A 144179-nucleotide genomic window follows, 5' to 3' on the forward strand; every position below is an offset into this window, starting at 1 on the left:
GGGCTTTCAGAGGAGGCAGGAAACCCAAGGATATTTTGATACGGTTCACAAGGGAGGCTGAAAGGGACATTGTTTATCGAAAATTGAGGAAAATGAAGAACCTGACCTTGGCTGGCAGTAAAGTATGGCCACTCCTGGATTTATCTTCAGAGACATTGGGAAAGAGAGCAGAAATGAGGGAAATTACAGGAACTTTGGAAAGGAAAGGACAACGTTATACCTGGGCTTTTCCAGCCACCCTAATTGTATATAAAGACAATAAATTATATAAAGCTTCCGACTTGGAAAGTGGGAGGAAAATGCTTAAACAGTTAAAACTGGATACAGACGGAAAAGAAACAGACGGTCTGGAGGAGGAATCAGATAAGACCAAGGACAAGCCGACTGGACAAGAAGCATCGAGGGAGCTGGAGACTGCAGAGAGAGGCGGACCAACAGAGACAGACTTACTTCAGAGTCTATTTGCAATGGGAGATCCAAAGGACAGGGAAGAAAAGAGAACTTTAAGGAATTTGAAGGACCTGGATTTAGAACAAATTAAATCTATAGAAAAACAATTAAGAGATCTTAAAAAACAGAAAATTAGAGAGGAGAATAGAAGAATTGAAACGAGATCTAGTACAGAGACTTAAGAATGAACAGCCTAACATTTGTGGAATAATGAAATTTGGACAAATGGGGTTAAAGGGGTAAAAGATGATGCAGGAGGGGAGAGCAGTGGATGGCAACGCAGTCACCGGTGGGAGGGAGTCTGGGAATGGAAGAGAACAAAGGGAAAACTCTTTCAGGTCTCCCTCTGATGGGAGGAGGGAGAGGTCTGGACTCTGGGGGGCATGGGGGAGGATGGGAAGACAAGCAGACAGGGGAAAGAAACTACAGGAGGGTAAATGCAAATAATACCTGGTTATGGGTGAAGTAGTAATAATGTCTCATAATGTTAATGGTTTATCAACTCCACAAAGAAGGGCAAAAGTTATGAAAATGGTAAAGGATTATAAAGTTGGCATTCTGCTTTTACAAGAATGTCATAAGAGAAAGGACCATACTCCATTATTTAATGATAGGATTTGGGGACAGGTGTATGAATCGAGAGGTTCAAATAGAGCACGGGGTGTGGCAATTTTAATTAAAAATACAATAGACTTCCAAGTGGAAATGGTAAAAAGGGATTCAGATGGGAGATGGGTAATGATTAAAGGGAAAATTGAAAAAATTAGAATCACTTTAGTGTGTATATATGCCCCAAACAAAAATCAAAAAAAGTATTTAAAAAAGCTATTTGGGGAAATTGATAAGTTTGCACAAGGAGAAGTGTATTGTGCAGGAGATTATAACCTGGAATTGGTAACAACAAGGCAAAATAGTAATAGAAAGTTAAATATAAGGGAATACAACATGAATGATTTATTAGAAGGGGAACCAGAGAATAATAGATGGACATATTACTCGGGAAGACATGACACATATAGCAAAATAGATTATATTCTGGGGAAAAATACAAACCAATCAGTGATTCTAGAAGCAAAAACACTTCCAATACATTTATCGGATCATGCACCATTAAGAGTAAAAGTAAAATTAGAAATAGAAAGAAAAGAAAGAACCTGGAGATATAACACAGTTTTAAACAGTAGAGAGGAAGAATATGAAACAATTAGGAAAGAAATAAATAAGTATTTTGAGACCAATGACAATGGACAAGTAACTAAAGATATAATTTGGGATGCAAGTAAGGCAGTGATAAGGGGTCACTGTATAAGTTTAGAGGTAAATCTTAGAAGAAGATGGAGGAATGAACAGGATAAGAGAATAAAAGAAATAGAAACCCTGCAAGACAAACATAAAAGGACTAAGGATAGACAGATTTGGAGAGAGCTAAAGGAGAAAAAAAACCAATTAGAAGCATTTGAGGAAAGGAATATAATAAATAAATATCTATACGTTAAAAGCTATTCCCAAAGTTGGAATATAAAATCAATGAAGAGGATGGCTTACTATTTGAAAAAGAAAAAAGAAAAAACATGGATAAAGAGATTGAAAGACGAAAATGGGAAAGAACAAGAGGAGCAAAGTAAGATTAGGGAGATAATGGCAAAATATTATAAAAATCTATATAAGGAAGAGAGGGTAATGCAAGGGAACTTAAATATCAGAGAAAAAATTGCAGAGGAAGACAGAGAGTTATTAAACCAACCAATAACGCAAGAGGAAACAATAAGGGCAATTAAAGGGTTAAAGGGAGGCAAGTCACCAGGGCCAGATGGATTTCCAGCAGAATATTATAAAGCATTTATGGAAGAGTTGGCACCACACCTAACAGAATTGTTCAATGAAATATACACTAAGCAAAAAGTCCCCCTAACATGGAAAGTATCAGAAATTATAACTATACCCAAAAAGGGGAGAGATTTAACACAACCAGGGTCATACAGACCCATTAGTCTATGCAATCAAGATTATAAAATATTTACAAAAATTTTAGCAAAAAGATTGGAAACAATAATGCCAAAAATAATCAAAGAGGATCAATATGGATTTGTGAAGGGAAGAAAAATTGGGGATCCAATAAAAAATGTAGTAATTGCAATGAATCATGCAAATTCGAATAAGAAAAAAATGGGAATTCTCAAATTGGATGTTTACAAAGCATTTGATAAAGTCAATCACAATTATCTGTTAAGATTATGTCAACAGTTGAATATGGGGGAAAACTTTTGCAAAACGCTGCAACAATTGTACAGCAACTGTAAAGCAAAAATAAGGGTGAATAATGGAAGGACAGGAGAGATACCAATTTTAAATGGTACAAAACAAGGTTGTCCATTATCCCCCACTTTATTTGTAATAGCGATAGAAATGCTAGCTGAAAGTATCAGGAATAGCACCAATTGGACAGGGTACAAAATAGAAAAGGGAGGAGGACAAAAGGAAGAAATAAGGCTTAATTTCTTTGCCGATGATGCAATGATTATTACAAGTCAACCGTTAATTATGGTAAAAGATATTATTAAAAAACTGGAAGAATTTAAAAATATATCAGGACTATTCGTTAATATTAAAAAGTCAGAGATACTATGTCTTAATACCCCACCAAGGGAACAACTGGAGATTAGGAAAATATCAGGGTTAAGATTAGGATTAAAGAAGCTGAAATACTTAGGAGTATGGATATATAAAAACCCAAAGAGTATAGTCAAGGGGAATTATAAACAAAAATGGAAGGTAATAGAGAAACAGTTTAAGAATTGGGAAGGAAAAACATTAACAAGAGTGGACAGAATAAGGGCACTAAAAATGTTCATAATACCAAAATTGACATATTTATTTCAAACATTACCGAACACAGTAGATAGGAAGACACTAAAGACATGGGACAGGAGAATAAGAAAATGGGCAGTCGGAGGAAAAAGGCCCAGAATAAGGGACAAATGGTTAAATGCAAAAGAGGAAGAGGGAGGCTGGGGGATTCCAAGTTTAGAAGTCTATCACGATGCGTTTCAAATCCAAAGATTATTGGAAATACAGTATACTAAAAAAAAATGGGCAAATATGGAGAAGATAATAAATAATACTAAAGAAAAAGAAATAATATTTAGGGAATGGAGTAGGAGAGAAGAAGCAGAATTTAAGGAACCTTTTAAAGGAACAATAAAAGTGTGGAAAAAAAGAAAGAAGAAGCTAAGTCCAGGCAATGAGAATAAGATGGCAACTATATGGCAAATTAATTACAATAACAACGAAATTATAGGCAGAACATTGAGATCAATTGAAAGTAGAGGGAAAAGGTTAGTGGAGGATTTGTACACAATAGATGGAGACCCTGTAGAACAAAAAGAAATTCAGAATTGGATAGGATCAGGGAATTGGATTCAAAGCTGGGCTATAAGACAGGAAATTTTTAGATTGAGAGAAAAAATTAGAGAACAGAACAGTCCATTTGAGAAGGCGATTAGGAAATGTTTGAGAGAGGAAAAGAAGGTGGCAGGAGATCTGTATGAACAAATTATAACGGTAAAAGAAGAAATAGTAGAGGAAATTTTCCAAACATGGAGAATGGACATGGAAATTGAGAGGGAAGATATACAAAGGGAAATAAGTAATATAGCAAAAGAAAAGTACAATGTATTAAGGGAAGCAAGAAGGAAAATGTTACAAAAATGGTACAGAACTCCTGCACAACTTTCACGGTTTTTACCAGGGATGAAAGATAGGTGTTGGCACGGTTGTGAACAAAGAGGGGTGTTCAATCATATGATATGGGAGTGCGATCGGGTGCAAGAATACTGGAGAATGATTGAAGGAGAAATCAATAGAATGCTAAATCTACAAATAGTAATAGTTAATAGAAATGTACTACATGCAAGGATAACAGAAGTGAAGAATATACAAAAAGAAAAAATGATTGACAAATTAATAGCATGTGCACAAATTGTTTTAGTGAGCGGTTGGAAAGATAAAACAAAATGGACTCTGACGAATTGGTATAAGTATATAATTGATATGTTAAATGTAGAAATCACAAATTGCAAATGGAATAATATAGATAAAATTGAAAATATTGCAATAATCAAGGGGATGTGGGAACCAGTTAAGAACTATTTAGAGAATGTACTAAGATGTGGAGTGGAAAAATTAAGATTGAGATTGATATTTCAAATGTAACTTCTGTAGTTTGTTGTATAAAGTGTATGTACAAGGAGGGGAGGGTGGGAGGGTGGGAGTGGGATAAGATGACAAAACAACAATAAAAAAATTAAAAAAAAAAAAAAAGAGAGAGGGAGGCCTGAAGAGAAAGGGCTGGTGGAAATTTGAACAGACTGCAATTAGCCCCTGGGCTGGACTTTGGACATGCCTGGTGTAGGTGCTGTACAGAAAAATTAGTTTGTTTTAATCCCCTTCCAAACTGGCTGTGAAGCGCTCCCAGCTACTGGACTCATAATACCTTATCAAACTACAAACCAAGCACCCCACAGGATGCATCGATGGCAATGAAAGTGGAAACATAGTACTTACTTAGACGATCCCTCATCGTACGATGACATTCCAAGCGTGGTGTCTTGGTGGTGGATATGTAGGTGACTGAAGAGTCCTATTCTTGACCCGCATGTTCTTCCACAGTGAGGACATTGGTTTCCAGGTGGAAGGTGGTCCGGGTGAGGATTGCTTTGACGCGCCTTCCTCTTGGCACGTTTCTTCCTTTTGGCCTCCATTTGTGCCTCTTCGGATTCTACAGCACTGCTGGTCACAGCTAATCTCCAGTTAGAGCACTCAAAGGCCAGGACTTCCCAGTTCTTGGTGTCTATGCCACAGTTTTTAATGTTAGCTTTAAGCCCATCTTTAAATCTCTTTTCTTGCCCACCAACATTCCATCTTCCATTCTTGAGTTGAGAATAGAGTGATCAGGCTTTGGGAGACGGTGATCAGGCATTCAGACAATGTGGCCTATAATATTATATACTATATATAATACTATATAATTGTATGACATGAAAGGATCCTTTCTGACTCCAAGGTGAAGAAAATAGATTAGGAACTTGGCTTTTAGCTCTGGGCCAGAACACTAAGCAGGCATACCCCAGGATGAACTGTATTCTTTTTCCATTTCAATTATAGTCATTATTTCCACAACGCTTTTTATGTTATCAAATTAGCACATGCACATTATGTGTATGTCTGTATTCTCTTTTTAGCCTCTCCTTTGGTAATTTTTATGACGTATCAGTGCCTTGCCTACCCTAAGGCCATTTCTGTATTACATCTGAACCCAGGTCTGTTTTCAAGTGAGAAGATGAGATAATTCTCTTTCCCAAGAGATCTAGATTATTTCTGTCAGCATTTTTTTTTGGAAAACATTTTGAATGTTTAGAGCTACTACCTCTTATCGCACTTTATTCCCATGGTTTCAACTGAAAAACAGGTGAGATGGCAACCATCGAAGTCTCCCATCCTGTTTCATTGCCCAACCATCAGCAGTCTCTTGTATCATTTGGGGTTTGGTGCAGAACAATATCTCATGGAAAGAAATGTTTTTAACCTGGAGCACTGTCTCTTGTATCATATGGTGTTTGGGACAGAACAATATTATCCCATGGAAATGCATGGTTATATCCTGGAGCACTGTCTTTTGTATCATATGAGGTTTGGGGCAGAATAATATCCCACATGGAAACAAGTGTTTTTAAACTGGTATCAGTCTTTTTTAATGTAAGGGCCTTTGGGCAGGGCAAGGGATCTTTTGGCTTTTGGATATTGCTATTTCTCCTGATTAAAAAAAGTAATACTGACCGTGTGATGAATGTAGGATGAATTGCCAGCTCTTAGGTTTCCACATGTGAATGCGATGGGGAGGTAGAACTCAAAACACCGCTTTCCCATCTCAATGTGATGAGGTTGAAGTCTCCTGATCAGAGGGGGTGAAAAGGCTGCAAGGTGATTTCCAAAGTTCGATTAGTAAGCAATGTGGGATATTTTCAAGATTAGTTTACCAAACATACCCACAGGCAGTGCAGATTAAAAAATCAGTTGTTAACCTTTGAAAGATAAAGTAAAATTAGATACCTTTTCCTTTTAGATTGAGTTATATAGCTGTATCTTCTCACACAACTTTTTGAAGCTATATGGCCAGAGTTAAAATTTACATCATTCTGTAGACCAGAGGTTCTCAAAGTGTGCTCTGCGGAGCTCTTGGGGCTCCAGGAAGCATATTGAAGGGCTCCAATCTTTTCCCTCGTCTCCTCCCTCATTTTCCTTCAAGCTTTCCCTCCTCTTTCCTGCTGGTCCCCTTCCCTTGCCTTCCTCACCCCAAAAGCCTTTTTCCCTCACCTCTCTCATTGCACAGATCCTTTCCCCTCCACCTTGCTTCCTTCCAAAACTCTATTTGCCTCCCTGATCAGGGGGTAATTTGATTGTGTTTTTCCTGCATGGCAGAATGGGTTGGACTGGATTGCCCCTGGGATTGCTCCTATTACTATTACAGTAGAGTCTCACCTATCCAACATTCGCTTATCCAACATTCTGGATTATCCAACACATTTTTGTAGTCAATGTTTTCAATACATCGTGATATTTTGGTGCTAAATTCGTAAATACAGTAATTACTATGTAGCACTATTGAACTACTTTTTCTGACAAATTTGTTGTATAACATGAGCAGGAGCAGAATTCAAAACGATCTTGACAGACTAGAGAGATGGGCCGAAACTAACAAAATGAAGTTCAACAGGGACAAATGCAAGATACTTCATTTCGGCAGAAAAAATGGAAATCAAAGATACAGAATGGGGGACGCCTGGCTTGACAGCAGTGTGTGCGAAAAAGACCTTGGAGTCCTCGTGGACAACAAGTTAAACATGAGCCAACAATGTGATGCAGCAGCTAAAAAAGTCAACGGGATTCTGGCTGCATCAATAGGGGTATAGCGTCTAGATCCAGGGAAGTCATGCTCCCCCTCTATTCTGCCTTGGTCAGACCACACCTGGAATACTGCGTCCAATTCTGGGCACCACAGTTGAAGGGAGATGTTGACAAGCTGGAAAGCGTCCAGAGGAGGGCGACTAAAATGATTAAGGGTCTGGAGAACAAGCCCTATGAGGAGCGGCTTAAAGAGCTGGGCATGTTTAGCCTGCAGAAGAGAAGGCTGAGAGGAGACATGATAGCCATGTAGGACACGGAACAATGGCTTCAAACTACAGGAAAGGAGATTCCACCTGAACATCAGGAAGAACTTCCTCACTGTGAGGGCTGTTCGACAGTGGAACTCTCTCCCCCAGGCTGTGGTGGAGGCTCCTTCTTTGGAGGCTTTTAAGCAGAGGCTGAATGGCCATCTGTCGGGGGTGCTTTGAATGCGATTTCCTGCTTCTTGGCAGGGGGTTGGACTGGATGGCCTATGAAGTCTCTTCCAACTCTACTATTCTATGATTCTATGATGTTTTTGGTGCTTAATTTGTAAAATCATAACCTAATTTGATGTTTAATAGGCTTCTCCTCAATCTCTCCTTATTATCCAACATATTCACTTATCCAATGTTCTGCCGGCCCGTTTATGTTGGATAAGTGAGACTCTATTGTATATTATTACAAGGGCTGGGCGCTCCTCTGTTGTGGGTGCTGATTGTGCTTTTCTTGCATGGCAGAAGGGGGTTGGACTGGGTGACCTCTTGGGTTTATGTTGTTGTTGTTGTTGTATACTTGTCTGAGTGTTGAATAATAAGTATGCCAGGAGACCAAGGGACGTATCTCCACTGGGGGACTGATAACCTGTGAGTAACCTTCAACAAGTTACACACTTTCAGCCCAATGGTAAGGAAATGGCATACCTTTTCAATCCACTTCAAAGTACATGACAACAACAAAGTGATTTGCTAGATTAGTTGTTCACAACATAGAATAAGTGAATTGGCCAAAAATTCAGTAGTTCTTTGCATTGATTCTTGGAAGTCTTCATGATGATTGGGGTGAAAACTGGGACTCTTCTTCACAAATGCCACTTTATAGGAACAAGCCCATAGGGTCTGCCCTCCGCTCTCAGCATGTGCTCATCTGCGACAATGTTTGAAATGAAGCAAAATACAAATAAACTTACAGCTGAATGCTTTCCCATGCCACTGCAAGCACCATGGCAAAAGAGAGGGAGAGATCATAAAAAATCATTCTGTTCTAAAGACGCTTATTTTTGATGGAAGAAGATGCTATTTTTAATTACAAGAAATTAACTTCAGGGGGAAATGGATGCATCTTTAGCTTTTGTGAGACATCCTATAGAATTGCCCCACCCACCTGTAACACTTATAAAAGAAAGGAAGAACAAAATAAAAATCCCAATCTGCTTCGATCCAGCTATCCAGTTTTATTTTACTTCTTACTCAATTATTTTAAGGGTCAGACCATATTGTTCCATGCTACTTGTAAATGTTTGTTCATTGTGAAACCAATGACCTTTCCCTCACAGCAAAACAAAGTAGACCACCCTACTGAGCAAACAAGTCAGGAGGAAGTGGAAATGACTTCAAGAGAAAGACTGAAAAGGGGAATCCTCTATCCACAAAATGAGGGGGTGGAAGCAGAAAATAGGACCACGATAGTTCACAAGAATTCACGAGTATCTTGGCAACTTCTTTTTCCCTACTCTGCATTCTACCTTTTGTTACTGAGAGCAAACTAATTGGGACAATAAAGTGTTGCACTGCTTCTGGTATATAACTGAGCAACATAGGAAGGCAAATGAAAAACTGGATTCCTGCCATCCAAATTGGTTTATTGTCCACTAAGGACTTACTTGTTTAGGGATTTCCATTGGGGAATAATAAGGAAATGAGCTAGAGAAAATTTAATATAATTCGAAGACAACAGCTTACAACACATGATCCCCCAGTGACTTGTAAATGGCCCAAGCTGCAATCCTATACCCTCTTGTTAGAGTAAATCTCATTAAGCTCAGTAGATTTACTCCTAAGTAAACATGTTTTGGATTGTGCTTTTAACTGCCAATGTATTTAAAGTATAAAAAAGGAAGAGTGGAAAACTGTAAAATAGGTAACACAGACATTTGCTATTGTTTAGAACTTGAACTAAAACCTGGCCTTCCAATACATATCTACAGACCAATCTTTAACATTAGTTAGTTTACAAGATTTCTCTTTGGGAGTGTTAAAAGAACCCCAAACTTGAATACCAAACACATTTGTGTGTGTGTGTGTGCATTTGAAATCCATCTATCAAGAGATTCATTATTCAGGAAAAAAGGATATGACCTGTTCCCCATTTCTCAACATAAGCAATCAACACAAGATGTTCTCTATCTTCCTTTTAAAGAAATTTATAATGTTTCCTAGCCACTTAACGATTTGAACAGGAAGCATTTGGGTGTAATCCTTTGCAGAAGATTTTCATAGTTAAACAGGGTGTGCAGTTTATATTTATTTTTTAACTATTCAGGTGTAACCGATGAAGCAGACTAAGGACATTATCACATGAGGTTTGTAGTTTTGAGTCTGAAGCTCCCTGGCCATGAAGAGAAGCACCTACCATCCCATAACATCATTATAAAGTCACTTCAAACTCATGTCAAAGTACTACCTTTTTTAAAGGTGAATCCCTAGTTTTAGGGCAGCTGATCCTACTTCTGATGACTCAATTATTTATAGAAGACATCGGTTAGAGAGGGCAGTGATGGAATGTCAAAATAACATGGGTGTACTAATTTCATTTTCTCTCACATCCATATCAACATCCTACAAGCCCCCGGTGGTGTAGTGGGTTAAAGCCTTGTGACTTAAAGGTTGGGTTGCTGACCTGAAGGCTACCAGGTTTGAATCCAACCTGGGGAGAGCACGGATGAGCTCCCTCTATCAGCTCCAGCTCCATGCGAGGACATGAGAGAAGTCTCCCACAAGGATGGTAAAAACATCCGGGCGTCCCCTGGGCAATGTCCTTGCAAACGGCCAATTCTCTCCCTCCAGAAGCGGCTTGCAGTTTCTCAAATCGCTCTTGACACACACAAAAAAAATCCTACAAGGATCCTGAAAGAGGAAATGTTCAAAGGATCTTTCCCATTACAGCTGGTCTGGGTAGCAAAATGTATTTTAAATTTATTTATTATTTCTGTTTATCCCTCAGTGGATACCTAGGGCATTTCACAAAATAGAGCTAAAATTATAGAATAGAAAGATATAAATTACAGGAGAGTTGATTATTCTGTAACTAGTTTTTTAAAAAACAAATACATGGATCCTAGAGCAAATCAAGCCTGAACTCTCCCTAGAAGCCAAGATGATTTAACAGAAGCTCTTGTAATGAAAATACATGACTCTTTAAAACAAAAAAATAATGGTAAAGTAGATAGGAGTAGGAAAGGAGGAAGACCATATTCCAGGTTAGACTAAGGTTGTTGTTGTTAACGGTCTTCAAGTTGACTGACTTATGGCAACCCTATAAATAACCTGGTGGTGCAGTGGGTTAAACCACTGACCTGCTGAACTTGCTGATCGAAAGGTTGGTAGTTCAAATCCGGGGAGCGGGATGAGCTCCCGCTGTTAGCCCCAGCTTCTTCTAACCTAGCAGTTCAAAACCATGCAAAAGTGGGTAGATCAATAAGTAGCGCTCCTGTCGGAAGATAATGGTGCTCCATGCAGTCATGCCAGCCTCATGACCTTGGAGGCGTCTACGGACAACGCTGGCTCTTCGGCTTAGAAATGGAGATGAGCACCAACCCCCAGTCAGACACGACTAGACTTAATGTCGGGGGAAACCTTTACCTTTACCCTAATCTATGAATGAAATGAAAGACCTCCCTTATCTTCAATAGTTCTGCTCAGGTCTTGCAGCGTTAAGGCTGTGGTTTCCTTGACTGATGATGGATCTACACTGCCATAGAATGTGGTTTCAGAATGCAGATTAACTGCATTGAAGGGAATTTTATGAGTATACTACCATATAATCCATTTCAATGCAGTTAATCTGCATTCTGAAACTGAATTATATGTCAGTGTAGATCCACCCTCAGTCAGGGAAGCCACAGCCCTGATTCTGCAAGATCTGAGCAGATATATTGAAGATAAGGGAGGTCTTTCAATCATAGGGTTGCTGTAAGTCAAAGTCAACTTGAAGACAGTTAACAGCAACAGCAAAGAGTTCACTACTGTTAATATTGATCCCTTGGCAGTTTATCATGCCAGTTGATACTTACCATCAATATTTTAAAGGAAAATCTGTCTAAAAGCATTAAAAATGATGAAAAGCATCCCCACAAAATGCCCAAGGAATGAAAAAGTAATGAGCAAACACGACTAAGCACATAAATTAAAAAATTACCTAAATTACAAATTAAGCAGTCAATACATCATCTGCTAAAAGATTGTCATGACACCTTAGTTTCTCTTAAAAATGGGTTTGTTTCTGGGAACTTTAGTCATTGTAATGTATTACTTCCTAGATTAAAAACTGCATGCAAACTTTAATAATTTTTTTGAAAAAAATACCCTACAAAATAAAATTGAAGTAGGAAAATTTTATTGAAAGCCTAGAAATTGATGACAAAACTACCATTGTGTTATAATATTATAATGTATCTATATAAAATAAGACAAATACAGCGTTTTTAAATAAAAATGAAGCATAAAAAACTCAGGGGATTTTTTTTAATCGCATAAATCTACTTTGCTTGAATCTCTTTATGTCTTTCTAATGCAAGGGGATTTAATCTCAATCCATCTTAATCCACTGGTTGTTTTAACCAACCTGTGTCTAAAATCAGAGTAAATGTTACATTTGTTTCTCCCTCCTCCTCCTTTAATGATCAAAATATTTCATCCACTATTTATATTGGGAGAGGCTGAGACTGATTTCTTGTTTTTACTTGAAAAGAATAATTCTTGGTCTGAGGCCCTGATTCCTGTCGGCTAAAGAGATATTATGCTTGGGTATGTACTCATAAAATTTTGAGGCAATTGAGTACTTAAGCACTGGGGAACAGGCAGGAAAAACAAATAGTCAAAGCAGGTTGGAAGGGAAGTGTTAAAATGAATTATTTTGCTATCATTTATTTTAAAGAGGATCTTTGTCATGCTTTGGACACCATGAGAGTTCCACATTTACAAGTGTCTGGGGTATTAAAAAGGATATAGCAGGCATTCCATCGCTTATAAAACTGTAAAATAATTGTTTAAGCTCATTAACGTTATATGTTGCATATATGGCATTCGCTGTCAGGATAGAATCTTACACCATCCCAGACACATCTGTTTGCACATCTGATCTTAGAAGAGTGTTAACAGCTGGAACAGGAAATGGAACAGTCTAGTTGTCTTCCCAAGACTATTAGGGCTAACTGCTAATTAAATACATTTTAGTTGATGGCTGGTTTCTTTAGAAAATGTGAATAAAGCAATGCTCAGGCCTCATCTACACTGGCCAGTTAATCCAGGACCAGTCTGTAGCAGAAATGCTCTGGACTGTGGTGGGTGGGAGTCCAGGCAGTCAGAGACTGCATCAGCCCTGCTGGACCATCATCTTATCATTCATGTTGCTCTCACTGATCCTCCTCCTTCTTTCTGGTTATGCAGGCACCTCTGCTGATGCAAGAAGGAAGGACCTGCAATGACCAGAAACTCATACAGTCATGCTCTAAAGTCAGTTCAATAAACAGCAATATATCTCCATCTCACTCTGCTTCCTTACACCTCTCTGTTCCTGCTACAAGTTTCCCCGTTCGTGCTCCACTCTGCTCTTGTTTTTCATCTTGCAATGGCAATTCACTGCCTTTACCTGCCTGCTTACCAGTCCTCTCTTTAAAGTAGTGCAAGCAGCCTCGGGCAGCTGTTGTTTATTTAATGTGGCCAAGAAGCAATATAATGTGAAGTGGGAACAAATAAGAGAGATTTGGAGTTGTGGTTGCAAAGAAGAGAAGCATGATGGAGATGGCAGAAGGTGCAGCAAGTGATCCCAAGATGCAAGAGATGGCCTGTGCGGAAGCATGACCTGAGTAGAAATAGAGAGGAAGAAGAGAAAGGAAGGGGAGACATACCAATGCATAAATACAGAAGAAGGGAGAAGGACCTGGCACGGACACAAGATAAGGGAAGAAAATGGAAAGGAAGAAAGGGAGGGTTTAAGAAGGTGTGAGAGCATGGCACAGACAAGAGATAATGTCTAAACGTATCTCCCCCATGAACCACCTCGGAGTCTAAGCTTGTCTGGGGAGGCCTGTATCTTAACTATGTTTTTACGTACAATTCATTTTTAATTTAATTCACGTTTTTATGCTTTAGGCACTATGTAGCGCCATTTGTAAGCCGCCTTGAGTCCCCCCAGGGGTAGAGAAAGACGGGATATAAATCTGGTAAATAAATAAATAATGCATAGAGGGAAGAATGGATTGGAGGTATGAATAAGTAAATGAAATAAAGGCAAGGAACCTGGCAAAGAAGCAAAGTGAAGAAAGAAAGAGAGAGAAGTGAGGCCAGGAACTAACACAGGGAAGCATTGTGAAAGCACAAAGTGAATCAAGAGGGAGGAAGGATGCAGTGGGAAGGGGCAAAAAGCAAGAAAAATAAGTACAAGATGAGGGGAAGAGCCAAGGGAAAGAGACAAGTTTTTTAAATTTTTCATTACATCCCTCTGCATTTACCTTTGTCAATCAGATGGCAACCACATTGAGGTGCTTCTTCTGTTATGTTCATGCATCCATACCTTTTTGCCATCAGTAAGAAAACTGACGGGAAAAACACAGAAACAATGACAATACAGTCCATTACAAGTATCTATGCATGGCAAAACCTTGTTTTTATTTTTCACATTATGAATATACTGCACATGATTCTTCTCCTACAAAGAATCTCCATAATAATCTTGTGAGGTAGATTTGCTGAAGGATACATAATTAGCAGAATTATTCATTGTATGCAAATGGACGGCCCCAATTTGAAGTGCTAGAACAATGGTTCTCAACCTGTGGGTCCTCAGATGTTTTGACCTTCAACTCTCAGAAATCCAACAGCTGGTAAATTGGATGGGATTTCTGGAAGTTGTAGGCTAAAACACCTGGGGACCCACATGACGAGAACCACTGTGCTGGAATATGGCAACCTGAATTTAGGTGACATGAGCTTTAAATTGGAATTGGCTTGCAAATATTTCATAGTGTGCCACGTCTAGCATTACCACTAGACCAGTATACAACTACGCCTACACAACTTGGTTAAAAAAAAACTGATAGATACTGTGACACTGCAACAATTGTGGGAAAGATATCCTTGCGAGGCCACTTTGGAAGTTGAACAATTCCTCACTATTATAGATGATGCCCTCTAAGCTGTGTCCAGGCAGCATTGATACAAAAGTAGCAAAATGTAATGGTAATGGATAATCATAGCATTCAAGGATTGTACACATGTTGAGAATCAAACTTGTCTTAATATGTTGATGAAGCCTTCTGTCAGCAGCTGACCAAACAGGCACAAAGAAGAGATATAGTAGCCATGGGCGATTTCAACTGTCCTGATATCTGCTGGAAAACAAACTCGTCCAAGAGTACAAAATCCAACAAATTCCTTGCTTGCCTTGCAGACAATTTTATGGTTCAGAAGGTAGAAGAGGCAACAAGGGGATCGGCTACTCTTGATCTCATCCTAACAAATACAGAGGACCAGATCAATGCAGTTGAAGTGGTTGTATTCTTAGGGGCAAGCGACCATGTGCTCCTGCAGTTTGCGATACAAAGGAAGGCCGTAACAAAAAAAAAGTCAAACCCACATTCTGGACTTTAGGAGAGCTGACTTCCAAAAAATGAAGGAAATACTGAGCGGCATTCCACGGATAACAATACTAAAAGACAAGAGAGTCAAGGATAGATGGGAGTTTTTCAAAAGTGAAATACTCAAGGCGCAAATGGAAACAGTGCCAACAAAGAATAAAAACAAGGCAAGTGCAAAGAAGCCAGAATGGATGTCCAAAGAACTTCTAACTGGTCTAAGACTAAAAAAAAGACATGCACAAGAAGTGGAAAAAGGGAGAAATCACCAAAGAAGAATTCAAATGAATAGCCAACTCCTGTAGGGAAAAGGTTCGCAAGGCTAAAGTGCAAAATGAGCTCAGGCTTGCCAGAGACATTACAAACAACAAAAAGGCTTATTTGCTTACGTCGGTAGGAAAAAGAAGAACAAGGAGGCAATAGGGCCTCTGCGAGGAGAAGATGGGGAAATTCTGACAGGGGAAAGGAAAAAGGCAGAACTATTTAATGCCTTCTTTGCCTCAGTCTTCTCACAAAAAGAAAGCCAGCCTTAACGCCAGCAACATGGAGTGGATGAAGGATTGGGGGAAATCCAACCCCAAATAGGGAAAGAAGTCATCCAGGAATGCCTGGCCACTCTAAATGAATTTAAGTCTCCAGGGGCCGGATCAACTACACCCAAGAGCATTGAAGGAACTAGCAGAAGTTATTTCGGAACCACTGGCAATCATTTTTTAGAGTTCTTGGAGAACGGAAGAAGTCCCAGCAGATTGGCGGAGGGCAAATGTAATCCCTATCTTCAAGAAGGGGAAAAAGGATGACCCAAACAATTACTGTCTGGTTAGCCTCACGTCGATACCAGGCAAGATTCTGGAAAAGAGATTTTCCTTCTTCTTGCAGGGGGTTGGACTGGATGGCCCGTGAGGTCTCTTCCAACTCTACAATTCTATGATTCTTTGATTCTATGTAGATCACAACAGTTTAAAAATGTCACATGATGAATACAAATGCATGTTTATTACACAAAAATGTCCCGCAAAACCCTGATATTTAAATGTTTTATTTGGAGCACATTTGCCATTGCTAAAGGCTTCTCTTTCACTTGTTGTACTTGAAGAATGACCTTAGCCTGCGTCAATGTTGCTGCGTTCAGCTTTTATCAAGGAAATCCCCATGTCTTCCAACACAGCAAATGTTCAAGTTTGCTCAGAGGAAGGATTAGTCAAAGCGTGAGGGAAGATGTACATATCTGTGGTTTTCAGTCAATTACCTCCCTTGTAACTGAGCAAGATTGTACAGAACAATCAATTTCTAGTTTTACTATTAAGATTTTCTTTTATTTATCGTGTCAGAAGCGAGCCGAGGGTGCAGTTGTACTGTATTTGAAAAGACAAACAAAGTTTAAAAACTTGGCATTACACTAAATATCCTTTGACCAGTAGCAGGCCACTTGGGGTGCCTGTGGTGTTGCTATAAGAAGGTCCTCCACTGTGCAAGTGGCAGGGCTCAGGCTGCATTGTAATAGGTGGTCTATGGTTTGCTCTTCTCCACACTCACATGTCGTGGACTCCACTTGGTGGCCCCATTTCTTAAGGTTGGTTCTGCATCTTGTGGTGCCAGAACACAGCCTGTTCAGTGCCTTCCAAGTTGCCCAGTCTTCTGTGTGCCCAGAAGGGAGTCTCTCATTCAGTATCAGCCCTGGCTTGAAGTTCCAGGTTTTAGCCTGCCACTTTTGGACTCTCGCTTGCTGAGGTGTTCTTGTGAGTATCTCTGTAGAAAACTATTTCTTGATTTAAGGCATTGTCATGCTGGCTGATATCCAAACAGGGGATGGGCTGGAGGGTCCTTTCATTCCTGGCTGCTACTTCCTGGAGGATGTAAGGTGGTGTAGAAATCCTGTGATAATGCGGCATGTCTCATTAAGAGCCACATTCATTATTATAACGTGTAACTGCCACAAGGATTGTTTATGCTTACTATTGGAAACAAGAAGAAATTCCCACCCAGGATTTATGGTTTATAAAAAATGTTGGACATGGCTGAGATGGACAAAAGGACTAAGCTTATACAATTTCCAAATCCCTCCAAATCTGAAGAAGAATGGCAGCCCTTTATGGACTATTTAAAAGAAGAAAGGGGGATGGACTGGATGGCCTGTGAGGTCTCTTCCAACTCTATAATTCTATGACAATATTGGGGTTTTTTTATAGTATTAGGGGGAAATTAGTCGTGCAAATATGTAGGAACAAGAATGCAAAATGATAAAAGTGTCCCTGTTCTATATTCACTCTTGTACCCTTCCCCATAGCTCATAAGTTTTGCAATAAAATTATATTGGGGGGGGGGGTGCATTAATTCTACAGTGTAGATGCACACCTGATCAACAACAGGAATTGTGTATCCTTTCATATGTCGGAGGGGCACAATTCTTCCCCCACCCAAAATAATTCCTTCACTTCAAATGGAATTTCCCTTCAGTTCCCAAATTGAGACAAAAATGAGACACTAACCATTTTTCACACTCAGAAGTCTGAAATTTGTTGTGTTCACTGCCCTTAGTAATCTTGCTCGAGCCTTTTCTTTGGAAACCTCAACTATATTTCTAAATGTTCAATCATTTTAATTGTTTTGTTTTATAGTACAGTAGAGTCTCACTTATCCAAGCCTCTGGATAATCCAAGCCATTTTTGTAGTCAATGTTTTCAATATATCGTGATATTTTGGTGCTAAATTTGTAAATACAGTAATTACAACATAACATTGCTGCATATTGAACTACTTTTTCTGTCAAATTTGTTGTATAACATGAAGTTTTGGTGCTTAATTTGTAAATCATAACCTAATTTGATGTTTAATAGGCTTTTCCTTAATTCCTCCTTATTATCCAAGATATTCGCTTATCCAAGCTTCTGCTGGCCCATTTAGCTTGGATAAGTGAGACTCTACTGTATATTTGTTGCTGGCCCTCGTGGCAGAATGTAAGCCACTCTGAGTCCCCTCGGGGAGAAGGGCGGGGTATAAATGCATGTAATAAATAAATAATAAATAAATTGAGCTACTGCAATGGTAAACATGTGGGGATAGGAGGAAAATGTCATAGTTATAAGAATTAAAACAGCTTTCAACCTTAGTCTAGGTAAAGGTTTTACCCTGACATTAAGTCTAGCCGTGTCCGACTCTGAGGGTTGGTGCTCATCTCCATTTCTAAGCCGAAGAGCCGGTGTTGTCCATAGATACCTCCAATGTCATGTGGCCGGCATGACCGCATGGAGCGCCGTTACATTCCCACCGGAGCTATACCCATTGATCTACTTACATTGCATGTTTTCAAACTGTTAGGTTGGAGAAGCTGAAGCTTACGGTGGGAGCTCACCCTGCTCCCTGGATCCGAACCACCAACCTTTTGGTCAACAAGTTCAGCAGCTCAACAGTTTAACCAACTGTGCCACAGGGGGCTCCTAAGTTTATTGAAGCCCAAATCATTCAAGGGCCTACACTGTTATACATTACCACTTATGATGTCTGGGCCACTGGGGACATCGGCACCTTCCAAAAGGGCGGGCAATTACCAACATCCTTTCTATTTTTAGATGTGTAAGTACCAGAGTTCAGTGAACTTACAGGGAAGACAGCAGCATCACAGAGGTTCCTGCCTCCCCCACGCAAAGCACATTCATAATTGCATCTGGGGATTTTTGCTTAGTTGAGAAAAATAGTGAGTAAGAAAGGACTTAACTTGACCTGACAAAGCTCTATAAAATTAAGGAGATATGAAAAAAGGGTGCAAAAACAGTCTCTCTTGTGCCACTCTCTGTCATACTACACAGATTGAGAAAGGTGTTTTTTCTTTTCTTTACCATAATCCTAAAGATCTAAACCATAGCCACTACAGATTCTGAACATTGTTATCCACAAACGTACCATTACCAAGTTCTGAAAATACTACAAGTGAATCTAAAGGAATAGGGGAAGGAGGCAACTTCACAATCTCTGAGGATGCTTGCCATAGATATGGGCAAAACGTCAGGAGGGAATACTTCTGGAACATGGCCATACAGCCCGGAAAACACACAACAACCCCGTGATCCTGGCCATGAAAGCCTTCGACAACAAATGTTTCTTCTTTTTCTTTCTAAGCTAGTTACCCAATGGAGGGGTTAGCATTGTGATTAGTGAAATTCAAAGGAAGCAATAATGATGTACAGACTTTGAAATCCTATGTAAAGATTTTTAGCTGGTCTGTCAGGGGCTCAAACCTGCTGCCAGGTAAGCCAGAAAAGGAAGCTGGACTTTTTCAAGTGACAGTGGATGCAGGTTTCATTCCAAACCATTTAAAAACATATTTTAATAATCAAATTGAGTAATCAAAATGTTAAATTTGTTTGCACAGAAATTACAAAGTATTAATCAGATTGTTTGTTTGTTTTTAAAAAATCTTAAGTACATAGTAACACAATCTGTGAATAGGTAATAGACAGCTATTGCATATATACATATATAATGGACCATTTCTATATTATCTATTCATCTCTATAGAATATTATAATTCTTTTCACTTTTTCCCCTGTCCACCCCACACTCCATACCTCTATCGCATTTTCCTCTATATCTTTATCTTTAACCATGAACACAATTTTCTTAGTCTTTGTACAATATTTGTGTTGGCTTCACCACTTTCTATCCATTCCATGTAGATTCCATTTCTCTTTCATTTCTTCTGTCTTGCCCTCCTGCACATCAATCAGATTCTGTTTGTCCAGCTGAGAAAGTGTGGTAATAGGAAGAGACAGAAGAGTTTAAAGCCTGGTTTTTCTTGTAGTCAGAAAAATTACTGCATCTTTTAGACTGAGCTCCTAAGGAAAACCCCACTGTTTTGGAACTGACTTCTAAGGATTACAAGACCTCCATACCTCCAATCTTTTTCACATGAACAAATACGAAATGAGATGAAATGAGTGGAACTACACAAAACGAACACGAATTCCATACAAAAACACAACACTAATATCACACACACACACACACACATATACAGAGAGGGGGGGACTTATACTTCATCTTTCAGCCCAAAATGCTGCCAGTGTGGCTTAAAAATTGTTTGCTTTTGCCTGAGTGAACTGGAATGGGCAGCATTCTTCTCTGCTGCAGAGTTAACTGAGTGCAAGCTTCTCCTGTAACTGAAGTAAGCCTAGAACAACAGAGAAAAGTAGAAGGAGAAAGAGAAAAAATATGACATTTTAAAAGTACAGTAGAGTCTCACTAATCCAAGCCTTGCTTATCCAAGCCTCTGGATAATCCAAGCCATTTTTGTAATCAATGTTTTCAATATATCGTGATATTTTGGTGCTAAATTCGTACATACAGTAATTACAACATAGCATTACTGTGCCTTGAACTACTTTTTCTGTCAAATTTGTTGTATAACATGAAGTTTTGGTGCTTAATTTGTGAAATCATAACCTAATTTGATGCTTAATAGGCTTTTCCTTAATCCCTCCTTATTATCCAAGATATTCGCTTATCCAAGCTTCTGCTGGCCCGTTTAGCTTGGATAAGTGAGACTCTACTGTAGTTGAAAAATGAGATACAGAAGATTAATGGGGAGTGTCCCTCCACATCAGGATAGTTGATAGCATGCTTACTTTGATACTAGGGAGAGAGGTACATATAAAATATATTTCATCAGTTAAATAAGTTAAGCTTTTGTTTATCTGTTAAGAGTGGAATTAATTAATCACAAAAAACATTTTGATTGAATAATCTATTTGTGGTTTTGTTATTATGACTCCGGAATACTTTCGGATGGAGCTTTCACACTGAAAATATGACCAGAACTGATCCTGTATCCAGGATGTAGGAGATGTTCCTTCTAGATTCTAACTCCCAAAACACAGGGCCAGTAGGAACCCAAGATTCAGATTATAATTTGCTTCCGCAACATTGAGGATCACTGACTGACTACTGCTGACCAGACTTACCATGTTTCCCCGAAAATAAGACAGTGTCTTATATTAATTTTTGCTCCCAAAGATGCTCTAGGTCTTATTTTCAGGGGATGTCTTATTTTTCCATGAAGAAGAATTCACATTTATTATTGAACAAAAAGGAACATTTATTATATACTGTACAGTAGTTGTCATCACAAACCAGCATAACCAGACAAACTGTGAATCCTATCAAGAATTTCTTGTTACTACCAATATTTCCATGTACAACACTCTATGGTACGTACATTTACCGCTCCTGCATGCTCTGGTGTTCTGTTCAATGCACATGCTTCCAAACAAAAACTTTGCTAGGTCTTACTTTCGGGGGAGACCTTATATTTAGCAATTCAGCAAAACCTCTACTAGGTCTTATTTTCTGGGGATGTCTTATTTTAGGGGAAACAGGGTAGTTATGGAAACTATTATAGTATTTGTTAACCTATAAAGTCCTACACGGCTTTGGTCCAGGCTACTTGAGACACCAAGTCCTACCATATAGACTGGGCAGACATTTAAGGTCCAGCAAGGAGACACTCATCTCCACTCAGTGCAGGGACAACCTACAGTTAAAAATCATCAGAGAAAACTCTATTTCAGGGGCAGTGCTGAATGAAGCTTTGGAATGCGCTGCCAGAAGAAATCAGATCAACTCCCACCCTCATGTCATTTAGAAAAGGAGTGAAGACCTTCCTGCTTGAAACAGGATCTAACAGGTTTAATCTTAACCTAAGCCTAGCACTTTATTGTCATATGGTAATTTTAGATGGAAATTTAATTTAATTTTAATTGTCTATACGGTGGATGATGCTATGAAGCGCTTTTTTTCATGTCAGAAGATACTTGAGAAACTGCAAGTCACTTCTGGTGTGAGAGAGTTGGCCGTCTGCGGGGAAGTTGCCCAGGGAATGACCGGATGTTTTGATGTTTTACCTATGGAGCATTTATGTTACTATTTGGGTTGTTTTAATCAATGTTTTTATGTTACATTGTATTTTTTAAAGTTGTTGTGAACCACCTTAGGTCCGTCGGGAGAAAGGCAGCATAGAAATTCCCTAAATCAATCAATCAATAAAATGTATTGCCTTCCAATTATTTCCCCTTTGAATTACAAGCATAATTTGCTTTAGAAACAGGAATGAATGCAATCCATCTATGGTCTGTTATCACTCTTGGCAAGAGTAACTTCATAAATCCATTCCATCTCATTTCCAAATTAATATGTGATTTACAACACAAACATTTTTCATAAAATATATAATTTCCAAAGGCATATTATCAGAAATTATTACATTTTATATCTATGAAACGTATTGCAAAATTTTAAAAAAAAATGTTATTTGAAAAGCTTAATTGTGTTCTGATTGGCACATTAACCTGAGGGAGTGAATCAGGTCAGTTTGTACTGGGATTCATAAAGATAGAATTCATCACACATCTTAATTTAGGAGAAACTCTGGCTGAATAAGGTAGAATCTGCAGGGTGTTCTTCCAATATGAAAGCATAGCATAAATATACTTTTCTTCATGTTCTCTCAAGAGCCTTGTCATTACCCACCTTTTCAGTTTGAACCCATGAATCACAGTGGAGGTATTTCAGATTTTCAGTAAACAGAGAGATCTGTTTCTAGTAAAGAAAAAACTCCTACACACCAAGAACGTGGGTGGTAGGAACAGATTCATGAAGCGTAGGCTGCTGGGCTCAGTCAGGACAACTTTAAAATGGTTCCCCACAAATCAGAATCTAGTAATAATAGTATCTATTTCATCTTTGTTAAGTGACATTTTGCAGATGGACTGCTTCAGACAACACTATGTTTGTACAGTAAATATTCTTGATACACAGCACACTCTAGTGGATCACATAATTTGTTACCGAAATTTCAATTTCTTACTTATGTAGGAAATGTTTAATCTTTGTGCGAATATAGTACTGCTTGTAGAGCCTGCATTATTTTAAATGTTCTTTGAATGCTTCATTCATGGCCAGAGCACTTCCGTGTTATAGCACCAGATCAATGTATATATGGCATCTTCACCATATGGGCATCTAATAATTGTAATGATAGTTTATTATTTAGTGATGTTCTTTTAGTATTAAGATGTTTCTGAATGGAGGACAAATTTATTTTCTGGTTTTTGAATAGTAAAATATTGAATGATATCCACTCCTCCTAATTGCTTTCAGCTTTATTACAGGGATTATCAACCTAATAGCAATTCATTCATCTGTTTTCAGATACACATCTGTTTTTAAAAAATGCATACTCAAACTAGTAGTAGTAGTAGTAGTATCATCATCAACAACAACAACAACAACATTTATATTCTACCCTTCTCCCCAAGTGGACTCAGAGCTGATTACAGCATATAAACAGACACAGGCAAACATTCAATGCCTTGTTACAATGAAATACAATGAGACACAAATACACAGACAAAGGCTTCTCCTTTCATTTCCGGCTTCTGGAGGCGGTGCTTGTCTCTGGCTCTGGGGGAGGTGCTCTTCTTCATTTCCAAGCTGAGGAGCCTACATTGTCCATAGACAGCTTCTGATCGTGTGGCCAGCATGACTGCTTGGAGCGTCTTTTTGCCTTTTCCCACTGAAGTGATACCTCACATTTGCATGTTTTCAAACTGCTAGGTTGGCAGGAGCTAGGTCAAACAGGGAGAGCTCACCCCGTCCCACGGATTCGATCTGCCAACCTTCAGGTCAGCAGCTCAGCAGCATAAGGGTTTAACCCATTGCACCACCTTGGATGATCTCATGCTGATATGACATCCTAGATATCTTAGCTATCCATTTGTTTTGTGGTGTCTTAGCGAATTGATGATGATAAATGGAAGCTCTTATGTGTGCCCGCGATCCAGAGTCACCCGCAGAACAATAGCATGCCACTCAGGTTTGTGGAACAAAAATATAGGAACTTTACTGATTCCAAGAAATCAAAAACAGTAGTACAGTAGAGTCTCACTTATCCAACATAAACGGGCCGGCAGAACGTTAAATAAGTGAATATGTTGGATAATAAGGAGAGATTAAGGAGAAGCCTATTAAACATCAAATTAGGTTATGATTTTACAAATTAAGCACCAAAACATCATGTTATACAACAAATCTGGCAGAAAAAGTAGTTCAATACGCAGTAATGCTACATAGTAATTACTGTATTTACGAATTTTGCACCAAAATATCATGATATATTGGAAACATTGACTACAAAAATGCGTTGGATAATCCAGAACGTTGGATAAGCGAGTGTTGGATAAGTGAGACTCTACTGTATTTACAATGATCCTGTCACGACCCAGGCTGCAGAGCACCAATAACCATACACAGAGGCCAGAATCTATCTAATATCTTTATTGAAGGAATATATAAAGTTAATAAAAACAAGTGTAGAAAATAGTCCCGAATTAGACCTTTCAGGAAAGGTCAGAATTAGTCCAAAAAAGCAATGTCAAATAAGAAATATTAAGGTCCAAAGTTGTAATCCAATAACCGAAACACTCACTTTGCCAAGCAAAGTGAGGGGAGATGACAAGGTCCTTTAGTCCATAAAACTTGAGCGTGGCTAGGAAATAACTTGATACTTGAAACAAGGCTTGAACGTGGAACAAGGTAACTAAGAACAAGAACAAGGTCCGTGGAATAACTTGGTAAAATCCGTGAAACAAGGCAAGGATTGATCCTGGGAAACAAGGCAAGGTCCGCAGATAAACAAAGGCTGGGAAGCAAGGCGAAGGCTGGATAGCAAGGCAAGGCTTGGGCAGGAGCGAGGCTTGAATCGGAGCGCGCTGTCCAGACACAACTCGCTCCGTAGGCTGACGAATTGACTCCGCGAAGTTACTACGCGGGCAAAACACCTATATAGAGTCTAACTTTCTCACCGAAGCAGTTCTCTGGGAAACAGAAGCGAAAGCTAACCTCTGAGGCCAGATGTTAAACTCCTTAAAGATTCTCACGAGAAACAGTCTTAATTGGCCACATTCTTAGCTGCTATCCTCGCACTCCTGCGCGAAGCTGATTCCAAACTTCTCTGTTGTTTACAAAACTCCCGGCGCAAGAACACGGGAGAAGTAGGCTCTGGGCTTGTTTGACATACTTCTGGGAGACAACTTTCTTGCAGGTGCAAGGTTCCCAGATCTGCCTGGGAAAGATCTGGCTGAGAGGAATCCAGTTCAGACTGGAAAGGTAAAAAACCCAAGTTTTCCTCCTCATCAGGAATTACAATGTCCTGAGCAGGACTACAAGGCCCATGGGTCATCACACTATCCCCCTCCTCAAGGCCCCTCCCAAACTGGGGCCCTCTCCCCGAGGCGCGAGGTCGCGGCTTGGCGGGATAGGTCTGATGAAAGCGGCGGGTTAGATCAGGAGCATGGACTGTGGAGGCGTCTTCCCAAGAGCGTTCCTCAGGGCCAAAACCCACCCAGTCAATGAGATATTGTAGGCGGCGGCGATGAAAGCGAGAATCCAAAATGTCCTCAACCTCGAACTCCTCCTCCCCATTCATCAAAACAGGAGGGGGGGCCGGTTGGTCTGAATCAGGACGCACACCATCCGCCGGAAGGAGCAGGGAACGGTGAAACACTGGGTGGATGCGCATTGAACGCGGAAGTTGGAGTTTGAAAGTCACGGGGTTTAATTGCGCCACCACTGGATAGGGGCCAATGAAACGGGCATCTAACTTCCGGCAAGGGCGGTGGGAGGGCAGAAAGCGAGTGGACAGGAAAACCCGATCTCCTACCTTGATTTCGGGGCCCGGCTGGCGATATTTGTCAGCGTGGCGTTTATAGTCCTCCTTGGCTTGGTCCAGTTGCTGGAGCAAAAGTTGTTGCACCGCTGTGAGTTCCTGCAGCCAATCCTCTGCTGCGGGAACTTCTGAAGTTTCAATGACAGGGGGGAAGAAACGTGGATGGAAGCCGTAGTTTGCAAAGAACGGCGTTTCTTTTGTAGAAGCTTGAACTCCATTGTTGTAGGCAAACTCAGACAGTGGTAACAGAGAAGCCCAATTGTCCTGTTGATAGTTTACATAACAGCGAAGATACTGCTCCAAAGTGGCATTGGTGCGCTCCGTTTGCCCATCTGTTTGGGGATGATGAGCTGAAGATAAGCGAGAGTCTATGCCCAATAGTTTTTGTAGTGCCTTCCAAAAACGAGAGGTGAATTGAGATCCACGGTCTGTGACTAAACTCTTGGGCAATCCATGTAGTCTGAAAACATGTTGAAGGAATAGATCTGCAGTCTCTTTGGCCGTGGGAAGACCTTCACAGGGAATGAAATGGGCTAACTTGGTGAAAAGGTCCACCACCACTAGGATCGTGGTGAATCCACAGGAAGGTGGTAGGTCAGTGATGAAATCCGCAGAAATTATTTCCCATGGCCGAGATGGGGTAGGAAGGGGATGCAGAAGCCCTGAGGGCTTCTCCCTTCTTATCTTGGAGCGCTGGCATACTGGGCAGGTGTTGACATATTTTTCCACATCTTTGCGGATCTTGGGCCACCAAAAATCCCTTAGGATCAGATGCATGGTTTTAAATAGTCCGAAATGCCCTGCTGGTTTGCAGTCATGACACAGACGAAGCGCTTTCTCCCTGCCCGGTCCGGGTGGGATATAAACATGATTTCTATAGCATAGCAGTCCATCTTTAAGCGAAAAGGGAAAATGCAGACCTTGGCGAAGTTGGTCCTGCGCCCAGGCATCTGCTTGCTGACTAGCCCGGATTTCTTGAGCACAGATGGGTCCTGGAGTAGGGGAAGTTGAACCAATGGGAATGGATTTGGTGTTCCCCACCGTGAGCGTGGCAAAGTTCTCGGGTTGTAGCAGTTGGGATTCAAAGGTCTCCTTGCGTCCTGCAGCGTATTCCGGTTTACGTGACAGGGCGTCTGCTTGCTTGGTTTGGGCTGGGGTCACATAATGGATCTGGAAGTTGAAACGTTCAAAGAATAAAGCCCAACGTTGCTGCCTCTGATTTAGTTTGCGGGCAGTTCTTAGATGTTCTAGATTACGATGATCAGTGTGGACTTCAATGGGAAATTTGGCCCCCTCTAGCCAATGTCTCCAAGTTTCAAAGGCTGCCTTTATGGCCAGTAGTTCTTTTTCCCAAATGGTGTAATTTCTCTCTGGTGTGGTTAGTTGACGAGAGTAAAAGGCACAGGGATGGAGGTGATCTCCCACCGGTTGTAAGAGTACAGCCCCAATTGCCACATCAGAGGCGTCCGCTTGCACAACAAAAGGGGTTCCAGGATTTGGGTGCTGTAGAATTGGCTGGGAGGTGAATAGTTTCTTTAGTTGCTGGAACCCTTTCTCTGCTTGATCAGTCCAGCGGAAAGGCTGCTTTCCACGGATGCAGCTAGTGATGGGGTCGGACCAGCGGGCAAAATCTGGAATGAACTTGCGGTAATAGTTCGCGAACCCCAAGAAACGCTGCACCTCTTTCTTGTTAGTTGGCGCCCGCCATTCCAATACTGTTGAAACCTTGGCTGGATCCATGGAAAGCCCTTGAGGCGAGATGCGGTAACCAAGGAAATCTACCTCTTGTAGATCAAAGGCGCATTTTTCCAGCTTGGCATAAAGTCCATGATCCCGCAATCGTTGTAACACCATTTTGACGTGGTTCTCATGTTCTGATTGTGATCTAGAAAACACCAAAAAATCGTCCAGGTAAATTATCAAGAACCTGTCTAGATAGTCCTGAAAAATGTCATTGACAAAATGCTGGAACGTTGCGGGAGCTCCGCATAAACCGAAATTCATAACTCGGGACTCGAATAATCCGAATTTGGTCTGGAAGGCGGTCTTCCACTCGTCCCCTTCCCTGATGCGAACTAAGTTGTAAGCCCCCCGAAGATCCAGCTTGGTGTAAACCTTGGCTCCTCGAAGCCGATCCAGTAGATCCGAGATTAAGGGCAGGGGATAGCTGTTCCGCTTGGTGATATTGTTCAATGCTCTGTAGTCCACCACCAAGCGTAGTTCCCCTGACTTCTTCTTCACAAACATCACTGGGGAGGCGGCTGGGGATTGAGAGGGTCTGATGAATCCCTTGCGAAGGTTTGTCTCTAGGAATTCCCTGAGAGCTTCTTGCTCTGGTTCAGTCAGGGAGTAGAGATGCCCTCGCGGAATCGGGGCCCCCTCCACCAAGTCAATGGCACAGTCATAAGGTCTATGTGGGGGTAATTTTTCGGCTTCTTTCTCATTGAATACATCCCAATACTCGGAGTACTTCTTTGGCAAGGTGATGATGGGCTCGGTGTCTGTGGCATGGCATACCTTGGCTACGAGGCAATGGTTTTGGCAGTACGGTGAAGCAAACTGCAGTTCTCTGTTGGACCAGGAGATGTTAGGGTCGTGGAGAGTCAGCCATGGAATTCCCAAAATCACAGGAAAATGGGGAACCTCGGTAACAAAGAAGGAAATCTCTTCCATATGTTCCCTTATCCACATCCTGGTGGGTTCCGACCACTGACTTACGGGGCCCGTCTTGAGGGGGCGGCCGTCTATGGCTTGCACCACACGGGCATTCTTGAAATCATGATATTGTAATCCTAGAGAGTCGGCATACTCTCTATCGATGAAATTGTTGGTAGCTCCAGAGTCTATCATAGCGTGGATCATGACGGGTCCCCTTTTTGCTGACCATAAAGTGACCACGAGAAGGAACAGGACCCCGGTTGGCGGCTCTTGGATGGATTTTTTGACCGGGTTGGCGAGCCTCTCTACACCCGGTCGTTGGCTTCCCCCGCCGGCTGTGTGCCAGTCGGCTCAGACGCCTTCGTCTCCGTGGAGGACGCCGCCGCAAGACGGGCGGCCGGCTTCCCTTTGGCTGGGCACTCTCTGGCGAAGTGGCCCCCGTTCCCGCAGTACCAGCAGAGGTTTAAGCGTTGACGACGGGCCTTCTCGGCGGCATCTAGTCTGGGACGCACATTGCCCAACTGCATCGGCACCTCCTCGCCTCCTCTGGGGTATGGGGTTGGCGGTGGGGGTCTCCACACTGGTCGTGGCTGAACGCTGGCGGGAGCGGGGGGTTTTGCCCCGGCTCTACTGCCCTGGCCTCGAACCCACTGTTTCCTGTTGGCAATCATGACTTCAGCCCGTAAACATTGATCAATGAGTGCCTCGAGGGTCTGGGGAGGGTCCACCTTGGAGATTTCTTCCAGCATTTCAATGTTGAGACCCTCCCGGAATTGTCCTCTGAGGGCTACATCGTTCCAGCCGGTGTTGTGGGCCAGCACTCGGAACTCGGCTATATACTGAGACATAGGTCTGTCTCCTTGGAAAAGGCGACGGAGTTTGTGACCGGCTGCCTCCAAATTGTCCTCGATCCCCCAAGTCTCCTTGAGGTGGTCCAAGAAGTGTTGCGCTGATCTTAGGTGTGGAGAGGCTTGATCGTACAGTGCCGTCGCCCAATTGGCCGCTGGCCCGTCTAGAAGACTGTAAACCCACGCCACTTTGATGTCTTCTTGGGGAAACTCGGCATCTCGGGCCTCTAGATAAGCTTGACATTGGCGACGGAAAACATGAACCTTAGAAGCTTCTCCAGTAAACTTGGTGGGCAACGCCATGGCCGGGAGGCGGACTCCGCGCTCCCGCAAGCCCTTTATTTCTCCATCCTGGGCGTTGAGTCTGTCGCGGATGCGATCCACCTCTTCCTTGTCGATGGTGTAGGTAATCGGCTGGCCGCTCGGTCCAGGTACGGCTCCGGTGGACATTCTGGCCGAGGTTAATTGGTGCTTAGGGTGGCGGAGTCAAACTGTCACGACCCAGGCTGCAGAGCACCAATAACCATACACAGAGGCCAGAATCTATCTAATATCTTTATTGAAGGAATATATAAAGTTAATAAAAACAAGTGTAGAAAATAGTCCCGAATTAGACCTTTCAGGAAAGGTCAGAATTAGTCCAAAAAAGCAATGTCAAATAAGAAATATTAAGGTCCAAAGTTGTAATCCAATAACCGAAACACTCACTTTGCCAAGCAAAGTGAGGGGAGATGACAAGGTCCTTTAGTCCATAAAACTTGAGCGTGGCTAGGAAATAACTTGATACTTGAAACAAGGCTTGAACGTGGAACAAGGTAACTAAGAACAAGAACAAGGTCCGTGGAATAACTTGGTAAAATCCGTGAAACAAGGCAAGGATTGATCCTGGGAAACAAGGCAAGGTCCGCAGATAAACAAAGGCTGGGAAGCAAGGCGAAGGCTGGATAGCAAGGCAAGGCTTGGGCAGGAGCGAGGCTTGAATCGGAGCGCGCTGTCCAGACACAACTCGCTCCGTAGGCTGACGAATTGACTCCGCGAAGTTACTACGCGGGCAAAACACCTATATAGAGTCTAACTTTCTCACCGAAGCAGTTCTCTGGGAAACAGAAGCGAAAGCTAACCTCTGAGGCCAGATGTTAAACTCCTTAAAGATTCTCACGAGAAACAGTCTTAATTGGCCACATTCTTAGCTGCTATCCTCGCACTCCTGCGCGAAGCTGATTCCAAACTTCTCTGTTGTTTACAAAACTCCCGGCGCAAGAACACGGGAGAAGTAGGCTCTGGGCTTGTTTGACATACTTCTGGGAGACAACTTTCTTGCAGGTGCAAGGTTCCCAGATCTGCCTGGGAAAGATCTGGCTGAGAGGAATCCAGTTCAGACTGGAAAGGTAAAAAACCCAAGTTTTCCTCCTCATCAGGAATTACAATGTCCTGAGCAGGACTACAAGGCCCATGGGTCATCACACTATCCCCCTCCTCAAGGCCCCTCCCAAACTGGGGCCCTCTCCCCGAGGCGCGAGGTCGCGGCTTGGCGGGATAGGTCTGATGAAAGCGGCGGGTTAGATCAGGAGCATGGACTGTGGAGGCGTCTTCCCAAGAGCGTTCCTCAGGGCCAAAACCCACCCAGTCAATGAGATATTGTAGGCGGCGGCGATGAAAGCGAGAATCCAAAATGTCCTCAACCTCGAACTCCTCCTCCCCATTCATCAAAACAGGAGGGGGGGCCGGTTGGTCTGAATCAGGACGCACACCATCCGCCGGAAGGAGCAGGGAACGGTGAAACACTGGGTGGATGCGCATTGAACGCGGAAGTTGGAGTTTGAAAGTCACGGGGTTTAATTGCGCCACCACTGGATAGGGGCCAATGAAACGGGCATCTAACTTCCGGCAAGGGCGGTGGGAGGGCAGAAAGCGAGTGGACAGGAAAACCCGATCTCCTACCTTGATTTCGGGGCCCGGCTGGCGATATTTGTCAGCGTGGCGTTTATAGTCCTCCTTGGCTTGGTCCAGTTGCTGGAGCAAAAGTTGTTGCACCGCTGTGAGTTCCTGCAGCCAATCCTCTGCTGCGGGAACTTCTGAAGTTTCAATGACAGGGGGGAAGAAACGTGGATGGAAGCCGTAGTTTGCAAAGAACGGCGTTTCTTTTGTAGAAGCTTGAACTCCATTGTTGTAGGCAAACTCAGACAGTGGTAACAGAGAAGCCCAATTGTCCTGTTGATAGTTTACATAACAGCGAAGATACTGCTCCAAAGTGGCATTGGTGCGCTCCGTTTGCCCATCTGTTTGGGGATGATGAGCTGAAGATAAGCGAGAGTCTATGCCCAATAGTTTTTGTAGTGCCTTCCAAAAACGAGAGGTGAATTGAGATCCACGGTCTGTGACTAAACTCTTGGGCAATCCATGTAGTCTGAAAACATGTTGAAGGAATAGATCTGCAGTCTCTTTGGCCGTGGGAAGACCTTCACAGGGAATGAAATGGGCTAACTTGGTGAAAAGGTCCACCACCACTAGGATCGTGGTGAATCCACAGGAAGGTGGTAGGTCAGTGATGAAATCCGCAGAAATTATTTCCCATGGCCGAGATGGGGTAGGAAGGGGATGCAGAAGCCCTGAGGGCTTCTCCCTTCTTATCTTGGAGCGCTGGCATACTGGGCAGGTGTTGACATATTTTTCCACATCTTTGCGGATCTTGGGCCACCAAAAATCCCTTAGGATCAGATGCATGGTTTTAAATAGTCCGAAATGCCCTGCTGGTTTGCAGTCATGACACAGACGAAGCGCTTTCTCCCTGCCCGGTCCGGGTGGGATATAAACATGATTTCTATAGCATAGCAGTCCATCTTTAAGCGAAAAGGGAAAATGCAGACCTTGGCGAAGTTGGTCCTGCGCCCAGGCATCTGCTTGCTGACTAGCCCGGATTTCTTGAGCACAGATGGGTCCTGGAGTAGGGGAAGTTGAACCAATGGGAATGGATTTGGTGTTCCCCACCGTGAGCGTGGCAAAGTTCTCGGGTTGTAGCAGTTGGGATTCAAAGGTCTCCTTGCGTCCTGCAGCGTATTCCGGTTTACGTGACAGGGCGTCTGCTTGCTTGGTTTGGGCTGGGGTCACATAATGGATCTGGAAGTTGAAACGTTCAAAGAATAAAGCCCAACGTTGCTGCCTCTGATTTAGTTTGCGGGCAGTTCTTAGATGTTCTAGATTACGATGATCAGTGTGGACTTCAATGGGAAATTTGGCCCCCTCTAGCCAATGTCTCCAAGTTTCAAAGGCTGCCTTTATGGCCAGTAGTTCTTTTTCCCAAATGGTGTAATTTCTCTCTGGTGTGGTTAGTTGACGAGAGTAAAAGGCACAGGGATGGAGGTGATCTCCCACCGGTTGTAAGAGTACAGCCCCAATTGCCACATCAGAGGCGTCCGCTTGCACAACAAAAGGGGTTCCAGGATTTGGGTGCTGTAGAATTGGCTGGGAGGTGAATAGTTTCTTTAGTTGCTGGAACCCTTTCTCTGCTTGATCAGTCCAGCGGAAAGGCTGCTTTCCACGGATGCAGCTAGTGATGGGGTCGGACCAGCGGGCAAAATCTGGAATGAACTTGCGGTAATAGTTCGCGAACCCCAAGAAACGCTGCACCTCTTTCTTGTTAGTTGGCGCCCGCCATTCCAATACTGTTGAAACCTTGGCTGGATCCATGGAAAGCCCTTGAGGCGAGATGCGGTAACCAAGGAAATCTACCTCTTGTAGATCAAAGGCGCATTTTTCCAGCTTGGCATAAAGTCCATGATCCCGCAATCGTTGTAACACCATTTTGACGTGGTTCTCATGTTCTGATTGTGATCTAGAAAACACCAAAAAATCGTCCAGGTAAATTATCAAGAACCTGTCTAGATAGTCCTGAAAAATGTCATTGACAAAATGCTGGAACGTTGCGGGAGCTCCGCATAAACCGAAATTCATAACTCGGGACTCGAATAATCCGAATTTGGTCTGGAAGGCGGTCTTCCACTCGTCCCCTTCCCTGATGCGAACTAAGTTGTAAGCCCCCCGAAGATCCAGCTTGGTGTAAACCTTGGCTCCTCGAAGCCGATCCAGTAGATCCGAGATTAAGGGCAGGGGATAGCTGTTCCGCTTGGTGATATTGTTCAATGCTCTGTAGTCCACCACCAAGCGTAGTTCCCCTGACTTCTTCTTCACAAACATCACTGGGGAGGCGGCTGGGGATTGAGAGGGTCTGATGAATCCCTTGCGAAGGTTTGTCTCTAGGAATTCCCTGAGAGCTTCTTGCTCTGGTTCAGTCAGGGAGTAGAGATGCCCTCGCGGAATCGGGGCCCCCTCCACCAAGTCAATGGCACAGTCATAAGGTCTATGTGGGGGTAATTTTTCGGCTTCTTTCTCATTGAATACATCCCAATACTCGGAGTACTTCTTTGGCAAGGTGATGATGGGCTCGGTGTCTGTGGCATGGCATACCTTGGCTACGAGGCAATGGTTTTGGCAGTACGGTGAAGCAAACTGCAGTTCTCTGTTGGACCAGGAGATGTTAGGGTCGTGGAGAGTCAGCCATGGAATTCCCAAAATCACAGGAAAATGGGGAACCTCGGTAACAAAGAAGGAAATCTCTTCCATATGTTCCCTTATCCACATCCTGGTGGGTTCCGACCACTGACTTACGGGGCCCGTCTTGAGGGGGCGGCCGTCTATGGCTTGCACCACACGGGCATTCTTGAAATCATGATATTGTAATCCTAGAGAGTCGGCATACTCTCTATCGATGAAATTGTTGGTAGCTCCAGAGTCTATCATAGCGTGGATCATGACGGGTCCCCTTTTTGCTGACCATAAAGTGACCACGAGAAGGAACAGGACCCCGGTTGGCGGCTCTTGGATGGATTTTTTGACCGGGTTGGCGAGCCTCTCTACACCCGGTCGTTGGCTTCCCCCGCCGGCTGTGTGCCAGTCGGCTCAGACGCCTTCGTCTCCGTGGAGGACGCCGCCGCAAGACGGGCGGCCGGCTTCCCTTTGGCTGGGCACTCTCTGGCGAAGTGGCCCCCGTTCCCGCAGTACCAGCAGAGGTTTAAGCGTTGACGACGGGCCTTCTCGGCGGCATCTAGTCTGGGACGCACATTGCCCAACTGCATCGGCACCTCCTCGCCTCCTCTGGGGTATGGGGTTGGCGGTGGGGGTCTCCACACTGGTCGTGGCTGAACGCTGGCGGGAGCGGGGGGTTTTGCCCCGGCTCTACTGCCCTGGCCTCGAACCCACTGTTTCCTGTTGGCAATCATGACTTCAGCCCGTAAACATTGATCAATGAGTGCCTCGAGGGTCTGGGGAGGGTCCACCTTGGAGATTTCTTCCAGCATTTCAATGTTGAGACCCTCCCGGAATTGTCCTCTGAGGGCTACATCGTTCCAGCCGGTGTTGTGGGCCAGCACTCGGAACTCGGCTATATACTGAGACATAGGTCTGTCTCCTTGGAAAAGGCGACGGAGTTTGTGACCGGCTGCCTCCAAATTGTCCTCGATCCCCCAAGTCTCCTTGAGGTGGTCCAAGAAGTGTTGCGCTGATCTTAGGTGTGGAGAGGCTTGATCGTACAGTGCCGTCGCCCAATTGGCCGCTGGCCCGTCTAGAAGACTGTAAACCCACGCCACTTTGATGTCTTCTTGGGGAAACTCGGCATCTCGGGCCTCTAGATAAGCTTGACATTGGCGACGGAAAACATGAACCTTAGAAGCTTCTCCAGTAAACTTGGTGGGCAACGCCATGGCCGGGAGGCGGACTCCGCGCTCCCGCAAGCCCTTTATTTCTCCATCCTGGGCGTTGAGTCTGTCGCGGATGCGATCCACCTCTTCCTTGTCGATGGTGTAGGTAATCGGCTGGCCGCTCGGTCCAGGTACGGCTCCGGTGGACATTCTGGCCGAGGTTAATTGGTGCTTAGGGTGGCGGAGTCAAACTGTCACGACCCAGGCTGCAGAGCACCAATAACCATACACAGAGGCCAGAATCTATCTAATATCTTTATTGAAGGAATATATAAAGTTAATAAAAACAAGTGTAGAAAATAGTCCCGAATTAGACCTTTCAGGAAAGGTCAGAATTAGTCCAAAAAAGCAATGTCAAATAAGAAATATTAAGGTCCAAAGTTGTAATCCAATAACCGAAACACTCACTTTGCCAAGCAAAGTGAGGGGAGATGACAAGGTCCTTTAGTCCATAAAACTTGAGCGTGGCTAGGAAATAACTTGATACTTGAAACAAGGCTTGAACGTGGAACAAGGTAACTAAGAACAAGAACAAGGTCCGTGGAATAACTTGGTAAAATCCGTGAAACAAGGCAAGGATTGATCCTGGGAAACAAGGCAAGGTCCGCAGATAAACAAAGGCTGGGAAGCAAGGCGAAGGCTGGATAGCAAGGCAAGGCTTGGGCAGGAGCGAGGCTTGAATCGGAGCGCGCTGTCCAGACACAACTCGCTCCGTAGGCTGACGAATTGACTCCGCGAAGTTACTACGCGGGCAAAACACCTATATAGAGTCTAACTTTCTCACCGAAGCAGTTCTCTGGGAAACAGAAGCGAAAGCTAACCTCTGAGGCCAGATGTTAAACTCCTTAAAGATTCTCACGAGAAACAGTCTTAATTGGCCACATTCTTAGCTGCTATCCTCGCACTCCTGCGCGAAGCTGATTCCAAACTTCTCTGTTGTTTACAAAACTCCCGGCGCAAGAACACGGGAGAAGTAGGCTCTGGGCTTGTTTGACATACTTCTGGGAGACAACTTTCTTGCAGGTGCAAGGTTCCCAGATCTGCCTGGGAAAGATCTGGCTGAGAGGAATCCAGTTCAGACTGGAAAGGTAAAAAACCCAAGTTTTCCTCCTCATCAGGAATTACAATGTCCTGAGCAGGACTACAAGGCCCATGGGTCATCACAGATCCCTCTGATCACTTACAGAGGTCTACAGTCATAGATAGTCCTTTCTCAGTCCACAAATCTGCTTCAGAGAAGAATACAGTCCTGGTTCTTCTCCCTCTTTTCTCAGCAGCAAACAAGCCTCAAAATAGCAAGGCCTCTCTGAGTACACTGCTCTCTTCATTAGCAGTACTCAGTCAGCACTGACAACTTGTCCAAACAGATTCTGCAGCAGCAGAACAGAAACAATATCAAATCAATCCCCAGATCTTTGCAGGCTCAGCCAATCGACTTCATGCACTTCATTTTTCAGTTAACATACACATCACAGTGCTTTTGCAAACCATGACACTGTTAGCAGTGGTACAGAAGGTTCCATGTCCTTCATTCTGCCAAGAAATTTAAGCAAATGTATAAACCATGGCCCAAGGATTAAATACCCACAAAAATCAGGTTTAACTTAACTGAGCATGAGAACCTAAATGGGAAAATCCAGAAATTAAAGCATATTTCAGCATGTCCTCTTCTGTAAGCTCATGACTCTTAATATATCTGTCCTTTCCTAGGGTTGCACTTAAATTGTTGAGTGTCCTCTTGAGAGCGACCACTGAAATCATAGAGTGTGTCCTGCCAGGCCTCTTCCCTTCTGGCATTTTAGATAGGCTTCTATGACCAGCCTGGTTCAGCAGGCTGTTTGTTATTGAATGATGTTGCAATCTGATGAGGGCTGTACATAAAGCCCCTGATCTGGTAGGATTCAAGTTTGAGCCATAGTCATACCAGTTCCCACTAGATAGGGTTGCCATATCACTCATACAGCTAGCTTTTACCCAGAATCTAATCCCATCCAGTGTCTGTTTAAACCATCATTTGGCCTAGATTCCAAGCTTTCATTTTGAGGAAAAAGTAAGTTTTTAGCTCTTGCTGAAACCGCAATATGGGAAAAACATTCTGTTAATTTTTCTTCAAGAAATTAGTCCACCTCAAAAATTGCAGGCACAAAAGAAGTGAGAATGAATAGTAAGAATAGCAGAAATGATGTGTGCACTGCAAAGGGTGCAAAGTGAGACAAAAAAATAGCGGTGATGGGAGAGTGAACATGGTCAGGGCAATACACAAGAAACAAACAAGTGATGCATCATGAGAGGGTGGGGTGAGGGACAGGGAAGGAGAGGAGACGGGCAATGTAAGCAGTGCTGAACATGAAGCAAGAGAGAAGCTCATGGCGAGGGTGTGGTGAGAGGAGGAGGGATAGGAGAATGAGCAGTGCAAGAGGCAGTTGTGCACAGGAAACAAGAGAGAGAGAGAGAGAGAGAGAGAGAGAGAGAGAGAGAGAGAGAGAGAGAGAGAGAGAGAGAGAGAGAGAGAGAGAGAGAGAGAGTGCAAGGTAGGAGGCTAGGGAGGAAGTAGGAGTCAGAAGACTGAGCGGTACAATCAACTCAGGAAGCAGGCCAGAGAGTCATTGCTAGGCTGTGAGGTTAAGTTAGGGGTGGGATGTGGGAATGACAGAGTGCACAAAGCAAGCAAGGGGGCATTCTAAGGGTATGAAGTAAGGTGTGGCCTGGCACTTCTGAAGGTTACTATTTCCCAAAAGCAAAAACCAAATTTAAAAGACTATTTTATCATTCAGACTTGACAATTCACACTGCACTGTTCCCTCTCCCTCAGCATCAGTCAGCTAACCCATTAAAGTTCAATTAAGATGAGACATGATTATGATTATAAAAACAAGGTTTACTTCAGGTTAGGGTGGTTTTGTTTTATTGTACCAATAATCCAATTGATGATATTCAAAAAAAATTTTTGTGTCAGGAGCAACCTGAGTCGCTTCTGGTGTAAGAGAATTGTCCGTCTGCAAGGACGTTGCCCAGGGGACCCCTGGATGTTTTTACCATCCTTGTGGGAGACTTCTCTCATGTCCCCGCATAGAGCTGATAGAGGGAGCTCATCTGTGCTCTCCCCGGGTTGGATTCGAACCTGGCAGCCTTCAGGCCAGCAACCCAACCTTCAAGTCATAAGGCTTTAACCCACTATGCCACTGGAGGCTTGTAAGATGTTGATATGGATGTGAGAGAAAACGAAATGTTTTGATGTTTTTACCATCCTTGTGGGAGGCTTCTCTCATGTCCCCGCATGGAGCTGGAGCTCACCCGCGCTCTCCTCGGGTGGGATTCAAGCCTGGCAACCTTCAGGTCAGCAACCCAGCCTTCAAGTCACAAGGCTTTATCCCACTACACCACCGGATAACACATAAGGAAGTGTGAGATGTGTGAAATGATGATGCTTTACCAGCAATCCCACTGGATTGACTTGTCAGTCTCTTCTCTTACATCTCTCTAGGCATTTGGTGATCTGAGCCAGAACTAGTGGAAACTTCCCTGTCATTGTCTTAGGACCTCATCAGACACAGTCTTCTGTGTGGCTTATCCCTCTTCTCTATGCTGCCAAAACAGAGTCCCATGGAGGCCAACACATGACACAAGGCAACTTCCACTAGGACTCCATGGGACTATGTTTTTGCTGCACAGAAAATGGTCTATCTCTCAAAGACTCTACCTCTCCTCATAAAGACTTTGTAGTGAGACTCAGGAGGAGAGAAAGTCTAAAATTCTTGTCAGTTAATACATTCTTCATTGATTCAATCTTTTATCTGTGTAGCCAGTTCACCTTCCAAGTAGTTAAAATAGTGTGGGGGCAGAACCATTCGTATTTAAAAGATATCAAAATTTCCAAATAAAATTTTCAAAAAAGGTAAGGTTTTTATTTAAAAGAAAGAAACATGGAAGAAAATGTAACTGATAGATGTGTCTAACTATAATCAGAAACACATTGTGATCTACTGCAAGCTACCCAAAAATTATAATTGGATTCACATTCTGCTAACATCTTGCCTAGAAGTGCCTTCTAAATGGTTACTAGTGGTAAAACAATGCATTCATTTGTTTTTCTAATGATAAATATGTTTAAAGACTTGGCTTGGCTGTCTTCCTCCTGAAATGTTCAAAGCATTTATACTATATACCAGCCTATTTTATACTATATATATTAAAGAAACAAAACAAAACAAGAATGATAAAATAGCCAGTGTTGCAAAAAATATTTTCCAAGTTGTGCCACATGATGTCGCCAGACAGAAACAAAATATTCAAACTGCAGCTTTTGTCAGTAATACTTTAAACATTTTCTTTTTCAAAAATTATGTAGAAAAGGCAGTATAATATAGAAACAAAATTGAAGGAAAATTTAAAAAGAATTACTATGAACAAAGACGAAAAAGAAAACAGCACTGCATATTCTGCAGTTATGTATTTTAACATCTGATAAAATGCCTGAAAAGTCGCAGGTTCAAATCCTGGGAGCAGAGTGAGCGCCCGCTGTTAGCCCCAGCTTCTGCCAACCTATTAGTTCGAAAACATGCCAATGTGAGTAGATCAATAGGTTTCACTCTGGCGGGAAGGTAACGGCGCTCCATGCAGTCATGTTGGCCACATGACCTTGGAGGCTCTTCGGCTTAGAAATGGAGATGAGCACCAACCCCCAGAGTCAGACATGACTGGACTTAACGTCAGGGGAAAACCTTTACCTTAAAATGCCTGTTGAAATAAAGTGCAATTAACTTAAGTTCATTGTAGATTTTCACATTGGGCTATAAGAGGTAAGAGTGTGCTGGTTGATTCACAAATGTCTCTGTGAATGAATCTGTGTCCAACTGGTCAAATCGATATCTAATGTGACATATCAGCTTGACATTTCAGCTAGCACTAAGTTCCACACTTTATAAAACCAACTAACCAGTATGAGAGTTCTTCTTGTTTTCCAACAAAATATCATATCTTATTTAGCTGCAAATCATAATAGAGCTTTTGATGATTAATCATGGAGTAACGATAATAAAAACAGAAAGTTGGGTTAAATAAGGATCATTTTATTTTATTAATGTATAAGTTAATTAGACTTGAAGGAGATGGGGGGGGGCGCAACCTGATTTGGGTCCAGCTGAGGCCAGGTGTATATCCTAGTTTACCCTAGATTACCTCCCCAGCACACCAGGCTGAGACCACCCCAGCTAGCTCAAGTAGGGAGACAGTTGAGCAGCTGGATGGACGGTACACCAATAGAATACTAGACAAATGCCAATGATGTGTATAGTCCAACACTCTAGCCATGATGCAATCCAGTTGTGAAGAATTACTAGATTGCCACCAGCTTCCTACAGTATGCAGTATTCAGTTACAGTTCACTTAAAGTTTGCAGTTATGCTACCAAAACTGAGTTCATGTGGTGGATATGTTCTTGTGCACTGGTGGAGAGCAGGTGAGGAAGAAAAGGGGTGCCAGATGTCAAAGATCTTTGTAAAAAGGAGCTTCACTATCAGAACTAGGTTAACTGAGTTATGCCTATAACTTACAGTCTCCTAACACAAAGTCACTTTAGTTTAGAGAGAATTTGCAAATTTTAGGAAGGGAGCACATGACGATAAACCTGCCTAAGTCCTCAGTCTGCGTTGAGCAAGACTTTTTCTGGTCTTCCTACAGTGGTCCTGCATAAACTTATAGCATGGAAGAAGCCTGTCTTAGAAGTGAACAAACTAACCAGTCATAGAAGTTGGAAGAGACCACAAGGTCCATCCAACCCACCAAGGGGATGCTAGTACAAGCCGGGTAGCGCAATGACAACAAGCCTAGTTATAATATGCTTTTCATTATTTTTCAAATCACTACAAGTTGTCTACTAATACAAATATGAAATTAGATCAGCAGAAGGAAAAGGACAAAGAGGGGGAGGAAAAAGAGGAATTATTTTCCCCATCAGCAGTTTGAAAAATATATATTTTTTTTACAATTAACCCCCCATTATTATTCTTCCTACTATAGCCACTCTCCAGACCATAGTTGGAAAGGATAACATTTCCAGGCTCTGGTTTTAAAGCATGCTCAGTTCCTCAGTTTCAAGTTTCAAATCATTTTTATGGACAGAAAACTAGCTAAGCAAGGAATTGTGGAAAATTTATGATGCACCATTAAAGCTATGATACCATTTCCAAAAATGCAACACAGTGAATCTGTTCCCACTGAAACATTTTTACACATGTATTATGCCATAAACTCAACTGAATAGAGGAAAGATTCTGTAGGCAATCTTTTCCAGGGAGTCATTCATCTATCTTTGGTCAAGCCCTGCATAGAAAAAAAAAATCTAGGTAAGAGAAGCCTAAGAGCAGAGATCCTATTTAATGAGGTCTATTGGGATTCACTTAACAAAAGAGCAAAGAATGCAATACAGAGGTCTTTTGCTTTTAGGTCTACCTTAACTTTTAGCTGTGCAACTGGAAAATCAATGAGCCATTTATTATGTGGCAAAGTTTGCTCCCACCTGAGCTGCAGATTGTGGGGATCCTTCACCCTATTTCACTTCTTTGTTCACATACACCTTTTTTTTTAACTTTGCAATGTCCATGAGAGATATCATGTCTGGTTTGGCTTTTGAAAGATCCCAAATGTCACTTCATGCCTATCCACAACAATGTGATGGGACAGTACATCTTCCTGAATTGCCATGTAACAAACTCTGCATTTGCTTTTGATAGCTGATAACTCACACATTCATGACTTTGAACATTTCATAGATGAAACCTAAAGACGTTCATGGACAATCAAAATGGGACTGTGATTAAGATGGCAAAATGTATTAACCGGAAAGAATACAGGGGAGGTTCCAGCAATTTTCTTTTGCATGAGCCTACTGAGCAGGGAAATAATTTGCTCCCTTTTTTATTCTCACTCTTGCTGAATTTGGTGAGTGCAAACTACTTTTGCATTTTTAGGTTGGTTTTCAACAACTCAAATAGGATACAGGCAGTGGGAGAAAGTTGGAGAAAGAATTGAGACATTTTAAATATAGCTAAAAAGTGGTATCACAGGGAAGTAATAGTCATTGCCTTTGTCAAACTGTAACTGTTGGAGGAGCATATGTGCATTACACTTTCTGCCTTAACTGCTAGAATAATAGAATAATAAAATAATAGAGTTGGAAGAGACCACATGGACCATCTAGTCCAATCCCCTGACATGCAGGAAAGCACAATCAAAGTATCCCTGATGGATGGCCATCCAGCATGTGTTTAAAAGTTTCCAAGGAAGGCGCTTCCATCACACTCAGAGCCAGAGAGTTCCACTGTTGAACAGCTTGTATGGTCAGGAAGTTCTTAATGTTCAGGTGGAATGTACTTTCCTGTAATTTGAATCCATTGCTTCCTAGTTTTAAAGGAAGCAAAAAACTAGTTTGCTCCTCTTCCTTATGACACCCTTTCACATACTGTGTTTATATATGGCTATCATGTCTCCTCTCAATCTTCTCTTCTGCAGGCTAAACATACCCAGCTCTTTAAGATGCTCCTCATAGGGCATGGTCTCCAGACCCTTGATTATTTTGGTTGCCCTCCTCTGGACACCTTCCAGCTTGTCAATATCTCTTTTGAACTGTGGTAACCAGAATTGGGACACAGTATTTCAGGTGAGGTCTAACCAAAGCAGAATAGAGAGGCACCATGACTTCTCTTGATCTAGACACTATACTCCTTTTGATGCAGCCCAAAGTCCCCTCCACTTCAAGAGGAATGTGGCCGGGGCCTGCCGTGAGTCACCTGATGGTGCTTGGTTGGCTCCATCCAAGCTGCAGATAAAAGTGGCAAAACAGGGCTATTTTGCCCCATGTGAACAGGTCCTAAGACTTTATGTAGAGAAACACAATGGTTAAAATGCTGTAAAACCAGTTTTGTAGTAGATTCAGGGTATAGCATCAAAATACTGAGATTGATGGATTGTTGAAGATGACAGCATCATCTGCCATCCCCTAATTTTCCCTGTTCCTTTTGAATTTATTTGCAATTTACAGAAAGGTTCAGATGGAACTTTTCCCCCAGTAATAATACATTATTCTGAATTATGCCTGTAAGTTCAAATACTTTGACATGTCATGGACTTGAATGGGCAAGTATGACTCACTGGTGGTACAAACTCCCTCTTGCTAATAGAGACACATATAAGTGGAAGTATTTTGTTGTTATAGATTGAGGCAGCTGGCTGAATTTTTCGAAAGTGTTGTGGCAGGGACTGTTACATTGAACACCTACAGTTCAAAATGCACCACTCTCTTAGTCTAAAAATTAATATAATTTGGAGCTTGAGTTGGTAGATGTTTGAGAACCGAAGCTAAATATATGATAACTCTAATTTTGGTGTGGGAGAAGAATGAGGAGGAGGACTACATATATAATTTGTAAACTTACCACACTCATTCCACTCAAACGGTCTTTCTTAAGTTAACAAATTCAGATCCAAGAAGGTTTTTGCCATAACTCCATTTCAAGAAGGCAGATGAGTGTATAAAACCAATAGAAGTTTTAAGTTAATGTTAGTTTTCTCTTGAAAGTGCAAACTTTGGAGTATGTCAGCAAGTGGTGTCAGTTTAACCAGGCCCTCTTGAACCTATGAAGAATAATTTTGTTGTTGTGGGCCTTCAAGTTATTTCTAACCTATAACAACTCTCAGGCAAACATATCACAGGGTTTTCCAAGGTTGAGTATATGTGACTTGCCCATGGTTACTCAGTTAGTTTCATGACCTAGCGGGCATTCGAACCTTTGTTTCCAAAGTCACAATCAAACACTTAAAAGACTATACCATCGTGGCTCCTGACAAATAATGAATTTGAATTATTTTATGCCTTTGCTTTAACCAATGCATGCTGCTCAGTTTACTTGAAGCTTATTCATCCAAGCAAATGTATAATCATATCAATTTTCCATGACTAGAAAAAAATTCTCCCTTTTAGTCTGTTAGTCCATTTCACTTCTATGAAATTGCTTCAAGGTATAACTAACTACCTAAGTAAAGATGTAATAACTATAGCAATGGTTTCTGCTCTGTATAAGTTTAATTTCTTGTTTCTAAACTCTGCAATTCAGTTCGGCATGAATTGCCTTCTGAAGGAAGGAGAAAAACTCACTTAACAATAGCCAATACTGCCATAATGGCACTTTCAATTGCTTTCTGAAGACATAGTAATAGAAAATGTCACTCTGACTTAGTTCTATGCTAAACACATTGATTTATGAAGGACTCACTCATCCAACATCAAGTGATATGGTGAAGTCTTGCAATTTCATTCCTTGACAAACTGTGAACATGGTATATTGTTTCTAGAAATGGAGCTCAAAAGAAAATACAGTATACTGTGAGCACTACAAATTAGCACAGCTTAGCAGTATGCCTGGGGAATGTGGCCACAATTCCCCAGGAAAACGGGAAAAATTCACCTTAGGACTCCATCCTAATGCCCAGCAAGCATATTTTCCTAGGGCTCTTCACAGACAGGACCTATATCCCAAGATCTGATCCCAGGTTTTTGTTTCTGTTTTTGTTTTGTTTTTTGCTTTAAACTGGATTATATGAGTCTGCACTGCCAGATAATCTGGGATAAACAGAAAACTTGAGATCAGATCCTGGGATATGTCATGGGAAGTACTCCCAATTGCCACTCTGGGACAAACTAGCCATGCCAACAGTCATGAAGTCTTTGTTCTACTCCCCTGTGGCTTCAGATAAATTAATAGCTTTACTAATGAACAGTGTTCTCAACCGAAATAAGAATACTATGTTTTTCCTGTGAATGAAATAGTGCTACAACCACCCCACCTTCATATATAGATTTTATCAAACAGTCTATGAAAACCACTCCAAGTGTGTGCATTTACAAGTATGTAGGTTAATGTGAGACATCCACCTCTGAGGATGCCTGCCATAGATGTGGGTGAAATGTCAGGAGATAATGCTTCTGGAACATGGCCATACAGCACGGAAAACTCACAACAACCCAATGATTCCAGTCATGAGAGCCTTCAACAACACAATATGAGATATAATTTATATGTATTTACTTAAGAATGTTAACAACAGAGCATTCTCAATTGCCACCTTGGGTGCTACTTATTTATTTTGAGCACCCAAAACATTTTGCTAATTCATTTATAACTATTTGTTGAACACCCTGGGTGGAGGCAGAAAGAGCACAGAAAACAATACCCAACAATCTATTTCTGCCAAATAAAATATTTGATTTACAATCCCTTCTCATGATGTTTCTGCAAATACTTGTCAATCTTCGATCCATTTGAATTTGACAGCCACACACTGAGGCTCCTTCTATACTGACTATAGCCCAGGATCTGATCCCAGGTTATCTGCTTTGAACTGGATTATATGAGTCTTTACTGTCAGATAATCTGGGATAAGAAGATAATCTGGGATCAGATCCTAGGATACAGGGCAGTGTAGAAGGGACCTGACAAGATTGAGAAGCTGAGAAGGCTGGTTCTAATAATAATAATAACAACAACAACAACAATAATAAAACTTTATTTATACCCTGCCAGCATCTCCCCGCGGGGATTCGGGGCGGCTTACCATGGGGCAATGGCCCAAACAACATAGGACAAAATATAAACAACACAGTACAAATCACAATATTAAAAAGATAAAACAGTAATATATCAATTAAAACAACAATACAGGATTTAAAAAATTACATTTAAAACACATAAATGGTAAGATTAGAAAAGTAGCAACCACACATACTCTCCAGATCATTCCAAGATTAGCAAATGATAGAAGATGATCCTATTAATTACTTGAAGAACACACAAGTCCAGACAGTACTCACAAAAGACAGAAGGAAAAGTGAACGGTATCCTTCCTCTCTAGTCAGGGCCGGCCGGAGATATTTTTTAATGTGAAGCGGGGGTGCTGAAAAGCGCCCCCGCCACCGGCCCCGCCTCCCGCGCCCTGGCCCCGCCCAGTGTGCCCTGGCCCCGCCTCCCACGCTGCGTGGGAGGCGGGGCCAGGGCAAATAGTGAGGGGGGCGGGGCCAGAGCTGAAGGGACCTCCGCTGCAGTCTGGCCAGCTAGAAAAGGCCAGACGGGCGAGCGGGAGTAGCGTGGGAGGCGGAGCCAGCTCTGACGCCGCCCCCCCGCCCAGCGTGCTCTGGCCCCGCCCCCCTGCCCAGCGTGCCCTGGCCCTGCCTCCCACGTTGCGTGGCCCTGCCTCCCACGCGATTGCGGCCTGGAGGGACCTCCGCTGCAGTCTGGCCTGCTAGAAAAGGCCAGACGGGCGAGCGGGAGTAGCGTGGGAGGCGGGGCCAGCTCTGGCCCCCCCGCCCAGCGTGCCCTGGCCCCACCTCCCACGCTGCGTGGGAGGCAGGGCCAAGGCACGCTGGGCGGGGGGGGGGCGGCGTCAGAGCTGGCCCTCCCGCCCAGCGTGCCTTGGCCCCGCCTCCCACGCAACGTGGGAGGCAGGGCCAGGGCACGCTGGGTGGGGGGGCGGAGCCAGCTCTGACGCCGCTCCCCCCCCGCCGCCCAGCGTGCCTTGGCCCTGCCTCCCACGCAGCGTGGGAGGCGGGGCCAGGGCACGCTGGGCGGGGGGCGGCGCCAGAGCTGGCTCCGGCTCCCACGCTACTCCCGCTCGCCCGTCTGGCCTTTTCTAGCTGGCCAGACTGCAGCGGAGGTCCCTGCAGGCCGCGATTGCGGCCTGGAGGGACCTCCGCTGCAGTCTGGCCTGCTAGAAAAGGCCAGACGGGCGAGCGGGAGTAGCGTGGGAGGCGGGGCCAGCTCTGCCCCCCCGCCCAGCGTGCCCTGGCCCCGCCTCCCACGCTGCGTGGGAGGCAGGGCCAAGGCACGCTGGGCGGGGGGGGGGCGGCGTCAGAGCTGGCTCCGCCTCCCACGCTACTCCTGCTCGCCCGTCTGGCCTTTTCTAGCTGGCCAGACTGCAGCGGAGGTCCCTGCAGGCCGCGATTGCGGCCTGCAGGGACCTCCGCTGCAGTCTGGCCAGCTAGAAAAGGCCAGACGGGCCAGGGCGCACTGGGCGGGAGGCGGGGCACCGTCAGGGCGGTGCCCCGCCTCCCGCCCAGCCTGACGGCGCCCCCCCGGGCCTGCGCCCGAGGCGGCGGCATCAGGTGCCTCAATAGTGGGGCCGGCCCTGTCTCTAGTACTTCAGTTAAGTTCACCAACATCCTCCAACAAGGTGAGTTGGTTCATCTCAGCACAGTCAAATCCCACAACAATATAAGCCAGTGATTCTAAACCTATGGGTCCCCAGGTCTTTTGGTCTACAACTCCCAGAACTCCCAGCCAGTTTACCAGCTGTTGTGATTTCTAGGAGTTGAAAGCGAAAACATCTGGGGGCCCACAGGTTGAGAACCACTGATCTAAGCCTACAAATGCCAGGGCTCTGGGTATGCCCCATTTCTACTCAGCATATACATAGCATGCATACACTGTACATTGGTATACTGGTCGTATCATTAATATAGAACAATTCCTGTATTGGTATAAGTTCCTAAGGCTTAGAATAGCCTTAAAGATTCATGGATCTCCTATTAGAATATTTTTGGATCATCAAGTTTTCTTCAACAGCTGCTAGTAGCAAGACCACGATATGTCCAGAATGTCTATATAATATATGACTAGATTGCATAACTGCATTATGTAGCCAGTGTTTACATTAAGAATTTTGTATTATGCAGACATTTATTGAGATAATGGAAACCTGTAAGGCAAAGGGCACACAGAGTCCTTGCTTATTGCTGGCATATTCATTTCCTCACTATGCAGAGCTTTGACTCTGGAGAGCTGGCTATCCCTATTCCTTTCCTAAAACTTTTTAAAAAGAAGTATGCATAAGAACTTCCTAAAACTAGATTTTAATTTATTTACAAGAAAAATAAATTTTAAAATAGAATTTACATGACTGCCTTTTGAACAAAAGAGCAATGCTTATAAACACTATCAAGGATTAAATGGAAAGATGGGCATAATTTCAGAAAAGAGAGAGGATAATGACAACACTTTAAAAAAAATGGAAACCAATCATAACATTTTGTTAGAAATTCAGTATGAATGTTTAAACCATAGCTTTAAGGGGGGAAAAGAGATTAATAAAAAAGATTGCACTGGCAAAATTTCCTCCATACATCTGACACCCAGTCTGCTGTTTTCTGAGCTAATTTTCTCTGTTTGCATCTTGCTAGTTAGCTTGTGGCCAACTGGAAAGATCAAAGCAATCAGATCTCGGGAAAGTTGCTTTTTAATTTATTAGAAGTCCAAGAAGCCTTAGAGGTATAGCCATCACCCAAAAGAAATGATAATATTCAACTGTTTAGTAGGGCATAAAACAATAGAAACCAAGCTGAATCAGGCCAAAGTACTATCACTACTACAGTATTTCCATCAAGGGCTGGGTATTTCCATCTCACTTGCACTACGCTGGATTCTCATAAAAGTAAACAGCCGTGAAAACAGAATTGAAAGGACTGAATGCTGAAAATTTTCAGACTGTGAATGCATGACTGTCTTCATCATTCCTAAGTGAGGAACAAAGAAATAAAGGAAAAGAGCTGAACTTGGGGATCTGGTGGAGATCTGGGAGAAAGGTTACCACAAGTGGCTATCAAGCAACATACATTAATTACAGCAAGCTCCACACTCTCTTTAGGAGAAGGAGGTCTATTTGATCTTCTATGTTGTGCATTCATGTTTTTGAACCAGGTTTTGTTGTCTCTCCTGTTTAGTTCCAAGTTGCTGAAATAAGCGTTCAGTTTAATATTATATGTTGTTATGTACCCTCAAGTCTTAAAAAGCAATATGAGTGCTTTGTGTCCTCTTCTCATTTTCAAGATAAGAGAAAGAACAATTTTCGTAAAAATAATCAAACCATTTCATTCTGTGTTTGTACTGCCTTCATCATCAAGTATTCATTGTAATGTCAGTAAATGTCAGCACTGCACACTGTTTGACATAAATATAATGCACAAGCAAGTCTGTTTTATTATTTGTATTCTTTTAGGTCAATTAATGAAAATAGTACATATAAAAAGTAAAAGGATTTTTTTAACAATGTTGCATGCAGAGTTTTAGTCAGTCTTCAACAATACATGAACAGACTTTGGAGAAATAACCCCAGAAAGAGCAGCAGCATGAAGTCAAAGAATCACAAAACACAGCACTAGTGAAAATTCTGGAATTGTAGAATTAGATTTTAGTTAAAATATGAACTAGTTTAACATAAATTACAGTAGTCTGTGCTTAACAAGCGCATGAGTATCACTGGGAAATGACTACCCATTAAGAAACCAACTCTTCAAGCGTGTTCAAAGTTAACTAGGGCAAAAACATTTTGCCTAGCAGAGTCTTGATATTATCTTGAGAAATAGCTGCCATTCTGTGTGGGTCCTCAGGAAGCTTTTCAGATAAAAAGGAATAACATGGAAAAGGGAAGGACTATTTCGTATTCATTACTCCAGCAGTAGAAATCAATATGCGTATTGTGCTGAGCCAAAGAGATGAAAGAACAGACCATCTTGATCCTTGACTAACTTAGGGCAATTCCAGACAGCGCCGAAACCCGTGTTTCAAATGGGGGGGAGGGGGTAAAAAATCCAGGGACCTGACTGCACACCTGTTAGTCCTGGGATTGGGTCCCCTGCCATCCTCACAGGCTTCTTCCATATTAGAACAAGATGGAGGGCAGATGGGGAACATCCAGTATAATTTTTTTAAATTCACTCTGTTATGTGTTGGACCATATATGCACACATGTGAACATCTTAATATAAATATAACCAGATTCACATGTGTGCATATGAAGTCCAGCGCATAACAGAGGGATTTTTTAAAAAAACAACTTCCGCCAGATCTCTCCCTTCCCCCAATTATTAATTCAACTTCTTTTAAGATTATAAAGTTTAAAATAAAGAGTTACAGGGCATTCTAACTGCTTTACACTTGTACATCCCTTGAGTCACCTGTGTGGCTGTTTTGAGCTTTTAAAAGCAGAGGTGTGCTGGATCAATCTCCAAAGGGAGAAGAGAAGAACAACGTGCATTTTGCATGACTGCAGGGATATACAGTGATGTGAATATGCACATTTTTCAGCCAGAATCTGGTTATAAGGGGACCTTTATAACGCGTGTTTTTTGTCTGTTACTGTAAATCAACACTGATTTAGCGCTAGCGTCATTTAAGCCACCCTCTGCCTTTTAACTCAGGAACTTCCACATTTCAGGGCCTGTGTAGAAGAGCCCATAGGCTCTGTCTACTGCTATAGAGGACTAAGTCCCAATCCAATTCTTGCAACTACCCTCCAAACACATGGATTTTGAAATTAGCACCCCCAGCTGGAAACTGGCATTAAACTGAAATTCAGTGAATAGAACGTCCCATTGTGTGATAAGACAGAAAGCCTATTATTAGGCTTCTGGACAGGCCAAACCTTGTATAAGGTATAACTATTTGATTACCTTAGAATACAAAAACCCAGCAAAGTCTCCCAGCAAAACCCATTAGGATTCTAATGAAGCATGATGTTCAGATGTAAAAAATCCAAGGTGCCTCTTGGAGGTCTTTTTTGCAAAAGGCTGTTCACAGAACTTTACTTCAATGTTCCCTTCACTAAATGCTTCTCTTCTGCTCCTCTCCAAGACTGGATCTTTCCTACAGGCATCTTCTTTGTGTTGTGTCATTATAATATCCACATTTCCCCGCCGCTGTCTCGATGAGGACAGAGTTTGCTTTATAATGCAAAAACAAATTGCAGAGAGGAAGTTTTTCTTGAAGTTCTCATTCATGAAGGCATACACGATGGGGTTGCAAATGGAATTGGAAAATCCTATCACCTGGACAATACCGAAGATCATCTTAATGGTGACATCATCGTACATGCTTTCAAGACTACCTGGAGACAGGAAAATATATGTTAAATACTAACATGACAAAGGTAAGCATTATTCCTCAACATTCCTAGCATGCAAGCATTATGTTCAGCATATGCAAGTATTCAATCAGTGCTCTGTTTCAAGTACCCATTCAAAATAGAGAAGCTGAACAACAATAACTGCTGATTTCATTCTATATACTAAATAACACAAAATATTTATTTGTAAACTTATTAACACCAAAATACATTCATGCTATGTATTTATTCATTTAACCAATTCATATCCTGTCTTTCTCTTGGTATGGGGTCCACACATATTAGTAGAATTATAGAAAAAAAATCACAGAATCATAAGAGTTGGAACAGATCGCAGGAAACATCCAGTCCAATTCCTTACCATGAAGGGATACACAACTCCTGCACTCCTGACACATGGCCATCCAGACTCTGTTTAAAAACCTCTAGAGAAGGAGTTGTGGCAATGATGCATGAACTTGACTAACTGAGTTACAGGATTAACATTATTACATAACTTACACAGTAGTAGGGACCACTGAATTTAGCAGGGCTTCCTGCCTAGTTACGGGACAGAGACAGCTTTGGTTGCCTTGGTGCATGACCTACGCAAAGAACTGGACAGGGTGATTGTGTTGGTTTTCCTTGACCTTTAAGTGCTTTTCGATACCATTGACCATAGTATCCTTCTGAATCACTTTTCTGTGATGGGGCTTGGAGGCCTTCTTCCTAGAGGGATATACCCAGAAGGTTGTGCTGGGGGACTCCTGTGTGAACCCCTGGACGTTGTCCTGTCGGGTCCCTTAGTGTTCTGTTTTGTGCCCCATGCTGTTTAACATATACATGAAATTGCTGGGAGATGACATCCAGAGATTTGGGGCGAGGTGCCATCTACATGCAGCTGACACCCAATTCTATTACGCTTTTCCACCTAATTCCAAGGAAGTGGTTCCTTTGCTAAACTGGTGCTGGCAGCTGTAATGGACTCAATGAGGGCAAATAATAATAATAATAATAATAATAATAATAATAATAATAATTATTATTATTATTATTATTATTATTTATTTATTTATTTCCCGCCCTATTACCCCAAGGGGAGTCAGAGGGGACTCAGGGCAAACAAACTGAAGCTTAATCCAAGCAAGACAGAGGTCCTCCTGGTCAGTCAGTCAAAAGACAAATATGGTAATAGGGATTCAGCTTGTGTTAAAAGGTTTGCAGTTTGAGGGCACTCCTGGATTTGGCTCTGAACCTGGACGGTGTTACATGCCTTGCTTACATCCCGGGTGAATGACTGTAATGGGAGCTGCAGTGGTACAATGGGTTAAACCCTTGTGCCGGCTGGATTGTTGACCAGAAGGTTGGGTTGCTGACTTGAAGGTTGCAGGTTCAAATCCACAAAATGGGGTGAGCCCCCATCTGTCAGCTCTAGCTTGTGAGGACATGGGAGAAGCCTCCCAACAGGATGGTAACACATCCAGGCATCCCCTGGGTAATGTCTCTGCAGACGTCCAATTCTCTCACACCAGAAGCGACTTGCAGTATGTTCTCAAGTCACTTCTGACACAATAAAAAAAACTACTGTAATGTGCTCTAGGATAAAAACTTGATGTGGAAGTTTCTTTCTTGGATATTTGTTTATTTTAATTGAAGAGATGGAGTCCTGCCAACTACCACCTCTACTTTTCCAGTACTGCAATTTGGCTGAGAAAAGGAAACGTTGGGGAAAAGTCTGTCAATTATATCTTGTTGCAGCTAGACTTTCCAATCTAATAGAATATCAGAATAAGCAATGTAGTCTATAAATGTTGATGTCCTTTGTCTCAGTTTTCACATCAGTAAGATCAGTGCAATAACAGGAACTCAGCACAAATGGAGCAGCATCAAGAGGCAAAGGCTCCCACCCCATTAACCCTTTCTTGCACAAACCAGAGAAAGAAAGGCAGCCCTCCCTCCTCCTTCACAGTCTTTTTTTTTTTCAGTCTGAGCAGCATTCATCAGTAATGTAGGGGAACCTGAACAGTATGGTCCGCCTGCCATTTTGATCACTTGAGGTGGAGCTGAGCAGCTACAGCCATTTTAATAAGATCTTGCTCCATAGGTTTCTCCGCAGAAAGACTGTGGTGGCCATTTTAATAGAAGTTTACTATAAGACCAGCAGCCCCACATATAATAGGTTGTAGAATCCAAATAGATATGCCATGCAGCCAGATTAGATATGTCCAACATTGGTGTGTTAAATCTAACTGTGCAAATGCATTTTGAGGGTTCTTTTGAACAACCTGTTTATATTGAACTACACATTTATAGTACTATGAATCTACTTCAATTGCCATGAAATCATGGGATTTGCAAAAAAAAAAAAAGCAGGGGTATCAGAGAGCTCTCTTCCCTCATCAAACTACAAAATTCAAAATAGGGAGCAAGTGTGTCAGTTAAACTGGAATTGTATTACTATAACTGTGTACTGAAATACTGACCTGGAATCCAGGTTGAGGGATAAATCCAGATCTACACCCAAACTGCAAACCTGACTTCAGAGAAGCATGACCCCACCCATCACAGGTGAATCCAATTTTTCCTCTGACTTTCCACTGCCCATCAGTAGCTTGCCTTGACTAGATTAAGCTTCAGCACTCTTTTATTCAGGGCTCAGCAAGCTGCTTCCATCCAATAACCATGCCGGAAGCCATAATGAAATGGAATAAGATCAGCGCTGCTCAACATGCACCTGCCAAGTTCCCATGGATCACTGTCAGTCCCAAGTAATTGACAGCTGGCACTTGGCAAGTTTCCATGAAAGAAAGAAAAATCATAGTCAACAGCCACAAATATGTTATTGGTTCCTGGTACACTGGAAAAAAGGCGTTGATCCTCCACTTTAGATATCTTGAGATGCATGAATCTAGATAAAACAACTCCCTCCAAGAATCCATGGAACTGAGAAGGCATCACACACCCCAGTACTAGAGACCAGCCAATACCTAGCCAAAAAAGGTAGGGTTCCTTTTAGCACCAGACTTATAATCGTCATAGTTATTTAGGTAAGACTCTTCCTTGCTGCAAATGTGCATTCACCAATCCCATTACCCAGCTGTTTAATCTTCACCATCTGATTCCATAAACCAAGAAATACAAGGATCCAGAGGTGAGATTGCACACATGGCAACCTCACCTCTCCCAAATAGCCTGTATATCCCACATCCTTGTTATAAACAAATAGAAAAGCATTAATTGTTGTTGGATTTGCATGGGCCAGACGGCACCAACAGCATCCAAATGAGAATGTATCAAAGGGATTTTATCTGAAAAATGCCATGCACACTTTAACTGCAATCTGTCAAATGGTCTACATTCTGCTCTCATGAGCCAGAACTTAATAGGGTTCTGTCTATTTGAAACTGCTCTACTGGATAAGTATGAGCAGATGTAACAGTGATGAAGGAAAAAGTATATTTTGCTGCTAGCATTGCCAGACAGTAGACGTCCCTGTGAGCTCTAGACTTTGTGCAATTATACTCACTCCACACTGTTGTACTTGCCATCCTGCTCATTTCATCACTAACAAACCTAGCAAACTGGGAGTTAATTTGGATCCACTCTCTAAGGAGAAATTGTATTCATCATCCTGATCATTTTTTCATTCCAAAGGTCAGTCAGAGATTCAGCAAAATCACCTGCAGCAACAACAGGAATTTTCCCCAAAGTTATCAAAAAAACCATCTGGATCCATCAACCTTTTGGAATGAAGCATATATTAGTGTGTCTCTTGCCATACATATAAAATCTCAATATAGAAATAAGTAGAAAGATATACACTAGTTATCCATGAGACACTAAGCAATGCTTAGGATGTTACTGACTTGTCCGATTTCCAATTACCAGGTGCGGCTGGAGCTCTGTTTTCTATATCATGGCCTAATTAGGACTACTGGCTATAGAGAGGGCTATATCCCCTGAGATTGTGAGAACTCCCAGTGTCCATATTTCCATTTAAATTCACCGTATTTATCCAGGCGTTTTCTTGATTATTTTCCTGTTTATTAACATTATGTTTGTTATTGACTTTTATTAGATTCATTACAATAAGTTTTATTAAATTAGCGTTAAACTATGTTGAGTTCTTTTTTTACTGAGCAGTGTCAAAACACTATGATAATTGTATTCACTCAGTGGTGACTGCTCCCATGTCAAGAGCCAGTGAGTCTACTTTGCCTTTTAGTGTGAAGGGACCATAAGCCAGAAAGTAGTAAACTATTGCCTATGTAGTTTTGTCTCTGCCTATGCCCCTCCCTTCCTGTGAGCTGGTGCCTTTCTCCAGAAAGTTCTAAAGAGAGAAGAAAGCTCAGAGTAAACAAGTTAGGTCATTGGTATCACTTATGTCAAGTAGGTGTGGAAGGTGAGGAAGATCCTCAGCCATTGGTCAAATTTAGGTAAGCCGAGATATAAAATCCTTTATTTGCTACGCACATGTTGCGATGGCCATTTTCATGATACAGCCCTCTAGGGTATGTATGGCTGTTCGCCTTCTCATAGCTATTTGAAAATAAACTTTGCTTTTTGCATCTCTCACAAGACTGAGTTTCTCTGCCTGATGTCATGTTGCTTTTGCTTTGATTTTGTTCTGTACTGTGCATTGTTATTCTTGTATTGTTTAATTGTATTTTGATATGTTGTTTTTATATTTTGTTATATTGTACTGTCTTGGGCATGGCCCCATGTAAGCCGCCCCAAGTCCCCGTTGGGGAGATGGTGGCGGGGTATAAATAAAGTTTTTATTATTATTATTATTATTATTATTATTATTATTATTATTATTATTATTATTATTATTATTTCCCTCCTGAGCCAGGACCCTTTGAAGGTAATTGTCTTACAAGTGTGAACTTTAAAGGAACTATCTAAGGTGCTGAAACCTACTTTAGAGATAGTTTCCTTACTAATTTATGTATTTGTTTGCTTAAATACCCAAGGATCTCAGGACAGCATATGATAGAATCATATTAAATGATTTCACACTTCAAGGAAGACAGTTTTAAAACAATTAAAAACAGCTACTATTTAGTTAATTCAACCACACCACCTGTTTATTATTTTATTGTGCTAGTGTCTCTGGTACATATGATCTGTGTACTCAACTGCTACGGAGGATCATAAGGTAGGGCTCAGTTGGGACAATCCAGTTATGTCCCACTAGTTTTGTCAAAACCTAGCTCAGTTCAGAAATTGGCATAGAGATAAATGAAACGGAAAATATCATACATTTTTACTATTTTTCATCCTTCATTACATCAGACATCAGTGATCCCTAGTGTTAGCTTTAAGACAAAAAGTGCCATGTGCTAGTTAAATTATGACACACACCCCCTTCCTTGGGCCCTGAAGCAGGTAGACCTGGTAGGACTACACTGCTTGCTTTGTGGCACACTCCCATAAACTATCAGCTCTATCATTATGTCTGGAATTGCTCCAAAACAGAATGCCTTCAAATTTAGAATTACACAACATTAGCAAAATCCATGGTACATTTGGGAGGGCAGGAAGATGGAGGCCCCTGGCCAACGGGACCCTGTACTTAAGCACACTTAAGCACAATGCTAATCTGGCCCTGCTGGTCCCCACAGTACTGGAAGCACACATAAGAACTAGTTTTATTTCCACTCTTCCTCTCCCTGGTTAATGTCTAATTTTGCCATATGGTTTATGCCAGGGATGGGATCCAAATATCTTACATCCAGAGAGATGCTAAGCACATTCTATTAAAACCCAAGTGCTGAAATAGGCTTGAGAACATCTAAGAAGTGAAGAAGTATGTAGAGGAATCTCCTCTACAACCAGTCTCACCAATCACATGGCCTATACATCAACAAGGCACCCAAGCACTTTTCTCCTAAAACTGAGTAAAAATATATCCAAGTCCATAATTTACATTTCCAGGGTGTCATAATTCCATTACTAAACTGTCCTGAACTATTTATTTACTTTTTAGTCTTGAATCACAGTGCACTCTCCAATGAAATTTAGTAATTAACTGGGAAATTATAGTAATTCAAGACTGAAAGGTACAGGAATCAAGGAGGCAATTCAAATAATAAAACTAGAAAGGAATTACTGATCTAATATGGAGAAGAGAAAGGAAGCAAAATCACAAGATATACACAAGTCTACTTTAAATTTGGATTTTGTCAAGCATAAGTCCATTCTCTCTAGTTTCTGCAAATAGTTTTGTTTTGAAAGCCCATTCGTATGGATGAAAAATTCATGGGTATGCATTTGCCTAAGAGAGAAGGTTTTGCAAGTCATCTCTCTTAATGCAATTTAACCTTAACCCGTATCTGTGGGATTGGTATCCACAATTTATTTTACCCATATCTGTCAAAATATGTCTTCTCTAGGCATTTTATAGGTCCTCTATAATGTACTTCCACCAAAGTTGGCCATAAAGTCGCACTGAAGGATCAAGCAGTGTCTAGCAGTGTACTCTCGAGGCATTTCCTAGATCACCTAGTATGACTTTATAGTATGCTTCCACCAGAAGGAATTCATTCAACAATGTTTGCTGTTATTCATGATTTCTGCTATCTGCAATTAGTCCTCCTGAAGCTTCATAAATATTTTTGGGAGATGCATCCCATAACTCATAAAATGATAATTGTTTGTTTAATACTACAGAAAGTTGAAATTGGAAGAACTAGTTACTCACTGTACTCTAGCATCATGTGCATTATGTGAAAAGGAGCCCAGCAGATGGCAAACAATATTACAACCGTTACCATCATGATGATTGCTCGTTTCTTCTTCCTGAAAGAGAAAGGAAGCCAGTACTGAGAATTTCTACACACGTGTGAATAAGCACAATAACTGAGGATGGAGGAATACAGATGATATGGTGGGGAAGGCCTGCGATAAAACACACAGCCCTCTGATAGAAGGTCCAAGTTTGGCATGGGAAAGACCTTACCTGTAAAGATCAACAGTTGTCGCTGAGTAAGGAATTGTAGACAAAACAGGCCAATGGCCTGATTCAATATAAGGCAGACTTAAAGCATTGTGTCAATTTTTGCAACATGTATGATTTTTGATTATGCATATTTCAGTGTAAAAACTTCACACTTCTTCAGTTTGAATCTAATTTTCCATCTTCTCATTCTCTCAGTTTGCTGAGATCCTTTTTGGAGGTCATCACCGTATGTTATTACTCCCTCTAATAATGTTGGTACCTTTCTGATTCCAGCTAGTTTGTAAACATGTTTAAAAAACACCAGTTCCTTTACTAATCTCTAAGGGATTCCACTGTTTACACAAAGTAATATACTGTACTGTCATACTTCTGGATGAAAACTAGGGTGTGTCTAGCCAACCCATATCAAGCTGGAGCCTAAATAGCAAAAATTATTAATGCAAAAGAATACACAAACTAGTTGATGCTGCAGCTGTTTGCCTTAGCCTACCATGAGAGGCCAAATTTCACTCTTCCTCTCCATTCCCAAGTTAACTTAAGTGCAAACCATTTCTGCACTTGAGTTTGCAGCAGTGGAAGTAAGCTAAGGACAAATAGGGAAAGTGTTGAAGGAAGAGAGAAAAACTGGGACATTTCAAAAATAGCTGAAAAAGTGAGCCAATGGAGGATTAATCAAGATTGTCCATGCTGAATAGAATTGGGAAGTTGTGTGTAGATGTAAACAATATTTTAAAGCAATTAAACAATTTGTTATAGGTATTTAACTCATTGTATTTATATTGCCAGAGAAGTGCTTATGAAATTAGGCTTGACTGTGCCTGCCAGATCAGAACAGTTGGAGACAATGTGCTGTGTGTCTGTATCTGCACACTGACCCAAAGAATTCCAGGCAAATGTGACTTTTACAGAATCCAGTAAAACAATCAGTAAAGATAAAAACTGTCAGTACAAACCGTGATATTTTAGACATCTCATTCCCATGAATGGCTTGCAGAACAGAAGCATCTCCAACTCTCTTCTTAACCCAGAGCTCATAGCCAATCCTAGTGTAGAGTAAGAGCATTAGCATCAATGGGAGGAGGAAGAGAATGACCAAAATAAAAGTGGCATATATCTTCTGGTGAACTGGGCTGGCCCATTCTTCCAAGCAGCAAATGTATTCTTTTTCATAAAGGAAGTCATATTTATTCTGAAACAAATTAAGCAGAAGTCCTGTTTAGCACAGAAAAAAGCTTTCTTTGTCAATGAGTTGTGAAAAGGAATGTGCAAAGCCTGATAGACTATGATACATATACAAAGAAGTGCCTCTTATTAGCTCAAGTTCACTGATCTTTTTCTTTGTTCATCATTACTAATTTGTCAATTTCTGCTATTTAAATTTTTTTAACAATCCATTCCTTTATTATTATGAGGTCTGCCTTCTTCCAATGTTGTGCATATAATGTCTGTGGTGCTATTATTATGTAGTACAATATTTTTTAGTTTGGTTTTTTGTTTGTTTGTCTATTTGAAATTCCCAATAAATATTATTCAGGTTCTAATTGTAACTTTGATTTTAAAATTTCTTTCAGGTTTTGTTTTTTTTGTATCTTGACTCAAAATTCCCTTACTTTTTACAGGACCACCACATAAGGAAGAAAGTTACTTCATGTTCTTTACATTTCCAGAACTTATTGTTTCTTCTCTTATACATTTTGGCAAGTTTTGCTGGAGTCAGGTACCACCTGTTCATCATATTATAAAAAATTCCTCTAAGGTCACAGCCCAGAATTTTCTTTAAGCCAATTGTCCACATTTTTCCCATTTATTTAATTCTATGTGTGCCTGTCATTTTGTGCCCATTTGATCATACATTCCTTTACCAATTCTGGTTCCATTTCCATCTTCAGTAACATTTTTACAATAAGGAGTTCTTCATTAATATATAATTCCTTTTCAAATTCTGATTGCTCTCTTTCAAATCTAATCTTTTTTGCTGTCTAGTGTAAGAACCTCATCAGATAGTCCAGTGATGGATCAGCATGCTACACATCCCAGGATGTTGCTGGACTACTAGCAAAGGAATCACTCACAACTGGAGTGAAAGCGTTGTATGATGCTTCCATCCCAACCCGGGAATGTGCCCGTGTTGTATTGGCTCCATGGATCCTTGCTGCTTGGGCAACTCTTGCCACATGTGATAGAAGAAGCATCACCACGAATGAACGTTGTGCAAGGTAATGGATTCGCCCGCTGCTCCTCTGTTTGGTGGTGAAGTGGGGTTCTTTGCCTGGCTTATGTGATAAGGTCAACAATCTTTCTTTCAGTTGCCTAGGTGAAGTACTTTTCTAATGATATATAATCAGAGTAGCTAAGCAAATTGAAGTGCATTTTCTTTGAAGTTGGGTGTGAAATTAACAGCTCAAGAGATAATGTAAAAAAATACACTAACTAGAATACATTAAAATACACCTTTACAGGAAAAGTGGCATCATGTCATACTTCCATGAGAAAGATTGAAGGCAGTGTAGAAAATTAATGGCCTTTTTCCTGTGTCAGGAGCAACTTGAAAAACTGCAAGTTGCTTCTGGTATGAGAGAATTGCCCATCTCCAAGGATGTTGCTCAGGGGGCGCCCTGATGTTTGATGTTTTACCATCCTTGTGGGAGGCTTCTCTCATGTCTCTGCATCAGGAACTGGAGCTAACAGAGGGAGCTCATCTGCTCTCCCTGGATTCGAACTACTGACCTGTCAATCAGCAGTCCTGCCAGCACAAGGGTTTAACCCATTGCACCACTGGGGGTTCCACTCTCTTGGATAATCACAGAGAAATCACAGAAAATGGGAATTTGAAGAGATTATTAGGAAATAATATACTAAGAAATCCTTATGTAGGAGATTCATTGAAATGCACTGGACTTGCTCAAGAGCAATAGTATTTAACATATTAAAGTTATAAACACTACTAAACTAAATGGAAAGTTATTTTACTCCTTTTTATTTCAAAGCAGACGCTTTCATGGGACAATACATAACACCGCACAACAAAGCTAATAACAAAACAAAGGAACATCACTTTCAAACACACATTATATTAAGAGCTACAGTAAAGCAATGTATTAACAGCAGAGGAGCAATATAAAGAAGGCCCTTTCCCTCAAATTGGGCCTCGCGATGTTATCATACAAGGTCTTTGTCAAAAAGTCAACAAGGCTGGTGTCAAATGGATCTTTCTTAGGAGGTCATCCCACAATTTGGAGATCATAAAAATAGCCACTCACCCAATTTCACTGTTCAGCAATCAAAGACTCAGATTATCATCTCAGGTTCCACAGAACTGGCCTTTTCCTGCTGTACCCTTTATCCTACTGCCTAATTTTTCCTTTTAAACAGTTTCCAAGGATACATCTACAACTGTAGAATTATTGCAGTTTGATACCATTTTACTTGTTATGATTCAATGCTACAAAATTATGGGAATTTTAGAAGGTCTTTAGCCTTCTCTGCCAAAAAGAACTTGTACCTCACCAAACTACAATTTCTATGATTCCACTGCATTGAGCCATGGAAATTAAAGTGATTTCAAACTACATTAATTCTACAACATAGATGCACCCCAAGTTAGCATACCACAAAATTGTTAAGTGCATCCAATGCTTTACCATTTTCAATTATCTTTAATAGATCAAAGAGTGGCTTTTCTGCTGTTGTTTTGCTTTTGTTTTTTACCTTTCACTGCTTTGTTCTCTGCAGGACACAGTGTTTAGCAGTTTTTTGTTCTTTTTGTTCTTAATGAATCAACTAACAATGGAACAAAAAATGAAAATTATGAGAAATTACAATATACATCTAAAAGGAACAGTGTGAATTCATCACCAGACTGGCCCAAGTTATTTTGCATGATGATGACTGCTCCCAGTTCCATACACAGAATCTGACTGGCAGATTATTCTTATTTCAATATTGGTGACCTGCAAGATATGGGAACATTAAAGTTAGCTTCAATAGCATACTGCTTTCTCCTCCACTATTTTGATGGCTCCCAAACTGTTGGTGATCTACCATCTGAGATGGATGTTTCATTTCACCTAATATATAAAACCAGCCTTAAATCACAGCAAAGCAGGCCTGTAGCGAGGGGGCGGTTTTAGGGGTTCAACCCCCCCCCCCCGAAATTTTTCAGGTTATAAAAAAAACCTGGTTTACTCATGAATTTTAACTGGTTAACCAAATCCCATGCTAAGTCTATGAGACACAAAACATTAAGAGCCCCTCCAGGCACTATCTCAAGCAGATATTGACAGGTTTGTAGCGGGGAGGGGTGTGTGCTAGGGGTTAACCCCCCCCCCCCCCGAATTTTTTTTCTGGCTACGGCCCTGCAGCAAAGTTTATGTTTTATTGCCAGAAACAGCAAAGGTAAACTTCCGAATCCAAGAGTTTAATCCAAATAATGTGGCAAGTTATCAGAAAATTGTTTTTGAACAATATGTTATAAATCTAGCAAGCTGTCTTTTAAATATCTCATTTCTATTTCTGATTATAGCAACAGAATGTCTATTGCTCCTTAATAGATGCAGATATCATTTGCGTTTGCACATTATCTTTCATTTCAAAGATCACTATGTCAGTAACTTTGGTTTTTTCTATATTTTGTAATATACATATCCTTAGCAGCAGCCATAACAGATGTCATCTGCTGTGAACACAATGTGGGTATAATCACACAAAATAACCAAATGTACCTCCAGTCGCTGTACATGCCACATTGGTGACCCAACAATTGCTGCCAGGAACCAAACTATGCCTGAAAATAAAAAAAGAGTGATAGCTGGTTTTTAAGAGAGACGACATATGAAATCTATATGTGAAAACAGCCTGTTGATATATTTACTTTATGTTGTGATGTACATCAATTAGCAATGTACAAATATGGACCAGACGGGATAATTAATAAACACTGCAAGCAGATGGAAGCTGATTAGTGAGGTACACATCCTTCTCAGGAAGAAAATTTCATTAAAACTAACATTTTAAATAGGTTAAATACAGAATCCAATATCTCCAGTAAACACAGACTAATTTGACTTTGGGACCGATTGTTATGGTTGAGCCTTCTGGCTCTGATACTAGGAGACGAGGTCGTAAGACTCCTCGAGAGTCAGACTCTTTTGAGGAGCGCGAAAGGAAACGGCTCCGGGACTTATTTGCAGAACCAACAGACGAAGACTCCTTTGAGGGTTTTACCGAGGGAATGGAGGAAGAGATGGTTAGCTCAGAGGAGGATGATATGGAATGGACTCGTGTGAGGGAGGGTTTGGGTGTCACCGGCAATGATAGCATGGGAGGCGACTGGCGGGTTGCAGGATCGGATCCGTGGACGGGCTGGAGGGATGGAACGGGATCCACAGCTGGGGATGCTGTGGGGCGTAGTCAAAGGTGTTTTAGTTCTGATGAGGATGATGATGAGGAGGCACCTGGAATTAGGATAGCAGCTGACAGCGATGAGGAGTTATGAACTGGCATAAAATGGGGTCTAGAATCAATGGCTAATTGCGTTGGGCAAGGTAATCTGGACGAACGCTTGGGCTCTTGTTGGGGAACTTCCTGAAGACGGGTGTGATTCGTTTGCTGGATACGTAAGTTACCAAGGACACTGGGTATAGACGGCGGGAGGAACTGTGTGGGCTTTTTCTGTGCAACTTGTGTTTAATCTTGATAGCTTGGACCTCCGTCGTCTTTTTGACGGACATTAATTGCCTACTCTGGATTGACGCTGGACTGACTGACTGACTACGACCTCGGACTATCCCTTCTGTGGCTATCGGTGGAACTTGTGAACTTAAGACGTCTGTACCTGACTTTCGCCCTTTGGACCAGATTGGAACCCTGCTGACCGTTGCTACCCTGATTGATGTGCCTGGACCCGGATTTCGCTCGTTGCACGGAGGAGTAACAACCTGAGTTACTCAATTGTAGCTTTTGAGTAGCAGAGAGGAATCTGCTGCCAGTTATTTGTGTTATTTTGAATCTCTCTTTATCAACTTTTGTTTGTTTAAATTGCCAGGCTGAAGTAAGCATTTTTGATTTAACCCGGATTAAACTCCTGTTTAATCCGGTTTATCTTTTGAACTGTTTTTTATACTAGCGGAGTCTTTTCTGTATCTTTTCACATTGAAGGCAAGTGTTTGCCTAGTCCTTTGTTTCTTACGGGCATTTTTTAGTTCTGTAACTTTAATAAACTGTGTTGAACTTTATTTGGTGGCGTTCTGTCTGTGACAGATTGCCCAACGCCCTAAAAAAGTTTTTCTAGTGAGGTATTAACGTCAAGAAGACGATGGAGGAGCTTAAGGCCCGTTTTGATCAGCTGCAGGCTGCATTTTACGCTGCACAAGCAGCACAGCCAGCTAAAGGACATGTAATGACTCCTGAACGTTTTGATGGGTCTCGAAACAAATTGCCCACTTTTTTGGCGCAAATTGAACTTTATTTTTCTCAGATTAGCGCACAAGCTTTTCCTACGGACACCAGCAAGGTGGCATTTATTTTGAGTCTATTGACCGGTCCTGCGGGACAATGGGCCACTAATTTGATTTTGGGAAATGACCCAGTCAAGGACAAATTAAATGATTTCAAGAAATTATTATCTGACACTTTTGGGTATCCCCTCCGTATGGAGAATGCTAGCTGGGCTCTTTATTGGTTAAAACAGGGAAAGGGGTCTGTTTTGGACTATTTAAGTAAGTTTAACTCTTTTCGTCATCAACTAGACTGGGGGGAGAATGCGTTTATGCTTTTGTTTATTGCTGGCTTGAATGATTATCTCCAGGATGAATTGGCGCGTTTAGAGCCGGCAGAAAACTGGGACGCTTTGGTGGCTAAGGTTTTGCGTTTGGACGCCCGGTTCGAATCTCGCAAACAGTCTAGGGCAATGTATGCGCCATCTGTATCTGCACCTAGGGCACCTGTGGCAAAAGGGGAGGAGCCTATGGAACTCGGGGTGTTTAGAAAGTTGTCATCGGCAGAAAAAGACCGTAGAAGGCAATTGGGATTATGCTTATATTGCGGGACTGCTGGGCATTTTGCTAGGAATTGTAATGTTAAGCCTTCTCAGCTTTCGGGAAAAGGTCAGCCCTAGTGTGACGTGAGTCCAACGCATTAGGGCTTATAAAGCAGTCACTTGAGGGGAAGAAACATGTTTTTGTACCCATTTCATTATCTGTTGGGGGAAAAGAACTTGCTTCTACTCTGGCACTGCTGGACTCAGGGGCTACGGTCTCGTATGTGGATGTTGGGTTTGCGAGGAAGCATGGGCTTCCTACAGTACGTAAAGCATGCGATATATGGGTGGAAGGAGCGGACGGGAAACTACTGGAGTCTGGGGTGGTTAATCGTGAAACCTCAGAAATAACGTGGGAGGTACAAGGAGTAACTGGAAAGTTTGTATGGGACATTACACGGTTACCAAGATACAATGTAATCCTGGGAATGGATTGGTTAACTTTAGTAAATCCTCAAGTGGATTGGGTGAAGCGTACTATAGCTTTTAAAAGGCAGAAATGTTTTGCTTTAAATTCTTCTCAGATTGACATGGAGGGAGTGCCTACTGAATATAGGGAATTTCAAGATGTGTTTTGTAAGAAGGAAGCGGATAAGTTGCCGCCTCATAGACCATACGATTGTGCGATTAGATTGATAGAGGGCGCTAAGTTACCAGCAGGAAGGCTGTACGCTTTAACGGTACCAGAAAGACAAGCCTTGAGGGAATTTCTTGACGAGAACCTAGCTAAAGGGTTTATTTGCCCATCTAGCTCTCCAACTGCTGCACCTGTGTTCTTTGTGGCTAAAAAGACAGGGGAGCTTAGACTAGTATGCGACTATCGGGTTCTCAACAAGCACACCATTCGTGATAGATATCCGCTACCTTTGATTTCGGAATTACTATCGAGAGTACAAGGGGCTAAGATCTTTACCAAGCTTGATCTACGGGGGGCGTATAACTTGATTAGAATACGGGAAGGTGACGAATGGAAGACGGCATTTAACATGTGTTTCGGATGTCACGAGTTCCGTGTGATGCCTTTCGGATTATGCAATGCACCTGCTGTCTTCCAAAGATTCATAAATGATGTATTTAGAGATTTAATTGATCAATTTGTAGTGGTTTATTTGGACGATATATTAATTTTCTCTAAGGATGAAAAGGAACATCAGCAGCATGTGAGGCAGGTGTTACAACGTTTACGGGATAATGGGCTTTTTGCTAAGGCCTCCAAATGTGTATTTCATGTGTCTGAGGTTGAGTTCCTGGGGCATGTAGTTTCGGGAAAGGAACTAAAAATGGATCCGCACAAAGTTGATGCAGTCAACTCTTGGCAGGAACTCAAGTCTAAAAAAGATGTACAGCGATTTTTGGGGTTTGCTAATTACTATCGAGAGTTCATCCCAAACTTTGCTAAACTTACTGTACCTTTAACACAACTCTTACGTAAGAAGCAATCGTTTGTGTGGGGACGGGAGGCTCACGATGCGTTTCTACAGTTGAAATCTAGTTTCCAAGCTGATAATATACTAATCCATCCAGACATTGATAGACCGTTCATAGTAGAAGCAGACGCTTCTAGTTATGCGTTGGGGGCTGTATTATCTCAAAGGGATTCATCAGGGACCTTGCGTCCCTGTGGATTTTACTCCAGACAACTAACACCTTTTGAACAAAATTACACCATCTGGGAAAAGGAATTGTTGGCTATCAAGGTGGCTTTTGAGGTGTGGCGGCACTGGTTAGAGGGCGCACGTCATCAAATTGTGGTCAGATCTGACCACAAGAATTTAGAACATTTACAAACTGCCAAGAAATTGAATCAACGTCAGATTCGATGGGCCTTGTTTTTCTCTAGGTTCAATTTTAAGGTTCCGTTTGTGGAAGGGAAGGTAAACCTACGGGCGGATGCATTATCTCGTAAGCCTGAGTTTAAAACTTGCGAGCAGACAGTACGTCAGACAATTTTGCCTACTGCCTCTTTATGCGTGGTAGAAAACGAGGCTGGTTTACACGCTCAAATTCTAGAGGCTCAGAAGGACGATAACTGGACTCAAGAGCAACTCATGTTACTTTCGGTAGGGACTCGTACTGTGCTGCCTCATTTACAAGACCAGGAGGGGGTATTGGTACGTAATGGACAAGTTTATGTACCGGCGGGTGCACTCAGGTTGGAAGTCATTAGGGCACATCATGATGAACCGATGGCTGGGCATTTTGGCAGGTTTAAGACTGTACAACTCATTACCAGAAACTATTGGTGGCCTAAAATGCGACAGGACATTCTCCGTTTTTGTGATAGCTGTGCAGTATGTCAGCAGAGTAAGACGCCTGTCGGGCGCCCTAGGGGATTATTATCTTCCTTGCCTGTTCCTGAGAGACCATGGCAGATTATTTCCATGGATTTCATTTCTGACTTGCCTAGGTCTGGGGGTTATACATGTATTTGGGTGGTGGTGGATCTATTTTCTAAAATGGCTCATTTTATACCATGTTCAACAATTCCAGCGGCTCCTACATTGGCTTTACTATTTACCAAGCATATTTTCCGTTTGCATGGGGCTCCTGAGGTTATTATCTCTGACAGAGCTCCTCAATTTGTGTCTCGTTTTTGGAGGCATTTCCATGAGTGTTTGGGAACCAAATTGAATGTCTCCTCTGCCTTTCATCCACAAACGGATGGTCAATCTGAGAGAGTTAATGGGTTGTTGGAGCAGTATTTACGTTGTTTCTGTCTAGAACAACCAAGTGCTTGGGTAAAATGGTTGTCAGTGGCTGAATTCGCCTATAATAACGCTGTACATACGTCTAGTCAACACACACCATTTGAATTAACTTATGGTTTTCATCCGCGGGGAGGGGTGGCGCCGTCAACCAATGTGGTTTCCTCTGATCCGGTGTACCGTTCCTCTGAAATGGCCGCCTTACATGATGTTGCTCGTCGGTTGTTATTAGAAGCTAAGGCAGCGCAGAAGACTCAAGCCGACCACCATAGACAAGCCGGGGAGGAGTTGGAGGAAGGGGATCTGGTTTGGTTATCCTCTAAATATATTAAACATACTAGGGGAAAGTTTGCGCCACGGTATTTGGGACCTTTTCCTATTGTTAAAAAGATTTCTTCTGTGGCATTTAGATTGCGCTTGCCATCTTCTTTTAAGATTCACCCTGTCTTTCACCGTTCTTTATTGAAGTTGGATACTTCTGGGCGCCGTAACACTGTAGCCAAGGAGATCACTGCTGTGTCTCCACCTTTGGAGGAGGAGGCCTTTGTGAGAGGGGATAGTGTTATGGTTGAGCCTTCTGGCTCTGATACTAGGAGACGAGGTCGTAAGACTCCTCGAGAGTCAGACTCTTTTGAGGAGCGCGAAAGGAAACGGCTCCGGGACTTATTTGCAGAACCAACAGACGAAGACTCCTTTGAGGGTTTTACCGAGGGAATGGAGGAAGAGATGGTTAGCTCAGAGGAGGATGATATGGAATGGACTCGTGTGAGGGAGGGTTTGGGTGTCACCGGCAATGATAGCATGGGAGGCGACTGGCGGGTTGCAGGATCGGATCCGTGGACAGGCTGGAGGGATGGAACGGGATCCACAGCTGGGGATGCTGTGGGGCGTAGTCAAAGGTGTTTTAGTTCTGATGAGGATGATGATGAGGAGGCACCTGGAATTAGGATAGCAGCTGACAGCGATGAGGAGTTATGAACTGGCATAAAATGGGGTCTAGAATCAATGGCTAATTGCGTTGGGCAAGGTAATCTGGACGAACGCTTGGGCTCTTGTTGGGGAACTTCCTGAAGACGGGTGTGATTCGTTTGCTGGATACGTAAGTTACCAAGGACACTGGGTATAGACGGCGGGAGGAACTGTGTGGGCTTTTTCTGTGCAACTTGTGTTTAATCTTGATAGCTTGGACCTCCGTCGTCTTTTTGACGGACATTAATTGCCTACTCTGGATTGACGCTGGACTGACTGACTGACTACGACCTCGGACTATCCCTTCTGTGGCTATCGGTGGAACTTGTGAACTTAAGACGTCTGTACCTGACTTTCGCCCTTTGGACCAGATTGGAACCCTGCTGACCGTTGCTACCCTGATTGATGTGCCTGGACCCGGATTTCGCTCGTTGCACGGAGGAGTAACAACCTGAGTTACTCAATTGTAGCTTTTGAGTAGCAGAGAGGAATCTGCTGCCAGTTATTTGTGTTATTTTGAATCTCTCCTTATCAACTTTTGTTTGTTTAAATTGCCAGGCTGAAGTAAGCATTTTTGATTTAACCCGGATTAAACTCCTGTTTAATCCGGTTTATCTTTTGAACTGTTTTTTATACTAGCGGAGTCTTTTCTGTATCTTTTCACATTGAAGGCAAGTGTTTGCCTAGTCCTTTGTTTCTTACGGGCATTTTTTAGTTCTGTAACTTTAATAAACTGTGTTGAACTTTATTTGGTGGCGTTCTGTCTGTGACATAAATGGCTTGAGAGTCTGTCAGCTTATTGCATTCATTACCAGAGGGCACAATTCATATTTCTCTCTCTTTAAATGCCTAGCTCTCTGGAAAACATAGCAGAACTTTTTTAGTACTGACATGAACATTATTGGACGGCCAGCTGGTTCCCTCCATTTTGGCCTTCAGATGAGCAATTCCTGTTTTATGTTTTGTTTAGCTGTTCCTTTGCTATTTTGGTTGAACTTATTGTTGCTAGTTTTTCACCTAATTATATTGTAGCTCCTGGTTTGTCCATCTATGCCACGGCCTATTGCTTTCACTTTGTTGTGTACTAGGAAATTTACCTGTCATTGCCCAGGTTGAAGTTTGTGATTTGGCTTATTATTTGAATGCTAAAAAGAAATGAGTGTGAAATTTGTTTCACAGTAACTCCCATGCAAAATCAATCAAAAACAGCAGTTGCCTAAAAAAGAAAAGAAAAGAAACAAGATAGCTGATCAGTTTATAGAAAAATATTTGAGAAATCAACCCAGGTCTAAATAGGGCCCAAAACACTGGATTAAAATATAGGAAAGGCAATTCTGATTTAATATAAGCAAAGGCTTCTTTGAAAGTAGAATGAGTTATGTTAGAAGGTGGTAGACTCTCTTTTGTTGGATTTATCTAAACAGAGATTGCATGGCTGCGGCTCCAGGATGATTTACTATGGATTCCTATGCAGGCAGGAATTTGGACTAGGTCATCCTTGAAACCCTTCCAACTCTATGATTCTGTGAGTCATCACATATATCAAAACAGGACAATATATGTGCCCTCTAGAGCCTAAAATATAAAAAATCTGAAGCATCGTACCAGGAGCTACCTATTGAGATTGACAAATCAGGTCCAAGGCCTTACTACAATCTTCCTTTTGGTTCAATCAGACAACACACAAGGTGAATAGTGAACTATGTGATCTGCAGTTCAATATATCTGGTGGGTGAAAGGTTGAAGATGACTGTTCTAAAGTTTTCATTTCAAAATTGAGAAAATAGCTAGATATATGGAGACACAGCAGAGTAATCGAAGACTTTACCAAGCATTGTATATGCTCTTCTGTTGGTGTACAGCCATTTCATTTTGAGCGGGTGGACAATCCCATTGTGCCTTTCTAGAGCAATGCAGGTCATTGTGAGGATCTCAGTAACTATTGCAGTAGATTGGACAAATGGCACCATCTTGCACGCAAAGGCACCTGAAAAAGGTTAAAACAAAATAGAAAAATATACATGATCAAAAGAGTCTTAGTACCTATGCTGATACCACATTACAAAACCAAGAACCACCAAAGCAATGTATGTTTTTCATTCTGTGCCTTATTTAAAAGGTATTTTGATAACAGATAACAGGGATGCTGACCTTTTAGGTTATTGAAGTGCAACCAATCCAGCCTTAGCCAATTTGGACAATAGATGATGGATGATGGACACTGCAGTCCAACAAGATCTGGAGGGCCACATTTCCTTGTCTATTTTATAATCATTGGTGTATTTTCTTCATATTCAGTCATTGTTCTGAAAACAATAGCTACTCAGCAATGAAACACCAATTCTAAATGGGAAAAAAATGTTTCAACCCAGTCTGAAATACCTGTTGTTTAAACCCTGGATTAATACTGAATACAACAGAAATGGAAGTAATCTGCCTTGTCCTTCTGATCAGTATATTGAATAGATCAACAACTAGCATGGTTCAGCCAAGGTTAGGTACTTTTAGATCCCATCAATTTTAGTGAAACAAGATTTGTAATTATCCTGCAGAAATCAATGATTAGAGATGCCTCAACATTGGCCGTCTCATGCCAAGATATACTAAATACTAAAAGCAAACTTCAGTAATTCCTTACCAACCAGCATTTGAGTCAGTTCTAAATAATCAATATGACTATTCTTTTTTATTGATCAATTGATTTTAACACTAATAATCTAATTCACAAACAAAACATATGGCATAGATTCATTGACTCATCCATTACAGATATAACAGAATAATTGTACTAATAACCATAACCACAGATTATTACATAGTTCTATTTCTTATTGCTGAAAAAGTCCATAAACAATCTACAATCTTTCATGGCTTCTTTGACTGGCTTTTCTTTTGGAACTCACATTATTTTAGCAATTTAGGCTAACTCTTAGTAATCCAATCGTTATTCTGTTGACAGATAAAATCAACATAAATATTTCTCACTTTATCAAGATAATTGCATTTCTCTATATGTGTCAAAGTTATAAGGGCTATTATAACTTGTATCTAGCAATTATCCAGTAATGGGAACAAACTGAGACTCATAATCTTACCAGAAAAGAATTCATTCATTATAATGTTGTGTATTAGAGACAAGTCTAACAAGAATGAAGAGGAAAATGCAACCCCCAAAATATTTCTCAAACTTCACTCCCCAGTTCTCAGGTTGTTTAGTTAAGCAAAGTTTGGTTCTGTGAGGATCACTCTGGTCTAATATCCCACACTTTAAAAACCACATTTCTCAAAGGTGGGCTCACAGAGTAGGAGGGCAATTAGCTTTTTGGATGTTGTTGGACAGTAAATCCCAACAATCCTAGACATCACAGCTAATGGAAACAAATACTGTGAGTTGCAGTACAACAACCTGGAGAGCTTGCATTAGGACACAACAGACCATAAGCAATTACAAATTTAGACAAGTTGTATAGCACAGGAATAGAGACCAGACAATACACGTACCATGACTGCACTTCTCATGGCTATCTGTCAGCATCTCATTTTACACTGCCTGAATATGCCTGTTGACTTATTTCTGATTTGCAGTTCAGGATGAAAACTAAGTTTAAATCTCTCTCTAACACAGTACTGAGATCTGTCTACACAGAGATCAACAGAAAATGCAAATTCTCAACATAAGATTGCCAAAGTGTCCACCTGCAGATTTAAAGACAGCACCAAATGCATTTGGTGCTGAGCATCACATTTTGATATGTAAAGGTTGAGCTTTTGTAGAGTTGCCATATTTTCAAGTTTCAGCAGAAAATTGCAGACATTGCCTTTGAGGTTCAGACTTCAGGCAAGTGTTCAGATCTCTACATGGATGAGATTTCTGTCCATGAGACTGTGTGAAGCCATAAGGCCATGGTCTACTTGACATGTCATAACCAAGCCATGTTCTTGTCAAAGCCTCTAATTTATAAAATGCAACCAGGTCAATTAGTTCTCTGGGCATCTGCAGTTAGCTTGGCTTCTTAGGTCCAGTCTTTATTTATTCCTCCAGCACTAGATGTCTACTCAGCAGAGATGGAGAAGCTCTTGAGGAGGAATAAATAACCCTCTACAACTAATCACTTCAATTGAGGAACCACACAACAGAGAGGAGAGGAGTGTGAACTGACTTTACAGAGCATATGTGGGATCGATAAGATATTGACAGTATTTGTAGATAATGGCTAAAATGGAAATGAGTATGTGGAAGATAAATTATGAGAAATTGAAGAGTATTTCAACCAGTTGCAGAACATTTCAGCCTTTCTGGACATGCTAAAATATTAATCTGTTCAATGTGCTGCAAGATTTTTCATCTTCCATTTCTGCCCTTTTTATGTTGTAGCAAAGTAATACAGCCATTATTCTCAAGTGAAAAAAATGACCAGCACCTACAAGAAAGGTGATTATAAGTATTTGTGTGCATACTAACTCTAGCTTGTATGCTGGCTGGTTCAATCTGAGCCAAGCAGAGTCTTAGGGCTCCATCAGATGGTCTCCCTCCTCCGTTTCTACACACTTCAAAGATGGACTCCCACGGAGCCAAACAAATACTTGGTTCTATCATAAAAACAAGGCAGAAGTTTATTAAACTGCAAAAACTTTGTTTTGCAGGACATCCTGCAGTACATTTTTCTATAGTTCTCCAATTTATATCTCGTAGAGTCTCAGCCAGTTCAAAGTTTGTGACAGCTACAAAAACAAAGTTTCTGGAGTATAACAACTACAACTTAGTAAGTACTGCACAATTAAACAGCAAATAACACTTTCAAACCAGGAACAGACTTTTTTTTCCAAATTTTGTTACATATGGGACAGAGAAGAATGTGTTTTTCCTGAGCTTGAAAGAAGTAGAATAACAGTAGTAAAAGGTAACATGGAAAATACTAGGAATGATAGGACGTGCCAGAAATGAAAGAATCAGAAAGCCCAATTACAGCAACGAACAGAAACATATAAGACATCTTGAACATACCTATTTTGTATTTTTGTGTTAAGTAAGATTTCAGGACAAGAGAAGTTGGCCTCATTTTGTTCTGAAGGAGTTGAGAAAATATATTTCATTTTCTTCTTTAAAGGAAAATTTAAGGTAAGCTATTTGTATATCAGATAGAAAACATTATGTTTGTTATTCCTTTACAAAGATTCTTCACCACACTTTAGAGGCACTTCTAAAGTTCTTATTCCTCTTCTCTGTAGAGGAATAAAATTCCAAATATCACCTCTTCAACCATTATTTTCTTTCCAGGCTGTAAGGTATTAGGCTGTTAGGAGAGCCCTTCTTTTTCTCATGAAGCTTTGCTATAATCTGTCCAAGGGTTATCTTAAAACATAATGTAAAAATTGGCATCAGATTTTTTACATTCTACAGTATTTTTTCAGCTCACTGTTCATCATTCTGATTGCAGAAAAATAACTATTGTACAGAGAGCAGCTACAGCAAAACATACATGCATACCTCAGTTTAAAGGTCTCTTGACAAAAAAGCTCCATTTTACAGAAGCCCAGCGCAACTTTTTTTTTCTTGTCTTCTTTCAAGTTGCTTGCTTTTTGTAACATTGGTATTAGCAAGATTGTGGAGAAGGGCTGGGAAAAGATGCACTTTCACTTTCTTGTGGAGTAAATGAATTCACAAAAATCAACACAATTTGTCATGGTAAGTTTGATTTTTACTCAACTGAGACACAAACAGATGATTAAGGTAAAGGCAAAGGTTTTCCCCTGACATTAAGCCTAGTAATTAAGATGATTACTATCAGATAAAAAGGTAAAGGTTTCCCCTTGAAATTAAGTCTAGTCATGTCCAACTCTGGGGAGGGGGTGCTCATCTCCATTTTTAAGCCAATGAGCCAGCGTTGTCTGTAGACACCTCCAATGTCATGTGGCTGTCATGACTGCATGGAGCACCATTACCTTCCCACTAAAGCGGTACCTATTGATCTACTCACATTTGTAGCTAGGTTGGCAGAGGCTGGGGCTAACAATGGGAGCTCACTCCATCCCATGGATTCGAACCACTGACCTTCCGGTCAGCAAGTTCTGCAGCTTAGCAGTTTAACCTGCTGCGCCACTGTGACCCCATAACATACTGTTACTATAATATACCAGCAAATGGGCCATAAGTAATTTGAATATTGCAGTAAAAATCCAACCATCTCATCACACCAAGGATTTTTGGTCCCTGGCTCCTCTTTGGGAATGGGGCCTGTTGAGTGCCATCAGACAACACTGGCTTAACCCCGCCCCCATTGATCCCAAAGTGGTGAGGAAGTGTTGCCCACGATGGAGAGGTAGGTGGGTTTTGTATAGCTCCAACAGAGCTACCTGAATTTTTGGTGCCCTTTCCCCATCTGCTAAGGGAAAGGCCAGTGTGGCAATAAATGTTGCCACCCTTTCCCCTGTCTGATAGGAACAGGGTGCCACCCCCGTCTGATGGGTGAAAAAGGGATGATGTGCGGGGTGCCATGGGGTGCCCCACGCACCTACCATTTCACCAGCGATTGCCAGCAAAACTAAGGTTAGTGTGAAGAGGTTCCAAGAAAATTGAGTTTGAATTCCCATTCAGCCATAGAAATCCAATGGATGACTTTGAGCAAGCCATGCTCTCTCCAGCAATGGCAAACTATTCTGAATAATTCTTGCCAAGAAAAGTCTATGAAGGGGTCGCTGTAAGTTGCAATCAACTTGAAGAACCATAACACCAAAAACAAAATCAAGCAATTACTGTAGCATTTTAACATGGTGCTCATAGAACTATCTTGCAACTATTTCTTGCCATATTGGACTCAAATACAATTTCTTTAATAAAGAAAACATATCTCTAAAATTCCTTCCACTGAAAGGAACATCCAGCTGTCACAATGCAGACAGGAGCCTGGGCTAAATCATGTCAATCTTCAATTTTCAGTATCATGACAATGATTAAAGTTGCTCTCTATGGACCATTTCCAGTTTTGTTTATGTAGTTATTTACGTAGTCAAGAAGGAAGCTACAGAAAACAAGTGCTGGAGTAGAAACAGGCTATTTTTAAAGAACAATAATTTAGAGATTCCACTTGAACATTAGGAAGAACTTCCTGACTGTAAGAGCTATTCAACAGTGGAACTCATTGCCTCAGAATGTGGTGGAGGCTCCTTCTAAACACAGGCTGGATGGCCATCTGTTGGGGGTGATTTTGCCTGCATGTCAGGGGTTTGGACTGGATAGCTAATGTACTCTCTTCCAACTCTATGATTTTTTATTCAATGAAGCATTTCACCATTTCTCAAGTAAATACTCTAGACATCTTGACTTCAGATTCCTTACACAAAACTATATCTCAATTATCGAATGTGCATGTATCAGTCCTACAAAGGTAGTTCCTTGCAATGCACTCTGATTATTAGGAAAGTATTTTCCTGTCAAGATATACTACCATGGGACACGGGGGATATCCACATAAAGATATAAATGAAAATAGCAAATGACTGTATGCCAATGGGGGGTGGGGAATGGGACTCTGGGATCTGGTGTAAAGAATGGAAGGAGCTTGGGAATAGCAACTTATCCAATAACAAACTATAGAAAACCATTAATTTAACAAAGGGAACTGCTTAAAATCACTCTGATAGACAAGAAAATATTGTTCTGATAAAAAATGTTCTAACACCAAGTGGGGTGAATACAAAAATCAGTATAACACGCAAATGGCAGTATACTGAAGAAAAAAGAACATGGGGTGCTGAGCTTGGCTCATAGAATGGAAAGGAGCCTGGGAACAGCAACTTATGTATTATTTACACAACCACAAATGCTCAGAGAAACAAAAGAACTGTTTGTTGCAGCTCTTGCCCATTGTTCAGACCCTTCCCCATGTGGTATTTGTCATCACAGGTTATTATCAATGTTTTAACATGCATAAGCAATAGCTTTCTTTCGGCTCTGTTCTTTGTGATTGAGAGTGAAAAAAAATATCTTTGGAACAGAAAGAACATCCTGATACCCATCTTGCCTAACAACAGTAGTATAGTCCTGACTAGAATACAGTTTATCACATTTCAAAGACTGCTCAGGAGATTACAATATCACCTAAGGAAAAAATCTTGTAAGATGTATACTCAAACACACAGTGTTCTTGGGGGGGAAATCTCTTTCTTATTTTTGAAGGTAATTTTCACAAGTCTTGGGAAATTCCAAATTAAGGGCTAAGCAACTTCATGCTTCTCAATGTTTGGGTTGCATTTTGCATCACTAAACAATTATAATACTTATTGGGCCCAATGAGTATTGTACACAACTCCTTTTGGATAGTATAAAGCCCCGGCTCATTTTTCCTCGAATTTGCTTTCGAGGAAAAATTAGACATATGGATTAGCTCCAGCAACATTACAGTGGTGAAATGAGTCTCAAAATGGTCAACATTCTGAATAACTTCCTTTTAACCTTCAATAAATAGCTTATTTTTAAAATGTCAGCAATATTCTTTCCAATGCCACCTCATTCAGAAGGCCAAACTTTTCTTTCATCAACAAGGTTTAATGCTAAACCATCTGATTGAGCCTTGCTTCAATTTCTCTATGACCTTTCTTTATCAGGGGGGAAAATGGACCCTTCAGAAAAGCTTGACATCCTCAAATTAAATCAAAATCCATATGCTCTGGCAGTTAATTCAGGAGAATCAGTCATTCACCATTACTGGTTTGTAATGGATGGTATTTGAAGCCCATTAAATTTAAGTGGAACCATGTTTGTTTTATGATCAGGCTTGAGCACAGGAGACAAACCAATTGCCCAGCTTTAGATGGCACACTTAAAAATCCTCCAATTGATGTTAAGATCACGCTGACCTTATTTAGTGTGGATGGGTAGAATCATAAACATTATGCTCTGAATATAATTCCAAATGTATTAACTGCTTAATGGGAAGCCATAACATTACAAAGTACATGCAGTGAAGAAGAGGAACTGAAAATACATGCAGAAATGTAAGAGAAAACAAGAGATAGGAAATCCCATCATTAGATAGTAAATCTAATAAGTATTTAATCAAAGGTACATTTGAGAATACAAAGTACACTGATCAAAACCTGACTCCATTTAATAATTAAGGTTAGAAATTGCCCATAAATATTACTGGCAAAGTAATTCCAGGGCTTCTAACCAAATGCCACAAGACATGCTATCACTGAAGAAAGTTGGAAGAAGTGCTTTTCAGTATCAAGAGAATCCAGTTATCCATTAACAGCCAATTCTAACTATGGCTATGTATTGACAAAGACATTTATGGCCAGAATGACTGGGTTGCTGTGAGTCTTTCGGGCTGTTATGGCCATGTTCCAGAAGCTTTCTCTCCTGACGTTTCGCCTACATCTGTGACAGGCGTCCTCAGAGATTGTGAGGTATGTTGGAAACTAGGGAGGTTTATATATCTGTGTAAGGTCCAGGGTGGGCAAAAGAATTCTAGTCTGTAGGAGGCAGGTATGTTTGGAGGTGTTAGCTGTCCCTGATTGATTAATGTTTGGAATTTCTCTGTTTTCGGAGTGTTGTTCTTTATTTACTGTTCTGATTTTAGAGTTTTTTAATGCTGGTAGCCAGATTTTGTTCATTTTCATGGTTTCCTCCTTTCTGTTGAAATTGTCCACATGCTAGTGGATTTCAATGGTTTCTTTGTGTAGTCTGATGTGGTCCAGCATTTCTGTGTTCTCAAATAATATGCTATGTCCAGGTTGGTTCTGTCGCACCTCAGGTTATCTTCACCTTGCTAAATACACCAGGCTGTACACATGTTGAAGTCTTTTGTAATTTATAAGGAATTAGGAAATAAATAGTTCTTAAAAAGCAAAAGTAAAGTTCCAAAAGATTGTTGCAAAACCAAGGCTATAAAGAATAATCCAAGAAAACATTAAGCATAAAACAAGGTTCCATTAATGCATGACAAAGTCCCATGAACTTGAATACACAAAGCTGCAAGATAATCCGGGAAAGCAAGAGCTTGCTGACTCAAACGAGACGTTGCTTTTGACAGAGTTTTCTCTTTCAGCACACCCTTTTAATATTCTCTGCATAGCATGAACACATTTCTTTGGCCTCTGACCTCTCTCTTGTTTGCTATTCTAACACTCTGGCGAACCCGGAATTCCAAACGGCCAGCTCAATCTAGAGATTCGTCAAGGCAAGACATCTCGTTAGCAGCAGCCTCTGTCTGCATGCTATCTAACTGGGAGCTTTCCTCCCTTTGCATCTGGCTAGCTTCAGTATCATCCCTAGTATCATCAACACCATTCCCTGCCATGGGAATGCCTCCCTGTTTCTCATCTCTCACAGCAGGGACACTCTGAACCTGAATCCCATAATTCCCATCAGAGTCATCTTGAACCTGAATACCATCATCTTGAACATCTGGAACCTGAATCCCACAATCCCCATCAGTCACTCTGAGACTCCAGCTGAGTCACAACAGATTCATCAAGTGCTCTGCTATGGCTGGCTTCTCTAGTTGAAGTATTCTATAGTGTGTTTCATGTTCCTTGACTCGTGTCTGAGCAATGCTTTGCTTGTTGGTCTCTATGTAGACTTGTCCATAGCTTCATGGTATACAGTAGACTCCTGCAGAGGTGAGAGGATTCCTCTTGTCCTTCACTGAACGTAGCATTTGTTGGATTTTCTTAGTGGGTCTGTAGATAGTTTGTGTTTCTTCATCAGCTTCCCAATGTGGTCAGTGGTTCCCTTAATGTATGGTAAGAACACTTTTCCTCTGGGTGGCTCTTTGTCTTTACTCTCGTGGCTTGTTCTTGGGTTTGCAGCTCTTCTGATGTCTGTGGTGCAGTATCCATTGGCCTTCAGAGCCCAGTTTAGGTGGTTAAGTTCACCTTGGAGGAAGTGGGATTCACAGATTCTTTTTGCACAGTCTGCCAGGGCTTTAATTGTCCTTCTTTTTTGACTTGGGTGATGGTTGGAGTTTTTATGTAGGTATCTATCTGTGTGTGTAGGTTTTCTGAAAACTGCGTAGCCCACAGTTTTCTGTAAACTGTGTGGCACTAACTATGTCTCTTTCTACAGAGCCATATAATCCAGATTATCAATGCAGAGCATCCACATTATCTGCTTTGAACTGTATTATACAAATCTATCGCTGGATCGATATTCTGCACTACTTCATATTACTTTAATACTACTTTAATTGCCGTGTTTTATCCTACTAGATCATGGGATTTAGTTTCTAGTTCTGCAGTAGAGGATTTTAATCCAGGTATGGAAATCGTGCAGTCTTCCAAATGCTATTTCACTCCATCTCCCAGCAGCACCTTTGTTGCTGTGTGCCTTCAAGTCATTTTCTACTTATGGTCCCTATGAAAAATACATCATAGACGTTTCTTGACAAGATTTGTTATGCCTTTGCCTCTCTTTGAGACTGAGAGAATGTGATTTTGCCTTAGGTTATTCAATGGGTTTCCTTAGCTGAGTGAGATTCAAACCCTGGTTTCCAGAGACTGAGGCCCATAATTCTCTATATCCCGGGATCTGATCCCAGATTATCTACTTTAAAGTGTATTATATGAGTCTCCACTGTCAAATAATCTGGGATAAACAGATAATTTGGGATCAGATTCTGGGATATAGGGCAGTGTGGAAGGGGCCATAATCTAATGCTCCAGCCACTACACCATGCTGGCACTCTTCCTATCCAGCATATCCAATGGTTGAGAGTACTGGTAGTTGCAGTGTGCTAAAATCTGGAAGGACACCTGATATTATACTGCTGTATATTGCAGAGACACCCCAAATTTCTGTAACGCCAAGACTATCTATACCTGTGATGACTCATGGGCCTTGTAGTCCTGTTCCTAGTACTATTGTGGCAGATGAAGATGAAAACATGGGGTTTTCGCCGGTTCAACAAGAACTGGAGTCTTTTCACCTGCCGGATGTTGATGTTTGCCCTCAAGAATTCAGTAAACCAGGCCTTGGGCAGTACTCCCCTCCGTTTCCCAGGAAGGAATTTTATTCTAAAGACAGGGGAGTCAGAGAAGCTAATTGGAGAAGCCTAAGAATCGCTGCCAAACAAATGGCTGATTAGGTCTGCTTCCCTTGGGAAATTCTAAGGAGTCTTGCATCTGGACAGAGTTGGGTTTCGCTTCTCGTTCTCTAGGGAAAGAGTTCTGTTGGCGGGAAAACGAGACCCAATATAGGTGTTTGGCGCGAGGGATTCTTTGCGGAGTCAATTGATCAGCTTCAGGAGAGAGATCGTGTGTGGACTTCGTAATCCCAGTTCCTTGCTTCCCGGATCAAGCTTCAAGCCTTGCCCTGCCTCGCGGTTTTACCACGGATCCTGCTTCATGCTTCATGTTTTGCCTTGTCTCCAGTCACGGACCTAGTCGAGAATCAAGTTTATTTCCAGCCTTGTTGTCAAGCTTCATTGGACTCTAAGACTCAGTTATTTCCCCACACTATTGCTTGGCAAAGTGTGTGTTTCGGTCAAGTGGATTAAAACTTTGAACTCTAATATCATTTATTGGACAATACATTTTTGGACTATATTTGACCTCATTTGAAAGGTCTGCTTCTGAACTATATCCTTCACTTGTTTTTATTGATTTTATATATTTCCTTAATAAAGATATTAGATAGAGACTGGCCTCTGTGTAAGGTTATTGGTGCCCCGCTGCCAGGGTTCTGACAATACCAGGCTTCTAACTGGAGCGAATTACAGGGCACGTTCAACGCCTCTGTTTAAGGAGCTCCACTGGCTGCCGTTTACTTTCCGGGCCCAATTCAAGGTGCAGGTTATCACCTACAAAGCCCTAAACGGTTTGGGACCCACCTACCTTAGAGACCGCATCTCCCCCTACGAACCCGCACGTTCTCTTCGCTCGTCGGGGGAGGCCCTCCTCTCGCTCCCACCACCCTCGCAGTCGCGGTTGGTGGGGACAAGAGAAAGGGCCTTCTCCGTCGTGGCCCCCCGGCTTTGGAACTCGCTTCCTAGAGAGATCAGGCAGGCCCCCACCCTCCTCTCCTTCCATAGGAGCTTAAAAACCTGGCTCTTTCAAAAGGCCTTTGATACTTAATCTGGTGTTGGACTGATCGATCTGCCCATTTTATAATAGCCCCATTCTTGAGGTGTTGCCAATGCTATATTGCATTTTGTCCATTTTAACTGTGAAATTACCTTCCCCATTTCGGCCCATTTCGGCACATGTTGCACGTTGCCTGGGTTCTATGAATTAGTCTCCAGTGTTAATATTGTATGTTTTATGTTGATTTTAACGATTGTTTTTACTGTAATTGATGTTTTTATTGGATAACTGTTTTATTGCTGTGTTTTGATATTTGATTGTTTTATCGGGCAAGGCCCCATGTAAGCCGCCCCGAGTCCCTTCGGGGAGATGGGGCGGGGTATAAAAATAAAGTTATTATTATTATTATTATTATTATTATTACCAAACCATAGTACAGTCATGAGGAGCATACCCTGTACTCATAGGAGCTCTCACCCTTTCTGGCTCCAGATCTATTCTGTACTGCTATGATTTAAGGAAGTTACAATGTTTCCCTCTATCATAAAAAATTATTATTAGAGGTAGTTTGCTGCTGACAACTGAACTGGAACATCATGTCTAAGGTAACATATCTCATTAAGAAGCAGAAGGCACAGGACCACAATATAACACTTGAATCATTTCTGTTGGTAATGCTAATATTAAAGTTAACAAATGTTATTTGAATTATTTGCTCAGTCAAGGATATGAAAGGGAATGCAAACTGTGTGTGCATTTAAGCTTCTGCGTAAACTTAGTTGACTTTCAGAAGTCATTTCCGGCAGACAACTATTTTCAAATGAGTTTAGAAATGTATAAACACTCCAAAGTTATTTGTTTTTGCAGATGGCCACATATTAAAGTCCTACACTAAAGGAGCAAGGCACACTTTTTTTAAGAGCACTTATTTCAATGGCACCCACACCGTCTTTAAACTACTAATGGAAACAGAAGGACCATTAGCAGACCGCCCACACTGAACTGTCACAAAGTAATTAGAAAATCCACCACTTTCCATCACAAGGAAAAATACCAATTTTTAAGCTTTTCTGTGTGTAGAGAAAGGAGTGAAGCCGATTTCTGCCCATCTTTGAAATCCTCCAGTTACTACATGCTGCAAAGGAGAAGTCCCATGAGCAACCACTGTAAAAGGTTCTGTGTTGTTTGATGCGCTCTGTGGGAGTCCATCTTTGAAGTGTGTAGAAATTGGTAGAAATGAAGGAAAAATTCCATATGATGAGGTCCTAAGTTGTAGCTTCTTTGCCCTCATCCAGTTTGCTTCTGACAACAGATATGAGTTCATTATGGAGAAGCTTCCTAAGAATCGTATAGAAAAGGTAAAATATTAGTGACACCAAATCCCAAACCCCTGGATGATGTCTCTTAGAGTTTTCATGTTGATGTTAAACTGGGTCTTGAGAAATCCAACAGGCCAATGCCAGGACACTGAACAGGAGTCCCACTACACTATCTTCTGAGTTTTCCCTCCTGGAAGCAGAACAGTGTACCAAGTCCCATTTCTGGAGAAACAGTCCTGAAGGATACCACATAGAATCATAGAGTTGGAAGAGACTAAGTGGGCCATCCAGCCCAACCCCCTATCAAGCAGAAGGAAAATCACTTTCAAAGCACCCCCGAGAGATGGCCATCCAGCCTTTGTTTAAAAATCTCCAAAGAAGGAGCCTCCACCACAGTCCAGGGCAGAGAGTTCCACTGCTGAACAGCTCTCACAGTGAGGAAGTTCCTCCTTATGTTCAGGTGGAATCTCCTTTTGATGGCAACAAAATATACTGAGACATCTAACAGGACCAGCAAGGATAAACTCCCTTATTGCAAAGCTCATTATAATCCCCATCAATCCGTAGAAGCATACAGCTTCTGTCCAACTACTTCAGAAATCTGTAACCAAGGCAAGATACAGATTTTATGGATTATAACAGCATGTTCTTTATAGAGGAAAAAACTGTATGCGATCACACGCTTTTTCATTATTAAACATGCAGACAGTTATTTTATAAGTCTGCCTCTACAAGCAAATCTTGGCATTCACAGAGCCCAATTCTCCAGGTCAGATTTTTGGACTACTCTTTTTTTTCCTATCCCATAATTTTTACACTCTATGTTGAAGAGATATTCTACAAAAATACAAAGACTCAACACATTTGTGACATTTATAAAAAAAAATCTTTCTACTCTAACTATAGGTAAAGATAAAAGTTTTCCCCTGACATTAAGTCTAGTTGTGTCTGACTCTGGGTGTTGGTGCTCATCTCCATTTCTAAGCCGAAAAGCCGGCGTTGTCCATAGACACCTCCAAGGTCATGTGGCTGTTATGACTGCATGGAGCACAGTTACGTTCCCGCCGGAGCAGTATCTATTAATCTCCTCACATTTGCATGTTTTCAAACTGCTAGGTTCGCAGAAGCTGGGGCTAACTGCCCACCCCGCTCCCCAAATTCGTACTGCCAATCAGTCGGCAAGTTCAGCAGATCAGCGGTTTAGCCCACTGTGCCAGCAGGGGCTCCTGAGGACTCTAACTATACTTCAGGAGTATTTACCAAAACCTTTGTACAATGCTTACATTTTGGAAACAAGAGCAGGTAAGCAAATTTGTATAAAAATATAACAGAAAGTAGCATTGAAGATAATTTCAGTGTGGTTCTATGTAAAATACATGCTTATATTAAAAGCAAGAGCACCACTAAACAGCTGAACCATAACTTGATATTGTAACAGACAAGCACCAAAAATAAATGTAATACATTTGTCCATAATTCTTCTGGTAGTTTGAGCATTCTCTATTTACCAGTCCTAGCCTCCAAACTGTAATCTAAAGGTTTAGAGACAAAATAATTAGTTTTCTTATCTTCCTTCTGCTAAAATGGTCTGCTTACCAAAGTCTTCTTTATTAGTATTATTATGTCATGCCTCCCAAAATAACACAGAACATATTTCAAGAATTCCAAAAAGCTAAAATATTCCAGACTCATAACTGATGCTGATCTGCATCAAAGGCAAAACTGAACTACAACGGTAATAGACTACACTGGAATTTATAGCTGTCATATTTTTCCTCCTAGGCCAACCATCTAACTCAGTGTATTTATGTTGCACTCTAGCACTGAAACACCTTTTCACCCAGCACCACACCAGAGTCCAATAATTCTATCTAAAAATGTTTATTAAAGAAAACAGATAAATGGAAAAAGGGGCAAGTCCAAAAGGGTCAGTAGTATAGAAAGTACAAAATAGCAGTAATCCAAAAATGCAAAGGTACATAAAGTCAAGACAACCAAAATCCACAGCAGTTCTTCATACATAAATCCATAAACATGAAAACAGGAACTTTTGCAAGGTAAACCCTTTCAAAAAACAAAGGCATGAACCAGAACAGGAAACTTGAGAACACTTGAATCAAAAATTTGAGAGCAGAGACAGGAAAGCCATCCCTTATGGTAATGTTGTCTCCTCTGAGAAGAAGCCCATACCACTTAATTAAGCCTGTCCAGGTACCCATAAAATCATGCCAAAGACACCTGGCCTTGGAAGTCTTCTCTCGGATTCTTGGAGAATATGACATTTGTCTATATTTCACTCCTTGCGTTCTCAGGCCTAATCTAGTTTCCCGAAAACACTCCCCATTGGCCCAAGGCATTTTCTCAAGGGAACTGGAACTTTCCCGTTGCATTGAAATGAGCACAGGAATCCACGACATCAGTCTCATCTGCCTGCAGCTCTCTCCGATCAGTCACAGACTCCTCACTTTGAAATCCATCATCCCCCTTATTCTCAGACCCATCATCAGAAAAATCTTCTGCTGCTGGCTGAGCTACAACAATTTATAACAAAACTATATTATAGAAATGCATTTCCACATAAGGAAAATATAGTTTTCTATTAAGCACCTGAATTATCTATCTATTACAGAATTAACTGGAACCATCCTGCTAAGGACATCCAGCCTTCCAATTCCCTCTCATTCATCAAACTGTGCTGGCAGATTGAATTAGGATCCCTGCCAGGGAGTTGTTTATCACCTCATAAAGAGGATAGGTAATTATCAGCATCGATTTGAAGTTTAACTTCAATAGAATTTCACCATTTAGATAATGAAATGTTTGACAGAAATAATAACAGCTGGGTAAAATTGGGCACAGTCTATACATCTAAATACATTTGAAATGCTTGATGTAATCTAGCATATAAGGATGAAGTATAGTCTTATGGGTTTCCACATCATTGTCTATAAAAGCACCAGATGGATATATGTAACCATCTTCTCCCAACCTTTTACTACAGTAATCATTCTCACCTACCTAAAAATAGTGTTATCAATGTAAAGAATAACAAATTACTCTGGAAAGGGAGTCTGAGATTCTAGATCAGTTACTTAGAAGTGGGGAAGACAGTGTCCTGATCAACAGGGGAACAGACTTCCATCACTCAAAGTAGCTTCTACCCAATAAAACAGGACTGGGAAACATTCACAATCCCGAGGTGTTCGTTACACTATTGAATACATAGTGGTTGTGAATCAGTTGTGAATGTAGAACTCCAGCTTAAGGTAAAGGTAAAGGTTTTCTCTTGACATGGAATACCTTTACCTTCCCACCAGAGTGGTACCTATTGATCTACTCACATTTGCATGCTTTCGAACTGCTAGGTTGGCAGAAGCTGAGGCTAACAGTGGGAGTTCACCCTGTTCCCCGGATTCAAACTGCCGACCTTTCTTTCAGCAGCTCAGCAGTTTAACTCACTGTGCCACTGGGGGCTTATACATTAATAAATGCAACCATGAATTCCATCTCATAATACTAATTCTTTTATGAACACTCATAATAGTGGGGTATTCACTGACTATACAAATGGCTAAGATCTCATCTCACCTTCGAAGCCAAGCAGGGTTGGTTCTTATGAGCACTTGGATTGGAGAACGTCAATGAATACCAGGTGCTGTAGGATATATTACAGAGGAAATACCTGGCAGAACTAACCTATGGATATTCCTGTAGAAGAAAATTCTATGATATTAATGGCATTCCCTTGTATTGACAGGCAACTTGAAAGCACATACAGAGAGACAGATTAATTCTTCTACATTTTTCATAGCTGATTCAATAGAGCTTATAAAACAGAACCCAGTCTGCCAGCACCACAAAAATCCCAATTCCTTTTATGCATGGACATAAAAGCAAAAAGTAAAAAAGAAATTATTGATCACACTATCAATTGATTCTGCCTGCTGTTGATGTGAGAACAAAGAGCATCCCTCTGCATGTACCATACATACTTGCTGTTGCCATACTTGCTTTGTTTAAATACCTTTACCTCCACAGGCACCAAGAATGACACTGAAGATGCCTGAAATACCTATATGACCCTGTTTGTGCCCAGGGATGGATGTTGACTCCAGAGTCAGTAAGCTGATGAAACCACTTTGTGTTTTAATCCATGTTATAAGACAGCCATTATTATTATTATCATCATTATCATCATCGTCATCATCACCATCAGATCCTCTGAAGATGCAAGCCACAAATGCAAATGAATTATCAGGAGAAAATGCTGCTAGAACACGGCCATACAGCCTGGAAATCACACAACACCTCAGTGATTCCAGCTGCAAAAGCCTTCGACAGTACATTACTACTAATAATGACAATAATAATAATACCCTGTTTTTTCTCTCCACAAAGAAGTCTCAAAGTGGCTCCTAAAGCTCCTATTTAGGGATTTTTGTGTGTGTGTGTGTGTGTGTGTGTGTGTGTGTGTGTGTGTGTGTGTGTCAGGAGCGACTTGAGAAACTGCAAGTCGCTTCTGGTGCGAGGGAATTGGTTGTCTGCAAGGACATTGCTGGAAGTGTGATGTTTTACCATTCTGTGAAAGGCTTCTCTCATGTCCCTGCATGGGAAGCTGGAGCTGACAGACAGGCGCTCACCCCGCTCTCCGGATTCGAACTGCTGACCTTTCTGTCAGCAGTTCTGCCAGCATAAGGGTTTAACCTATTGTGCCACCTGGGTCTCCACTATTTAGGGATGAGGGGGGAGAAAGGGATTCCCCACCTTGAACAGTTCTTTTAAAGTTCAGACTAAATCTCAGAACGGATTCACTACCCCATTGATATGAAAGCTGCCAGATCACAATGTTGTGTTCCCCAGTAGAGGACTGTTAAACATGCATTGTCAAATATTTTTTGCATTTCTGCAAGGGAAAGATAGAACATCCTCCAGTGCCATTGAGTCCTGTGAACAAGGCATCTTACCGAATTGTGTCATAGGAAAACAAGGAGTGATTTTGAATTAATTGTGATGTTTGGTGCTTCTTAAACCTTTACTCTCACCACAGGCAAGTTGTTTGCAAAGTAAATTGCTTTCAGTTATTTATTCAAAGACATGCTAATCACAAATCCTTTTAATGACAATATAATTATTGCCACCACATTCCATGAGACATTTTACAGAATTTACTGTGTTTTGAACAAATTTATACAAACATTCTCAGGCTTATGCCATCATAAATAGAGTTGAGTCCAGAATAATCTGCAATACAACAGGGAGAGCTGATAACAATACATGTTTGAGGTAGATGGGACTCTATTTCCTACCCACTATAAGACAGCAATGAAGAAAGAAATTGAGAAACTTGAAAGGTGTGGCAAAGAAATGCTGTCATTGTCTCTGCTAAAAGTCTCAGCACTCTATCCTTGGCTTCACCATTTCAATTTGACTAAACTACAGGTTCTTCCAAAAACCTAGCAGTTCAAAAACATGCAAATGGGAGTAGATCAATAGGTACCACTACAGCGGGAAGGTAATGGCGCTCCATGCAGTCATGCTGGCCACATGACCTTGGAGGTGTCTAAGGACAATGCCGGCTCTTAGGCTTAGAAATGGAGATGAGCACCAAACTCCAGAGTTGGACACGACTAGACTTAATTTCAGGGGAAAACCTTTACTTTTACCTGAACTGCGGGTTAAGCATCCCTTGTCCAGAATTCCCAAATCCAAAATACTGAAAAATCCCAAAGTGTTCACATAGGACATTTTTGCTTTCTGATGGTTTACTGTGCATAAAATTTGGTTTTGTGCACAAAATTATTGAAATATTGCATAAAACTGCCTTCAGTTTGTTTGTTTTTAGGTTAATCTTTGTTCTGCTTTTAAATGGTGGCCTTTTATTTTATCTCATTATTATGCTATTGTGTACAAATATATTTTACTCTGTCTTAATATTATTTGTTTGATGATGTTGTGTTTATGTGTGTATTTTATTTTGTTTTATTGTGATTATCTAGGCTTGGCCCCATGTTAGCCGCCTCAAGTCCCTGCGGTGAGATGGAAGTGGGATACAAAAATAAAGTTGTTGTTGTTGTTGTTGTTGTTATTCAGGTAATGTAGATAAGATGTATATGAAACTGAAATGAATGTTACACTTGTGCTCCTTCTCTAAGACATCCTCTAAATACAGGTATTCCAAAATATTTTTAAAATTTCAATATACTTCTGATCCTAAGCATTTTAGATATGAGAAATGCTTGGGACTTGTGTAAGCTTTATTTTATTAGTTCAAGTTTCCACTGTAGTCTAGTTCTGAAAGGGAGCAAAAGCAGCAAGACAAAGGGCATGCAGTTACAGAATTTGCAACCTCTTTGACAACTGAATTTATGAAACTGCATTATATTGTGTCTGTGCCTGACCATTAGCCCGGTTTACTATTTTCAGCTTCCTTCTCTGCATCATAGAAAACAACATCTCCCAAATTCTCTCTAGCCTCTTAAAATCAGGTCTAATTTCTGGAAATGACAAATTGTAGTTTGAAGTTTAAGTGCAATTTGCCCCCACTTTTGTTTTACAATGTTTCCAGCGGCACTAATGTTATTCTGGGATGTCAATTACAACAACCTTATGAACTGGAACAGATGCAATCTAACAAAAATACATGTATGAGATTGAAAGAGGCTTTGAGGACACTGGTACTAAATATGGAGACAAATCCCACCAGCCACAGCTAGAATGGCCACTGGTCAGGGTGATGGAAGTAACAGATTAATAGATGTCATCATTAACATATTAAACACAAGAGTAGAAAAAGAACAAATAAAACTTGACACTAACCACAGTAACAAAGACACACTGAGGAGCACCAACAGCACCATGCAGTTGTAAATGTGTTTTTCCTGTACAACACAGCAGGGTAATTGTGAATGCTTCCTTCACCTGTGCTCAGAATACTCATATAATGGAAACACAATACATTCATTGTTGTGAGCAAACTGTGTGTGTGTGCAATGGACAGGAGGAATATTTTCGGACTTTAGTTCCCAGAATCTCCCAGCCACCATGGACAAGAGCTTAGCAAAATAACACTTTCGGGGTTACATCACCCAGAATCCCTAGGCCATAAAGGCAAGAGCTTGGTAAAAGTTTCTTTTTAGACCACAGCTGTCAGAATACGTCACCAATGTGAACGTGCACTTGGGAATTTTTTCATATTGGGCCAAGACTCCCAGAATTCACCACGGAGCACAGCCAGAGCAGTTGGTAGGGGAACCAACTCTCAGACAGTTCTATCACCCAGTGAATTAACTCATGGTATGGTAGCCCCTGGTAGTGTAGTGGATTAAAGCCTTGTGACTTGAAGGTTGGGTTGCTGATCTGAAAGCTGCCAGGTTCGAATCGGGCAGAGCGTGGATGAGCTCCCTCTATCAGCTCCAGCACCATGCGGGGACTTGAGAGAAGCCTCCCACAAGGATGATAAAAACATCAAAACATCCGGGCATCCCCTGGGCAACGTCCTTGCAGACGGCCAATTCTCTCACACCAGAAGTGACTTGCAGTTTCTCAAGTCGCTCCTGACATGAAAAAAAAAACTCATGGTATCACCCAATGGACCTCCTTCCAGACCAGACCACAATATTGTTTCTAAAATACCAGAAAAAAGTTAAAAAAAAATTTAAGCAGCAGCATGCTTGTAGTGCATAAAGATAAAACCACACCATTGGAACTGAATAAGGATGCCAGCTCTGATCGTGCATTCTAAGGTTCAAAAAGTAAATTGGAATGGATTTTAGGCTTGTACAATATGTTAATACAGTACATGTAAGCTGGGTTTACAAAGAATGTTTTGAGGTTGTATCTAACCATAGGGACATTCTTATAGGAAGCAATACATTTTTGCTGAAACACTGCACAAAATTTTTGTAGACAGTCATTTTGGTCTCACTCCTTGTAATGGCACTCTGATGGTGTCATCCAATGTGATTTGCACACACACATACACACACTCACCCATACCCTCCTAGTTGCACACCACTACTCTGGAGAAGTATTTGGGAAAGTTACTTGAGGATGGCATTTTTCAGAAGACCTTCCTCCCAAAGCATAACAAATTGCTTTTCTAGATTAGGATTTTCAGAATCCTGGTTGGTTGTGGGGAAGTGGGAACTATAGTTCTCCAGAGTAATCTTCTGTTGGGTTTCATCCCTGGACTACACAAGTTTTTTGTGTCATCAAGTTTCCAGTCCTCAATGAGTAGCTAGGCTAGAGACAGGGCTAAGATGAGGGATTCCTTCCCCACATTCCTATGCATGTTCTCCCAAAAAGGGCTTTGTCTTTCCTCCTCCTGCTAGCCACCATCTCTTCCTCCCCTTTGATGACTTAGCAATTGGATCATTGTGCATTTTCTGGGCTGTATGAGCCAGAAGCATTCTCTCCTGACATTTTGCTCACATCTATGGTAGGCATCCTCAAAAGTTGTGAGGTATTTTGGAAAACTAAGCAAGGGAGGTTTATATATCTGTGGAAGGTCCAGGGTGGGAGAAAGAAGTTTGTCTGTTGGAGGCCAGTGTGAATGTTGCAATTAATCACATTGATTAGCTTTAATGACTTTGCAAGCTTCATTCCTGCCGGGGGGGATAATTTGTTCTGAGGTGTTTAGCTGCCCCTGATTGATTTGTGTCTGTAATTCCTCAGAACAAAGGATTTCCCCAGGCAGGAATGAAACTTGCAAGGCCATTAATGCTAATCAAAATGATCAGTTACAACATTCACACTGGCCTCCAACACACAAGACTTCAGTCTCCAATCCTGGATCTCACACAGATATATAAACCTCCCTTGCTTAGGGTTGTATGTTTTTCAGGCTGTATGGCCATGTTCCAGATGTATTCTCTCCTGAATCTTCTGGAACATGGCCATACAGCCCGGAAAACATACAACAACCCTGTGATCCCGGCCATGAAAGCCTTCAACAACTCCCTTGCTTAGTTTTCCAATATACCTCACAACCTCTGAGGATGCCTGCCATAGATGTGGGTGAAACGTCAGGAGAGAATGCTTCTGGAACATGGCCATACAGTTCAGAAAATGCACAACAACCCAGTGATTCTGGCCGTGAATGCCTTTCTACCTATGAGGATGCACATTTTGCCTTTTTAAACTTCTTTAGAAGATCAGATTTAGTAAGCTAGTTAGCTGAAAGACCTTTTCTATCAAGAATGTATTTCTTTTACTTCAATAAATATTTCTGAACCTAAAGTTCTGACTCGGCAATCCTAAACCATCCTAAGGAATATAAGCTTATCCCATCTAATCACACGTATGTTTCTACTGGTTATAAAGTTTACTTCTGGTACTCCACTATATTTATGGTGGAATCATCCCAACTGAGGGTTATTTTGAGCCTAACAGCTCAGATTCTGCCTGCTCTTGTGGAGTGGGGCTGGGCTTCTAAGAGTGCATCTACACCAGGCATAGGCAAACCTTGGCCCTCCAGGTGTTTTGGACTTCAGCTCCCACAATCCTTAACAGCTGGTAGGTTGTTAGGAATTGTGGGAGTTGAAGTCCAGAACACTTAGAGGGCCAAAGTTTGCCCATACCTGGCATAAAAGGTAAAGGTTTCCCCTGACGTTAAGTCCAGTCATGTCTGACTCTGGGGGTTGGTGCTCATTTCCATGAAGAGCCGGCGTTGTCCGTAGACACCTCCAAAATCATGTAGCCGGCATGACTGCATGGAGTGCCGTTACCTTCCCACCGGAGTGGCCGCTCACGCCACTTCCGGGGTTTGAACCTGGGACCTTTCGGTCTGCAAGTTCAGCAGCTCAGTGCTTTAACACACTTCGTCACCGGGGCTCCTTATATCTGGCATAGAAACATACAAATCTTTTCTCTTTTTCTTTTCTTCTTCTTGCCCTTCCCAAATGTATCACATAATAATATTATTAACAATAATAATAATAATAAACTTTTATTTATACTCCGCCACCATCTCCCATAGGTACTCGGGGCAGCTTATAAATAGCACATATGGTGCCACACCACATATAAAATTCAGCATATCAACATTAAAATACAATAATATATTTAAAATCAGACATATAAAATTGGCAAAAATATAATATAGCAATAATCATTAATTAAAAATCCATGCAATCAATTTATTTTATTTATTTATTTTTCAAACTTATATGCCGCCACTCCCCTAGGGCTCGGAGCGGCTTACAAGAACCAGCTAAAATCAACAATTTAAAAAACATCTTAAAAATATCTTTAAAAACATCTTTAAAACATCCTAAAGCACCTTTTAAAACATCAACAACAGAACTCAAAAGGCTGTCGAAACAGGTGTGTCTTACATGCCCTGCGGAAGGCCAACAAGTCCCGCAAGGCACGAACTTCAGGTGGCAAGGTGTTCCAGAGCGATGGCGCCACTACTGAAAAGGCTCTGCGTCTAGTTGCTGTTAGACGCAAGGTCTTAAAACTGGGGACCTCCAACAGGTCTTGGTCCTCAGAACGGAGGGATCTCTGGGGTTTGTAGGGGGTGAGGCGGTCCCTCAGGTACATCGGCCCTGGACCATGTAAGGCCTTGAAGGTAAGCACCATCACTTTGAAAGTGATCCGGTGCTCAATTGGTAACCAGTGCAGCTGCCGTAAGATTGGTGTTATGTGGCATCTTATCGGGACTCCCGCAAGGAGCTGGGCAGCTGCATTTTGCACCAATTTGAACTTCCGGATCACCGACACAGGAAGGCCAATGTAAAGGGCGTTACAGTAATCCAGTCTTGAGATGACTGTAGCCTGGATCACCGTAGCCTTCCTTCTGGCTGCTACCTTTAGGCATTATCCAGAACTGGTTAACAGAAGCACACATCTGGCCACTCTTTGTGTCGGGAATTAAATCACAACTGCTACATTGGGTTCTTCTGCCAACCTAGCAGTTCGAAAACATGCCAATGTGAGTAGATCAATAGGTACGGCTCCGGCGGGAAGGTAACGGCGCTCAACCCCCCCAGAGTCAGACATGACTGGACTTAACGTCAGGGGAAACCTTTACCTTTACCTACATTAGGTTACTGTGAGTTTCCGGGCTGTATGGCCATGTTCCAGAAGCATTCTCTCCTGATGTTTTGCTCACATCTATGGCAGGCATCTTCAGATACCTCACAACCTCTGAGGATGCCTGCCCTAGATGTGGGCAAAATGTCAGGAGAGAGAATGCTTCTGGAACATGGCCATACAGCCTGGCCAAAACTTGTGGGAACTGTAGTGGACTCAAACAATGATGGATCCAGACCAAACTTGGCACAAATACTCAATATGCCCAAATGTGAACACTGGTGGAGTTTGGGGAAAACAGACCTTGACATTTGGGGGTTGTAGCTGCTGGGTTTTATAGTTCTACAATTGGGCCAAATTTCCCACACAGAACTCCCTCGTGACCCTCCCAGGGGTCCCAACCCCCAGGTATAGATGCTGTAACCCAGGCATGGGCAAACTTGAGCCCTCCAGGGGATTTGGACTTCAACTCTCACCATTCCTAACAGCCTCAGGCCCCTTCCTTTCCCCCCTCAGCCGCTTAGGGCTCAAGTTTGCCCATGCCTGCTGTAGCCTCTTAGTAGATAAGGGGACCTTCCTAGGACCTTGTGTCCTCACCGCCCATCCAGTTGCTGGAGATGTTCTGGAGCATGGTGAAGGGGACGCAGAAGAAGGCGATGAGGAGGTCGCTGAGCGCCAGCGAGCAGATGAAGATGTTGGTGACGGTGCGCATGGCTTTGCGCCGGGCCACCACGGAGAGCACCAGCCCGTTGCCGAACAAGCCCAGGGCGAAGATGAGGGCGCAGGTCAGGACGAAGGCCAGCTTGGCGTTCCCGGGCAGCTCCGGGATGTAGACCAGCGGCTGGAGCCCGTAGCGCGCAATGAACTCCTCCCGGGTCACATTGTAGGCTTTCAAGAGCCGCGCAAACTGCGCCGGGGTGATGTTCAGCGCCCGCATCCTCCGGCGGAGAAGGATCCTTGGGGGGAAGAACCCTGGGAAGAAGTCCCGGCTTGCTTCAGAAGGAAGGGGGAAAGAAAGTTCAGGCACATTCCCCCGCCAGCATTGTTTCCAATGAGACAAAGCAGCCCAAGACGCTCCGGGTAGAATTTATGGATTGCGCTCCCGCCTCTCCAAAGCCCAGGCAGAAGAAGGAGAAGAAGAAGCCTGCGCCTCGCCTCCCCTGATTGTCCCGACGCTCAACCAATCCGCGAAGAGAAAGGACCGCTTCTCTCCCTTTCTTTCTTTTTTCCAAACGATCGATTATTCAATTTAGCACAGTCTAAGTGATACATTTGGGAAGGGCAAGAAGAAAAGAAAGAGATAAAAGATTTCACACACTAGAATAAAACTGAACTATGGGGAAAAAAATGTAAACTCAAACAGAATAGTAACAGAACAAACCAAAACACCGACCTTTATTATTGTTCTTGTTGTTACAAGTCCCAGAGGCTTATGTGCACTGTTAAAAAACCACTTCAGCTGAGTTGCTATGGCCATGTTCCAGAAGCACTCTCCCCCGACGTTTCGCCCACATCTATGGCAGGCATCCTCAGAGGTTGTGAGGTATATTTGAAAAACTAAGTAAGGAAGGTTTATATATCTGTGGAAGATCCAGGGTGAGAGAAAGAACCCTTGTCTGTTGGAGGCCAGTGTGAATGTTGTAATTAATCACCTTGATTAGCCTTAATGGCATTGCCAGCTTCATGTCCTGGCTTCTTCCTGCCTGGGGGAATCCTTTGTTCGGAGGTGTTAGCTGCCCCTGATTGATTAATGTCTGGATTTCCTCTGTTTTCAGAGTATACTTCCTTATTTACTGTTCTGATTTTAGAGTTTTTTAATACTGGTAATAAAATACTGATTTTATTCATGTTCATGGGTCCCTCCTTTCTATTGAAATTGTCCACATGCTTGTGGATTTCAATGGCTTCTCTGTGTAGTCTGACATGTTAGTTGTTAGAATGGTCCAGCATATTATTTCTCAAATGCTGTGTCCAGGTTGGTTCAACAAGTGCTCTTCTCTGGCTAACTTTTCTGGTTGAGTTAGTCTGCAGTGCCTTTCATGTTCCTTGATTCGTGTCAGGGCAATGCTGTGTTTGGTGGTCCCTATGTAGACTTGTCCACAGTTGCATGGGATACGGTAGACTCCTGCAGAGATGTGAGGATCCCTCCTGCCCTTCACTAAATGTAGCATTTGTTGGATTTTCTTTGTGGGTCTGTAGATAGTTTGTAGGTTGTGCTTCTTCATCAGCTTCCCTATGCAGTCAAAGGTTCCCTTGATGTATGGTAAGAACACTTTTCCTCTGGGCGTATCTTTGTCTTTACTCTCATGGCTTGTTCTTGGCCTTGCAGCTCTTCTGATGTCTGTGGTGGAGTCTCCATTGGCCTTCAGAGCCCAGTTTAGGCGATTTAGTTCACTTTGGAGGAGGTGGGATTCACAGATTCTTTGTGCACAGTCTGCCAAGTCTTTGTCCTTCTTTTTTTACTTGAGTGATGGTTGGAGTTTTTATGAAGGTATCTATCCCTGTGTGTAGGTTTTCTCTAAACTGTGTGGCCCAATTGTTGATTGGGTTTGCGGATGACTAGAACATCTAAAAATGGCAGTTTTCCTTTGTTTTCTTTTTCCATGGTGAATTGGAAGTTTGGGTGGATGCTGTTGGGGTGGTCCAGGAACTTGTTGAGTTCTTCTCCCCCATGGCTCCAAATAGTGCAGGTGCAGACCATGCAAAAAGAATCTGCAAAGCTCACCTCCTCCAAGGGGAACTGAATCACCTAAACTGGGTTCTACAGGCCAATGGAGACTCCACCAAACCATCAGAAGAGCTGCAAAGACAAAGATTCACCCAGATGAAATGTGTTCTTACCATACATCAAGGGAACTACTGACCACATAGGGAAGCTGATGAATAAATATAACCTACAAACTACCTGGATACAACATATTATTGAGAACACAGAAATGCTTGACCACTCTAACAACCACCATGTCAGACTACACAGAGAAGCCATTGAAATCCAAAAGCATGTGGACAATTTCAACAGAAAGGAGGAAAATATAAAAATGAACAAAATCTGGCTACAAGTATTAAAAAGTCTAAAATCAGGACCTTTTAATAAAGAACACCACTCTTAAAACTGGGGAATTCCAGACAAGAAACAATCAGGGCCAGTTAACACCTCCCAACAAAGGATTCCCCCAGACAGTAAGCAGCCAGACCTTGAACCTGAAAAACTATTCAATGCTAATCAAGGTGGCCAATTGCAACATTCAAACCTGCCTCAAACAGACAAGAGTTCTCTCTCCCACCCTGGACATTCCACAGCTATATAAATCCTACTTGAGTAGTTTCCAACAGACCTCAAAACCTTTAAGGATGCCTGCCATAGATGCAGGCAAAATGTCAGGAAAGAACGCTTCCGGAACATGGCCATAAAGCCCAGAAAACTCACAGCAATCCAGTAATAGAACAAACCAAAACACAGAGCTTTATATTGTTCTTGTTGTTGTTAGAAGTCCCAGAGGCTCATCTCCATTGTAAATCCCAGACATGAATCAATCAGGGTCAGCTAACACCTCCCAACAAAGGATTCCCCCAGGCAGTAAGCAGCCAGACCTGTAAAATCTATGCAGTTTTAAAACCACTTCAGCTGACTTTGCTCAATTCTATGGAATGATGGGATGTGTAATTTCGTAGATAGTTTGTTTAATGCTTAGACCATAGGTTTTCACATATAGGACAGACAAATAAATACATAAAACCCAGATTATAAAATACAATACAAAATAACAATTAAAATCTATATATAAAAATGAGTGATGGCATCACGGCGACTCACAAAACAACAAAACTACAGGCCTCCCAACCTCGAAATTTGACAACACAACTCATCATCCATGCCTCTAGGTTGATACAACAAAAAGAAAAGAAAAATAAAGTCCTAATTAGAGGGAGAGCAATAATTTTTTTATCCATTTGCTGCCAGTTTAGAGGGCTAATCTCTGCCCACTTGGTCTCCTAGCAACCAAGGGACAGGCAGGGTTCAGTTAGGGGACAGGCAGATTTAGGCCTCATTTAGGTTTCTTCCACAGATTATCTAATTTGCACTGGATTATATGGCAGTGTAGACTCAAGGCCCTTCCATACAGCTATATAACCCATTTACAATCTTATACTATCTGATTTCAACTGGATTATCTTGACTCCACACTGCCATATAATCCACTTCAGTGTGCATTTTATACACCTGCGTAGAAGGGGCCTCATATAATCCAGTTCTATCAGATAATATAAGATTATAAATATACAGTACAGTCTCACTTATCCAACATAAACAGGCCGGCAGAACATTGGATAAGTGAATATCTTGGAAAATAAAAAGGGATTCAGGAAAAGCCGATTAAACATCAAATTAGGTAATTCGCCACAGCAACGCGTGGTCGGGCACAGCTAATATTGTATAAATCATTAGAATCATTAAAATGCTACACAAATCAATGGCAAGATGCACCCTTAAAATACTGCATAAAATATTGTATGAACTGGCACTTCCATAGCTAAAAGCCAAGAAGAATTCAGTATTATTAAAACTTAAACAAGAAATGCTTTGAATAGAAACAGTCGCACCATGATTAGGTGAAAGCATCCCCAGAACAGTTGACTGCAATGTCAAAAATTAATATTGTCTGGATTTTCTGCATTGCCAGAGCAAAAAAGGGATACTTTGTGGGTAATCACAGGGTTCATGTCAGCCAGGAGGTAGAAAATCTTTTTGAAAACCATGCTGGATTATAAAAGAAACAGAACAGGCCCTAGAATTTTCGTTCATGGCTTGGAATACAAAGAACAGGACAACAAATGCACACACTAGAATAAAAACTAAACTACGTAAAAATGAGACTGGATTGCCATCTGTCAGGGGGGCTTTGATTGTGCTTTTCCTTCATGGTAGAAGGGAATTGGACTGGATGGCCCCTGGGGTTTACTACGACAATGACTACTACTACTACTACTACTACTACTACTACTACTGAGACTGGATGGCCATCTCCAGGGTGCTTTGATTGTGCTTTTCCTGAAAGATAGAAGGGGGCTGGACTGGATGGCACCTGAGGTTTATACTACTACTACTAAAAAGACTGGATGGCCATCTGTCAGTGGTGCTTTGTTTGTGCTTTTCCTGCATGGTAGAAGGGAGTTAGACTGGATGACCCCTAAGGTTTACTACTACTACTACTACTACTACTACTACTACTGAGACTGGATGGTCATCTTTCTAGGGTGCTTTGTGCTTTTCCTGCATGGTAGAAGGGGGTTGGACTGGATGGTGCCTGGGGTTTTTATTACTACTACTACTACTACTACTACTACTACTGAGACTGGATGGCCATCTGTCAAGGGTGCTTTGATTGTGCTTTTCCTGAATGGTAGAAGAAGGTTGGACTGGATGGCCTATAGGGTCTTCCACTGAAATACTGTTAAGCTAATGTCAGTTAAAATTGTTCTTCATTGTAAATCTTATATTATTCTTTTATGATTTTATGCACTACAGATAAGATATGTGTAGTGTGCGTAGGAGTTTGTGGTTGTTGTTTTTTTCAAACTATATTCAACACAGTCTGAGGGAACCAGCTCTTGGTTTTAAGAGTCTGGGGACCCCCGATCTAGAGAAAAGCATGAATCTTAGAACTGAAGAAATACAGTGTGTGTGTGTGTTCTGTTAGTGGTACTGACATTAGTGTGTGCATCATAGAATCAATTAAATATACTTATCCTCCTTAATCCTACTTTTTCAGATGGTTTTAAAATCCCTCTTTCCTCCCCCCCCCCCCAATTCCCTCTTTGTCCTCAGTTTAGTTTAGTTTAATTGCTGCAAACAGAGTTTAAAGGGCAGAAAATGAAAGATTCTTGCTCAAAGGGAGAAGAAGACAGAACTTATCATTCCCAATTAGTTCAGGCGAAAAACAAATTGCTGCACCTTCTCTAGATTGTGTGTTCCTCCTCATTAACTACTATCCTGACCATTCTCTGATGTTGTTTGGCTACATGTGTCTCAATTTCCATCTGTGACATGTTGCAGAGAATGAAAGGGATGCTAGTGAAGATAAAATCTTGAAAGCTTCTTCCAAAATGTATCAAGGGATGAAATTTGCATTCATAAACCTCTACTTCTCTTACAATTTCCATTTTGATGGTTAAACTGATAGATCTGTGCTTATAAAATAATGGGGAAGCTGGTAAGCCAGGTTTGTCTGCATTTTCCTTTTCTCTCCTGTTTATCTTTGCTATTGTAGACATGCACATACACCTACAGGATTGGTGCAGTCTGGATTAAATTATCTAGGAAGACTTATTTGCAAATGGGAACTATTGTGCTTGAATAGGGACAGGGAAGGTAAATGCTATAATGGAGAAAGTAGCCTGGCAACTCTAAATACCTCAGTTCATTCTTATTTGGATAGTATATCATGCAATTAGAAAGCATTACTCTAACAACATGCTGCATCTCTGTATATGGAAACAAATGAGGGGAAAGCAGAAAGAAGCACTTGTAAAGCAGGTCCACTCATGGTAAGGAGAGCACATGTATCATCATTTTTATTATTTATATTCTGTCATTTCATTGAAACTGGCTCTCTTTGTGAGATCCATGTTTTTCATTTTGATTGAAAAGTTTGAACCACAGGGAATGCCTACAAGTGTCCATTTACACTGCCACTCCATTACAGCTCTTTTATGCTGGCCCTGCATCCACAGCATGGGCCGAAGTCCAAGGTAAAGTCAATTAAATATAATGTTTTGATCAGCCCACTGGGACTGCCACACCACTGCTGTCACCGCTATCAACACTCAAATGTTGGCGTCAATTGCAACAGCTTTCCAGGAAAGTGCCAGAGGATCTTACTATACATGACAACCTAGGCTATGGGGGTGGGGTTAAAGTGTCGCCTTCTCTTCTGAAGAGGTCTTTCAAAATAAGCTCCTTTTTGGCAGTAGTACCAAGGTTCCATACTCTCCAACTGTTCAGTTTTGACAGAAACAGTCCCAATTATTGCATTTCATCTATTCTGAGCTACATTTTTTCCTCCATATAAAACCTCAAAAAGCCAGTCACAGATCAGAACTGAAATGCCTATATATTTCTTCACTCAAAAGATTCCATCAATTGAAAGATGCACCCTAATTTCAGTACAACCACCACCATCAAAAATACTAAGATGCAGCCCATTTTTTGAAATGTTTATCTAGAGAAGGAGTCCACAAACTAAGGTCAGTGGGCCAGATGAAGTCCTCCAAAGTCATTTACCTGGCCCTTACTCTAAACTTTACACTTAGGGTCACTCTAAGGGACTTGGGGCGGTTCACACTGGGACAAGTTCTAAAAACATCAGTTAGATGTACAATTAAAGCACAATACAAATTACAAGATTAAAACATAGCAAAAATTATTTAAAATATCTTAAAATGAACACACAACCATATCAGTTACAGAGCAAAAGTGAAACTATTCAAGTTGCATGGAAGGGGCAGGCTGTGCAACCGTGGATAATAGAACCAGAATGGAATAAAGTGCTAAGGCTTTATTGACCTTCAAATGACTTGAAGGCACACAACAACTACAATCCTAATTAACCGGACTATCTCATCATCCAAAAGAAGGCCCATACTTCGCACTGAATTACTGGTAAGTTTATGTGCAGCGGGTTAAACTGCTGAGCTGCTGAACTTGCTGACTGAAAGGTCGGCAGTTCAAATCCGAGGAGCAGGGTGAGCTCCTGCTGTTAGGTCCAGCTTCTGCCAATCTAGCAGTTCAAAAACGCAAATATGAGTTGATCAATAGGTACTGCTCCAGCGGGAAGGTACGGCACTCCATACAGTCATGCCGGCCACATGACCTTGGAGATGTCTATGGACAATGCAGGCTCTTCGGCTTAGAAATGGAGATAAGCACCACCTCCAGAGTCGGACACAACTAGACTTAATGTCACAGAAAACCTTTACGTTTACCCTTCTGTTGGTTAAAATTGTTATTCATTTAAAATATTGTATTGTTTTTTCATTTATTTATTTTTGCACTACAAATAAAATACATGCAGTGTGTATAGGAAGTCTGGCCCCTCAACAGTCTGAGGGACCTCGAACCAGTCCTCAGTTTAAAAGGTTTGCGTACCCCTGATCTAGAGAAAAAGTCAGTCTTAGAACTGAAGAAATACAGTGTGTGTGTGTGTGTTCTGTTAGCAGTGCTGAAATTAGTGTGCATCTTAGAATGTATGGCATTTTAGAAATAATTAAATATAGTAATCCTCCATAATCCCACTTTTTCAGATGGTTATACAATCCCACTTTCCTCCCCCCAGTCCCCATTTTTCCTCAATTTAACTGCTGCAAACTGTTTAAAGTTCAGAGAAGGAAAGATTGTGTTGCTGTATGGCCATGTTCCAGAAGCATTATGTTCTGACATTTCGTCCACAACTACGGCAGGCATCCTCAAAGGTTGTGAGGTGTTGGAAACTAGGCAAGTGGGGTTTATATATCTGTGGAATGTCCCAGGTAGGAGAAATAACTCTTTGTTTGCCTGAGGCAATGAGGCAAGGAAAATTCTCACTTAGGAGAGAGAAGAGGACAGAACTTGTCCTTCCTAGTTGGTTCAGGCAATAAGCAAACTGTTTTACCTTCTCCTATTTGTGTGTTCCTCCAGATTAATAACTACTGTCTTGACCACACTCTGATGTTGTTTGGCTACATGTATCCCAGTTATCATCTGTGAAATGTTGCAGATAATGAAAGGGAGGCTAGTGAAGATGAAATCTACCTTATCTAAAAGCAGTTTTTAAAATAAGGTTGTAGTCAAGCCACCTGGCCCTCCTAAGTTTACATTTCTTTGCTCATGATGGCATCCTTCTATTATCAATTTTAGAGCCCATACGTATATATAGACTCCAGACTCATCTTTTTTCAAAGGTCATGACAAAAGGACATGTCAGCAGTCAAGGTGCCCTATGTTCTTTGTTGACAGGTCTTGTTATACGTCTGGCAGGCAAGATCAGAGATATTTTTAAAACTACCACTTAGAACAGCTCTGCTAGTCCATTGAGTATTAAAAATACACTGTACTTTGTAACAAAGGGACGCCATCTTCTATATGAAACCCCAAAGGCTTTTTTCCCCCCCAGAGGAAGATAAACAGAGCTTTTCTTGTTCAAAATCTAGCAAAACAATATGTTTCAGCTGAAGAGAGACTACTCTCCTACTTAAACACAATTACTTGAATACCTTTTTAATTGGATAAAACATGCACCCTGGGCATAATAGAGGCTATTTGAACAGAAAAGAAAGCAGAAGGAGGCACCATTCTCAGAATGAAAGATAATATCCAAGAGCATAAGAGAAAACATTCATTCATTTAGCCAAGTACATTTTCAATTAATTTCTTTTTTTTGTACAATTTACAAGTAAACAAAACATTGCATTTTATGTATTTTTGTAATTGACCTTAAAAGATAAATTCCTCAGCAGTACTTTGAAACAACTGTTCTCAGTCCTGACCATTTTTACACAGTTGCAAAATAAGGCAAAATTAGGGCTAAAGTTTAATCCCAGAAAAAGGTTCAGGCTAATTTCCTGACACTTTTAGTTTTCAAGCAACTGTGTGCAAGGTGCCTGAAAATGTGAGATGAGTGAATGTTTTCCTCGTCTTCAGTAGATGTTGACAGGAGTACATGTGTATAGTTCTTTCCAAGTCTTCTGCTGACTAGCTTCTATCTGTGTGTATTGTATTTTCCCTAGTTATTGTTGTTTTGTGTTTGTTCTCTCTTGCTGTGGATTCCAGCATCTGAGATCTTTCCTCTGGACAGCTGGAACATGAGATAACAGCTGGGTCAAAGGAATAAGCTATTACAAAAAAAAAAGATGGATTATTTTTATCTAAAACTCTGCTCAATTGCAAAGTCTGAATTGATGATATTTTCCAGAAGTAATCTAAGAATTTAAATCAAATAGTGGTGACAAGATAATAACTTATGGCGTTTCTAGAAGGTTACTAACAAATCACCAGGGCTACATGATATTAGTTTAGAATTCTGAACAGATTTGCATTTTTGCCATGTTGATTTTTTTTAAAATGCCAATTTTGCCAAATTGTCTTTTGATCTGCCCACTCTGCTTCTGAGTCTGTTCAAGGACTTCCAAGTTGACCATTCTTGGTTTGCCCCTGAATGAAGATTCTCATGGGGAGCCAGCCTGGTTTAGCTGCCCATAGGGATACTCTTGCTGTTGCTGGAGGAACATTAAGAGGAGTGGCAGTTCTTATGAAGCTTTTCCTTGATTTGAGTCCCTAAGATCAGATTTATGAATTTGGGGATAATACAGGAAGGAGGAGAGAGAAAGATCGTTTCTCCTCCCAATATATGGAAATCATCCAATGCAACTGAATTGGATAAACAAAATAAAGCATTTCCTCACACAGTGTGTAGTTAAACTCTAAAATTAAAGTTAGGTAAAGGTTTTCCTCTAACTCCATTGTTACACCGCTGGTTACACCGAGACCATTGTCCCAAGCAGTTACAGACACAATTAAACCTTTGTATTGTATAAATGCCATCAGCACTAGGTCCTAGGCCAGATGTGTATAGAGTACAGTTATACTGCTATGTACAAAGAGAACAGTTAACTTGAGTACAGGTCATATCAGCAACCTATTGATCTACTCACATTTGCATGTTTTCAAACTGCTAGGTTGGCAGAATCTGGGGCTAACACCGGGAGCTCTCTCTGCTCCCCGGATTTCAACTGCTGACCTTTTGATCAGCAAGTTCAGCAGCTCAGCGGTTTAACCCGCTGTGTCACCAGGGACTCCTGTGAAATAGGCTACTTTAAAATATAGTGAAAGCTATAGTTGGGATGGGCTCAAAGCAAGATTGGAAAAATTTATATAGAATAGCCATCCCCAGGTTTCAATCACAATTGAGATACATCCCTTCCAGTACCAGAGGCAATATGATTCTGTTTTCAGCTACTAAGCAAGACAAGTTGATTGTATTGTTTTTATTCACATCCTACATTTTTCTTAGTGCAAGAACTCGAGACAGTTTTCAACGTGTTTCTGTATATGTATCTTCCAGTCACCTGTCAACTTATGGTGACCTCAGGTTTCGATGGGAATATTTTAATAAATCAAACACATAAATAATCCTTAGAATGTGGTCTTTAACTACCACTATTTACTTTTCCACATAATCACCAGACAATTGGATACATTTCTGCTAACGATGAACAAGTTTTCTGAAGCTGTCATGGAAGAAGTTGACACTCTGTTTCCGCAACCAGCATCTCACAAGCCAAGCAAAGCAATAATGTGATCCACATGTTCTTGTGAAATGCTGATTATGCTTGAAATTTCTCTCTGAGTAATACGACAATTGTCCTGAATCAATCTGTCAACCTTTTGTTTGTGAAACTCGGTGGTTGCTGTCACAGGACGTCCAACTCTTTGTTTGTCACACAAGTCAGATGTTCCCACTTCAACATCTTTAAACTTACTTGCCTAACAACTCACATCAACACAATCACCATAAACAGCTTGCATTCTCTGATGAATCTCCTTTGTAGTGACATCTTCTGCTGTCCAGAATTTAATGACTGCACGTTGCTTAAGTCTCATTGACTGACAGTCTACGCAGGGTTCCATACTTCGCACTTTAACAACACAACTTTTCAATGCTAAGGTTTCCTGCCAAATGGAACTGTAGAGGAAAGTCTACTGAACAAGCCAGTACCTGCTGCATACCAGTACTGCCATCTGTTGAGGCGTTACGAAGGTGGAGGAATTACTTTTCATTCAATCCTCATACTTACTGGTGGTCTCCCATTTAAATCAAAAACGGTGCAGAGAAAGGCATACAAAATATATAATCATCAGAATATATTCTGACTTTAAACATTAATAATGAATTGAAAAATTCCATTAAAATAAGAAGGCAATACTATACAGGCATACCCCAATTAGCAAAGCTTCTGACAAGGAAGCTTCTTTTTACAAAGTCTTTTTTTTTTAACCTAACCAGCTTCCTTTTTTTTCTTTTTGTCATCTGACTAACTGAAAGACTTTTGGCAGTATTGGCACTGGGAAGATAGTGAAAAGGGCCTAGCAAAACACAAACTTTCAACATCAGGGTTCAGTAAAGTAAAAAGAAAAAAAAGCTTGGAGAGCCCCCAATGGTGCCGCAGGTTAAACCACTGAGCTGCTGAATTTGCTGACCAAAAGGTTGAAGGGTTGAATCAGGGGAGTGGGGTGAGCTCCTGCCTAGCAATTTGAAAACATACAAATTTGAGTAGACCACTCCAGTGGGAAGATAACGGTGATAATTTTGCAGTCATGCTGGCCACATGACCTTGGAGGTGTCTATGGACAACGCCTGCTCTTTGGCTTAGAAATGGAGATGAGCACCAACCCCCAGAGATGGACACAACTAGACTTAATGTGAGGAGAAAAATTTACCTTTACCTTTTAAGCTGGCAAAGAATAGTTTTCAAGCTAAACATAAACAATCCTGTTGTGTGTGGCTGCTTAGAACAGGCAAGATACCTACAGACCAGAGCTTTCCAAACATTTCATATTGGTGACACACTTTTTAGACATGCATAATTTCCCAACACAGTAATTCATTTTTCCAGAAAACTGGAGTTTAAACCAACCCTTATAAGAGGTACTGTATGTAAAAAAGATAAAGTTTTCCCCTGACGTTAAGTCCAGTCATGTCTGACTCTGAGGGTTAGTGCTCATCTCCATTTCTAAGCCGAAGAGTCAGCGTTGTCCTTAGACACCTCCAAGGTCATGTACCCATACATAAATTGTAATAACAAAATCTAGGGGGACACCACAAACCTAAAGGTATTCAGGCTAATCAAGGTAAATCAAATGAACTAAATTAACTAAAATAACTGAGTAAAAGAAAATATTTAAAATTTAAATAGTAGGATTATTTAAAATTAAAAGTAAGTCTTTGCAAAAAGACAGTATCCAACTCAAAACCAGCCAAACCCTCGCTGTGAGTTATTACACTGCACCTGGCCACCAGAGGGAACGAAAGGAACAAAGAAAGCTGCAAAAAGACCAGAAACAAAGGGAAAAGGAAAGAATCCCTTTAAAAAACACACCTGGTCAGCTTATCCACAGGTCAGTGTGTTTACTGTACCTCGGCTCTTACTTGAAAAGGAACCATCTCCTTCACTGAGTAGAAAAGTGAAAGACAAGAGCTTAGCCCACCTTAAAAGGGTAAAAGTATAGGTTTCCCCTTGACGTTAAGTCTAGTCATGACCAACGTTGGGGGTGGTGGTGCTCATCTCCATTTCTAAACTGGGATGACTGCGTGGAGCACCATTACCTTCCCGCCAGAGCAGTACCTACCCTGTTTCCCCTAAAATAAGACATCCCAAGAAAATAAGACCTAGTAGAGGTTTTGCTGAATTGCTAAATATAAGGCCTCCCCCGAAAGTAAGACCTAGTAAAGTTTTTGTTTGGAAGCATGGCCGCCAAACAGAACATGGAAATATTGGTAGTAACAAGAAATTCTTGATAGGATTCACAGTTTGTCTGGTTATGCTGGTTTATGATGACAACTACTTTACAGTATATAATAAATGTTCATTTTTTTGTTCAACAATAAATGTGAATTCTTTTTCATGGAAAAATAAGACATCCCCTGAAAATAAGACCTAGAGCATCTTTGGGAGCAAAAATTAATATAAGACACTGTCTTATTTTCGGGGAAACATGGTATTAATCGACTCACATTTGCTAGTTTGGCAGAAGCTGGGGCTAACAATGGGAGCTCACCCCACTCCCCAGACTTGAACCCCCAACCTTTCAGTCAGCAAGTTCAGCAGCTCAATGGTTTAATCCACTGTGCCACCGGGGGCTCCATTAGCCCACCTTAGGAGACATAATAATAATAATAATAATAATAATAATAATAATAATAATAATAATAATAACTTTATTTATATACCGCCCTATCTCCCGGATGGGACTCAGGGTGGTTTACAGTCATAAAAGCAAACACAAACATTACATAACAACATAATACACATTATGAAACAAAGTAAAATAATACAATTATAACAATAAATCACACTTACATAACCAGATCAAGGGGACGGGAACCATAAAACCATTATATTAAAATGTATCATTTTAGACTAGGGAAATCTTGTGCAATATATTCAGGCCCAGACTTTAAAGAAGCACCAACTTCCTCTGCCTTGGTGCTGCTTCTGGCCTATTTGAATGCCTGGGTGGGGAAATGGTGGTGGCAGTCAAGTGTGCTTGACCCTTGAGACAGCACTGGCATTTCCTCTCTGCACAAAATAACCCACAAGTTATCCATGTGTCATGTAAAAATCCATATTTTGGCCTCAAAACATGCCATAATCTTGTACGTGAGTTTGACTTATACACAAGTATTATATAGCAATCAGCAGCTGCCTCCAGAATCCCTTAATATGCATGCAGATGCAGGAAAACACAGAGAAAGGGGGGAAACAGATAAGCCTACTTTCTGCAGCTGTTCTTCAGGGTGTTTAAGAACCATAGATCTGTCAATTGGCCAAGGGGAAAAAAATCAAAATTATAAGAAAAGTGGACACTGATGAAAGAATAATTATCCATGGGTGGATTTCAGAAGCCTTGATGTACCATCTCAAACAAAATCATTTGGTAATCTGTACAACGATGACTGAAAAATCACCTATAGTCACCTATAGAAATGGTTCATATTCATTATAGCAGGTCTTTCACATGACTGATCTTACCAGGCTTGTTGGATTAAAACCCTGCCAGCATAAACAACAGCAGGCAGAGCTAGGATTGGGCTTCTTAATGGATCAATGCGCACTGCTAAAGTTGGCAAAATCTAATTTAAAAGACTGTCAGAGTCCCTTTGGCATGGCAGTTTTACTGAATAGAAGTTTGAAACTGGTATACATAATTACAGAAAGAGAAAATCTTGATTTGCAAATGAAAGTTGGTGCACAGTTAAACTCTTAAAAAGCAGTAATGGTTTTCTTAGAGCTTTCTTAAGGTATACTTTCAATCATGTAATTTTTTTCAATTTTTTTTTTTTTTTTTTTTTTTGCAGCTTGAGAGTTTCCAGGAGTCATCACTGAGACTGGAACCCCAGGTTTTGGAGTATTCACACATTTAAAACCTGTGCGCCAGTTGTGCCATACCTTGGGAAGCCAGACTTGGCCATGGTAGTCCACAATGTGGTTACATTCCGAATAGACTACTCCAATGCGCTCTACGTGGGGTTGCCTTTGAAGACTGTTCAGAAGCTTCAAATGGTCCAACAGGCAGCAGCCAGGTTGCTCTCTGGAGCAGTGTACAGGGAGCATATAACCCTCCTGTTACGTCAGCTCCACTGGCTGCCAGTCTGCTACCAGTCTGCTACCAAGCACAATTCAAAGTGCTGGCTTTAGCCTGGGTTCTGGCCCAGCTTACCTGTCTGAACATTTCCCCCTATGAACCATCTTGAATTTAAGATCGTCTGGGGAGGCCCTGCTCTTGGTCCTGCAAGTTCGACTGGCGGTGACGAGAGATAGGGCCTTCTCAGTGGTGGCCCCTCTGCTTTGGAATTCCCTCCACAGGGATATTAGATCAGCCCCCTCCCTCTTGACCTTCCAAAAGAGAGTGAAAACGTGGCTTTGGGATCAAGCCTTCGGAGAGCAATTGTAGTATAAAAGATGGATATGGCATTATGTGCAATGACTACTGGAGTGGCCTGGATTATGATTGCGGATAATGTAGTTTTAATAGTGATTGTAATATTTTTATGTGATTTAAATTCAATTTTAAAACTTTTATTTAAATTGTACATTGTTTTAAGGCATTGAATAGTTCCCTATGTGTAAAGCCGCCTTGAGTCCCCCTCAGGATTGAGAAGGGTGGGGTATAAATAGAGCAAATAAATAAAAATAAATAAATGTGAGGATTAAAACATCTTTAAAAATACTTTTCAAAATCTGCAAAGTGCTATATCTTCCAAGAAAAAGTCGACATTGTAAAAGAATAATGACTCTTTTTAAAGGGTTAATTTTAATTCAATCCAAGCTAAAGGAATGTCAAAAGCGCTGCAAAGTTTTTTCTTCTCTTAACAAACTAAGAGGAAAAGTCTGTTTTGTGAAATGTTAAAAAAAATATATGTTTCACCAAGAAAGACTGTCATTGAGTGAAGGTGTTCTTGCAATGGGGACTGCAATTTGATGAAACATCCTTTGTGACATCATGGCTTCTTGCCATTTCAAGAGTCATTCTACAGCAGGATCATGAACCCTCTTCTGCCTCCTCATTCAATCAATCCATCAACACCCTCCTTTTCCTGCCAAGACTAGAGTCACAATCCTACATCAGAAGATATAGATATAGCAATGGATCCCTATTACCATAACTAGTACATCTCCTGATGTAACCTACAAAAATATAATTGAGAACCCTTGCAGCCCCAATAACATGGAGATTTCTGATGTGCAGAAAGTGTATGAAGAAGCATTTAACCATCTCTCAGCAGCAAGGCACATTGCAAAAGGCAGCTGTGACAGGATCCCTGAGGGGTCCCTGCAGTTATCCACCATAAAGCTCTGTGGGAATAGAAGAGAAATGGACACATCTGCACTCAGCCACATTTCCAAATGCCTCAGAAACCCTTACGGCCGGAATGTGTAATTGGTTTCCAGAGTAGATCTTGTAATGGTGCAACAGTAAAATTTACAATGTTGCAAGTCCAACTGACTATTTTTAATACTGAACAGAATACCAACCTAGGATCCAAAGAGATTGATTTTTTAAAAAAAATGAAAATTTAAAATTACATTTAAAAGTTGCAATATTTTAATGTAAAGGTAAAAGGTAAAGGTTTTCCCCTGACGTTAAGTCCAGTCGTGACCAACTCTCGGGGTTGGTGCTCATCTCCATTTCTAAGTCAAAGAGCCGACGTTGTTCGTAGACACCTCCAAGATCATGTGGCCAGCATGACTGCATGGAGCGCTGTTACCTTCCCACCAGAATGGTACCTATTGATGTACTCACATTTGCATGTTTTCGAATTGCTAGGTTGGCAGGAGCTGGGGCTAACAGCGGGCGCTCATTCTGCTCCCGGGATTTGAACCTGGGACCTTTTGGTCCACAGGTTCAGCAGTTCAGCGCTTTAACACACTGTGCCACCACTTTTAAGGTCACCTTAAAACAGTCCAATATGTGGCAGTTTGCTTTTTAATATCCCCTGCCATGTTCAAAAAAGCTGGAAATTGGCAAGAAACAGAAGAAACATGATTCGAAAGCAAACTTCTGATTGCTTCCAGGTCATACTTTTGGCCAATTTTGACTACAAATAGTGGAGTGTGGTCCATCACTTGGGAGGCAGGGTAAAATTATCCCTCACTGCAGTTGCCCACCCCATTGGTATTTTTCTTTGGCATAGCTTTTGGCACTATGCGTTGGATGATCTAGCCTGTTCTAAATTCTGAAGTGGGGACATATCACTTTTGTTTGCTTGGGTCAAAACAGACGTGTTGGAACTCTTTTTTGTGTGATTCTCTATGCAGCAAGAATAATTGATAAGACTCTTCTCCTTTTGATACTACCATGAAAAATGAATCCTTAAGTTATGATAATCAATCATCAAGCAGTCATGCCTTTTCTGTTGTTGTTGTTGTTGTTGTTGTTGTTGTTGTTGTTGTTGTTGTTATTGTTGTTGTATGACATAGCAAACAAGATAGATAGGCTGGATTTCATTTCACAAAATCACAAGTCAAACACTTCCCAAGTGTCTAGGACTATGTGATGTATTTTTGGATGATGCGTGCAGATCCCAGTAGGGTGGCCTTTTGCAGTTGGCAGATCATAATTTTGTCAATGTCTATTGTTTCCAAATGCCAGCTGAGATCTTTTGGCACGGCACCCAATGTGTCAATCACCACCGGGACCACCTGCACTGGTTTCTGCCAGAGTCTTTGAAGTTCAATCTTGAGGTCCTGATAGCGGCTGAGTTTTTCCTGTTGTTTTTCGTCAATGTGACTGTCAACTGGGATGACGACATCAATGATCCAAACCTTTTTCTTTTCCACAACTGTGATGTCTGGTGTGTTGTGTTCCAGAACTTTGTCAGTCTGGATTCGGAAGTCCCACAGTATCTTTGCATGCTTATTTTCCAATACTTTTGCAGGTTTGTGATCCCACCAGTTCTTTGCTGCTGGGAGGTGGTACTTGAGGTATAAATTCCAATGAATCAATTGGGCCAAATAGTTGTGCCTCTGTTTGAAGTCTGTCTGTGCGATTTTCTTACAGCAGCTGAGGATATGATCAATGGTTTTGTCGGTTTCCTTGCACAGTCTGAATATTATTATTATTATTATTATTATTATTATTATTATTATTATTATTATTAACTTTATTTATGCCCTGTCTTTCTTTCTGTGGGGACTTTTGTGAGTGGATTTGTTTGCGACCAATATGGAAGAAACAATATCCCATATTCACAAGTAGTTTTGTGAGCACAAACTCAAAAGTATTCCATAATATCCAAACATCCAGAGCCAAAAACAAATCACGCCAAATAGTCATACGAGAGGGAACATTTATTTTGATGTCAAACTGAAAACTGGAGAAGGCTTTTTGAACCTTGAAGGGTTATATCATGCAACCAGGTAACAAGCATTACCTGCAGAAATTCCTTCACCTGAACAATCATTCATGGTACAAGATCACTCCTTAATTTTCACTCTGCTGACACTAATTTTCAATAGCTACTGCTACCCTTCCTTTTTTTTAATGGTAAAATTCAGGAACATTGCTTACATTTCTTCAGGCAAAAATGTTAGAAAATTCCTGTGTTTTAAGCCTAGTTCTGTGTGAATTCTGCTGGAAAACATGACTTGGGGAAATTAAAATAGCCCACGTACTGTACATGGAAGAAAACATGGTAATTTCTCCCATTTAGGTACATTCACGCTCCATCTTATAAAATATTAGAGTTCTGCTTCCAAAAGGATGCCTGTGGTGTTCTGTTGTGAAGAAACTACAGGAAATTCTGTTATGCCCTGAAGAGTGATTAACTTTTAAAAAACCCTGGTAACAAACCACACTACTGAGATAATCGGTATTTTATATAAGGCTTCTCTCTGTATATGATCTTTGTATAAAACACTGGCTCTCTCCTCAGCAGAAAGCATGAGTTCGTCTAACACTATGCAGGGCTTCATTTGTGTGAATGCTGAATGTGGGGCGTTGGATTTGGAATGAGTGCTGAAATCTTTGTACAGGGCAGTTGTAGGAATATTCAGGTGAATGTCATGAAGAAAAAAGGGATTTAGTGCTGGTAGCGCCAGGCAACTGTTGGCAAGGAAACTGACATGCTGGGCAGAAAGCTTAGTGTCAGTTACTGTGTGGAAACAGAAGATAAAGGGCCAAGGTTGTAAAAGGAAAGAGAAATTTTCCGCATAGTGATACATTATAAACAGATAACAGTATGCAAATATCTTTTCCCTGTTTAAGAGACACTTGGACCCCTTCTCCACTGCCATATAAAATCTAGATTATCTCCTTTGAACTGGATTAAATGGCAGTGTAGACTCATATAATCCAGTTCACAGCAGATGATGGGGATTTTCTGCTTTGATAATTTAAATTATATGGCAATGTAGATCCTGCCTTGGTATTTGGTTGGAAAGCACAATATAATGAATTACATTTCTAGCTTCTGCCCAGCAAAAGTTTGTAAAACACCATGAAGAAGGTTCTGCTACAGTGCCACACTAATCCCTGCTGTGAACTGAATGTTTACTTCACCTGAAAGCATTAATCCATTGAAGTGCTTGTGTGCCTTGGCCATGTGATATGTAGATTCTTTGTGTTCTCCCACAGGGAGAAAAGACTTTTTAAAAATATATTGACTTTTCAGTATCAAATATTAACAAGTAATAAATAGTACATTTGTATTCCCTCCTGCACTGGATTCCAGCATAGACTCTTTTCATTTCTTCTGCCTCTGTAGCTGGAACATAATCTTGGGTTATGTTTGTATTTATGAGTTTTCTTTGAAGTCTTACTGATATTATTTAGTCAAACGTTACGTTATATCCTCTGACTACCTATGCTTATTAATCCCACCCCAATTCTTTAGGCCCTTGCCATATAATCCAGATTATTTGCTTTGAACTGGATTATATGAGTCTACAATTCATATAATCCAGTACAAAACAGAAAATCTGGATTGTATATGGCAGTGTGGCAGGAACCTAATTTTTTTTTATTTCCTGAATAAAACACTGCATCATTATCTACCTCAAAATGTCCCATTCCCACTGTGGCACAATGGGTTAAACACTTGTGCTAGCTGAACTGCTGACCTGAAGGTCAGCGGTTCCGTGAAATGGGGTGAGCTCCCATCTGTCAGCCTCAGCTTCCCATGTGGGACATGAGAGAAGCCTCCCACAGGATCGTAATACATCCAGGCATCCCCTAGATGGTGTTTGTAGATGGCCGATTTTCTCACACCAGAAGTGACTTGCAGTATGTTCTCAATCTGCTTCTGATAAAAATAAAAAAAAAACCAAGTCTTGCAATGATTATAAGTTCAATTTCTCAATTTGAGACTTTATCACATGAACCCGCTATTCTGTTATGGTTGTTGTTGGTGATAACAAATAATGTCACATTGAGTACCTTCAACATCACACCTCTGTTCAGTAGAGCAGTTGCCATTCCATGGTCCCATTAAAATAATTTCCACCTGGAAATCGATGTCCTCACTGCAGAAGAACATGCAGGTCAAGAATAGATCTCCACAGCCACATACAGAGCTACCACCAAGACCATAAACTTGGAAGGCAATCATACTCAGACATGAGTGATCACCAATGATGATAATCATTTCACATAGCACTGTAACCCACGTTTCTGCAAGTTTACTTTTTAACTTTAGCACAATTGCACTATTTTAGGATTGAAAGCAAAAAAAACCTAAGATATGTATAAAAGGAAAGAAAAACAGCCATCTTGAGAATAATGAGTTAGAGATTATGAGAACTCTGCCTTCCGTCAACACATCACTACTGGTAAATGGCAAAAAAGCAGAAAGGGACCAATTGCACCAAGGTAGATGATAAGAATGTTGCATGAATGGGAGCTATGGATAGGTTTTTCGCCTTAAAAGCTATGGGTGGAAAAGGCAAACTGGTAGCATGAGCCACATGGCAGCTGCGGTTTTGAGCTTTTCTTTTGCCTCTGAGCATATCAACAATTAAACATCCTTTTAGCCTGTGACTAGTTGCACCATTAGCCACAGCACCACTCACAATTGTCTTCTGTTGTATTGCAGTAGGCTGTTAAGTGCCATTCAATCTGGGAATGTTATATTCTGGAGTTCTATCAGTCCCTGCATTTTTTAGGAAGCACTGGCATAAGATGTGATGCTACTTATCCTAAACACAATTTTGTAAAGCAATACAAAAAATTAAAGATTATGGACATTCCATTGAAGGTTCTAATTATAATTATAATCAGGCCCCTTCTACACTGCCATATAATCCAGATTATCAAAACAGATAATCCACATGATGTCCTTTGAACTGGATTATATGAGTCTACACTGCCATATAATCCAGTTCAAAGCATATAATCTGGATTTTATATGGCAGTGTTGAAGGGGCCTCTTATAATTCAATTCAAAGACGATGATTTTATAACCTGGATTATACAGCGGTGCAGAAGGGGCCAGAGAAGGCAAAGCTTTTTCATTACAGTTCCTCAGTTACATTGTACACACACACACCTGGAAAGTTAAATGGAAACAAACTATCTTTTATTTTAAAATGCATCCATTTTCTAAGAAGGATGACAAGAAAAAGAAGGACCTTACACCCGTGCCTTTTTGTACTTGGGCAAAACTCAAAACAGATCATAAGAATTGCTTGCTTTCATCCATCAGCAGGTAATTGGAACTGATTCAGAATTGTAAAGCTGGAAGACACAGTAAATCTGGGTGCCCAGGTTGGCGATCCCTCCGGTCTAAAGGTGGTGCTGCTGAACGCCAGGTCTGTTAATAGAAAAGTAGCGATCATCCAGGATCTTATCCTGGATGAGCGGGCAGACCTGGCATTCATAACGGAGACCTGGCTGGATGAGGCTGGGGGGGCCAATCTCACCCAGCTTTGTCCGCCAGGGTATACCGTACAGCACCAACCAAGATCTGGAGGGAGGGGAGGAGGGGTTGCGGTGGTCTATAAGGAGTCCATCCCCCTGACCAGGTGCCCCATCCCGCAGTCAACCTTGTTTGAGTGTGCTCATCTGAGGATAGGTGACCGGGACAGAATAGGGATTCTGTTAGTGTACCGACCACCCCCGCTGCACTACAGTCTCCTTGCCTGAGCTAGCAGGGGTGGTCTCCAGCCTGGCATTGGAGTCCCAACGGATCATTGTGCTGGGGGACTTCAATGTCCATGCCGAGACCACTCTGTCTGGGGCAGCTCAGGACTTCATGGCCACCATGGCAACCATGGGGCTGTCCCAACTAGTATCTGGTCCTACCCACAGAGCGGGGCACACACTTGACTTGGTTTTCTGCCAGGGATGGGAGGAAGGTGGCGGTGTGGAGGAGCTCACCATCACTCCTTTGCCATGGACCGACCATCACCTGATCAGGTTTAGACTCACCGCACCCCCCAACCTCCGCAGGGGTGGAGGACCTAAAATGGTCCGCCCCAGGAGGCTTATGGATCCAAATGGATTCCTGACGGCTCTTGGGGAGTTTCCCGCCACCTCGGCTGGTGATCCTGTCGATGCTCTGGTCACCCTCTGGAATAAGGAGGTGACTAGGGCAATAGACACGATTGCTCCGGAACGTCCCCTCTCGAGTACCCGAGTTAAACCATCTCCTTGGTTCACTGAGGAGTTGGCAGCGATGAAGCGAAAGAAGAGGGAACTAGAGGGCGTGTGGCGTTCGAAGCCGAGCGAGCCAAACCGAACATGGCTATGTCTCTACCTTAGGGCATATGCTGCGGCAATAGATGCTGCAAAGAACGTTTTCTTTGCAGCTAATATTGCGTCCGCAAAGAACCGTCCGGCGGAGCTGTTCCGAGTTGTCAGAGGTTTGTTATATTCCGTCCCTCAAGACGGGATCCCTGACAACTCGGCAGCCCGCTGTGAAGCATTTGCTCGGTTCTTTGCGGACAAAGTCGCTTTGATCGGCTCTGGCTTCGACACCATATTAACGGCAGTCTCCGAGGATGTAACACGGGCACCTGCTTGTCCTATTTTGATGGATTCGTTTCAATTGGTTCAGCCTGAGGACGTGGACAAGGTGCTGGGAGAGGTGAGGGCTACCACATGCATCCTAGACCCCTGCCCATCCTGGCTGGTGAGAGAGGCCAGAGGGGGATTGGCCGAGTGGGTGAAGGTGGTGGTGAATGCCTCCCTTCGGGAAGGCATATTTCCAGCGAGCCTTAAATTGGCTGTGATCAAACCACTGTTGAAAAAGCCGTCACTGGACCCCACTCAATTGGAGAACTATCGGCCTATTTCCAATCTCCCCTTTTTGGGCAAGGTCGTGGAACGTGTGGTGGCCGCACAACTCCAGGCATTCTTGGTAGATACCGATTATCTGGATCCGGCACAGTCTGGCTTCAGGCCGGGGCATGGTACCGAGACAGCCTTGGTCGCCTTAGTCGATGATCTACGCCGGGAACTGGACAGGGGGAGTGTGTCCCTGCTGGTTCTGCTGGACCTTTCAGCGGCCTTCGATACTGTTGACCACGGTATCCTTCTGGGGCGCCTTACCGGGATGGGGCTCGGGGGTACTGCTTTGCAGTGGCTCCAGTCCTTTCTGGAGGGTCGTTCCCAGATGGTGTCATTGGGGGACACCTGCTCGGCCCCACAAGCCTTGTCTTGCGGGGTCCCGCAGGGCTCTGTATTGTCTCCCATGTTGTTTAACATCTACATGAAGCCGTTGGGAGAGATCATCCGGAGTTTCGGGGTGTGGTGTCATCTGTACGCAGATGATGTCCAGCTCTGTCACTCCTTCCCACCTGTCACTAAGGAGGCTGTTCAGGTCCTGAACCGGTGTCTGGCCGCTGTGTCGGACTGGATGAGGGCTAAAAATTGAAACTGAATCCAGACAAGACAGAGGTCCTCCTGGTCAGTCGTAGGGCCGAACAGGGAATAGGGTTACCGCCTGTGCTGGACGGGGTCGCACTCCCCCTGAAGACACAGGTTCGCAGTCTGGGGGTCCTCCTGGACTCATCGCTGAGCCTGGATCCCCAGGTCTCGGCGGTGGCCAGGGGAGCCTTCGCACAACTCCGTCTTGTGCGCCAGCTGCGCCCGTTCCTTGGGAGGTCTGACTTGGCCATGGTGGTCCACGCTCTGGTTACAGCTCGTTTGGACTACTGCAACGCGCTCTACGTGGGGTTGCCTTTGAAGACGGCCCGGAAGCTCCAACTAGTACAACGGGCGGCAGCCAGATTAATAATTGGGGCAGCTTACAGGGAGCGCACAACCCCCCTGCTAAGCCAGCTCCACTGGCTGCCGATATGCTACCGAGCCCAATTCAAAGTGCTGGTCTTGACCTATAAAGCCCTAAACGGTTCTGGCCCAATCTACTTGTCCGAACATGTCTCCTCATATGAACCAGTAAGATCACTAAGATCATCTGGAGAGGCCCTGCTCTCGGTCCCACCTGTCTCACAGGCGCGGCTGGTGGGAACGAGGGACAGGGCCTTCTCGGTGGTGGCTCCCCAGCTGTGGAACGCCCTCCCTGGAGATATCCGACAGGCTCCTACCCTGCTGGGATTCAGAAGGGCTGTGAAAACATGGTTATGTGCCCAAGCTTTTGATGAGTAAATGACAAAGTTGACATGGACTGATTTAAGGATGAAGAATGAGGATCTCGGACGAATGGAATTAATTATATATATGTTTTTAAGGTTTTATAATGTGTTTTAACAATGTTATTAATATATCTGTTACTGTTTTGTTTTTATGATTGTATTCAGGGCATTAAATTTTGCCAATTTTTGTAAGCCGCCCTGAGTCCCTTCGGGTGAGAAGGGTGGGATATAAATGTTGTAAATAAATAAATAAATAAATAAGATGTTTTTTCCCCCTCCGCACCCAAAGAAAAATGAAACGAACACTGTTAGAAAGCTTAGCCCTCCCTCATCCTGTTATATCAAACCAGCACAGAGATTTGTGATGAAATTAAAAACCTTTCAAAATGAATGGGGTTTTGTTGCTGTTGTTGTTGTTGTTGGTTCCACTTCTGTTTCAAGGTAAGGCTGGATGGAGATTGAAACTCAAAAACAAGATGCAAGAGGGGGTGCTTCTCATTTCTTTTTAAATACAAAGCTCAATCTCTCTCTCTTTCTCTCTCTCTCTCTCTCTCTCCCTCTCTCTCTCTCTCTCTTCCCTTTCTCAATTTAGGCTGGATCTACACTGCCCTATATCCCAGGATCTGATCCCAGATTATCTGCTTTGAACTGGATTATATGTGCCTATCCTGCCAGATAATCTGGCATAAGCAGATCATCTGGGATCAGATCCTGGGATATAGGGAAGTATAGATTCAGCCCAGCCCTGGTCTAACATGGAGGCCAGTGAGGCCCCCGCTTGGAGCACATGGTCCTCCGGGGCGCCGTTGAGCCCCCCCCACGGGGACCACCGGGTCAGTCGAAGCCTTCCACCTTTGGCGGCAATGGGCATGGCTCTCTCTTCCCTTCTCTTTCTCTCCCCTCTCTGCTTCTCTCTCTCTCTCTCGCTCTCTCTCTCTCTCTCTGAGATGTCACAGACAGAGAGAGAGGGGGAGGAGAGAGAAAAGCAGGGAGGGAGGGAGAGAAGAGAAGAGGGAAGGGAAGAAAGAAAGAGACATGCCTGCCGCTTGGCCTTCTCCTTGCTCTTTCTTGGAGCCGTCCCCGTTTGGTTTTGCTTCTTTCCAAACTTCAGCCAGGAGCCAGTTAGGCTTAAAGGGAACACCAGAGCCAGGCGAGCCTTCCTAAAGGGAATCCTTAGAGCCGGAGGATATCCCTTTAAGAGATATCTCCAGGAGGAGCCGCCAAACAGCTCCCGGAAAGGATTATGGCACCAGCTCAATTGCAACAGATTCAGTGCCATGTAATCATGTGGGTTGTAGTTTTACAAAGTCCCTAGCCTTCCCTGCAGAAGAGAGCCAGTACCATGCCAAACTACAACTCCCAGTTTTCTGTCAGATTGTTTTGGATTTCAACTCCCACAGTTCCTAACACCAGACATGGGCAAAGTTTGCCCTTGCCTGGTATAGAAGCATTCTATTCTTCTTCTCCAGACATGCCAACAGTTTGTGTGTTAAGTGATAAAATCCTGGACATTTTTTCCTTTAATGCTAAAAGTTCATAGGTTGTTCAGCAACAGCCTACTGGCTGGGTTGCTATGAGTTTTCCGGGCTCTATGGCCATGTTCCAGAAGCATTCTTTCTTGACGTATCACCCACATCTGTGGCAGACATCCTCAGAGGTTTTGATGTCTGTGGGAAACTAGGCAAGTGGGGTTTATATATCTGTGGAAGGTCCAGGGGGGAGAAAGAACTCTTGTCTGTGGGAGGCAAGTGTGAATGTTGCAATTGGTCGCCTTGATTAGCATTGAATAGCCTTACAGCTTCAAAGCCTGGCTGCTTCCTGCCTGGGGGAATCCTTTGTTGGAAGGTGTTAGTTGGCCCTGATTGTTTCCTGTCTGGAATTCCCATTTTCTGGGTGTTGTTCTTTATTTACTGTCCTGATTTTAGCTTTTTTTAAAAAATACTGGTAGCCAGATTTTATTTATTTTCATGGTTTTCTCTTTTCTGTTGAAATTGTCCATGTGCTTCTTGTGGATTTCAATGGCTTCTCTGTGTAGTCTGTCATGGTGGCTTTTAGAGTAGCCCAGCATTTAATAATAATAATAATAATAAAACTTTATTTATACCCCGCCACCATCTCCCCAACGGGGACTCTGTGTTCTCAAATACTGGCTGTTAGGAATTGTGGGAGTTGAAGTCCAAAACATCTGGAGGGCCAAAGTTTGGCCATGCCTGATTTAGATCCATCTCAAAAAAGGGTATATTTGCCAAGCCCTTTGGGTATGACCTTGGAAATATCTGGCTATCGTGCAAAATGTTCTCAAGTGTTGGGTTTTTGAAGCTGCACAAGATGGCTTTAAGGCAATTTCTGCCCCCTCAGCCAAAACATATACAGCCAACTTCAGTAAGCTGGAAATAATGTCTTAATCGTGTATCCGGCTCAATAGCAGATTGTGATGGGAAAGTTCTGGAAAGTGCAGTATAGAGCAGGCATGGGCAAACTTTAGTCCTCCAGATATTTAATAATAATAATAATAATAATAATAATAATAATAATAATAATAATTGTTATTATTCTTTTTTATTTCTATCCTGCCCTCTCTCCCCAAAAGGACTCAGGGCAGCTTCCAAATGCAAAAGCAAATATTCAATGCCATATACAATAATAAAAACACAACACAATAAAATAGAAAATAAATCATAGCTAAAAGTGCATATAAAATTGATTCTATAGGGAGGATAAATGATTGGATTTCAACTCCTACAACTTAGCTTTCTCTGCCAGTAATGGTACCATACTAAACTACAGCTCCCAAGATTCTGTAGCAGTGAGCCATCTTGGATATTGAAAACGGATGATTTATTATTATTATTATTATTATTATTATTATTATTATTATTATTATTAGGCCTTGCTCCCGGGAAGGTTTCTCCGCTGTGGCTCCTTACTTATCTATCTACCTTTCTACATATTCTCCACATTGTGTGTATGTGTATGTATTATACACACACACACACACACACACACACACACATATATATATATATATATATATATGCAGGGAATATATATATATATATATATATATATATATATATATATTCTATTCACCTCTACTGTCAAGGACAGAACGCCACAAGATCAAAGATAACAGAGTTTATTGGATTTACAGAACTCAAAATGCCCGTAAAAGACAAGGGCTAGGCAACATTAGCCTCAAAAAGCAAAAAGGGGCAAGAAAAACGTTCAAAAGATAAACCAGATTAAACCGGAGTTTAATCCGGGTAAAATCAAAACAGCTTGCTTCAGCTTGAGAACAAACAAAACAGAAGCTGGGAAACAAAGAGTTCAAAAGAATGTAACTAATTGGCAGCAGATGCCTCTCTGCTGCCAGTACTATGTTCTGAGTAACTTAGAAGTCACTCCTACACACAGCAGGCAAATTTCCAATACAAACACAACAGCCGAGGATTGAAGCAGTAGAGTAGTCCCAGTTCTTTCCGAAGGTCGATAGGCAGAAGCAGACGTTTGCAGTTTTCCAAGTCCAGTAGGAGAATCCGAGCCCGTAGTCAGTTCAGTCCGTAAATCCAGAGTAGCAGATGGCGTCCGTCAAGAAGACGACGGAAGGTCAAAGCTATTGAGATTAAGCAGAGGTTTGCACAAACAAAAGCCCTGTCAGGACCCAGGCTACAGAGCACCAATAACCATACGCAGAGGCCAGATTCAATCTAATATCTTTATTAAGGAAATATATAAGATTAATAAAAATAAATGTAAAAGTTAGTTCAGAAGCAGACCTTTCAGGAAAGGTCAAAATTAGTCCAAAAAAGCAATGTCCAATATGAAATATTATGATCCAAAGTTGTAATCCAATAACCGAAACACTCACTTTGCCAGGCAAAGTGAGGGGAGATGACAAGGTCCTTTAGTCCATAAACTTGAGCAAGGCTAGGAAATAACTTGATACTTGAAGCAAGGCTTAAAACGTGGAACAAGGTAACAAGGAACAAGAACAAGGTCCGTGGAATAACTTGGTAAAATCCGTGATACAAGGCAAGGTATAGTCCCGGGAAACAAGCAAGGTCCGTAGGTAAACAAAGGCTGGAAACTGGAGCGAAGGCTGGAAGGCAGGCAAAGGCTTGAGCAGGAACGAGGCTTGAAACGGAGCGCGCTGTCCAGACACAACTCGCTCCGGAGGCTGACGAATTGACTCCGCGAAGTTACTACGCGGGTAAAACACCTATATAGAGTCTAACTTTCCCGCCGAAGCAGTTCTCTGGGAACCAGAAACGAAAGCTAAACTCTGGGACCAGATGTTTGACTCCCTAAAGGTTCTCACGGAAAGCAGTCTTAATTGGCTACATTCTTAGCTGCAATTCTAGCACTCCTGCGCGAAGCTGCTTCCAAACCCCTCTGTTGTTTACAAAACTCACGGCGCAAGAACACGGGAGATGTGGGCTCTGGGTTTGTTTGACATACTTCTGGGACACAACTTTCTTGCAGGTGCAAGGTTCCCAGATCTGCCTGGGAAAGATCTGGCTGAGAAGATTCCAGTTCTGACTGGGAAGGTAAAAAACCCAAGTTTTCTTCTTCATCAGGGATTACAATGTCCTGAGCAGGACTACAAGGCCCATGGGTCATCACAAGCCCACACAATTCCTCCCGCCGTCTGAACCCAAATTCCAAAACAACTTACGTAATCAGCACACGAAACACACCCGTCTTCAGGAAGACGTCCCACACAGATCCCAAGCGTTTGTCCAGATTACCTTGCCCAACGCAATTTGCTATTGCTCCCAAGCCCCATTTTATGCCAGTTACATGTCCTCATCACTATCAGCTGTCCTCCTTAACCCGGGCGTTTCCTCATCACTTTCCTCATCAGAGCTGGAACACCTCTGACTACGCCCCACAACATCCCCAGCTGTGGATCCCGTCCCATCCCTCCAGCTTGTCCATGGGTCTAGTCCTGAAGGTCCCCAATCATCTTCCATCCCATCATTGCCAGTGGCACCCAATTCCTCCCTTACCCGAGTCCAATCCATCTCATCCTCTTCTGAGCTAACCAGCTCTTCCTCCATCCTCTCCGTAAACCCCTCAAAAGACTCTTCGTCAGATGGTTCTGCAAAGATATCTCGCAGCCTCTTTCTTTCTCGCTCCTCGAGAGTATCTGACTCTCGAGGAGTCTTACGCCCACGTCTGCCAGTAGCAGAGCCATGAGGCTCAATCATAACACTATCCCCTCTCACAAAGGCCTCCTCCCCCGAAGGCGGAGAGGTGGCAGTGATATCCTCCGCTATAGCACCATGACGACTGGAGGTATCTAATTTCAACAGCGAACGATGGAACACTGGATGGACTTTTAAACTAGACGGTAGACGCAAACGAAACGCAACGGAAGAAATCTTTTTAACTATAGGAAAGGGACCCAAATACCGAGGCGCAAACTTTCCCCCAGCCTGTTTAATGTGCTTGGAAGACAACCACACCAAATCCCCTTCTTCCAACTCCTCCCCTGCCTGTCTGCGGCGGTCGGCCTGAGTCTTTTGCGTTGCCTTAGCTTCCAACAGTAAGCGACGGGCAACATCATGCAACGCAGCCATTTCCGAGGAGCGGTACACAGGGTCAGAAGAGACCACATTGGTCGACGGCGCCACACCTCCCCGTGGGTGAAAACCATAAGTCAGTTCAAATGGCGTATGCTGACTAGACGTGTGCACCGCATTGTTGTAAGCGAACTCCGCCACCGGTAGCCATTTCACCCAAGCAGTGGGTTGATCTAAACAAAAACAACGTAAATATTGCTCTAAGAGCCCATTAACCCGTTCCGACTGGCCATCCGTTTGAGGATGAAACGCTGAAGAGACGTTTAACTTGGTACCTAAGCACTCATGGAAGTGTTTCCAAAAGCGTGACACAAATTGTGGAGCCCTATCTGAAATAATCACCTCAGGAGCTCCGTGCAAACGATAGATGTGCTTAGTAAACAATAACGCCAACGTAGGGGCCGCCGGAATGGTCGAACAAGGAATAAAGTGAGCCAGTTTGCTAAATAAATCCACCACCACCCAAATACAAGTATAACCCCCAGACTTAGGCAAATCCGAAATGAAATCCATGGAAATGATTTGCCATGGCCTCTCAGGAACAGGTAGAGACGACAACAACCCTCTAGGGCGCCCAACAGGCGTCTTACTCTGCTGGCAAACAGCGCAGCTGTCACAAAAACGCAGAATGTCTTGCCGCATCTTCGGCCACCAGTAGCTCCTGGTGATGAGCTGCACGGTCTTGAATCTGCCAAAGTGCCCAGCCATGGGTTCGTCATGGTGGGCTCTAATCACCTCCAACCTGAGGGCCCCCACTGGTACATAGACCTGCCCCCTGCGTACCAATACCCCGTTTTGATCTTGCAGGTGAGGCAGTATTGTACGGTTACCTGCTGACAACAGCATGAGTTGTTCCTGAGTCCACACATCTTCTCTCTGAGCCTCAATGATCTGGTCATGTAACCCAAGCTCATTGTCTACAACACACAGAGAGGCAGTAGGCAAGATGGTCTGACATACTACCTGCTCATTGGTCTTAAACTCCGGCTTGCGGGACAAGGCATCGGCCCGCAAGTTAGCCTTCCCTTCCACGAATTGCACCTTGAAGTTAAACCTGGAGAAAAACAAAGCCCATCGGATTTGACGCTGGTTTAACTTTTTAGCTGTTTGCAAGTGCTCCAAATTCTTGTGATCAGACCTGACCACGATTTGGTGCCGCGCCCCTTCTAGCCAGTGCCGCCACACCTCAAACGCCACCTTAATCGCCAATAACTCCTTCTCCCATATGGTATAGTTCTGCTCAAATGGTGTTAGTTGCCGCGAGTAAAATCCACAGGGACGCAAGGTCCCTGAGGAATCTCTTTGAGACAATACAGCCCCCAATGCGTAGCTAGAAGCGTCCGCTTCTACCACGAACGGTTTGTCAACATCAGGATGTGTTAGTATGTTGTCTGACTGAAAGCTAGACTTTAATTGCAAAAACGCATCGTGAGCTTCCCGCCCCCACACAAATGGCTGTTTTTTACGCAGGAGCTGCGTCAAAGGCACCGTGAGCTTGGCAAAATTTGGGATAAACTCCCGGTAGTAATTAGCGAATCCTAAGAACCTTTGCACATCCTTCTTAGTCTTGAGCTCCTGCCATGAGTTGACTGCGTCAACCTTATGTGGGTCCATTTTAAGTTCCCTACCTGACACTACATGACCTAGGAACTCCACTTCAGGCACATGAAAGACGCACTTGGAAGCCTTGGCGAAGAGCCCATTAGCCCGCAGACGGTGCAGAACCTGCTTGACATGCTGACGATGTTCTTTCTCGTCCTTAGAAAAAATCAAGATATCATCCAAATAGATCACCACAAATTGGTCAATTAGGTCCCTAAACACATCGTTTATGAACCTCTGGAAGACCGCAGGCGCATTGCAAAGTCCAAAAGGCATGACTCGGAACTCGTGGCATCCGAAACACGTGTTAAATGCCGTCTTCCATTCATCACCTTCCCGTATTCTGATTAAGTTATACGCCCCCCGCAGGTCAAGCTTGGTAAAGACCTTAGCCCCTTGCACCCTTGATAGTAGTTCCGAGATTAAAGGTAGCGGGTACCTATCCCAAATGGTGTATTTGTTAAGGATCCGGTAGTCGCAAACCAACCTGAGGTCCCCAGTCTTTTTGGCAACAAAGAATACCGGCACCGCAGTTGGAGAGCTAGATGGGCGAATAAACCCCTTGGCTAAATTTTCATCTAGGAACTCACGTAAAGCTTGCCTTTCCGGTACAGTCAAGGCGTACAGCCTTCCTGCTGGCAATCTCGCACTAAATCTTCCGCTAGTTTAATGGCGCAATCATACGGCCTGTGCGGCGGTAACTTGTCCGCTTCCTTTTTACAAAATACATCAGAGAACTCCCCATACTCAGCAGGCACTCCCTCCATATCAGGCTGAGTAGTGTTCAAAGTACAACATTCCTGCCTCTTTAAGGTCAGCTTACGCGTCACCCAGTCTACTTGTGGATTTACTACAGCTAGCCAATCCATCCCCAGGATCACATCGTATCTGGGCAGGCTCGTAATATCCCACACAAACGTTCCCGTTACTCCCTGCACTTCCCACATTACTGCTGAGGTCTCATGGTTAACCACCCCAGTCTCCAGCAGTCTCCCATCCGCTCCTTCCACCCACACGTCGCATGCCTTGCGCACTATAGGAATGCCATGCTTCCTAGCAAACTCAATATCCACGTAAGAGACCGTAGCCCCTGAGTCCAGCAGTGCCAAAGTAGAAACAAGTTCCTTTCCCCCAACAGATAACGTAATGGGTACGAAAACATGCTTCTTCCCCTCAGTTGACTGCTTTAAAAGCCCTAATGCGTTGGACTCACGTCGCACTAGGGCTGGCCTTTTCCCCGAAAGCTGGGAAGGTTTCACATTACAGTTTTTGGCAAAATGCCCAGCATTCCCACAGTACAAACACAACCCCAGCTGCCTCCTACGGTTCTTTTCTTCTGTAGACAGCTTTTTAAAGACCCCAAGCTCCATAGGCTCTTCCCCCATTACCACAGGTGCCTTGGTTACATGCATAGGTGGCGCACACATTGCTTTTGAGTGCTTACGGGACTCGAACCTGGCGTCCAAACGCAGCACTTTAGCCACTAAGGCATCCCAATTTTCGGCCGGCTCCAAGCGTGCCAATTCGTCCTGGAGATAATCACTTAAACCAACAGTAAACAGAAGCATGAATGCATTTTCCCCCCAGTCCAGCTGGTGATGGTACAAATTAAACTTATTTAAGTAATCCAAAACAGTCCCCTTTCCCAGTTTCAGCCGATACAGAGCCCACCCAGCATTCTCCGTACGGAGGGGATCCCCAAAAGTGTCAGTTAGTAGCTTCTTAAAATTATTCAAATTGTCCTTGACTGGGTCATTTCCCAAAACCAAATTGGTGGCCCATTGTCCTGCGGGACCAGTCAACAAACTCAAAATAAAAGCCACCTTGCTAGTGTCCGTAGGGTAAGCTTGAGCACTGAGCTGGGAAAAATAAAGCTCAACTTGTGCCAAAAAAGTTGGCAGTTTGCACCTGGATCCGTCAAAGGGGTCAAAACATGTCCTTTAACAGAATGAGCTGCTTGAGTGGCGTTAAAGGCCATTTGTAATTGCTCAAATCTAGCCTTTAACTCATCCATCGTCTTCTTGACGAGATTTATTACTGCAGTAAAACTTTTTATGGAGTTGGGAAATCTGTCAAGGACAGAACGCCACAAGATCAAAGATAACAGAGTTTATTGGATTTACAGAACTCAAAATGCCCGTAAAAGACAAGGGCTAGGCAACATTAGCCTCAAAAAGCAAAAAGGGGCAAGAAAAACGTTCAAAAGATAAACCGGATTAAACCGGAGTTTAATCCGGGTAAAATCAAAACAGCTTGCTTCAGCTTGAGAACAAACAAAACAGAAGCTGGGAAACAAAGAGTTCAAAAGAATGTAACTAATTGGCAGCAGATGCCTCTCTGCTGCCAGTACTATGTTCTGAGTAACTTAGAAGTCACTCCTACACACAGCAGGCAAATTTCCAATACAAACACAACAGCCGAGGATTGAAGCAGTAGAGTAGTCCCAGTTCTTTCCGAAGGTCGATAGGCAGAAGCAGACGTTTGCAGTTTTCCAAGTCCAGTAGGAGAATCCGAGCCCGTAGTCAGTTCAGTCCGTAAATCCAGAGTAGCAGATGGCGTCCGTCAAGAAGACGACGGAAGGTCAAAGCTATTGAGATTAAGCAGAGGTTTGCACAAACAAAAGCCCACACAATTCCTCCCGCCGTCTGAACCCAAATTCCAAAACAACTTACGTAATCAGCACACGAAACACACCCGTCTTCAGGAAAACGTCCCACACAGATCCCAAGCGTTTGTCCAGATTACCTTGCCCAACGCAATTTGCTATTGCTCCCAAGCCCCATTTTATGCCAGTTACAAGTCCTCATCACTATCAGCTGTCCTCCTTAACCCGGGCGTTTCCTCATCACTTTCCTCATCAGAACTGGAACACCTCTGACTACGCCCCACAACATCCCCAGCTGTGGATCCCGTCCCATCCCTCCAGCTTGTCCATGGGTCTAGTCCTGAAGGTCCCCAATCATCTTCCATCCCATCATTGCCAGTGGCACCCAATTCCTCCCTTACCCGAGTCCAATCCATCTCATCCTCTTCTGAGCTAACCAGCTCTTCCTCCATCCTCTCCGTAAACCCCTCAAAAGACTCTTCGTCAGATGGTTCTGCAAAGATATCTCGCAGCCTCTTTCTTTCTCGCTCCTCGAGAGTATCTGACTCTCGAGGAGTCTTACGCCCACGTCTGCCAGTAGCAGAGCCATGAGGCTCAATCATAACATCTACCTTCTACCTTTTATTTTTCAGTGATTGGTTTGGGGAGGAGGGGGGAACCAAAATGCTGCTTGCTTAGACTTGAAAATTGCCTAGGGCCGGCTCTGATTCAGCCTCTCTCTCCCACCCTATTCTTGGTGAAGGCCAAGATGTCCCCAAGTACACGGGGAAGGCTCAAGCAAAACCCCAAATCCATGCGTTCTTGGGATTGAGTGAAACAGAGCACAGGTATGCAGTCAAGTAATTTGTTTGCTTTTCTTTTCTGTTTCTGGTTTTATTTTTCTTCATATGTTTTTTGCACAATTCATCAAAACCTAAAGGAAGGAGGCAGGATGTAAAGGTAGCTAATACATTTTTTTTAAAGCATATGTTCCAAAAGTATAAGATGTGGCTATACATCAGCTTCTTTGGCACCTTAATGGGATTTAGAAAGAAATGACATTTTTGTTTGGTGGTTGGTTTTAGAAGCAGGTCAAAGATTGTTTCTCCATTGTTCACAAACTGGGGATAAATAGCACATCCCAGAAATCCTTTTATATAGCAGAAGAAAATTGCACACAAGAGTCTGTTTCCTCGTTCAGAGTTGTTTTGAGTTACTTTGGAAAAGTGAATTCAGTATATACCTAGAAAAGGTTGAGAAGCAATACAGAAAGGTCTCGACTAAAGTGGATAAAGCAACATGGGAATTCAGAATCCCATGGTGCACATAATGCCTACAATTCACCTCAACACACTCATCCTTTGAAGCAGATCTCTGGAACGAAAGTACACACCAAGCACTGAAGCTTTGCATAAAGCAAAGTCATTTTCCAAACAAAGCATGGGCATTTCTAACAAGAAACAATAAACTCTGAAACATAAAGAAACAGAAGGCAGAAAAGGAGAATTAGGGGGAGGGAGAGAGAAAGGAAAAAAAATAACTAAAATGTGATAGGACTCTTGACTTCCCTCTCCACCCCCTGCCCTGCTGTAATGAAAAAAAAGAAAGAAAATGAAAATATTATCCCACTATTACAGATCTAACTGAGCCAGTGGTTCTCAACCTGTGGGTCCCCAGGTGTTTTGGCCTACAACTCCCATAAATCCCAGCCAGTTTACCAGCTGTTAGGTTTTCTGGGAATTGAAGGCCAAAACATCTGGGGACCCACAGGTTGAGAACCACTTAACTAAGCAGTCCTACTAAAAATAAGTATGGCAGCAGGATAGTAGGGATATAGGGCAGTGTAGATCAAGCCTGGATCCAGCCCAAGCCTCATAGAATCCAGTTAAAATCAGAGAATCTGGATTATCTGCTTTGATAATCTGGATTATATTGATGAATGTATATTGGGAAAATATAATACTTGTATTGGAAACTATATATTGAATGTAATCATATTAGAAATAGGAACAGGAAAAAATGTAATCACAAGCTGATTGTGTGCATATAGCCCCAAAATACACTCTGCCTAGCAAATAACCCTCTCCCCATAAGCAGAGACCAAAGTTCACTCTAAGGGCCAGAGACATATGTCAAGTGTCAACAAGAATAGATAAGCTAATGGACAAAAGACAAATTAAGGCTTTTGGGATATCAAGATAAGACCTGGCGGCATGTAGGAGTGCTAATGACTCCCTGACAAGCTAAGATAGGGGGGAAGTCCTTAATTAATGGATCCCTGACAGCCTAAATAGGTATTCCTTAGATAAGGCCTAATGGAGGGTCAAAGGTCTTGAAAGTAGCCTATATTTTAGGAAAATGCAAAAGTAGCTTTTAGTAAAGTGCAAAGTAAGACTTTTTGACACTAATTGGTGATGGATAATGCCTATATGACGTAGGTAGATGGAGGCAAAAAGGACCTGTGTTTCTTTGTTCTGTACCTTCGCTTTCCTGATTATAGGAGAAGGTCCTTCTTATTACTTATTCTCTCCGGCCACTGAGAATAAACGTCTTTTTCTACAGCAACCGGAACTCTCTTTGTCTCGTTACCTCAAACCTTTGTCTGCCATTTCAATATGGCAGTGTAAATCCAGCCTGAGGCCCCATCTACACATCATATAAAATCCAGATTATCTGCCTTGAACTGGATTATATGTCTACACTGATTTTTATATGTTTTATATGTTTTATATGGCAGTGTAGATGGGGCCTGGGATGAAAACATAATCTAGGATCATATCCTGGGGTATAGGGCAGTATAGATCCAGCCTAAATTAGTCTAAATGTGATACAAATTCCCCTCAAACCTCCTAGAATCATAGAATCATAGAATAGTAGAGTTGGAAGAGACCTCATGGGCCATCCAGTCCAACCCCCTGCTAAGAAGCAGGAAATCACATTCATAGCATCCCCGACAGATGGCCATCCAGCCTCTGTTTAAAAGCCTCCAAAGAAGGAGCCTCCACCACAGTCCGGGGGAGAGAGTTCCACTGCTGAACAGCCCTCACTGTTCAGGTGGAATCTCCTTTCCTGTAGTTTGAAGCCATTGTTCCGTGTCCTAGTCTGCAGGGCAGCAGAAAGCAAGCTTGCTCCCTCCTCCCTATGACTTCCCTTCACGTATTTGTACATGGCTATCATGTCTCCTCTCAGCCTTCTCTTCTGCAGGCTAAACATGCCCAGTTCTTTAAGCCTCTCCTCATAGGGCTTGTTCTCCAGACCTTTGATCATTTTAGTTGCCCTCCTCTGGATGCTTTCCAGCTTGTCAACATCTCCCTTCAACTGTGGTGCCCAGAAGGCATTTGGGAGCAAAAATATCTTGCAAAAATTCAAATGCCCTCTGCACTCCCTAGAGATGATTTTAGGGCATTTAAAAGGAAAAAATGCTCCCAAAATACAACAATTATATTTCACATATAGTCCATGTGCCACATTTTGCTCATTCCTGCTGTACAACAAATGCATACAATTGTCACTGATCTTTACTTATTTTCTTATTCTTTTATGCCTCTAAAGCACATTTTTGCTCTAGGAGCCCTGAGATGCAGAAAAAGCAAGTAAACACTTGCATTTATCCCATAGTATTAGAAAGGATGAAATTTTTAAACAAGAAAAGAAAAAAGCTGTACAGTCAGGTTTCAGAACTACAATGAGAAGTAAGTAAAACATTTGGAATGCTATTTCTCCCTAGAGCCAGTCAATCATTGTTTCTAAAAAAAAGGAACTACAGCATCCATTACTACATTTCTGAAAGATGAAACCATTTTTCAAAGATCGACAAAAGCTCATGTATCATCTTTATGAGATTCATATGTCAGCTGTTTTATAATTGTTATCATTTACAGTAGAGTCTCACTTATCCAACATAAATGGGCCGGCAGAATGTTGGATAAGCAAATATGTTGGATAATAAGGAGGGATTAAGGAAAAGCCTATTAAACATCAAATTAGATTATGATTTTACAAATGAAGCACCAAAACATCATGTTATACAACAAATGACAGAAAAAGTAGTTCAATACGCAGTAATGCTATGTAGTAATTACTGTATTTACAAATTTAGCACCAAAATATCATGTTGTATTGAAAACATTGACTTCAAAAATGTGTTGGATAATCCAGAATGTTGGATAAGTGAGTGTTGGATAAGTGAGACTCTACTGTACCTGGTGGCATAATGGGTTAAACCCTTGTGCCGACAGGACTTCTGACTTGAGGTTGGGTTGCTAACTTGAAGGTTGCTGGTTCAAATCTGGTGAGAGCATGGATGAGCTCCCTCTGTCAGCTCCAGCTCCCTATGTGGGGACATGAGAGAAGCCTCCCACAAGGATGGTAGAACATCAAAAACATTCCTGTCCTAGTCTCCAGGGCAGCAGCAAACAAGCGTGTTCCTTCCTCCCTATGACTTCCCCTCACATATTTATATATGGCCATCATGCCTCCTCTCAGCCTTCTCTTTTGCAGGCTAAACATGCCCAGCTCTTTAAGACGCTCCTCATAGGACTTGTTCTCCAAACCCTTAACCATTTTAGGCACCCTCCTCTGGACACATTCCAGCTTGTCAACATCTCCCTTCAATTGTGGTGCTCAGAATTGGACACAGTGTGATTCCAGGTGTGGTCTGACCAAGGCAGAATAGAGGAGTAGCATGACTTCCCTGGATCTAGACACTATACTCCTATTTATGCAAAATCCAAAATCCCATTTTGCCACCGCATCACATTGTTTGCTCAGGTTTAACTTCTTGTCCACAAGGACTCCAAGATCCTTTTCACATGTACTGATGCCGAGCCAGGTGTCCCCCATTCTGTATCTTCGCGTTTCATTTTTTTCTGCTTAAGTGGAGTAGTTTGCATTTGTCCCCTCGGCAACATCCTTGCAGACAGCCAATTTCTCTCACCAGAAGTGACTTGCAGTTTCTCAAGTTGCTCCTGACACGAAAAAAAAACCCAGTCAAATGTCATTCAGCCCCCATTGAAAACATGGCATGGTAAACTAATCAAATCTCACTTTTAAAAAGTAGGTACAGAGGTGGTTCAACCACTAGGCCAACTAGGCAGTTGCCTGTGGCGCCATCTTATTGGGGGCGCCATCGAGGCAACTCCTGTCTCCTGTGGCCTGCCTCCACAAGGTATTGAACTGCTTTTTCTGTTGATTTGTTGTAAAACATGATGTTTTAGTGCTTAATTTGTAAAATCTTAATGTAATTTGATGTTTAATAGGTTTTTCCTTAATCCCTCCTTATTATCAAACATTTTCGCTTATCCAACGCTTTTATTTTTCAGTGATTGGTTTGGGGGGGGGGCGCCAAAATTCTGTTCGCCTACACTTGAAAAATACCTAGGGCCAGCTCTGAGTAGGTACAATACAACCTCATCTTGGGTGCTTGATAATATTGAAATGAAGATACTCAGGAGAATCAGCCCAATCCTGCCCATTAGAGCAATAAATAATAAACTTGCTCTATGACACAGGCCCTATCTACAATGTCATATCATGCAGGTCAACACAGTTAAACTGCATTCTGATACTACATTGTATAGCAGTATAGATGGGACCATAGTTTTTCAGATATCAGAAGAAACCTATAAAATATTCAGTTTTTTCACTTTCCTTTCCACGATCAACACCACTAGCCCTTTCAAGTGTTCCTCATGGGCTTTTCTTTCCCAAGCACTTGCCATCATTATCACAATTTTTAGTGCTTAAAATACGGGACGTTATATAGGGGCACTTTCATGCTACAGAATTACAGCAGTCTGATTCCACTGTGGAATTGACGGCCCCTGTGGAATCCTGAAATTTTTATTATAGAGAAAGGAACATTAAGAATTCTTTGCCAAACAATTTTGATGCCTCACCAATTTAAAACTTCTACAATTCCATACCCTGTTTCCCCGAAAATAAGACAGTGTCTTATATTAATTTTTGCTCCCAAATATGTGCTAGGTCTTATTTTCAGGGGATGTCTTATTTTTCCATGAAGAATTCACATTTATTGTTGAACAAAAAAAGAACATTTATTATATACTGTACAGTAGTTGTCATCACAAACCAGCATAACCAGCCAAACTGAATCCTAACAAGAATTTCTTGTTACTACCATTATTTCCATGTACAACAATCTATAGTACGTACATTTACCGATCCTGCATTCTCTGGTGTTCTGTTCAGTGGGCATGCTTCCAAACAAAAACTTTGCTAGGTCTTACTTTCAGGGGATGTCTTATATTTAGCAATTCAGCAAAATCTCTACTAGGTCTTATTTTCCGGGGCTGTCTTATTTTCGGGGAAACAGGGTAGAATGGAAACATTGGAATCAAAGTGCAATAATTAGTTTAAACAAAAGAGCTTCAATATCTAAAAGCATCAATGACAATGTGAGATAAGAACAGAAAATTCATGGAGACACAGTCCCCTTCTACACTGTCATATAATCAATTCTGGATTATCCAACACATTTTTGTAGTCAATGTTTTCAATACATCACATTCCCACCACATGTGGTGTATGTTCCGATTTTTCCACAATTACACCAGCATTGTTTTGGGCAGGTTCTCATTATATAAGACAATTGCACAGGAATTGCACATTACCATGGTGTAAGTATTTTACATTGCATTTCCTTAATCTTTAAATGTTTTGTTTTTTAATTGATTTTATCCAATTTCCCTATTTCTCTCTCGCTGCAATTTAATTCCTCCTTCCAGACTGCTATCAGGGTATATTTTGTATTATTGTTTTTCCGTGATTATTTTGTATAGGAATCCCATAATTCCTTTCTTCTTCTCTCCTTTCCATTGTATTATTTTGTCAAGATCTGTTTCTGGGGTTTCCTTACTCTTCCACTCTGTTAGCTTTTTAGACAACCCTCCCCATAGTAGCCAATTGTCATGCCCGCACTTATCTTTTATCTCCTCCCATTGTATTACTGTTCCGTCGGATTTTACTAAGTCCTCAATCTTTGTTATACTCCATATAATCAAATCCATGGTGTGAATAGAAATGTAAAACATATTGGTATGACTAATGCTATTTATTATCCAATTTGAGATGTCATTTAGCTACATCTTTAATATTTCCTTTAAGGTTTTTTTTAAGTTGGCTAGTGAAGATATTTCTGCATAAAAGGGGAAAAATACCTTCTAAATGATTACATATAAATGAGCAAGTGTCAGCTCACCACAGCCGCTCCTGAATGAACACACGAGACTCTCTGTGGTATCACCAGGAACTTTTACTGTAGGAAACATGAACATCAGAAAAGCCAAGAATGGGAGGCTCCGGCCAACCCTCCTTTATATACCCTCCCCCTCATTTGAACAGTCTCTTCCCGCTCAGTAAAACCCCGCGCAAATTCCCCGCCAAGTCCATCAGCCGTTTCTCCTCCGAGTCCTGGGACGCAGGTGTCTTATCAATGTCAGTGACCCTGAAACTCAGAGCCACATCCAGGCTCTAGTAGCAGGGTTCTGACAAGCAAGTATGAAGAAACACTAAACATAATCAATGACCCCATATTGTAATAAACACAAAACTTAACTGAAAGATAAATATCCAGATTTTAGACTGATAAGACTTTATACAAGACATGGGCGTGGTTACTTAGTTCTAAGTGCCTATATTGATTTTTGTCACTTGGCTTTTTCTTGCCATCAGTTTGCTTGGCGTATTAAATTGCAAGATGATAATTATGTCAAAATCTGCAGTATAAATAAATTGTAGGCTAGCTTGATGAGACAGGCATTATTTTTCTAATGCTATGCAAATTGCTAGAAGCCAGCAAAGTGTCAGCATTTAGCTGACAAGTGAGAACAATGTAACATGCCATGAATGTGCTGGATGAAGGCCACTGAAAAAGAAGCTGATAGAAACAACATCTTCTATTAGGCATAGTGAGGTACTTGTCTCAGGTAGTAAAGCACAAAGGGTGTCAAATTCTTCTACAACTCTGAAGACCTTTGCTTCCCTGAAAATGACTCTTCAGAACAGAGAACCGGCTTTAATAACAGCTCTGCAAAGCTTATCAGGCTTCAAATGCCTTACTCAGTATACCATGGTCTATGTGTAAACTGCTCTGCAATGCAGTAGAAGTCTAAAACGGACATCTTTGGTGCCACATGAATGCTTTGGCCACTAGGCAAATCTAATGCCAGGGCCCTCACACATATCTTCATCACTTCACCACATATTGAAACCATAAAGATAAAGGTGGTGCAGTGGGTTAAACCCTTGTGCCAGGTAGACTGCTAAAGGTTGGGTTGATGACCTGAAGGTTGCCGGTTCAAATCCATGAGATGGGGTGAGCTCCTGCCTGTCAGCTGTAGCTTGCGAGGACGTGACAGAAGCCTCCCAGCAGGATGGTAACGCATCTGGGCATCCTCTCTGCAACATCTCTGTAGACAGCCAATTCTCTCACACCAGAAACGACTTACAGTATGTTTTCAAGTTGCTTCTGACACGATTAAAAAATCTACATGCTTTGTGTAATATATTTCATTAATTTGTATTGAAGTGGGAACATCATGAAATGAAAGGGTCCTTTTTCTTATTGTTCTTTTGGCTAATTGAAGACGAATAATGAATAACCTTCGATGGGCTGAGAGAGAGGTGCTGGTTTTGTTCATCCATTGTGCTACAAAATATTTTTGTTCTTGTCGGCTACTGACTGGAATTGTTTTTCATCCTTGGCTAGCTTCAACTCCACAGGATTTATTCCCCCCATTGACAGCCCAGGGCCATTCACATGTATCCTTTTATGTCACTCTGTTTTGATTTCCATTTTGCTTTTTTGAAGGACAGAGTGGGATAATAGAGCTTTAATCTACATTATATGGTTAGTATAAGGTAAAGGTAAAGGTTTCCCCTGACGTTAAGTCCATTCATGTCTGACTCTGGGGGTTTGGTGCTCATCTCCATTTCTGAGCCGAAGAGCTGGCGTTGTCCTTAGACACCTCCAAGGTCATGTGGCTGGCATAACTGCATGGAGCGCTGTTACATTCCCGCCGGAGCGGTACCTCTTGATCTACTCACATTTTGCATGTTTTTGAACTGCTAGGTTGGTTAGTATAGACCCATACTATGCAGTTCAATACAGGGAAATTCAAACTGCATTCTATGGCAGTGTAGAACCAGCTATACACTTGTGTTTTGTTATGTTCACATTACATTGTTTGGTTTCCTTAAACACCAACTGGATTGCTGGTTGCCTGTTTAAAGAGTACCACACTAAGTTGAAAGAAGTGTTCCTGGAAAAATATCAGATTTCAGCTTGAGGTGTTCATTACATATCCACATCTTACAAAACTTCCCTGAAGGTCTCACTGTGGGGATCGCATCACACCACAAAGCACCACCTGTAGCAACCCCACCACAGATCCTCACACTCTTCCTAGAGTCCTTTTGCCATCAAGGATCAGTCCATCAAGTTTTCACATAAGGCTATTTGTTGTATGAGATTTAGGCTGGATTTACATTACCCTGAATCCCAGGGTAATCTGATCCCAGATTATCTTCTTATCCCAGATTATATGGCAGTATAGACTCATATAATCCAGATCAAAGCAGATGACCTGGGATCAGATTTTGGGATACAGGGCAGTGTAGACCCAGACTAAGGCTGGATTTACACTGCCATATAATCTGGATTATTTGCTTTGAACTGCCATATAATCCAGTTCAAAGAAGATAATGGATTTTATATGGCAGTGTAGAAAGGGCCTTAGTTGTGCATTCTATTGAATCCTGGGGCTTGTAGTTTGTTGAGGCAACAGAGCTCTGTAATTTTTTAAATACTCCTTGCTAAAGCGTTCCATGGGGTGCTACCACAGTAATCAAGTTACAATCATAGTGTTATAATTGTGTAGGGTTAAAACCCCCCACCCCTGAATTGTTCCTAAACTTCAAACACCAGTGGTCCATAGGATGGAACCACAGCAGTAAAAATGAAATAATAGTGCCATAGTCTGTAGTATGAATGGACTCCATCTCTCTCTGTCTCCTTCCTAACCCTATCTAGCACTTTCATTCTCACCACATTTCTCCAACATCTCCTCCCATTCCTGCTCTCACTCACAACCAATCCCTGACATTGTGTAAATGCACTCCATGCAACATTCTACATCGGCTGGCTTCACCTTCATACATTCTCCTTGCCATACCTGCCCTTTAATAACACAATGCAAACTATAAGTATGACAATTTCTCCATGGGTGTCTGAATCCAAGGCTGATCCTATAATTTTCCAGAAAGCAGCAGCTGCCTCAAGCAGATGGTGAGTGGTGACAGCTAGTCAAGGTGCCATGCAGCTTGCCCTGAATTTTTTTAGCTGGACTGCTTTCCTTTGAAGGCAATGTTAATCCTTAATCAAGTTCAGTTACACTCCAGTTATTATATTATTTCACCCTGGCAGTAAAAATGGCTTGAGCCACTTATGCATGGATACATCAAAATAAAGAACTTGATTCTACTGAATATCTACATTATGCCTTTCCTTTCATACTGACAGCACATTACTCCTAAATCAAGCACACAATGCTCATTTGCTTATTTAATTAGTTTATATCCTGCTTTTGTCCCAGTTTGGAACTCAAGGTGGGTTATAGTATAGTTGTTGTTTTGTCTAAGGCTTTCATGGCCGGAATTACTGGGTTGCTGTGAGTCTTCCGGGAAACATGCTTTTGGAACATGGTCATCCAGCCCGGAAAACTCACAGCAACCCAGTGATTTTGGCCATGAAAGCCTTCAACAAAGCAACAATTATACTGTAATCCACCTTGTTGTTGTTGTTGTTGTTGTTGTTGTTGTTGTTGTTAGGCTTCAGAATGACTGCGACCCCTTCCACACAGCTGCATAAAATCCACATTCTTCTTTTTCGTAGCATTTGTCCCACAAATTTGCAGGGTCCGCTAGTTTGCTTCTTGTTCTCCACTTGTTCCTATCAGTTGTGTCTCTCATTGTGAGTCTTGCTTCAGCTATGTTGTGTTTCAAACAGTCAAGAGTTGTCAAAGCCAGCAGATTTTAGGTCTGCCACGTGGCCTGGCACCTGCAACTTCCATATTCAGCTCGGTTTTAGCTATGGAACCCTCATCACTTCGTTGCACATGTCCAAATCATCTCAGATGGGATTACTACATCTTCTCGGCGATCGGTACAACTCCGACGATGGAGCGCACTGTATCGTTTGGAATCCTATCCTTTAGGTTAACACCCATTGACCACCTGAGCATCCACATTTCCATAGTGTGCACTGTGCAGAGTTTGCTCGACGGCCTTAGTGGTCAGCCAGCACTCAGTGGCATATAGAGTGACCAGTCTCACCACCGTCCTGTAGATTTTCGATTTTAGATGGATAGGGATCTTATCACACATTGCACCTGTTGTTGCTCTCCACTTCATCCATGCAGCATTTAAAGCTGGTCACTTTGTTGAGGTCAGTGACACTGATATTGATGGAGCCATCCTCTACTCACTCCGTTCCCGGGATTTGAACCTGGGAACTTTCGGTCTGCAAGTTCAGCTGCTCAGTGCTTTAACACACTTCGCCACCGGGGCTCCAGATGGATAGCATAGGGAAGGGTTAATATCCCTGTGTCTGTGCCCCTGTTCAGAAGATATCACCTCATTCTCTGTCCCTGTGGGAACTGGATTTCAAAAAAATTGTCTTGTTCTGGAAACAAGGATTGGTGATAAAGCTTCAGTGGAAACCCCTTTTCCCCATGATAACTCTTTCAAGAGTGACTTTCCCTTCTGAGAGGTAGACTTCTCTCATTTTCTATTCTCTCACCCCCATACTTAACTGTGAATCATTTGGAAGTCAGATGTTTGTAACTTGGGCACTGCCTGTACATGTTTCACATAGCCTAGCTTCTCTTCTTCTTTCTTTATACATACATAAACACACACATGCATATCTTTTTCAATAGTAATTCACATGGGAATATGAAGCACCAGCATTCTTTGAAAGAAAAGGCAAAAGACCTTGTAAAAATATAAGGATTTGATGACATTGCGCCACAGAAGTGGAGAAGTATGGGTTACTAAATTACATTAATGAGAAAATGTAATATAAGGAAAAAACTGTGTGAAAGAGTTTTTCTGGGGCTACATTCTTCCTCACCCTCAACTATGGTTAAAGCAACAACTGACCTCTTCATTCTACATAGCTATAGCACTACAATTCTACATTACCTGAAACAATTCCATTCCGTGGGTTTTAAAGTGGGTTGTTGAAATTTCTCAAGGAGAGAATTCTGGGTTGTCATCAAATAACAAAATAATCTGAAATGTGAAAGAGCTCAACAATAGAACAGAACTCTCTGACAGAGCACTGTAAATATCTTTTTCCTAAGATTTTAATACATGAAAATGGCAAATGGCATTGAAACAGGACTGCCAACTTTGGTGATGGTTCCTATTTTATGACACCCTATATATCATCCTCATGCTCATCTTCCACCTCCCCACAAATAACCCATCACCTGCTATTCATTTGAAAAACCAGTCCATAACCACAGACCATACCATTTTTTCATCACTTACCTGGTACAATGACTAACCTTAGGTGTAATTGTGAAATTGTTGAACTGCGAGAGAGCGGACTTATGTGGAAATACAACCACAGGATTGCAGATCAGTAAATCGGCCCAATTGTGCAAATGCTGAGAAGTGTGATACCAAGAGTAATCTTCCCAGCATTTTGTCGCTATCTATGATCATGTGACTGCCATGGGATAGCAGCTTTGTATGATGTGTGTGTGTCAGGAGCAACTTGAGAAACTGCAAGTCGCTTCTAGTGTGAGAGAATTGGCCATCTGCAAGGACGTTTTACCATCCTATGGGAGGCTTCTCTCATGTCCCCACATGGGGAGCTAAAGCTGACAAATGAGAGCTCACCCCATTCCCCAGATTCGAACCGCCAACCTTTCAGTCAGCAGTCCTGCCAGCACAAGAGTTTGACCCATTGCGCCACCGAGGGCTCAGCTTCGCATGATGAAGTCCGTGAACTGAAAAATCAAAGATTACATAGCATGCTATCATAGAAGTTAAATCAAAATTTGTTGGTAATGCCTTCAAGTTGAATCCATTTATCCAGGTAATAAGCACCAGGGTTAACTTTTAAATGTTTAATTTTTGGAATCATTATGTACATTTCACTATGTAGAAACAAAGTTACATTGTTAGTGGAATAATATCTTGAAAATAATGTATTTTCTAGGTAGATGATATTTCTGTATGTACATAAATACTACACGTTCTGCATGAAATTACCAAATGTGAATTTTGTACTGAATAAATCCCACAAATTATTGGTCTATTTTCTCCTGGGGAACAAAAATAGGAACTGCCATAGTATACACTACACCTCAAAAGTCACCTCTGTCATCTTTTCAGCATTTTTGTACTTAAGCTAAAAAAAATGTTTCTACTGCAAATCAAATTCACCTCCAATTAAATCATCATTTACAATTATTCAACACTCTGCTTCTTTTTTAAAAGTGTCACTTTGACCTCATATTAAACAACATTCTTTTAAATGTTTAGTAAAAATAATCATAAGGTGTCTATTGGAAATTTTTGCCCTTCCCTCTTTATTCATGTAAATTGCTATGCAAAGTTTGATTATTAAAGTGAGTGCTTTGTAAGAGAGTGCTGTGAAAGGCTTTGAAAGAATATATTTATTTTTCTTTATTGTGAGAATATGAAATATTTTTATCAGGTCATACCAGCGTGTGCTAATATATATAAGGTCATGCTCAAATTGCTTAGGGCCCTTCCACACAGGATTGATGAATATGATTATTGGATTATCTGGCTTTGGATCTATGCATAATAGTCATCTAATGTTGTTTTAAATTGTTACTTAATTGCTTTTAAGTAATTGCGTTGGGGTGAGAATGCTGTAAATATAAATAAATAAATATAACCCAGAATATCAAGGCAGAAAATCCCACAATATCTGGTTTGAACTATGTTATCTGAGTCCACATTGCCATATATTCCAGTTCAAAGCAGAAAATGTGGGATGTTATTCAGCTGTGTGGAAGAGGCCTCAGAATTTGATGAAGATAATAAGATTAGGGTTCAAACACAGGTCAAAATTAACTGCTAGAACAGTGTTTTGACCAGGGACCACTTGACAGGTACCACTTTGATCAGAGACCATTTTGACCAGGAACCACTTGATCGAGGACCACTTTGACCAGGGACCACTCTCCAACATTAGTACCAAAAGGGTTGCAAATCAGTTTTTGCTCAATTTTAGATTCTGTTTGGTTATTTGGGGTGCTGATTCAGAAAATTGCATTGGATAGACCACATCAACTCTAGTTTCTAATACAGAACATGTGCCATCCAGTAGTCACCATCTGCTCACCCACAGAAAACCATGTTTAATAACCTAGAGCTAATTTTCCCTGCATGTCTCACAGACCTTATTTTAGGTCTCATGGCCCACCCAAAAAGAAAGAACTTCCTGGAGGAGGAGAAAGGAAGGAAGATTTAGACCCCATTTATACTGCCATATAATCCAGTTTCTGAATCCAGGTTATCAGCTTGGAACTGGCCGTGTAGACTCATATAACCCAATCCAAAGCAGATAATCTGGATTCAGCAAGTGGGCTTTATACTCATCTCAAAACCTGTCTAATATTCAAAGACAGCTATATTAGTGTATAATGAGACATTTGAAATTGAGGGAGTTCTACACTGACCAATTTGGCATCCTGCTTGGTGGCCTAATTGACAGTTTCTAAACTGCCCCAGACGTGTAAAAGAATCACTCCTTTTGTTCTATTGTTTGCATTCTCTCCCTTTCTTGCATTTCTTTTGTTTTGGTAATTTCAAAATAAGTCATTTACCACGAGAATATCAAACCAGCACTGTGCCAAGTCAACAAAATAGGATTTCTTACTCTTATGGATTTCTGCCTTTTCAGAAATAGTGCCAGCTATTTCAGATGCACTGGGGGAATAAAAATTGGCAGCTGTTAGATAGTGCAAATATTAGCCAGAACATTGTACCATTAAAGCTACAATTTCCCTTTGCTGCTTGTTAACTCAGTCTACTTGCTTATCCCTCCTGTTTGTTTTGGGAGAGATTGTAAAGGTCAGTGAAGGTGACACCTGCCTCACTAAAGCAAGTGATGTGGCCATGTGGGCTGAAAATAAAAACGCAGCCAGTCACTCACAAACAATTTTACCAGAATTCAGGAAACTAGAAATTGCAAAATGATTAGATATGGTTAAAGTAACAGGGGCAAAAAGGAGAACCGTGTAATAATTGCAACTTTGTAAAAGTAACATTTCCATTATTGTGATTCAAAAGTAATAAAACTA

The 144179-nt window shown here is 41.8% G+C and overlaps 1 protein-coding gene across 1 annotated transcript; it reads right to left on the minus strand.

Moving 5' to 3' along the window:
- Positions 1-49216: 49216 nt before the first annotated feature.
- On the minus strand, positions 49217-95322 carry qrfpr (pyroglutamylated RFamide peptide receptor). The gene is made up of 6 exons (XM_062983604.1): positions 94792-95322; positions 70647-70805; positions 62830-62891; positions 59062-59297; positions 57851-57948; positions 49217-51147 (listed from the first exon to the last, which is right to left on the minus strand). Exons 1-6 carry the CDS (start codon positions 95129-95131, stop codon positions 50756-50758), a joined length of 1287 nt encoding a protein of 428 aa, XP_062839674.1. The 5' UTR covers positions 95132-95322; the 3' UTR covers positions 49217-50755.
- Positions 95323-144179: the final 48857 nt, after the last annotated feature.

The sequence above is a fragment of the Anolis carolinensis genome, chromosome 5 (genome assembly GCF_035594765.1).
Source record: "Anolis carolinensis isolate JA03-04 chromosome 5, rAnoCar3.1.pri, whole genome shotgun sequence".
NCBI classification, from domain to species: Eukaryota; Metazoa; Chordata; class Lepidosauria; order Squamata; family Dactyloidae; genus Anolis; species Anolis carolinensis.

Coding starts and splice junctions, on each gene's coding strand:
- qrfpr (XM_062983604.1), bottom strand. CDS start 95,131: ATGCGGGCGCTGAACATCACCCCGGCGCAGTTTGCGCGGCTCTTGAAA. Junction 70,806..94,791: donor CTCCAGCAACTGGATGGGCG/GTGAGGACACAA, acceptor AACCTTTTTCAG/GTGCCTTTGCGTGCAAGATG. Junction 57,949..59,061: donor GAGATGTCTAAAATATCACG/GTTTGTACTGAC, acceptor TTTCTCTTTCAG/GAAGAAGAAACGAGCAATCA.